The 144,179-nt window shown below is 43.3% G+C and overlaps 1 protein-coding gene across 1 annotated transcript; it reads right to left on the bottom strand.

The window, feature by feature from the left end:
• Positions 1-11,651: 11,651 nt before the first annotated feature.
• On the bottom strand, positions 11,652-117,033 carry LOC126108345 (serine/threonine-protein phosphatase 6 regulatory ankyrin repeat subunit A-like). Its single transcript, XM_049913560.1, has 7 exons — positions 116,988-117,033; positions 92,443-93,019; positions 83,761-83,865; positions 72,484-72,852; positions 70,426-70,889; positions 68,879-69,128; positions 11,652-11,670 (listed from the first exon to the last, which is right to left on the bottom strand). The coding sequence occupies exons 2-7, from the start codon at positions 93,006-93,008 to the stop codon at positions 11,652-11,654; spliced, it is 1,773 nt and encodes a 590-aa protein (XP_049769517.1). The 5' UTR covers positions 93,009-93,019; positions 116,988-117,033.
• Between the last annotated feature and the right edge of the window lie 27,146 nt (positions 117,034-144,179).

The raw sequence follows: 144,179 nt of genomic DNA on the forward strand, positions 1-144,179 counted from the left end.
AATTAAGTGATTTCAGTGTATGCCCTCAATAGCAATGCATAATTTTGCTGAAGTAGTCAAACACTTTAAAAGAAAATGCAAGTTTTCTTGCAGTTTAAGAGTTAAATGTTCTGTTAATTTGCTTTGAATAGTTAAAAAATAATTAATTAAAGAGTATAGCATAGGGAGAACAATTTTATACTATGTGTTGAGATGGTTATGTATATTAGTAGTCTTAGGCAAAACTATGTTTTGTAGGTAAAAACCACTGTACAATAAGGACTGGCCTGAGAGTGGACCAATGTGCAATGTTATGGACGCCAACCAACCAAGGTGTTGTGACATGCTAAGAGAAAAATTGTGAGGCAGAGGACACTTATGCAGTGCAAAGTGTAAGGTAGAAGTGATTTCAAAATTACACCAGGACACAAATCAAAGTGCGGGTGGAGATTCAATGATATATTGAGTTCATATAAATAAGAGGTGGTAAATGGCGAAAAATGTAATTGTAATGGACAAGAACTATTTTATATAAAGTCACAATTTGTGGAAAGTTTGGTTTTGAAGGAAAAAATTAATTAGTTCAGTTGTAAAGTTTTGTAAAAAATTCAAATCAAAAAGTTTTGTAAAATATTAGACTTAGTTAGGCTAGTATGCCAAGTCCGAAGAAAGAATTCTGTAACTTAGATTAGTAATTTTCAAATTTCACATTTGCTTTGAGAGTAAGGAGACAGTAGTGATGTAGTAAACTTATAAAAAGTTGTTTTCAACAATTTTAATAATTACAGGGCTTGTGACGCATAGCACCTTCACATCGCTCATGTCACTTGTTAGGACAATATCGTCATAGGCATGAGTCATCAACAGATGTCACCAGCTGACATGGACCTGAGTTACAGAGCTGCACGTAGTTGTACTAGTAGGTGGCATAGGTCAGCAGTTGATGGACAGTGCTAGCTGTCATAGTCAAAACAATGTTGTAAAGTTATGTTTCATTAATATTTAATGTATTTGCATAATTATAATTGTTTTATATGTATAGTAATTAGCAGTGTGAGTGTTGTATGAGTGAAGAAGAACAGAAGTAAATGAAAATTGTTTAATTGTTTTGTTTATTCATGAAGTAACAGTTAAACTATACAGGGGATTTACTATAATTAAATGTGCAGTCAGTTTATGGTACTAATAAATCATCTGTAGAACACAAATTAATTAGTAATTTCAGAAGGAGTAATTTTATATTTGATACTTTTCTAAAATTATTTATTTAGCAATTGCCATAGAAAGAAATGTTTTACTATGATTGGACATTGAAGTAAAGTGCGGATTAGTGCGGGGTAATACTGCAACCTGATTTGCTGTTTGTGATATCAGCCAATCAGAAAAATGCAGGCTCGTGCCAATCTATGCTGGGGACGAAGCCTTTGGTGTGACCCAGGGTGGTCGGGGCTGAGGGTTCAAACTAGTAACAACTCATTGAAGGCAGCTCTGATAGAAGTACTGTAAAATCCTGGAAAAATGCTAATTACGAGTTCGCGAAGTAATACAAAGTGTAATTAAGTGAACAATATAGTGAAAGTGGTGTGAAATTTTGGACGGAATATCAAAATTATTGTTTTTGACTGTTAGTTAAAACCACGTGGCGTGTTGTGCGATCTAAGACTGGAACAGGTATTATGTGTAGAGCAGAGTGCACAACATTTGAGTGAGCGTTTTCATAACTAAATGATCGAGTGAACTCTATTAACTTTGGTAACGGGTGTAAATATCATAAGCTGGCTACGGGTGTGATTGTGGTGTGCGTGTGAACTTTACGTTGTGTTTCCACTTAGTACGGACTTGGCAGTATTAACTGTGGTCTTTATCGTAAAAACACACCTGAAAATTTACATTGCCAAGTTAAAACTTTTATTTCAGTAGCTAGCCACATCCCGTTTACCGGACAATTCTATGTATGTTGCGACCTGCAATAGACAGTAGTGGTCTAGTATTTTCTGCTACAGCTTTTAGCTAGACAAATGAAAATTGCTGGACACTGGCAGGGCAGTAAAAAGGTAACGTGTAGCACTGCACTATCACTAATGTTTCTTAATGTAACTGATTGGTGTGTTCAGATGGTGCAGTTGGTTGTAAAAATGTAGAGCTGATGGTTCTTATAGGGCTCTCATATATTGTGGTCATATTCTGTGTACATATCCCCAAAAAATATCATAGCCAATTATACACATGAACAAATGTGACACTGAAATGGGTATTTGATTAGGTGATGCTTTGCTGGTATAAAGAGAGAAAAATTTTCCCATACAGGACTACGAAATGTGTGACAACTGTTATGCGAGCGACTGTACATTCCCAGTGTGGAAGAAAATTTCTGTTAAGGAATAAGTTAGTTACAAATGCTGAGTTCTTTCACATCTCTGTAGTTTCCATCATGATAGAAAGCATGAAGAAGTACTGTTTTAGGTTTGGACTATGAGAACTGCATACTGCTGGATTTAAAGAAAACAATTTTTCTTTACAGGTAATTCTGGAAACAGCTGTGAAGCACCCATTCTCGATCACAGTCTTAAAGAAGACCCCAAACTGATGGGACTGGGAACACTGGCCAGATTTCCTCGTGTCACAAGTTTGTGGGAAAGAACTACAGAGTCCTCATGCGGTCACTCGGTCACATTTATGTAATAAAGGTCTACCACACTGCCCTCCAACCCTCAGTAAGTCTCTGTTAGTGCTGAAATCTTTCTTCTCACTTTTCTTATTTTGGTGATGAGTATAGAATTCATTAATCAGTCTGTAGAATGTGTGGTTAAATTCTTCAAAGTATTTGAAATATATTTGTTGATCACAGTATTTTTTGTGCTGAAAGAGCCCCACTAATCAGTACCCTTTTAACTGTGGATTAGCTCTTCTTGGTGGACTTCTCCTTTTGTGTCAAAAGCTGCTGAAAGAGATTTGTAATCCACTGGAATAACAGTTTGAACTCAGTGTATTGCCTATCTTATAAAATTCTAGCTGACAGATAACATTTGCATGTATTCCAGTAAGGCAAGAGTGTGTCTTTCAGGTTCTTACAGACAACAATTTTCACAAATATAACACAGTTTGTTCCCTGGTGAGCATTTTTTGACAGTGTGACCACCACTCTCCCTGCCCTTCAACCACAGCACCAAAGAGCAGAATGCTCCACCTAGCAGGTAGAAGTGCCTGTTTATGGCTTGCCTCCCTTGTAGAACAGGACTGTTGAAACTCTGATCTACACAGACCATAAAACACCTCTTGAAACTGGTCTACTTTCTACTACCTACCTTAACATGCAAACGTATTTAGTCAGCCAGTGGAAAGCTGGGAAGTGAGTCATCTGATCCCAGAATGTCACATTTAAAGGCAGAAGCCTAAAGCTCTGAGGTAGACTGTAATTGACTTTAAACCTGTTGCACCTTTACAATCTATATCTTGGTTCCAACTATAATAGTTCTGCATTACACAAGGTAACTGATATTTCACCAAAACAGATATTTTCAAATTTACTAACAAACGCAGATTGTTAGGTTCTGGATTAACATTACCTGGTATTGGACACTTTATATATTGGTGGATTAAGGGCCCCCTAGAGTTCTCTCCACACAGTTGTGAAAGACATGCATGAGAAACATAAATGCTTGTGATCTACCTGTATACAATCAGACAATCTTTCGCAACACCCCAGACCAAGTCAGGCATATAACTTTGCTTTCGCTGTGACTCTCTTGGCCAAACTTTTTCGCTGAATTCAAAATTATCTTCCTCTTAAATCTCTTTCCTGATCAATTTCTTCTGCTAGTAATTACCAACATTCATTCTCTCTCTGTCTCTCTCCCCCCCTTTACACACACACAAACGCGCACACACACACACACACACACACACAAACACACACACACACACACACACACACACAGTTTTCTAAAGGTCACAAGATATGTGTCACAATTTTTTCCTCACTACAAAATCCAGTGATAAGTTTCTTGTCCCAAGACAATTGCCTTGATCTTTCTGCTGAAATTAAATGGCTTTCTCTGGATAGCAACAATGTGCATCCCAATTTCATTGACTGTTGCTTGGTTTGAGTCACCTCATGTAATGAGGTCCAAAAATTCATCTTGTTCCTGATTTGGTGCAAAACTAAAAGCTATGAAGTACAGTCCAGTCTGTTTGTTCCCTGATCACAGCTCTTGAAACCCCCCAAGAACAAAGTTTTCTGTAATTCAGTTCCTCTGAAATGTTGTATGAACTGTGGAAATTCTTTTGACAACTTTGACACTGAACTGTTGAACCTGTTAGTTTTTTTCACATCAAAAATCAAATCTTGTGAAATTGGGGTGATTAGCCAGGGAAAATTTCCACAGCTGCCAAGCACTCCATTATATCACAGATGGTATTACAAAATTAAAGAGTGACTCAGTTTTTTTAGATGTTATAATCTTATAAAAACTTGAAACACAGATGAAACAACTCCAAATGATGTCTAAATGTGTTCAAAGCATGCTAGGAGTATATATATGTATTCACACTACAGTGATAGTGTGAACTTTATTGAAAAAGATAGCCCCATAAAAATAAAAATGAATATATAGTGACTTTAACCCAAAAGGTGGAATGCATCTGCAAATTAAAAATAAAGACATATTGCCTCATATCCTTTCTATAAATTTAACTTCCTGCTGCAAGGGATCGTCTCCTCCTTTGACAAGCATATTTAGCATGCTTCTCATTGTGTGAACAACATTCTGAGACCTTTAACTTACTGGAAACATTGCTTAATTACTTTAGGTGAATACCGAAATTTAGCAAATGTAATCTAATCAGAGGACAGACCAAATGTTTCGTGAAGTATGAACTGCATTAATTTTCAAACCAGTTACAGTACGAAAGGTGGGAGGAAGTGTGTTTGGATACAAATGTGAACAAAATGTTTAATAGTTTCATGTCCATTTTTAAACTAAAATTTGAGGAAGCATTCCCCAAGACTTTGCATACCATTACAACTTTAGAAAAAATATATGAATAACCAGAGGTATCAAAAAATCCCGTTGAGCTTCAATCAAAAATAGACAGACTGATCCAGCCTTTTTGCAATTTTATAAAAACTACAACAGAATATACAGAAAGGTACTATTAGCTGCTAAAAAACTCAGAAACCATACAATGTTATTGCAGGCAGAAAACAAAAGCAAAGCAACCTGGAATATTATCAAGTGGGAAACAGCAAACACAGAGCAAAAACATTTGAATTCACAAATTAAGAACAAAAGTAGACAGATGAACCCCCTAGAAGCAATAGCTATCTTTGTAAATGTGTACTTCAACAACATTGCTAAGAAATTACAACAGACCTTTCCAGACATATGTCTTACGCATCCAGAACCATCCACCAAACTCAGTGGCACTCTATCCGGCAACCAAGAAAGAGGTCACACAAGTTATACATTAATTAAAAAATAAAAACTCCACTGCTCTATCTGAAATCCCAGCTTGTGTCCTTAAAGGACATGCAAATTCCATAAAAGCTCCATTAACAAAAATAATCAATGAAACATTCAAATCTGGATTTTTTTCCCTGAGAAGTTGGAGTAAGTGAAAATAGTAATGTGGAAAATGTAGAAAACTACAGACCAATCTCTCTACTGTCCATCACTTCCAAAAACACTGAAAAAGTAATTTAAAAAACAGGTTAATGCAATATCTACATAAGTTTAATCTTCTTTGCAAAGATCACGGTTTCTGGCCCTATGGAGGTACAGAATGGGCTACTGCACAGCTTACAAAGGTCATTCTTGAGGCAATGGATGAAGATGACCATGTGAATGCAATTTTCTTGGACTTATCAAAGGCATTTGGTACAGTGGACAACATAATTTTATTATGTAAGCTAGAGTTATTAGGAATATGAGGTGTGTTTAAGAAGTGGTTTAAGTCCTATCCACAAAGCCAGATGCAGCGTGTTGAGATTTCATGTAGTTAAGGATTTCTATTAAAACACTTACCAGATCCAGAAATAGTAATATAGGCATCCTGCAAGGTAGAATATGAGGTCCAACCCCATTTCTTATTTACATTAATGATTTTCTGCCAAGTATCAAATGTGGGGAAAAAATACTATTTGCTGATGACAGTAACATAGTGATCACAGACAAAACTCCAACACAGTGACAGAAAAGGCAGATGCAACTCTCATAGACGTTCACAAGTGCTCACTGAGAAATAAAGTAACTTTAAATGTAAAGAAAACTAATTGTGTGTACATCTGGCTGAATAAAAGACACAATGATGGTAAATTAACAAGTAATGATAAGATAATGGAATGTGTAATGGATACCAAATTTTTGGGGTTAGAGGTAGATTGTCAGTTGAAATAGACAGAACATGTAAAAGCTTCAACAAAGAGACTATCCACAGTGTGTTATGCTCTACGAATACATGCACCAGTGGAAATATTTGAGCCTAAAAATGACATATTTTGGATACATACACTCAATTCTACATTATGGAATCATATTTTGTGGAACAAGTGATGGGAATATTCAGTCTGTCTTCAAGGTACAGAAAAGATCTGTATGGATAAAAATAAATAGCAGCAATAGGGCCCATTGTACTAATTTATCCAAAAAACTAGAAATTTTAGCTGTCCCATGCGAATACATTTTCCAGACTGTAATGTATGTAAGGAAAAATACTCATCAGTATGCTACAAACAGCTCAATACTTGACCTTGAAACGAGATCCAGCCTCTACTTACACCTAAACAGGAAAAACAAGTCCAAAACACAGAACAGTATGCTATATAATGGCCTAAAACTGTACAACAGACTGCCACAGGAAATGAAAAGTGTAAACATACTTCATATCTTTAGCCAAAAGCTAAAATTGTTTTAAGTAAAAGATGCTACAAAGTAAATGAGTATTTAGAATAATTTTAGATAGCTATTTAGTATATACAAATGCCATATAGGCCTACATAAAGTGACAGCATATAATGTAAATATTGTACGAATTGACCTGTAAAAATTGTAAGAATTGAATTGTACACATTGTAAGAACGCATGTATATTTTAGTTCATAGAACACAGTTGATGACATCCATACAATTTGTATTGTTATACAGATGAATAAACATATCAATCAATCAATCAATCAGTCTGTTATGGGAACTTAATTGTTTCCTGATGGAGACTCTCTGTAAAAATGCTGGCTGCAATGATATTTGTATGCTGGCCCGTAAGAACTCATACACATGTGCTTGACATGTGGACAAGGAATCTGGTTTCAATCAGCATTCATGCAGAGGTGAGACATAAAAAAACTTAAAAGGCTACTCTTATTGTAGTTACATCTGTAATTTTAAATTGCAGTGATACCACTAACAGCTGAAGACAAACGTTTGTGTTAATCATGCATTTTAGATCCTTGGTGAGATATTTTCATAGAAATTTCAGTACACAACACGGATATCTTTATAGCGGAGAAGTGAAATAACATAAAGTGGTGATGGCAATGGCTGGAACCACACAATCCAGGTGGATCACCGGCTGCTGCGCCAGCAGACCCAGTCTGTCGTGCTGGCCAGGAGTGTCTGCTGTGTTGACCTAGTCATCTGCAGCTCTGTGGGCAGCAAGTAGTCTCTTGTAATGGTGGGCCTGGCTGGTGTTGCCACACGTTTGTTGGCACTTGATGCCGCTCCGCTCTCCACATGAGTCTGCTCTAAAAGACTTCAGCTGTGCAGGGCTGCTACAGCCTGTCTTCCTGCAACCGGTTTATTGCAGCTGTGATTTTGATTCAGTGCATCTCGATCTTCTTATCTAATCTTACAAGGGAGCTTCATGGACTCCCTTCTTATATTCCCTCCATACTTCAGGGTGTTAAAAGATAATGTGTGGATATCAATATCCTAAAGCAGAATGATGGACTTAAATACTTGAGAAACTTAACTAAAATGAAATTTTTTATACTTAACAGAACTCAGAAGACTTAAACTAGATGTTTACTGTATTTGAGTGGTGTCACACTGGGTTAGGAAACTGGTCTCAACACACTGGATGTCAAATCCTGTAGGCATGAATACGAAGACAAGTCTGTGAAATCTCCTGTTTGCAAGGGCAGACCATGACACTGAGAGAGTATTTTCTTAAGGTTTTATACGCTTTTATTAGTCAGTTAGGGTAACATAACATGGAAATAGAAAAGCATGCTATGTAGGCAATTGTAAGAAAATCGGAAGGGAAATTCTAAGTGTCTGTGATGTATCAGTGTGTGGCAACCATGAACGTGAGCTGGTGGTGGTTGTGTGGTTAGTATTATAGCTCTGTAATCAGTTAATTGTTGGATCAAGTCCCACTCACAATTTTTATTTTTTCAACTTTAGTTGTATTATTTCATACATAAGACTTTTGGAAGACAGTATGATGACACTTGTATTTGCATGAACATACTACTGAATTTTTCTATGTTATTTAATCATTTGTTAATTTTTATCACAGCAAATATTAACTATCAACAAGTAAACAACCAAACCTGTAGTGTTTGTGATAATGCATGTCTGTTGTGATTTCTGAAATCTTAGACCTAAAATCAGGGCAAGGTACTAAGAACTGCTTTGCACCTGAACACAATATGCATACACAGGTTTCAAGGATGGGCCAGCTTGGAAAACCAATCAAACATCAATAAATAAAGGTATAAATAATTCCACTCAATAATACCATCTTACAATATCCCAGAATATGAAAGTAATGAAAGATTAATCATCAGATGGGTCCTTAACATCATTTTCATACAGACATGAACAACGTAACACCAGCTATTACTTTGAATGAATGTAATTGTCGTTCATGTACAGGGAATAATTGAAGATTTTAAGAAAAAAAAGAGCTTGTTAAAATTTAGAAAAATTTCTCTTCCAGCAAATGATAAAAACCCACACATATTGCAATGTTTTTGTAAATCAGAGCCAAAAATTAGTGATGCATGACTGAATATATTTTAGTAGCATTTTCATGAAAAGCAATTTCTCATTTGCCAATCAAATAGAAAAAGTATGATTTCTTGACTTGTCTGTAGAAATGTCATATACAGTTTATTCTAATAATAAAAATTAGTAATCAACTTAATAAAACTGAAAATTGAGTAAAATTTCATGTCTTTGGCATATTACTTTTTGAACATAATATGTTGAAAATGACTAGTGCTGAAAAAACATAAATAAAAAGAATGCATGGGAGTTGTCCAATCATTTACTACTTAAACATCATCCTAGTAAATGTGTCTAGTATGAAATAAATCTGTGATACCTTGGACTCCCCTTTTAGACCTTCTACAGCACCACATTTCAAAAGCTCCCATTCTCCTCTTGCAGTTTTCTGGTTATGTACTATAGAAGGCTACACTGCAAATACTTTCAGACAAGATTTCATAACACTTAAATTTGTATGGATTACCATTTCTGAAGTTGACATCTAATTACCGCTAGCCTACATTAAATATTACAGCCAGTCATTTTGCTTCCCAAATAGAAAAAAAATTGTTACATTCCATCCCAGATTTTCCACTGTTTGCTCTTAATTGAAGTAATTTAGTGTGTAGTAGCACTGTGTTCCAGTTTACTGACTTGAATGAATGTTGGATGATCTAGTGCCAAGGATAGAGATTCTAAATTTATAGACTACAACTTTTGTTGAGGCCAGGTACATACACTTTTATGGCCCATATGAGATCTTGATACTGAAATCCCAGATGAACACAAATTTTCATTCAAATTGCTCCACCTTGTTGGAGATGCTGCTTCATAGGGGGACTTAAAGAATAAATCACATACTTTAAATCAGAAGTGGCCAATATAGGATATGTCCATGAAACATATTAACATCCACTTATGGACATCCTTATGGACAGTTGCAGCATGCTGGTGATGTTGACTTCAGTCACTGTAGAAGCCAAAACACAAAGCTCACCTTGTTTAACACAGACAAGATGGCATTCTTTAAGTCCTTGAACTATTTAAAAATTGTTGCTCAAAGTAGTGCATCTTCACTGTAAGCTTACTGCAGCTTTGCATATGTGTTGGTGGCTGTACAGTTTTAAAAAACACAGAATTTTATTTCCCCATATTGCTCCTCTTTCATTACCTCCACCGTTTGATGTGTGAAATGCATAGTGCCCACAAAATAGAGCATTACTACCAACTTACTGTTGAGTGTGTGCTGCCACCTATACATAAAAATCTGCTCTTTCCAATTCATGATACAGACAGCAAAGTGCCACAGAAGCAACAGGAAAGAAGGTCTCTGTTGAACAGACCTTGTAGAAAAGTCATAACTGTTCTATGCCAAGTAGAACAACTGATGTAGTGCTCTGCAATGAAGTAAAATATGAAGTGCTGGAAGTGCGTAAGGGTGTAGCATAAGGAATTATCTTTGCACTTTGATTGGGTTAGGCAGTAAATGTTGCAAGAAACTACCTATTTTGTGAACATGGGGTTGCAGAAGTGTTCTTGTGTAGATTGAACATGATACTAAACTTCACCTCTAACCCATTACCTGTTTTGGGTTATGTGGTTTCATCTACACAACAAGAAATTCGACAGATTCCTGATGATAATTTGCCTCCTGTATTTTGTGGAATGGAGGTGGTGGCGACAAATCTGTGGCATGTGCCAAGGTCTCCTTCATATTAATAGGAGACAAATTGGTTAGAACTTTGTGAAGCAAACTGTTAGGTCATGAGCTTAATTAAATTCTTGTAGTGCCTATTTTGTGCATATCAGAATTTCATGAGAAGTTAATGTCCATCATTTTGCAGTGGATCAAAGAGGACACAGTATTGGTTGGTTCAGTGTTTCCTTTCCCAGAGTTTTTGTTTGCACTAACATAGCACAATCCAAAAAGATGTAAGCCACATTATTACTCAGTGCTTGTTATTGTATTGTCTTGTTATTCAGCTGTCTGTTTTTGTGTATTTTGAAATATTGTAGAAGCCAAATGATTTGGCAGGCAATGATTGAAAAAGTGGAAGCAGACAGTCTTAAATGATTTGTAGGTTTTAATGTGCTGTAAAGCTCACTAGCTTTAGTGAAAATGCTGTATTCACTATAAAATAAGAAATTGACTCTAATAACATAGACTGTCTGGAGTTCTGCTTCAGGTACATGTTTGTGGTATTTGGTTCATCTTCACGTGTGGACAGGGTCAAGATCCTGGTGGACAGTTCTGGACAGCAGGTCCACGTGCTGAAGGAAGTGTCGGGGCCCTATGTGTCTCTGTGGTAAGACAGCAGCCTGGACCGAGTGTTCGTGGCAGATATGAGTACAAACACCATAGGAAGTCTGGCCTCTCATGGTAATAATAGCTAAACTGTTATTTTAGCTGCATATATTACTGACAAAATTATTCTGCAGGTGCAAAAGGTTTTCCACTTTCTATGGCATTCAAATACAGCAACCAGGTCTAGAATGAGAAGAGTCTTGGTTGCAATGTTGAAATTACTGGTTATTTATTCATCAGTGATGTGTGTTTTCACTAATTCAAAGAATCTTCAGATTTTCTGATACATGTTAAGTTATGGATATCAATGAATCATCCCCAGGAAGGAAATTTATTGTTGTTGATTTTGTATCACAGATATCTTCAACTTGCTTATCAACATCAGCCAATCTGGAAATGCCTGGAATTATACAAGTCATGAGTCACTGATGAATAAAGAAACAGTAATTTCAGCATCACAGCCAAGACTGTTATCTCCCCTTGTTCTACTGTGTGAAACTGAGCATATCTTCACTGTAATTTTGTGCAGTGAGGCTACATGGTTTTAATAATTTTTAGGTGTTTTTGTGACTGAACTTCAGTCACATTTATGTCCATGGCCTGAAAACCACTGCTAATAAATGCAGGGTAGCAAGTATGCGCCACTGTATAACTTTGACTACTTCCTGTAGTATTTTGATGCAGTGTTTGGATGGATGATTATGTAAGCACCTCTGCAAATATTGTAATAAATAATCCAGTTCTTGTGGCCATCATTGGAGAAATACATAGAGGACTGTGATGCATTCTTCAATTTGTCAGCACTCATTCTTGAAATTTCTTAAGCAGGGTTTGTGGGATAGCTGGTTTCTCAAGGTTCTGCCAGTTTTTCAGCATCTTTGAGATTCTCTTGGGTGATAAAAATAAACCTGTAACTGTTCCTGCTGCCCTTCTTTGTGTTATGTTAATATCCTGCTAGTAGTCTTTAGTATGGACTCCACACATTTGAGCAATATCGTACAATGTTTATCAAGTATTCATAAGCAGTCATTTAAGGGACAGGGACAGTTGCAAGATACAGGGAAAGCAGTGTGTGTTAATACTATTCCATGTCCAAAAAAAAAAGTATGCTGTATATTGCAATGGTTGGATAAAAATGCTGTATATCCAGTGCTGTATATCCAGTGCTTTAGATACCTGTGTCTCTCATTGTTATGCTTGACAAGGTTGGAGAAAATCTGTTACTCTGAATGTCGTACACTTTGATGCGATTCTTAGTCTTGCCTTAATGTTGCACTGAGTAGAACTTAACTGTTCCTCATAATGAAATGTTTGATATGGAAATGTCTGGGCATATGATGTTCATTTTAATGCAGCTGGAGAGACAATCCATTGGCCTTAAAATTGTTGCATGCAGAAACTCTTGTACCTGAATAGTGAAGTCTGCTGCTGTAATGGTGACCCATGGCTCCCTTGTCTTTGACCTGAGGTGTCAACAATGTTTCCACCATATCCGAAAAAATGTTTTCTTAATGTAGACTTAAAAAGTCAAAGTATAGTGACATCCTGGTCCATATAATATGAAATGAGTTCCTTTCTGACCCTTGCACATAATGAAGATTGTTCTTGGGTATGGAAACGTCATTCCTTCTGTATGAACTGCAACAGGTCACACACTTGTCAGAAAATAACACTATGGAGCAATGCACAGATTTACTACATTATGCCAGCAAAGCACTGCAGGCTGCAACTTGCTGCTCTCAGGTAAATAAAACACATTTCAGTTTCGTTAAACTTTCAAATATTTAATGTCAGTTGCATTGTTAATCTCAGTACTGTTTTAGCTGACATATTACAAATACATTTCATTGACAACTGCTATCACTGCTCAAGCAACTGAGCAGTTGTTTGCTCTCCCATGTCTGCCACGTGAGTTGTTTGACACCGCCTGAAACAAAAGCAGGTTTATCCAAATGGAGTAGGGGTTTATTCATGAGGTCCTGCTAAAGGAGTATCTAAAAGCATCTCTCAGTTGCCCTTTCTGTAAGAACTCAAGCACTCACACTCATGGAATTCCTAAAGAATGTTACTGTATCTGCTCAGTGTAAATGTGTTGGGTTCATAACTGAAACAGTGAAATAACCCACATTGCAATAAAGTCAAAAATGCTTCTCTTAGACTTCAGTGTGGGATACATGTGAAAGAACCATTTACTTGCACATTTGTAAAATGTCAGTAGTGGACAGGGACTTAAGATATGCTTAAATTGATGTCATGTAAGTCATACGTGTTGCAGTGGCTGGGAAGGTTTGAGTGCACTTTCCATGTGACAACAGGTGGACGGCTGCAGTAAAGAACCAGTAGTATCAGACTCTGGGAATGTGGTTCATCTGTCTAAAGACTTCTCAAGGGCCTATATGCAGTGAGCACAAGCTTTCTGATACCAGGGAACTTGGACCCTTCATACAAAGAAAGCTGTGCTCAGACCTGCACCATTTACTAATGTTAACTTAGTGCTGTGTTCCTAACAAAAATAGGACATGCCTAAAGATCCTGTTACTTGAAGTATCACTCACTGCTGCACATGTGGATTAGCCTTTTAGTATTGCCTATTCTTGGCATGCCTGTTTTCATCCTTACTTTGATGTAATTTTGGTAATTCCATATATGTAGCAGAGGTCCCACAACTGAAATAAACATCAGAGTAGATCGCAAAAAAGTTAATTAAGCAGTGCTGTCAAAACAGTATGGAAGGCTCTTTCTCTGATGTCCTACAGGGAGTATATCACCTCGATGTTGGTTACATTTGAAAGTTCTCAAAATTTCCTGTTGTTCTTGCCCTTCTAGCAGTGGCCTTACAATGTCACAGGGCCATTTCTTAATGTACAAAATATTCATATATTTCATGTAGGATTTGAATTTTTTCATTTGAAATTAGCCTTTGCTTCATTGTCTCTAATGCTCTGACAAAACTGTTTCCTGTTAATTTAGGAAGTCATTTTTCTTGATAATCTTCTAGAAACCAACGAAATGGTTTTGAAATGCTCTTCTGAAATAACTTTCTCTGCTTCCTTCATTTGAGCACTTGGCATTTCCTTACATTGTTCAATGGCTTCTATTGACCTCATAATTGGCCTATATTATGGAATACAGCAATGTCCTTTCAGAGGTACTGAGAAAATACTAATCTACAAAAAACACCAGAAAGAAGTGCATTGTTGCACAGAAACTTGGGGTTTTATAGTGTTTTCTGCAAGCTGTTGAACTCGTCCCCCATACTTCATTTTTACTCACCTCACTTGAACATCTGTTCAAATTTATTCACAGTGACATTTTCAAACTACTGATAATGCTACATTTGAATTTAAATTATTTTTGATATACTGTGAAAAATTTTCCACGTTGCTAGATTTCTTGTTTTTAGATTCTTGTAGTGCATTGAGAAGCAATAATTTTCCTATGTTCAATAATTGCTTTTCCCAAAAACTATATAGTCATAATTTTTATCTACAGTGTTCAAATACTAAAATGCAGTTATTTCCACAATCCATTAAAACAGTTTTGGAGGCTTTGTTTTTATGTTTATTAAATGCATACTTCTATTTAACTAACCAAGTTTAAAGCATACTTTCTCTAAACTTTCTGGGTGATTTTCAGAATTGTGCACACTGTTCTCCCATAAAACAGTACCTACAATTTTGCCATTTCTTAGTTGTACAGTTCGGAGTTAAACTTCTTTACCTACAGTATTTTGGACCCTCTAAGTCTGTTATCTTCTATTTAATAGCTAAAATGTAGTAGATGAGTATTTTGCATATTTATGATTTTTGTAATTCTTGCACCTGTAAATAAGGATCATGCAGAAAGCATAAGTCACCACACAGTTGTCAATATACAAATCTATCAGAGTTGGGACCTAACAATGAACTTACATACAATCTGTTTCTTCCTGTAATTTGTCAGTGCCCTAGAATGAAATAGTAAACATTTAGTGTTCAGAGAGTTTTAAGCTGGTATTCACTATGCAATCTATCTAAGCCTTGTAATGCCTGTGTTAACACTTTAAAAACCATGTTAAGCATCTCAGATCATGTGAAGTGCTGACCTTTGGTATTTTAACTGGAAAGTACTCTACACAATCCAGTCTTAGGATTAAAGCTCTTAGGATTAAAGCACTGATGAATGAAAGTGGACTTGTGATAAGCCACTGGATGGTCAACAAACCTCTCAAGTAACTAAAAACGTTTCAGGATTAACAACAAGAACTACAAAATGTGAAAAGTTAGCGATATTACAATATGAAGCAGAAACATTCTGCAGTATCCATGAATTTTAAGAAACTATATTACTTGGATCTTTTTGTATAATTTTCCAGAACACTGAAACTTATGCATGTAAATTCCTCTTACCTGTAATATTCAACACAGAGTAGTTTCCACTTTTCCAGTATGTAGACAGATGATAGTGTCCTGTGTAGTGTCATAAATGCATTCAAACATTTGCTAAAAGTCTCAGCCAAGTTGTTATATCAAAGTCCACTGTTAATTTTTAAAGTTATCCTTAGAATCATCACTTTGTGTTTAGTATACTTAAAAAAACTGCCTGGGCTCATGGCTTTGGCCTGTTAGTGGCTACTACACTTTGCACACTTGCTGAATGCTGCAACTTCTCCTGGAAATCCCCATAAAAATGAAGCAAAACATATACCACATGTGTAAATTTCCAGTATAAAGAAAGCACAAAACTGTATTTCTGTGATGAAAACCATAGCTGAAAACACAAGTAACTATAAAACCTGCAACTCAATGATATTTGTGTTAAAAATGTAAACAAAATGTATTTTATTATCAAATTTCATTAAAATTAGAAAAGGAATTGGTTCAAAGACTATCTACTACTTTTGGACCTTCTGTTTAAGAATTAAGTTATTTAGCTGTTGTGACATGCTTTGTATTTGACATACGTATTTGCTTTTGTAATATATGGTCAGAAGTGAATTTCTTCTGTTCCTATTCAAAACCTCTCCCTCTCTGTGGAAATATTTAAGTGAAAAGTAATTTAAAGTGAAGTCTGTAGAAGATCGCCCATCTGGCTTTCTTTTGTTGTAATGGTGCACAAGCAGCCATTGCAAAATATTTAATTGGGTATTAAATATTGGATTCACCCTAAAATTAACATTATAAATACTTTAAATATTGATAATTTTCAAGCATAAATGTAAACCATATTTGTGAGCATGCAGAATGTATGTGATGACAACATTGTAATAAATATCCTTTACATTTTTCCCCAACAATCCTGACCACATTTTACATTAAAACCAAAACGTCTTAATATGAAAGAGTTGGAAAATATAAGCCTCTGTTTTATGATGGGATTTATGGAACAGTGTTCAAGCAAATGAATGGAACAAATACTGCACAAGCTCCAGTAAGTAATATGATCAATGAAAATTCATGACAACTCACTTCTTAGTTCTTCCTGACACTGATGTTGCATTCTCTAATACTGTAATCTAACTTCACTCTTACCTGATATTTAAGCTATAAGAAGACATCAGTAAAATAAAAACATTTCCTGCTTCTGTACGCTTATATTACATCCTTAACTACGGAACATTAAATTTCAGGTGTTAGTCATCTACAATGATATTTTGCAGTAAGTAGTTGAGATATTTATTTTTAGTCATTGTGTCTTCCATTTGCCGTATTTACAGTCTGATTAACAGCTTTAATCATTATTCATGGCATGGAAGGATGGGATGAGTATTGTTTCAATTTTCTTGTCAGTAAAGAGGTAGTTACTGAAGCAAACAGATCCGTTTACTTCTGTGATTCTGTGTGTAACTTCCCTGTTTTCAGTCCTGATGTATTACTTTTTAAGTGATAAGTGTATAAAACGTCCTCATGATTGAAAGGTGTCATTTTTCAGTATGAAACAGTATAGCATATGATTTCAGTGAGTTAGTCTCAGCTGCAGAAAACTGATGGCACAGTTCAAAGAATGTGAAACTGGTAACAGTACACTTGCACCATATACAAACTGTACCACCCAAACAGGTGGTGTTGAAGATACAAGCTAATCATATTAAATAATTCCTTGATATTTAGAGTCTCAAAATATCTGCATATTCCATTTGTTTGAACAACAGTACACACATAATTTCTGACAAATTGTGAGTGGGTGTGCAAAGACGACAAGCTGGAGTGTTCAGTGTGGAAAGACATGCAGAATGTAAGAATGAGTAAATCTTAGGAAGTGTCCATCTCTAAAGAGTAGTGTATTTTGGTTGGTCCAATCTGTGGAAGTAAACAAGCTCAGTTGACACCACTGATTAAATTCATAAACATAGGAATTCCAAAGTCCATTTAACTGCATGAAGACAAAGAAAAAAGAATTTTGTAAAGGACCTTGTACCTGAACAGCAGAAAGAAATTTTTTAAGAGTACAAGAAATGTTTCACACAGCATATTTTGTAGCTAAAGTTTTAACCATGTTTGGTCTTCCAAAACCTTGTAGATTTGCAAACTGAAAATAGTCTCCAAGTGGGAAAAGCACTGTTGGCTCCACAGTTTACTATGCAGAGACTGCATTGCAGAAACTGAGGAAAAAGTTCTGTTCTCAACATCAAAGAATTACAATATGTGACAATGTACATAATTCCCTGAACTTCAGAAAAGATAGGCAGAAAGAATAGACCCTGAACTTCTAAAATTTCTCTCTAAGTATGGTTTCTCTTTCAGGTATTTGAATGACAACTGGAGCATGTAGTGATGGTTTTAGCGTAATGCTAGACAAAAATTTTAGTGTTTCATAATTATTTAAGCACAAGTACAACAAGCTATTCAAATGGCATTGTGCCAGTCCATTGAATTGATTAAAACAAGAAATTTCCTGTAAATAATGTGTATGTGTTATTGACAAAATCAGAAAAGGAAAAATTAAATTGTTGTCAAAAGTGCCATAAAAAACAGTAAGATGGTCCCACCTTGCTCTTATAGTTTCTGTTAGCAGCATGTGACATCTGCACGAGTATAAAAACTTACATTATGAAACCCAAATAGGAATGCATAATTGACATGGAAATTACACAGACTTAGCAGCATTCTGGTTGTGAACTGCATGATTCATCCTTCATTTGCCATTGCTGTTAAGCACAAACATTAAAAAACAAATGTGTGGATTTACACAAAAAATAAATCTAATAATTTTTAGTTTCCTGGAGATTCTCTGAAAGATGTTATCAACTATGCATAGTTTTGTACAGTAAATCCTTCTGATCTTAGTTGAATTGTCTCAGAGGATGATGCTGTAAGGCAGCATAGAGTGAAAGTTTGCTAGCAGTCAGATTTCTGGCCCAAGGAATATTTAGTGGGGAAGGGCACAAGTTCCACATGTAGAAACACATTATAGTGGAGTGTGAACATCTGCAGGTATTGACCAACACGTCTTCAAGAAGCTCTCAAGGTCAATGACATCAGTAACTGTTCTGGGGCAGGATCTGTTGTGGGCTATCCATGGCCAGTGCAGCTTGTATAGGGACAACAAATTCGATGGTGCTTCCAAAGTGGAGAGGATTGACCTTAGTAAGTGTGCCATGTAGTGGATGCCGGTGTAACATTATATCTTGCCATGGCTGTAACAAGTTTCATTGACACAGACATAGCAGTTCCAGAGAAAATTGTATTTAAAGCTAAAAGGGTCATACTTTTGGGGAAAATGGGTTTAAAATTTCTGATAAAATACGTTCAGCCTATATTCAAAGTTGAAACTTGCCAGGTCAATAGCTGTCATTGTTGTGGATTTCTGTATCACCAGCTGCTGTGGTTGAGCAGTTCTAGGCACTTCAGTCCGGAACCGCTCTGCTCCTACAGTCACAGATTCGAATTCTGCCTCGGGCACGGATGTGTGTGATATCCTTTAACCCCAGATGTTAATTCCCGTAGTGCTTAAAGCCATTTCAACCATTTCTGTATCCTCCAGCTTAAATTTGGAGATATTCTTCAAAATTCTGGTTTTAGCATTTTGAGGGCACTTTCCTCAGCTTCCTGCACCTTCAGTTGATCAAATGACATATGCATTTGTGATGTTCACCCCAGGTTCTATGCCCATACTTGCGAAACTTTTCAGGTTGCTGTCTAACCCCATTGTTGAAACACATCACTGCAGCCATGATACCAGATTTTTTGGGTCTGAGGCCCACAAACACTGTTACAGGCAAGCATTCCCAGCACAGTTATTGAAACTTTCATTGGTAATGAGTTTTCCCACACTTACTATTATCAAGCAAGTTTTTGTTAGCCACGTATCTATAGATAGGTTTTGTAACATTTCCTAAAGACACTGGTAAGTGGGTGGTTCTGTCCGTATTCACTGGCAGTTATGCTAGTTCTCTGATACGTGGCAACTAGGGGCCTCTGGACAGAGAGAATGACAGAGGTCCTCTGTTAACAGCAGCAGGAACTGCTGTAAACTTCAGTTAGCATGAAATATGGGCCCCTCACCAGACTTCATGCATGTGTATGATTTACAAAAACACTACATTCTTGGTACAATTTATTGTAATAATAATTATAATAACTAAACATCATATGACTTATTGATGGCTAAGCATGGAATATACTTCTATTAAAACTTGCAGTACCCTGTTTCAGGATAACAGTGCACTGAAAAATTCAGACATGTCATGATTATTGCTAAATGTCATTAATAATATATCAATTTAAGCATTAAAAAGGTGCTACGATAACACAGGAAACTAATATCACATGATGAGGTGCTAACATAATGCATAATGTTGTAGTTCATGAAGTTGATGTAGGTTCTTTTCCCGTTACATGAAAATATTTTATTCTTCGTGTTAAAATGTTCTGGGAGTTTATTAGGAATGTACTAAAGTATGTTCTGCAATATTAAATGTTATTTGTCTTTCCATCTGATTTGAGAAAAGGTGATGAAATAAATATTTGGCAATTTCAGAGTGTGGGGTTAGGTAGGAACCTCAGGACAAAAATGGCTCTGAGCACTACGGGACTTAATATCTGAGGTCATCAGTCCCCTAGACTTAGAACTACCTAAACCTACTAATCTAAGGACATCACACATATCCATGCCCGATTCAGGATTCAAACCTGCGATGGTAGCAGCAGCGCGGTTCTGGACTGAAGTGCCTAGAGGTGCTCGGCCACAATGGCCTGCACCTGAGGACAGTTTAAATTGGTGCGAGTGAAGAAGAATACAAGTTTTATTGCTTTTTCTTAGTTAATACGAAGTAGACCAGAGCTCCTGCAGTTGTCAGTATTGAATGTGATGTCATATTTGCAGAAAGTCTTTTAAAATGAGTGCTACCGCATTTCGAATCCTAAGAGTAAAACAAAGTCAATGCTGTAATGATTCTCAGCTGTTTTCTACACTCACTTAGGACCAGGGTGACCAACTTGCAAAGCAGGGCTCAAGGAACAGACATTCACATATTCTGGTTCAGGAATGAATGATGAATAAATTTATTGTTTCAGTTTTCTATTTGATGGATCCCTTAATTGTTGTTATTATCACAAGTGTGATGGATGCTACTCTTGAAACTGTCCTCTTGTTACCACAACTCATTTATCTGGCATATTCAAAGATTAAATCCCATATAAACAATTTTACTGTATCCTCACCGCCTGTAAGTATTTATGAAAAACTGTAGAACTATTGATTTGTATTGTTTCTAACTGCATAGAAACTGTAATCTTGTTTCCTCAGTGGTGTTAATAGTGTACAACCTATTTTTTGGCAGAGTTGTTGCTTCCATTTTTGGGCACAACACTTTGATGGTTTCTGGGAGATTGGTTGTTTTGTGTACTTGCCACCTGGACTCCAACTAGACTGAACTATTGAACAGACGATACAGTCAAAAGCAAGAATATCTGAGAAAGAAGAGACAGAGACTGTGAAGTTCAAGTGCCCTAGTTAAATTTCCCAGAAACTTTGCTTGGTATAAGAAGAGCAGAATAAACAAACACATGCTGGCTCATCTGTAGATACCTGAAAATATCTGAGAAAATGACAGTTGTAGACGTAATTTAGATGTCATTAAGCACACTTGTCTGAGCCAAAATAGTGACACAGTAGCGAGTACTGCAGCCTGTTTTGCACCCTGTGATCAAAACCAGATTTTTTTTCTTTACTTCTTCATTTCTCCCCATGTCCATGAGGTATTACCAAATGTGATAACCATTTGCACAGTAAAAGAGTTACATTAATTGTAAAATTACAACTGGATTTGTGTCACGAATTTATTATACAGGGTGTTCATTATAAGTGATGACATTGAAATATCTCAAACTACACATTGGATCAGGGAACGTCCAACAATACCACACTCGATCTGCCACCATTTTGTGTGTGGGTGGGAGAGACCAACTTTGCGAAGAACAGAGGTTCCTACTGAATATTTTAGATTAAGATTCTAGAGCAAAATCTACATACATTTTGTGTCAAGCAATTCGTTCATGTTGCCACTGATGGTGATATATTTGAAGGGATAAAAATGTGTACAGTCACAATTTATATCATGCTACTCAGTGGCCCTTGGATTTTCGATGGCTCATAGGGCCCCACCTCGATGCTGTAGGGTTATGAGAGGCCAATATTAACTCCGAATTGGTAAACCCATTTGCAGCATTGTATTCCTCAAACATAATGAACAAGGGTCTACCTGACATGCTACCATGGCCGTGTAGAGAACTAAGATCTATCATAACAGGCAGCAACAACCAGTTAAATGTTTGTACGGCATTTGAAAGTGTTACAATTCTTTTAGTCTCACAATATAAGAATGAAATGAGAATGAGATGTTTCATACTTGTGTCTGGTCTTCAGCAAGACTTGGAGCGCTCCCTTGAATGATGCTGATCACAGAAAAATTTGAAACATATTTTGAACACAATGAGCATTGCAAGAATGCAGGTTTGCCAGTGACAATTCTCCGTACAAATTTCACTTGGGAAACATCATTAAGATTGAAGATTTCACACATTGACAATAAACTGACAGTAAACTATGTGTCCCCGTGGTCTAGGGATAGCATCCTTGATTCATAATCAAAAACGTCTTTGGTCCTGGGTTCGATCCCCGCCACTGCCTAAATTTTGATAAATAATCAGCATTGGCGGCCGAAGACTTCCGGCATAAGAAGTCAGCCTCATTCTGCCAACGGCCTTGTCAAAGAGGGCGGAGGAGCGGATAGAGGTTCAGGGCACTCTCTTGTCCTAGGGGTGGGAAATTGCCCCTAAAGGCGGAAGAATCAGCAATGATCAACGACATGAGGATGCAGAAGGCAATGGAAACCACTGCATTAAAGACACGTAACGTGTATCCACAGGACATGTGGCCTGTATTTGAAGAAAGTGTCATGATGATCTTTCCATTGGCAAAAGATTCCGGAATAGTTCCCCAATCAGATCTCCGGGAGGGGACTGCCAAGGGGGAGGTTACCATGAGAAAAAGATTGAATAATCAATGAAAGGATAACGTTCTACGAGTCGGGGCGTGGAATGTCAGAATCTTGAACGTGGTAGGGAAACTAGAAAATCTCAAAAGGGAAATGCAAAGGCTCAATCTAGATATAGTAGGGGTCAGTGAAGTGAAGTGGAAGGAAGACAAGGATTTCTGGTCAGATGAGTATCGGGTAATATCAACAGCAGCAGAAAATGGTATAACAGGTGTAGGATTCGTTATGAATAGGAAGGTAGGGCAGAGGGTGTGTTACTGTGAACAGTTCAGTGACCGGGTTGTTCTAATCAGAATTGACAGCAGACCAACACCGACAACGATAGTTCAGGTATACATGCCGACGTCGCAAGCTGAAGATGAACAGATAGAGAAAGTGTATGAGGATATTGAAAGGGTAATGCAGTATGTAAAGGGGGACGAAAATCTAATAGTCATGGGCAACTGGAATGCAGTTGTAGGGGAAGGAGTAGAAGAAAAGGTTACAGGAGAATATGGGCTTGGGACAAGGAATGAAAGAGGAGAAAGACTAATTGAGTTCTGTAACAAGTTTCAGCTAGTAATAGCGAATACCCTGTTCAAGAATCACAAGAGGAGGAGGTATACTTGGAAAAGGCCAGGAGATACGGGAAGATTTCAATTAGATTACATCATGGTCAGACAGAGATTCCGAAATCAGATACTGGATTGTAAGGCATACCCAGGAGCAGATATAGACTCAGATCATAATATAGTAGTGATGAAGAGTAGGCTGAAGTTCAAGACATTAGTCAGGAAGAATCAATACGCAAAGAAATGGGATACGGAAGTACTAAGGAATGACGAGATACGTTTGAAGTTCTCTAACGCTATAGATACAGCAATAAGGAATAGTGCAGTAGGCAGTACAGTTGAAGAGGAATGGACATCTCTAAAAAGGGCCATCACAGAAGTTGGGAAGGAAAACATAGGTACAAAGAAGGTAGCTGCGAAGAAACCATGGGTAACAGAAGAAATACTTCAGTTGATGGATGAAAGGAGGAAGTACAAACATGTTCCGGGAAAATCAGGAATACAGAAATACAAGTCGCTGAGGAATGAAATAAATAGGAAGTGCAGGAAAGCTAAGACGAAATGGCTGCAGGAAAAATGTGAAGACATCGAAAAGGATATGATTGTCGGAAGGACAGACTCAGCATACAGGAAAGTCAAAACAACCTTTGGTGACATTAAAAGCAACGATGGTAACATTAAGAGTGCAACGGGAATTCCACTGTTAAATGCAGAGGAGAGAGCAGATAGGTGGAAACAATACATTGAAAGCCTCTATGAGGGTGAAGATTTGTCTGATGTGATAGAAGAAGAAACAGGAGTCGATTTAGAAGAGATAGGGGATCCAGTATTAGAATCGGAATTTAAAAGAGCTTTGGAGGACTTACGGTCAAATAAGGCAGAAGGGATAGATAACATTCCATCAGAATTTCTAAAATCATTGGGGAAGTGGCAACAAAACGACTATTCACGTTGGTGTGTAGAATATATGAGTCTGGCGATATACCATCTGACTTTCGGAAAAGCATCATCCACACAATTCCGAAGACGGAAAGAGCTGACAAGTGCGAGAATTATCACACAATCACCTTAACAGCTCATGCATCGAAGCTGCTTACAAGAATAATATACAGAAGAATGGAAAAGAAAATTGAGAATGCGCTAGGTGACTATCAGTTTGGCTTTAGGAAAAGTAAAGGGACGAGAGAGGCAATTCTGACGTTACGGCTAATAATGGAAGCAAGGCTAAAGAAAAATCAAGACACTTTCATAGGATTTGTCGACCTGGAAAAAGCGTTCGACAATATAAAATGGTGCAAGCTGTTCGAGATTCTGAAAAAAGTAGGGGTAAGCAATAGGGAGAGACGGGTCATATACAATATGTACAACAACCAAGAGGGAATAATAAGAGTGGACAATCAAGAACGAAGTGCTCGTATTAAGAAGAGTGTAAGACAAGGCTGTAGCCTTTCGCCCCTACTCTTCAATCTGTACATCGAGGAAGCAATGATGGAAATAAAAGAAAGGTTCAGGAGTGGAATTAAAATACAAGGTGAAAGGATATCAATGATATGATTCGCTGATGACATTGCTATCCTGAGTGAAAGTGAAGAAGAATTAAATGATCTACTGAACGGAATGAACAGTCTAATAAGTACGCAGTATGGTTTGAGAGTAAATCGGAGAAAGACGAAGGTAATGAGAAGTAGTAGAAATGAGAACAGCGAGAAACTTAACATCAGGATTGATGGTCATGAAGTCAACGAAGTTAAGGAATTCTGCTACCTAGGCAGTAAAATAACCAATGACGGACGGAGCAAGGAGGACATCAAAAGCAGACTCGCTATGGCAAAAATGGCATTTGTGGCCAAGAGAAGTCTACTAATATCAAATATCGGCCTTAATTTGAGGAAGAAATTTCTGAGGATGTACGTCAGGAGTACAGCATTGTATGGTAGTGAAACATGGACTGTGGGAAAACCGGAACAGAAGAGAATCGAAGCATTTGAGATGTGGTGCTATAGACGTATGTTGAAAATTAGGTGGACTGATAAGGTAAGGAATGAGGAGGTTCTACGCAGAATCGGAGAGGAAAGGAATATGTGGAGAACACTGATAAGGAGAAGGGACAGGATGATAGGACATCTGCTAAGACATGAGGGAATGACTTCCATGGTACTAGAGGGAGTTGTAGAGGGCAAAAACTGTAGAGGAAGACAGAGATTGGAATACGTCAAGCAAATAATTGAGGACGTAGGTTGCAAGTGCTACTCTGAGATGAAGAGGTTAGCACAGGAAAGGAATTCGTGGCGGGCCACATCAAACCAGTCAGTAGACTGATGACCAAAAAAAAAACTATGTGTAATGGATCATCACTTTTCTAGAAACTTCCACTTGTTAATCATTTTTGGTAGAGATACACAACAGGATTTTCACTGAGAAGTTTCAAACAATTTTCTTCTTCCTCAAATTCATTTACCAGACAAACATGGCCAATGCTGTTTCAGTATGCACTAGAACATATTTGAGTAGCAAAATTATGTGGGTGAGAATAGATAAATAAAAAAACAAAAATACCAGTAGGTGGGGGTTTCAAACACAGGACACAAAGTGTGAAGCCATGATGCTAGCCACTGTGCCACCGCTTCAGTTGTATTACTTATGCACTAAAAGGTACATAAAGTTCCTGAAACTTTGACTGCGGTTTACTCAAAACAGTAGAGTGTCTACAGGTAAGTAAATTGTTCGCTTATTTTGACCCCTCTTCAACTGAATGAAGTTTCTGGGAAATCTGGGCGTGGCACTTGCTATGTTCTCCTCATAAGGTAGAATCTATCCTTTGTAATATTGCTGACCTAGGTCTTCAAAATCTGGATGCATATTACATTCCATGTGAATGTTGCATCTGTTAGCTGTGACGGACTGTCTGAACAGGTAAGGAGAGGCGCGAGGAACACCAGTGATATATCTGACTAAAACAGAGCAAAGCAGCTGTCACCAAGCACTGCCTTGAATATAATTGTGAAATGAAATATGAAACTAGTATGGTGGTGGGAACAGTCACCAGAACAGCATAGTTTATATACTGAAATAAAGACATCAGGAAACCTATTACACTAGACAGGGGGATCTACATCAATAATGCTTGGTATATGGCAATCAGTGCCCATAACATTCTTCAGAGCTAGAAAATTCTGAATTTTCAGTTGACAGGATCAGTGCTAGCTCTTAATAGAACATATCTATCAAATGGTATAGTATGGTTCAGGAATGTAACTCGGCTACAAGTAAGTGAGAGACTAAACAATACTTCAGTCTGGTTCAAGCAGTGAGCACACAACAGCAAAACTCTGAGCACCTGAATGACAGCTGGGTCTATCAATGAAATACCGTGCACAAAATGGAAGCACAATTAATCATAAAAAATTGGTACGTAAAAACAATATTTGCTCAATTTCTACATCTACATCTACATCCATACTCAGCAAGCCACCTGACGGTGTGTGGCGGAGGGTACCCTGAGTACCTCTGTCGGTTCTCCCTTCTATTCCAGTCTCGTATTGTTCGTGGAAAGAAGGATTGTCGGTATGCTTCTGTGTGGGCCCTAATCTCTCTGATTTTATCCTCATGGTCTCTTCGCGAGATATATGTAGGAGGGAGCAATATACTGCTCGACTCCTCGGTGAAGGTATGTTCTCGAAACTTTAACAAAAGCCCGTACCGAGCTACTGAGCGTCTCTCCTGCAGAGTCTTCCACTGGAGTTTATCTATCATCTCCGTAACGCTTTCGCGATTACTGAATGATCCTGTAACGAAGCGCGCTGCTCTCCGTTGGATCTTCTCTATCTCTTCTATCAACCCTATCTGGTACAGATCGCACACCGCTGAGCAGTATTCGAGCAGTGGGCGAACAAGCGTAATGTAACCTATTTCCTTTGTTTTCGGATTGCATTTCCTTAGGATTCTTCCAATGAATCTCAGTCTGGCATCTGCTTTACCGACGATCAACTTTATATGATCATTCCATTTTAAATCACTCCTAATGCGTACTCCCAGATAATTTATGGTATTAACTGCTTCCAGTTGCTGATCTGCTATTTTGTAGCTAAATGATAAAGGATCTATCTTTCTGTGTATTCGCAGCACATTACACTTGTCTACATTGAGATTCAATTGCCATTCCCTGCATCATGCGTCAATTCGCTGCAGCTCCTCCTGCATTTCAGTACAATTTTCCATTGTTACAACCTCTCGATACACCACAGCATCATCTGCAAAAAGCCTCAGTGAACTTCCGATGTCATCCACCAGGTCATTTATGTATATTGTGAACAGCAACGGTCCCATGACACTCCCCTGTGGCACACCTGAAATCACTCTTACTTCGGAAGACTTCTCTCCACTGAGAATGACATGCTGCGTTCTGCTATCTAGGAACTCCTCAATCCAATCACACAATTGGTCTGATAGTCCATATGCTGTTACTTTGTTCATTAAACGACTGTAGGGAACTGTATCGAACACCTTGCGGAAGTCAAGAAACACGGCATCTACCTGTGAACCCGTGTCTATGGCCCTCTGAGTCTCGTGAACGAATAGCACGAGCTGGGTTTCATACGATCGTCTTTTTCGAAACCCATGCTGATTCCTACAGAGTAGATTTCTAGTCTCCAGGAAAGTCATCATACTCGAAACAATTTTGTTTTCTTTACTTTCTTTTATTCACATTTTGTCAGTTGTGGCTTCCTCTTACCAACAAATTTAATCAAATTGTCATCACAGATGCTCACTGAGCAAGTTTTGGCATTGCTCGCTGTGCTTTTACTGTGTCAAATGGAATGTGGCTGTCTGTAAGTGTTCCAGTTCCAGCTATGCCCAGGTCCATGGTTTGCTTTGTTGAGTAATGCATTAGAGCCAATTATACTTAATTTATGTGCTGTGCTGTCCGAATGATACTCAGAAATTATTTTCATGTCTCCCCTTTTTGTTTGGAAGTGCACTTGGCTGTGATAATAAAACTTCTGGCTTTCTTGATTAACACATGTTATACTGATATCATAAGGTTAAAAACTCTTTCAGGGTTGATACACTTCCACCAACAAAAATAATGTTCAATTCTGAAAGTTGGTGAGGTGGAACTAAAGTCCTACAAACTTAACCAGCCCTGTGTTCTTGTTTGAATCTAGGGTTTCCAAAGTAAAATGTTGGTTTGAAAGTCTTATCAGGAAGACAAATGCAGAACTCCAATTATAGTACAAACAGATAGATAAAAAATTGACTCACCAAGCAGTGGCAGGGGAACACACACACAAAGGATTTACTTTTACAAGCTTTTGGAGCCTGTGACTCCTTCTTCAGGCAGAAGGGTTGAAGGGGAAGGAAGAAGGGTGAAGGAAAAGTATTGGACAGGTTTATAGAAGGGGTATAGTTCAGAGAAGTCACCCAATACCCGAGGTGAGGGGAGATACATTGGACAGAATGAAAAGGAAATACTTATTGTTGGGGACTGCAACGGACAAGATTCGAAAACCTGAGGGCTTAAAGATGGAAGACAGGGTAATATTCAGACAGATTACTGCTTAATCATCATCCATGAGTTAATAAGACTAAAAAGCCAAGTGCATTGTACATAACGGAGGTGGAGACGGCAGTGAAAAATTGACAGGTCAGACAACGAAAGATGTAGAAAACTAAAATGGAGTGAAGCAAAGAGTAGTTACAGTGAACAAATGCTGAGACAGAAGAAATTAACATAAATTAAGGCCAGGCAGGTGATGAGAACCAAGGACATCTGCGGAGCTCTGAGAAACTGGTGTCTGGAGGAAGAATTCAGATGGTGCGTGTGGTGAAGCAGGTCCCCAGATCACGAATGTCATGTTGTAGAGCACGCTCTGCAACAGTATATTGTGAGTTGCCAGTATGCACCTATGCCCATTCATCGTAATTGATATTTTGGTGGCAGTCTTGCTGATGTAGAAGACATTGTTTACTTAACAGCTGGTATATGACATGTGTCGTTTCGCAGGTGGCTCTCCCTTTGTTAGTGTATGCTTTGCCTTGCCTTGTCTTGAGAAGATAAGGCTTTCTGATTATGAAATGTACTGATGTATACTTGGCTAAACCACTGTAACGATTTCTATAGGGGTGCGCTTAATAACAGGTGGGCCACTCAGGCTCATGCACTCTCACTGCTCAGTGACACGTGTGATCCAGTAGCCAGTACTGAGAGAGAATCGCAGACGGTAAAACAATTTCTCACATCTCTCCTTTCATTCAATTTTGAGTATGTTATTTGCAGGGAACAAGATGTTTTGCAAGAAGTAGTAACTGAAATATTCGAAAGGAAAACATGAATCACTAATATCACTGACAGCAACATTTTTAATACACAAACATAACTACTGTTTGTAACTCATAGTTATTGCTTAAGCATGTGGCCACAGTGAATATTTTGCACACTACTCTAGGTCAGACGTATTGAGATAATATAGTGAGGCCAGTGATGAAAGTTAACTTATGATGCTGATACAGGAAACTTAACTCAAAGTTGCTATATGGGGGTCACTCCAAAAGAAATGCACACCATTTTTTTAATATCCATCTTTTATTCTACATGTTTGAAAGTTTTACAGTGTGTAGATACATCCCTTAGGAACAATATTTTCTTTTCTCCACATAATTTCCATCCCTCTCAACTGCCTTGCACCATCTTGGAACCAGCGCCTGTATACCCGCACAATTAAATTCTGGACCAACCTGTTGGAGCCACTGTTTGGCAGTGTGCACAAGGGAGTCATCATCTTCAAACCTTGTTCCACGAAGAGAGTCTTTCAGTTTCCCAAAGAGATGATAGTCATGTGGAGTCAGGTCAGCACTGTAAGGCGGGTGTTTCAGTCTTGTTCCTCCCAGTTTTCCACGGTCTTTTGACTGACGTGGCTGTGCATTGTCGTGCAACAGCAAAACATGCTGCTTTTGCCGATGTGGTCAAACATGACTCAGTCGAGCTTGAAGTTTCTTTAGTGTCATCACATATGCATCAAAATTTATGGTGGTTGCACTTGGCATGATGTCCACAAGCAAGAGTCCTTTGGAATCGAAAAACACCATAGACATAAATTTTCCACCAGAAGGTGTGGTTTTTAATTTTTTTTCTTGGTTGAATTTGCATGATACCACTCCATTGATTGCCTCTTCATCTCTGATGAAAAATGATGGAGCCATGTTTCATCACCTGTCACAATTCTTCCAAGAGATTCATCTCCACCATTCTCGTACTGTTCCAAAAGTTCGCTGTATACCATTTTTCTTGTTTCTTTGTGAGCCACTGTCAACGTCCTGGGAACCCACCTGGCACAAACCTTTTTTAACACCAACACTTTCAGTATTCTGCAAACCCTTCCTTCCCCTATCCCAACATAGCATGACAATTCGTTCACTGTGATGCGTCTGTCAGCAGTCGCCAATTCGTTAACTCTCTGCACACTGTCTGGAGTGTGTGCAGTACGAGGCCTGCCGCTGCGAGGACAATCCTCAATATTGCCGTGCCCGCTTTCATCACGTAACCTGCTTGCCCACCCACTAACTGTACTGTGATCGACAGCAGCATCTCCGTACACCTTTTTCAACCACTTGTGGATGTTTCCCACTGTCTCGTTTTCACAGCACAGGAATTCTATGACAGCACGTTTCTTCTGACATACGTCAAATGTAGCAGCCATCTTGAAGACATTCTGTCGTGGTGCCACTCACAGGAACAGGTTGAACTAAGTTTGAAAACAAGCAGGAAGGATGTATCTACACACTGTAAAACTTTCACACATGCAGAATGAAAACTGTATTTTTACAAAAATAGTGTGCATTTCTTTTGGAGTGACCCTCGTAGCTGGCACAGTGGTCCAGAGATTTCTTTTATCTAAGCACACTTCATAATAATGTATTCGGCTAATTTATCCAAAAATCTAATGTAGTTGAATGTTTTCATTCTGACATGCATATAAATTATTTTCTTTTTGATTTTCCAAAATCTTTGTTGTATGTAAGCTGCTAAGGTTGTTATCATGCATTCACAATGTGAAGTATTTTCTGCACAAAAAGAAGCAAAAATAATTTATAACTCTGAGACTATAGCAAATCCCTCTGGTGACAAAAGTAAGTCCGTTTGTCAGTAGTACACTGATCGAGTCCTGTTTTGCTGCTAATTTTGCATCACTGTGACACATCCCTGTTGTAATTCCTAATGCACTTTCAATGTTTTAGCAGTTGAGTGTGCTGCATCATTGTAGGTGTTTTTCGGCATTATGAGTAACATCTTGGACAAACCTTGCTTCAGGAATGCGATCTTATTGATTCAGCAAGTATTCTTCATCTCAACTATAATCACCAAATCATTTCCTTTTCCAAAATTCACTTGAAATAAAATTCTCAAGTTCTCCCACAGCTTTTTATGCAATGGAAGCACCAAGGGTCAGGAGTATATTTTTCACATTGCCAGTCAGCAGACATGGATAAAGCTGCACACATTGCAAGACAGTTTTACAGGTCAATTAAGTTCTTCAGAAAACTGTTGTTGTTGTTGTGGTCTTCAGTCCAGAGACTGGTTTGATGCAGCTCTCCATGCTGCTCTATCCTGTGCAAGCTTCTTCATCTTTGAGTAACTACTGCAACCTACATCCTTCTGAGTCTGCTTAGCCTATTCATCCTTTGGTCCCTCTCTATGATTTTCACCCTTGATGCTCAGATTGTGTCCTATCAATAGATTCCCTCTCCTAGTCAAGTTGTGCCACAAATTCCTCTTCTCCCCAAGTCCGTTCAGTCCCTCCCTGTTAGTTACATGATCTACCCATCCGATCTTCAGCATTCTTCCGTAGCACCACATTTCGAAAGCTCTTCTTGTCCACACTATTTATCATCCATCTTTAATTTCACACATGGCTACACTCCATACAAATACTTTCAGAAATGACTTCCTGACATTTAAATTTATACTCGATGTTAACAAATTTCTCTACTTCAGAAACACTTTCCTTGACATCGCGGGTTTAGATTTTATACCCCCTCTACTTTGACTATCGTCAGTTATTTTGCTCCCCAAATAGCAGAACTTCCCTACTACTTTAAGTTTCTCATTGCCTACTATAATTCCCTCAGCATCACCTCATTTAATTCAGCTACATTCCATTATCCTCGTTTTACTCTTGTTGGTGTTCACCTTATATCCTCCTGTCAAGCCACTGTCCATTCCATTCAACTGCTCTTCCAAGTGCTTTGCCATCCCTGACAGAATTACAGTGTCATCAGCAAACCTCAGTTTTTATTTCTTCTCCATAGATTTTAATTCCTGCTCCAAATTTTTCTTTTGCTTCCTTTAGTACTTGCTCAATATACAGACTAAATAACATCAGGTATAGGCTACAACCCTGTCTCACTCAATTTGCAACCACTGCTTCCCTTTCATGTTCCTTGACTTATAAATGCCATTTGGTTCCTGTGCAAATTGTAAATAGCCTTTTGCTCCCCTACCACCTCCAGAATTTGAAAGAGAGTACTCCAGTCAACATTGTCAAAAGCTATCTCTAAGTCTACAAATGACAGAATCATAGGTAGGGTCAGTATTGCCTCACATGATCCACCACTTGTACCAAATCCAAACCGATCTTCCCCAAGGTCAGCTTCTACGAGTTTTTCCATTCGTCAGTATTTTGCAGTTGTGACCTATTAAACTGATAGTTCAGTAATTTTCACACCTGTCAACACCTACTCTTATTGGGATTGGAGTTATTATATTCTTCTTAAAATCTGTGGGATTTCACCTGTATCATACATCTTGCTCACCAGATGGTAGAGTTTTGTCAGGGCTGGCTCTCCCAAGGCTATCAGTAGTTCTAACAGACAGCTGTCTATTCCTAGGGTCTTATTTTAAGTTAGGTCTTTCAGTGCTCTGACAAATTCTTCATGCAGTGTCATATGCCCCACTTCATCTTCACCTACGTCCTCTTCAATTTCCATAATATAGTCCTCAAGTACATCACCCTTTTATAGACCTTCTATATACTCTTTCCACCTTTCAGCTTTCCATTCTTTGCTTAAGACTGGTTTTCCATCTGAGCTCTTGATATTCATACAGGTAGTTCTCTTTCCTCCGAAAGTCCCTTTATTTTTTCTGTAGGCAGTATCTATCTCAGCCCCTAGTGATATATATTTCTACATCCTTGCATTTGTCCTTTAGCCATCCCTGCTTAGCCATTTGGCACTTTATCTTATTTTTGATATGTTTGTATTCCTTTTTACCTGCTTCATTTACTGCATTTTTATATTTTCTTCTTTAATCAATTAACTTCAATATCTCTTTTGTTACCCAAGGATTTCTACTAGCCCTCACATTTTTACCTACTTGATCCTCTGCAGCCTTCACTATTTCTTCTCTCAAAGCTACCCATTCTTCTTCTACTGTAGTTCTTTGCCCTGTTCTTGTCAATTGTTCCAATGCTTTCCCTGAAACTCTCTCCAACCTCTCGTTCTTTCAGCTTACCGGGGTCCCATCTCCTTCAATCCTTATCTTTTTGCAGTTTCTTCAGTTTTAATCTACAGTTCATAACCAATAAATTGTGGTCAGTCCACATCTGCCCCTGGAAATGTCTTACAGTTTAAAACATGGTTCCTAAATCTCTGTCTTGTCATTATATAATCTATCTGAAAGCTTCCAGTGTCTCCAGGCCTCTTCCATGTATACAACATTCTTTCAAGATACTTAAACCAAGTGTTAGCTATTATTAAGTTATGCTCTGTGCAAAATTCTGCCAGGCAGCTTCCTCTTTCATTCTCTTACTTCGCCCCCCGCCCCACCACCTCCTCACCAAGTCTATATTCACCTACTACTTTCCCTTCTCTTACTTTTCCTTCTATTGAATGCCACACCCCCATGACTATTAAATGTTTGACTCCTCTCACTATGTGAATAATCTCTTTTATCTCATCATACATTTCTTCAATCTCTTTGTCATCAACAGAGCTAGTTGGCATATAAACTTGTACTACTGTGGTAGGCGTGGGCTTCATACCTATCTTGGCTTCAATAATGCATTCACTATGCTGTTTGTAGTAGCTTGTGCATGCTCCTATTTTTTTCATCAATTTTTAATTCTACTCCTGCATTACCTCTATTTGATTTTGTATTTATAACCCTGTATTTACCTGACCAAAAGTCTTGTGCCTCCTGTCACCTAACTTCACTAATTCCCGCTATACATCACTGTAACCTATCCATTTCCACTTTTAAATATTCTAATCTACTTGCCCTATTAAGGAATCTGACATTCCACGCTCTGATCTGTAGAACACGAGTTTTCTTTCTCCTGATGACATCCTCCTGAGTAGTCCCCACCCAGAGATCCATATGGGGGACTATTTTACCTCCGGATTATTTTACCCAATAGGACACCATCATACAGTAAAGCTGCATGCCCTTGGGAATAATTATGGCTGTAGTGTCCCCTTGCTTTCAGCCGTTCACAGTACCAGCACAGCGGGGCTGTTTTGGTTGATGTTACAAGGCCATATCAGTCAATCATCAGACTGTTTCCCCTGCAACTACTGAAAAAACTGCTGCCCATCTTCAGGAAACACACGTTTGTCTAAGCTCTCAACAGATACCCCTACATGGTGGATGCACCTACGGTATGGTTATCGCTGAGGCACACAAGCCTCCCCACCAATGGTCAGGTCCATGGTTCATGGGGGTCAGGAACAGATATATACCATGAATGTGTGGCATTAAAGATAAAAATAGTAATACAGTTTTTCCAAGTACAGCTGATGTGGAACTTTGGAAAAAGTAGGCCTACTTTGAGCACATTTTAAATGTTGAAGCTGGAAGTACAGTAATGGATCGACAACATAAATTACAAAATGTAGATTTCTTAGATTCACAACTACAATGAAGGAGACATCAGATGCAATGAAAATATTAGAAACAACCAAGCTCCAGAAGGGAGGAAATTCATTTGTGAAGCAAATACACAAACTTGTGACCAACATTTGAAATGAAGAAACAATGCCAGCTCAGTTAAAAGAAGGGATCATAGTACCTCTCCATAAAAAGGGCAATAAACAAAAATGAACACATCTTATTAATTAGCACGGCTTAAAAAGTGTTCTTCAAGATTCTTCAGAAATGATTGCAACCATATTTAAAAGAGGTAACAGATGACAAACAAGTGGGACATAGAGAGGATCGATCCACCACTGATTGGATATTTATTGCAAAAGAATCCATATGAAAATATTACAAACACAATAAACAATGGTAATATTGTTTGCTGATTTTAAGAAAGAAAGCCTATGATAGCAATAACAGAGAAAATATGTGGTAACAAACGCTGAAATTTTAAATATCAAAGAAGAATACAAGTCTTGTAGAAGTTACACTGGAAGGCTAAAAAGGAACAATGAAAATGGAAAAACATTTTAGATTTCAGGGCTTTCAACATGAAAAACCAGAGTCAGGCAGGGAGTTGGAATATTACCACTCTTTTTCAACATAACAATACAGGAATCACTGGATGCAGCAATCAAAACATATGAGAAATGGGCAAAGGAATGAAAATGTATCTACTGGCCTTTGCAATTGATGTAGCCTTATTGCTGAAAACCTATATAATCTGAAAACACGGACAACAAGTCTATGTAAAAAGTCAGGGGATGTTGGATGAGATGTAAATGACAAGTAACCCAAATTCTTCGGGGTGTAAAGAAATTACAAGACAAAAAAATCAAATGCTCCAGATTGATGACCACATGTCTGAAGAAGTATAAAACTGTAAAGATTGGGATGGGGGGGGGGGGGGAGGGGATAGTAAACAACACAATTGACGATAAATAAGAAATAGAAGTGAGAATCAAATCAGCACCCAGAGATCATTACTGCCATTCCATTTTTTCCCCCTAAAAGAAATAAAAAAATAAGAATTTATAAAAATGTAGCCAGACAAGCATTGCTGTGTGGGGCAGAAACATGGAGAATGGAAAAGTACACTGCAAGAAAGGTATAGGTTTTTGAAATTACAGTCTTGCAGAACATGTTGTTATTGTTGTGGTCTACAGTCCTGAGACTGGTTTGATGCAGCTATCCATGCTACTCTATCCTGTGCAAGCCTCTTCATCTCCCTGTACTTACTGCAGCCTACATCCTTCTGAATCTGCTGAGTGTATTCATCTCTTGGTCTCCCTCTACGATTTTTACCCTCCACGCTGCCCTCCAATGCTAAATTTGTGATCCCTTGATACCTCAGAACATGTTCTACCAACCGATCCCTTCTTCTAGTCAAGTTGTGCCACAAATTCCTCTTCTCCCCAATTCTATTCAATACCTCCTCATTAGTTATGTGATCTACCCATCTAATCTTCAGCATTCTTCTGTAGCACCACATTCTGAAAGCTTCTATTCTCTTTTTGTCTAAATTATTTATCGTCCATGTTTCACTTCCATACATGGCTACACTTCACACAAATACTTTCAGAAACGACTTCCTGACACTTAATGTTTCTTTCATTTCCTTTACTGCTTGCTCAATATAGAGATTGAATAGCATCGGGGAGTGGCTACAACCCTGTCTCACTCCCTTCCCAACCACTGCTTCCCTTTCATGTCCCTCGACATTGCAGAACATATATGGACCAATTTCAGGAGGAGGAGAAAAGCAAAGGAAAAAGATCAGGGAGAAATATAATGAACCAGATACTGTTGCAGAAGCTTCGACAAGAAGAGAAGGGGATTAAAAGAGGGAGAAGCATCAGAGAAGAAACCCAGAGGACATCGACCTTTAGGCAGACCAAAAATTAGATGGAGAGCCCAGGTGGACAATGGTCCTCAGATATAACACTGCTGGTTACTACCACACCAGTAAATCCCCGTTAATGTTACTCCCTCGAAAAGAATTAAGAATTTGACTGTGGCATGTACTAATGGGAAGGAATTGGATTATGTTTCGTTACCTGAAAGATTAAGTTTTGACAGGGAGCAGGATTTAAGTCAAGGGTGGTTAAACCAATGTTATTCAAGCTGTAAAATGAAACTGTAGTTGTGTCAATCAAAATAGTTCCCAATCAAATTAGGCAAATTATTCCAGGTAAATATACAGTTAATCAAGAAAATTGTCATGAATGACTTTAAATTGGAAACTGTTTTGTAAACTGGATAAAAGTCAATAGCACTATCTAACAAGTAAGTCATTATTCATGAGCAACATAAAAAAATTAAACTAAAATGTCTTGGCAACAAACTCTCTCTCATTGGAGCACACTGTCTGTTCTAAAGCAAGAAAGATAATGTTCAACAATATAAGGAAAAGAAATAGATTCCCACTCACCAAAACGTAAACACAATGAGTTGCAGAGAGGCACAACAGAAAGACAAAAAAAAAATCTCTGGCAGCTTGGGCCAGAATACATTCCAGTGTGAGCTGCTGGAGACGGCAGTCATGAGTGTGTGAGAAGGAAGGTGTGCTTGCTTGTTTCAATGAATTTGTGTGTTTTGTTTTCTTTTCTGAAGAAGGCTTTGGCTGAAAGCTAAATCATAACAGTGTTTTTGTTGTGCCACCTGCAACTCATCATGTCATCTTCACAATGATTAGCAACCAATCCTTTTCTTTATATTGTTGATATTCCAACCTGAAGTTTCCATTGTTTGTATGATAATTTTCATTAGATGATTCTACTTACTAAGGGAAAAGCACAGTTAAATTGGACATGAGGTGGCCCTAACACTTCACAATTGCAAGAAGGTAAGACAGAAAAGGTCATCAAACTGTTATGCTAACCAGTATGATTACTAAATGTTTTCAGGTGAAAGGTATAAGTATTTGCTAAGTTGTAGCCAGTTACATTTACAAAAACACAAGTATCTTTAGAATAACCACTACACCTCATAAATACTTTCACTGTACAAATTGCCAATCTACTGGCTCAACATTAAGTGGGTTCCAGAGACAGTACTGTCTGTTAACTGAATTTAGTACAAATCATAGTAAAGATGCATGCACAAATAATGGTTCACATGGCTCTAAGCACTATGAGAGTTAAGATCTGAGGTCATCAGCCCCTAGACGGACATCACACACATCTGTGCCCGAGGCAGGATTCGAACCTGCAACCGTAGCAGTAGCGTGGCTCCAGGTTGAAGCGACTAGAACTGCTCGGCCACAGCAGCCAGCAGGCAATATTACAAACCTGGAAAGTACAGAGTAGTTGTGGTTGCCTGTAGACTGTATACTGATGTACAGCCGGGAGAGCAGTGTGCTGACCACATGCTCCCCCATACCCTCATCCAGTGACGCCTGTGGGTTGACAACGACACGATGTCCGGTTGGTATCATTGGGCCTTCGTGGCCTGTTCAGGCATAGTTTAATTTAGATCTATAAATATTTCTAATCACCGCCATCCCAGTCAATTACTTGATTAGAATAAAAACTGATTAATGTATTTAGGCCTTTTTCTTGCAATTATTCTTTCACAATACTTTTCTGAACATGTGTAGCACTTTGTACAAAGATTATCTGTACACATGTGAAAATTGTAACTCCATGAAAACAGATAACACTTTTGCAACAGTATTGATTCCGTAGCTCATTATAAATCAATATCTCGTTTTTTTTTTTTTTTTTTTTTTAGCACCAGGAATAGGAAGGAACCTGACCAGCTTAGGAATAGATTGGTGTTTTAACAAAAATCTGAAATTGAGTTAATTATTATTTGTACTTTAAGTGACTTACCAGCCCATGCAAATAAATACAATACTAAACTTTATTTGTAGTGAAGATGGGGGCTGTGGCGATGTTTTGTGCCAATAGTATGAAGTTGTCATATACACTCAGGGACACTGAAAATTGTGCACCAAAAGGGGAACATCACATTGAAATGAAATAATGGTACACATGAGAGATCCACTTCACCCCAAAATCCACTGCTGTGTGCAGTCTGTGGCTGGTTTGAATTGTTGTTTGCTATTGTAGTGTTGGGCAGTTGGCTGTTAACAGCACGTATCGTTGCGCAGTTGGAGGTGAGCCGCCAGCAGTGGTGGATGTGGGGAGAGAGATGGCGGAGTTTTGAGAGCGGACGATCTGGACGTGTGTCTGTCAGAAAAAGGAAATGTGTAAGGCTGGATGTCATGAACTGATATATATATTATGACTTTTGAACACTATTAAGGTAAATACATTGTTTGTTCTCCATCAAACTCTTTCATTTGCTAACTATGCCTATCAGTAGTTAGTGCCTTCAGTAGTTTGAATCTTTTATTTAGCTGGTAGTAGTGGCGCTCGCTGTATTGCAGTAGTTTGAGTAACGAAAATGTTTGTGAGGTAAGTGATTTGTGAAAGGTATAGGTTAATGTTAGTCAGGGCCATTCTCTTGTAAGGATTATTGAAAGTCAGATTGCGTTGCGCTAAAAATATTGTGTGTCAGTTTAGAGTTGATCAGGGTAAGTAAAGAGCGAAATGTCTGAGTACGTTCAGTTCTGCTCAGCTGTTTGAAGATCAAATAATGTAAGACATTCATCAGCACAGTAATTCAAAAATTTTTCTAAGGGGACGTTTCACCGTGATGGTGTGCGTGAAGGAAGTGTGTGAACATAATCTGTCCAACACTTAGGTCATACGACTTTGTAATGACCAGAACATAAAGTAACTTCATTAGGTACCAATTCTGCGTAATCTTAAAACCGCTAAATAATGTCTCCAGAGCTGTACGTGTATAAGCTAGAAAACTTTAATCGCCGCTGGAAGTATGGATTTTCATACCGAAGCACCTGTCTGGACGAAACAAAAGAGTATTCATCATTCATAGATATGGTCGGAGTACCAGAAACGATTTCTTATAAAAGTTTAGTGTGCTAACGGGAGAGTACACAGTAATTCTGCCGTGCCACATGTGTACGCCGGGATTTGTACATACAGTTCGCGCCAGTCTGGAGGCTGTCCCAAAAGGTGTGGCACAACGTCAAAGTGACATAACTCGACCTGTGATTAACGTAGAGAAAAAACCTGAAGCTTGTCTGATGCAATCCTACGTGAGGTAATGAACAAATGTTTTGCCTTTCCCGGTGACAAAAAAAATTTCTCTCTTGGTGCAGCGTGGTTCGAATCACATAATGGTGGTTTATTAAAACACAGACACCCGACATGAGACATACTTCGGAACGCGGTATGGAAAACGCCCATCCTCCTCGGTTATCCATAAGGAAATGCCCGGCAGCTTGATGCAAACAGGCAGTGTCCATCTGAAGCACCATACAGGCAGCTCAAAGAGGAGTGACGAAAATACGGACACACAATTCGGCAACTTTTTCCATCATTCCCAACATAAGACTCTTGTTAAGGCATGGAAAGAAGCGCGAATTGCTCGTGCGACACTGCATCGATATTCCGAAAGCGTGTTTGTCAGAAGTAGAGCGCAGGTGGGACTTGATTGAAGAATTAGAATGAACTTTTTGAGTTTCTGCCTCACGCAGACTCTACTTTTTCCCTATAAGGTAATTTCATGTCGAGTTATACGACAGTGAACTTGTAGCGCTGCTTCTGAGACAGGCTGTGTTTAAACCTGTGGGAGAGTGGACGCCGCATTAGGTAGGAGCGGACTCTGATGGCGATCCCCTCCTGTGTCGCCTCTGAGGCTTCTACGGTTCTGCAGAGTGCGCAAGATGTCGCAGCGCTACTTTGCGGAGGAAGAAGCAACTACAGCGTAAACATTTAGACAGCAGACGTTTCACAGTTCGATTGTAGAGGCAGAAAACAAGCGATGGAAATTTCTACGTTTGACGCTTGTGAGCAGCCGTGTTTCAAACGATGCCTTAGATGTACGTCATTTACATATTTTAAGAGCGTATTAGAAAACTCGGCTACCGGTCGTAATAGCATTTCCCGTCCAGTTTTGGACCCCCTTTATGGATTGCTCTTTGTCATGTAGAGCACCAACAGCTGACAGTGAAGCTAATGTGAGCCCGTGGGTGGAAACTGAGCCACTCAGCTGGTGGGACGGGCGGATTTCATTCTGGAGGGAAGCGGCTTTCCAGCAGGCGAGTCGCGTGCGGCTCCAGCTCCCGTGCTGTTTCCAGAGCTGAGGTGTGTCACTTCTTCTGCCTTTAATGTTTGTCCCTTAAACACTCGTCGTTGCCAGAGATATGTAGGTGAGCAAAGTGTAGAAGTTTTCTGGCTTAAATGTGCGACAGCGTCCACAGGAACTGTAGCCAGAGGCTGGCATGGGAGGTGAATTTAGGTGGGAGTCTCGTAACGTACCGTCAGATTGTAAAACGGTAGAGGTACCGTATGAGGTAACTGAGGTAAAGTTCAAATTTTGTTTGTTTACGGAAATGAAATTACTGCCATCTTTGAATGATTTTGAGGAAACCAATTACTGTATTCGAACAGAACCCTATAGAGATACCGTATAGCATAGTTGACGGACAGATGTTGCTCACACTTTTCTGCAAGATCTGGCGTAAAGAGAGGCAGCTCCCCCAAGCGTTGCACAGACTGACAATAGCGCGACGTTACGTTTAACTCCTCCTCAAGTTTGTTGTTAACAATGAACAACAGTTTGAAAACAAGATAAACACCATGACCGGCGACCTAGTATAGGAAGAATGCCAACAGCTGAGACGCCGCCATTTCCCACAACAGTCACTAAAGAAAACAGCACAACGCACTCGGTTTCAAATAAAACTGTCTCACTTTCACGTCATTTCAGTTCGGTTCGTAAAACAAAACGGCGAACTGCTGATAAGAAGGGAAGAGAGACAACTCACAGTTTAAAGAAAATTACGACTCCTGCTGCTCTGCGTCTCCATCTCTGCTCCGTAAGCCACGTAACGGTGTGTGGCGGAGGGTAGTTTTGTGAACCGGTGTCGCTCCCTCCCTCTCCCTGTTCCAGTCGCGAATGGTTCGCGGGGAGAGCGATTGCTGGGAAGCCTCTCTGAGTTTCACCTTCGCGGACTTTTCACGATACGCACGCAGGGGGCAGAGACGCACTGGCCGACTGCTGTAGCGGTGTTCGCTCTCGGAACTTCGGCAGTGGGCCACGGCGTGACGCGGAACGCCTCTCTTGCAGCGCCTGCCGCAGCAGACGGCTGAGGAGGTGCGAGACGCTTTGGCGCTCGCTAAACGAACCTGTGACGAAACGCGCTGCTCTCCTCTGGACCTCCTCTGTTTGCCGTATCAGCCCTGTCTGGTACGGATCCCATACTGGCGAGCAGTACTCAAGTACTGGTCGAACGAGTGTTTTGTAACCCACTGTCTCTGTTGGTGGACTACACTTCCCGAAGATTCTCAGAATGGACCTATCTGGCATCTGCCTCGTCCCCTCCCTAGCAGTTCATGGCAAGGGAGGGTACCTAGCGACCGGGGAAAAGCGAGGGTCGTTTCCGTCTTCGAGAAAGACCGCAGGATAGAGGCACATAGTTATGCGCCTATATCGTTGACGTCGGTCTCTTGTACAGTTATGGGACACGTTTTGTGGTTGCGTATTACGAGGTGCTTGCAGAACGAAGCTTTGCTCTACAAAAATGAACACGGACCCCAGCTCGGCCTGTTCCTCCGCGAGACATCGGCGGCGAGGTGCGCCGCAGGCAGCAGACTTGCTGACAGCCAGAACTCGACACGCCGCTCTTAACGCAACAAGACCGACATATGCGGACGGTAACTTCCGCAGTACTCCAAGGAACTGTCATAAGCTGTTGGTGTTTACAAAGTGTGGAAATGACGCAGTAGAAAGCTTCGTGTGGCGTTTACGTCACATCCCCGCCCACGCTTACGCATTGCCTTTTGCTGCTACGCTTGAGTGTGCGGTGTGGGAAGATTTTGCTGCGGCAGGCTGACGAGCGGGTAGGGTGACAGGGCGGACTCCAGGTGGCAGACGGCCGCCTCACTGGGGACTCACAGGGCGCGCCTCTCCTCTTTTGTATTCACCGTTGAAATACTAACATACAGCTCGGGGCGTGCTCAAAACGTTACTTGCAGTGATAACTTGTCAGTAATAATTTCAATGTCACTCTGTGCAGCAGGAAATGCTACATAGAAGTTCCAGTTACCTTCAGTGCTTGTCGATGGAAATCATGGACCAAGGGGTAGGCGCGGAAGTCAGACTGTTAAGATAGCTCACGACTAGTCTACCATAGGTTTCCAAAGGGCCAACACGCGAGCTGGTGTGTGAAGTGCAACTCTGCATAAAGACAGAGTTAATTGTTACAGCTGTCTCGCTAAACGTGTTTGTGCGGTATCAAGTTGATTCCAAGACCGTGTGAAGCATTTTTGAGACATTAGGAGGGCTCGGGAACCACTGGATAGTGACTGGGAATCTTGTCATGAATATCAACGACAGACTGGCTGTAGAAATCATCTTACTGATTTTGCCATTGGTGAAATAAAACAAAAATGGTTGGCATCCTACCATCTTATGTTTATTGTTATGTTGAACATTAAAACGTACGTAGTCATCACATTATTAAGCAGTGTTTACGGTACAAGCGTTACAGCTCGTGAATGACAAAGAAGAAACTTATTGGGAAAACGGCTGTGAGACGTGAGATAATCAAAAAGCACTAAAAATAAGTTACGAGAATTGCGCGGTGGACGCAATGGACTTGCATATCTAAATCACTCGTAGTATCTCTGTGCATTCCCATGTACGTATTCTGGCAGACGACATTTCGAACATCGATTCCCCTGTCTGCTGTCATAGAGTTAGACTTGGCATCCCTGTCTGTGTATCTGTGACTAAAGTGGCAGACTACATTCTGAACAAGTGATTCTGTAGCCCCTGCTGTGACAGTGTTACAGTTGGAAGGTCTCTGACACTGTTGGTGGATGACGCGGTCGTCTGTAAGGAAGCAGCGACGCCAGAAGGCAGTGCAGATTTGCTGAATCACCTGCAGAGGATTAATGAACATTGGAGGCTCTGGCAGTTGACGCTGAACGTAAATAAATGTAACATATTGTAAACATAGGAAAGGAAATCCACTGCTCTAAAACTGCATACCTGATGACAAATTTCTGGAAGTAGGAAGTGGAGTCACCATCGAAACCAATTACTAGCAAAAGGGGATGCCACAAACATTCGTAGGGAGAATCTTAAGGAAACGCAAACCATGCACGAGACATGTGGCTCACAAGGCGCTTGTGCGACCGATTCTAGAGTGCTGTTCGTCAGTCTGGGACGCTCCCCAGGTAGGACTGGAGGAAGAGACAGGGGAGATCCAAAGAAGAGCGGCGCGTTTCGTCACGGGACCTTTTGGTCGGCGAGAGAGCGTGACAGAGACGGCCAACAAAATCGAGCGGCAGACGCTGCAAGAAAGGCGTTGTGCATCAGGGAGAGGTCTGCTGCTGACATTGCGAGAGAGCATTTTCCGCTAAGAGTCGCACTACACACTACCTCTCCCCCCTCACACGTCTCGCGAAATGGCCACAGCGAGAAAATTCGAGAAGTTAAGAGCTGATACTTGCTGCAACCATTTGTCCAGTGGTTGTTCTGTAATTTTGTAATCTTACAGTGACTGGTCTCCCTGTGTAGGTACTCGCACTACGTTACGCCTGTTCGTGTTGAGGGTCCGCTGCGACTCCCTGCACCAAAGCCTGCACCCCGTGCAGTTTTCCATCGCCGCGACTCCCCTGTGTACAGCAGCGAAAGCATGAAGTAACTCCTGACATCATCTACAACGTCATATATATAGTGAAAAGTAACTGTCCTGTAATAATCCCGTGGGGAACACCCTAAAAGCCAATACTACACTTATCCCCCCTAAGCCGTAGACCTATGCACCAGCGACCCAAGCGTGCATATCTGTAACTACAGGCTGGTTCACGTAGATCTGTTACGCCATCCAAGCGGGACATACCTGGCGCGCATGCGCAGTAGACAGTGGTAACGCGCTAGACGCAAACAGAACTGTCTGATCTATCGTGGAGTCGTTCGTTCTTCCGCGTGAAACACGAGGGGGACTGTGTGACGTATTGGAACGTCATCTGTTCGAATTATTCATCTCACTCAAGGTTCCTCTTTCATAAGAAACTGTGTATCATTATTTATTAAATAGTTGTTAATTTCTTATGTAGGTTACTAATGTTCTGAATTACAGACTCAACACTTAGTTTTACATTACGACACTGGCTTACACAGCTATATGTGTTCATACAGCATTTTCCACATGCAGGACTGACTTGTTTTTGCAGCTGTTGCCCTGGCAGTGACAGTAAATCTTCGGACCAGGGCAGAACGGCGACGGAAACAGAGAGCCAAATGTTGTTGCTGAGTTCGATCCTGGTTGAAAGAAGCGACAAAAGCATGGGATTAAATTCACTGCTTACGAAAGAACCGAGGCTCGAAGTATACGCATGAATTACGGACCTTCGTGAGGATGGACATGGCCTATTTCGAGAAGCTGCTGTCTGTGATAGAAGATGGAATTAACAAGTGTGACACAATCATAAGGGAGGCTATCTCACATTCTTGAAACTAAGAATAAAATGATATGTTTATACATTTGGTGATCATACCAGCCTACATCACCAATAAAATACCGGTAAATGCACTGTTACGATGCAGACTGGATGTAACACTACGTTTCCTGCTGACTGGGGAATCTTTCAAGAATCTGGCTATCAGCCACATAATATCACAGCCCACCATTTCAAAACTTGTTGTGGATGTATGCTCTGCAATTTGCAGCACAACTTAAAGTTGTACTTGTGTTAATTTCCCAAGTTTGGAATATATGTATACACAGAGGGATCCAAAAATGTATCCACTGTTTAAAAGTCCATAATCGGCAAACTAATTGACAGAGTTGTCTCATCTTTGGTAGTGTAATAGTTTGTAGTTCCGGCAATCGCCACAGAAGCGTTGTATTGCGTCGTTTTGTTTTGTCAGATGACAGTCGACAGATAGGCAGTGTTTTGTTCTTAGCTGCTCCTAGTTACCCGAGTAAACGTGGCTGGCGCAAGGCTTACATTCGATGAAAGGAAGTCAGTTTTGAAGAGGTATTTCAAGTAAGAAAACATTAATGATGTCCAACGGCAATGGCGAAATGAGTATCAAACAGAACCACGGACACGTTTAACGATTCGACGCATTCGAGACAAATGTGAAGCCGAAGGCTGCGTTACAGATGTACACAAACAGCGATCTGGATGACCCGTAACAGTAACAAGTCCGGCTAACTCCCGTCGTGTGTTACAACAATTCACTCGCTCACCACAGAAGTCTGTGAGACAGCGTGCCCGTGAAACTGGAGTGAGTCGCTCGAGTGTTTGGCGAATTTTGAAGACAGCAGAGTGGAATTGCAACATCCCACGATTGCTACACGCAATGAACGAGGACGACCCAGACCGTAGAATGGACTACTGCGAGTGGTTTACTAACATGCTGCGCAACGATGAAGAGTTTGCAGAGATGATTGTGTGGTCTGATGAGGCACAGTTCAAACTCAATGGTACAGTAAATCGCCACAATTGCATCTACTGGGCCGCCGAAAATATGAGACGTCACTGTAGACAAAGCCGTGAATTTGCCAGGAGTAAATGTGTGGTGTGGGTTGTCTCACCAGGGCTCGATTGGGCCATTCTTCTTTGACGGCGAGGTGTACCTTCAGAAGCTTCAGACATCCATTTTACCTGCCATCCGAGACTTGTATGGAGACAGAAGACTTTGCTTTCAACAAGATGGTGCCCCAGCCCATTACCAAAATCGTGTTAGGGCGTATCTCGTCGAAAATCTACCAGGAAGATGGATAGGCCATAGAGGTGCTGTGGAGTACCCACCACATTCCCCAGACCTAACTCCTCTGGACTTTTATCTGTGGGGAACACTAAAGGGCGTCGTTTATCGACAAAAGCCACGCACATTGGATGAACTTTGAGGATCCATCGTACACTCATGTGCAAATATCCAACTGAACACGTTGCAGTCAGTAGTACGTGCTGCAGTTCGGCGGCATCGTTTGTGTGTGGATTTTAATGGTGACCATTTCGAACACCTACAGTGATATCTTTAAGATGGACTTTACGCTACACTTTCACCAAAAATGACAAAACTCCGTCAATTAGTTTGCAAGTTATGGACTTTTAAACAGTGGATACTTTTTCTGGTCCCCTCTATATATATGGTCTACTCAGAGTTTTGCAGTACTCGTCTGCCGCACTGTGCCGAAATGCAACGACTTTCTCCCTTTCACTGCCAGTTCCTCTTTTCTCGCATGCTGAAATAGAGCAAGAGACGCTATCAAATCAAACCGGAACTTTCGTAAACTAGGAAATTACGATACAAATCGTAAATCGCCGTATAACGTTATATGCATATTAATCGGAAAGAAACGACTTACGATGTAGCTTAATATGATAGAGTGGGTCATAAATCGCCTTCCTCGCTGTATACCTGATTTAAGACGCTTAACGCCTCTTTGCTGCATTTCATTTCTAGAATACGAAGCTATCAGTAGAAAAATCCTTTCTCAAACGGCTAGTATGAAAGAGTCTACTGCATTTATGAAACCTGCTTACTGAAAAATAAAATGTGTAAGATCCCCAACGCGAAAAATCCCCAACACGAAAATCTGAAATTAGCCGCTAGACACCTAGCAGCAACCAAACAACAAGCAGTAAGCACTGTGGGTAATGTGTCCGCTAAATTTCGTAGTTTCACCCGTTCTACCGCTAGATGGCTGTCGCGCATGATCAGTGCTATTCGCGGCGAATCCTCGTGTAATGGCTGCTTAAGTTACTCGTACGTCCGAAGACTTCTCTCCGTTCAGGATGATACATACGCTGTGTTCCGTTTGCTGGGAGCTATTCTGTCCAGTCACACAGCTGGTCTCGTATGCCGTACGCTCGTTATTTTGTTGATCAGGCGGCCGTGCGAAACTGTATGGAATGCCTTTCGTACAGTGTGTGATTTGTGCTTTTACCAGTGGGGGGGATGTCTTAGGGGGTTAGTATAATTATACATGTTACTAGCTTGGACCGTGGCGTTACCCATGCTTAAACAGTTATTTATAAATAGATGTTAATGCCGAAACTCACCATTCATGCGTATGCACTGTCAGAAACGCCATCCCTTGTGATGTCTTTAAAAGTACATTATAGGTAAAGCTTATTTACAAAATCATCTACATACAGGTATACGAGGTGAATTCAAAAAGTAAAGGCACATTTGTGAAAAGCTGTACTTATTCTGATGATAGAAAACTCAAACATGCGTTATTTTTCTACGTAACCTCCCTGGACTTCCATGCAGTTTTCCCGATGTGTTACGAATATTTTTATTTCATCAGAAAATACGTTTATCAGTTGCATCTGTAACGAATTTTGTACCGCAGCAATAACGTCTTCATCACTTTCAAATCTCCTTCCTTGTAGTGCTTCCGTTAAGGGTCCAAACATGTGAAAATCGCTTGGAGCCAGGTCTGGACTGTATGGTGGATGTTCCAGCACCTCGAATCTCAACTCCTTTACTGCGTCGGCTGTCCGTTTGGCAGAATGTGGGCGAGTGTTATCTTGCTGCAGGATGACACCTCTTCACAGTTTTCCACGACGTTTGGGTCTGATCGCAGGTTTTAGTTTCGTACACAACACATCACATCCATCATACAATACAGACCTTGCTCTAAAGCCTCGTTTACCCTGGGGCGACGTCTTGCAAACATTGTGGCATGCTACGGAAATGTGGCGTGCGTCGTCTTGTCACTTAGTTCTAAATGTTTTGAAATGCTTAACTACTACATAACACTTTTTCAAAATTAATAAGCAAACATATTAATAGTATTAATAATAAGACTGTATTAAAAACTTTCACTGTTCGCCTCCACAAATTAAAATTATATGTAATGTTTTCTCCAGTTGGGATGCATAAACTAAAACCAGAGGAGAGGATGGTCAGATGCAGAGGGGGGAAATCCCCCTCATCCCCTCCTGCAAATCGCACACTGCTTTCGTAAGACAACGAAAAATTTTGGGTGAAAAGTAGATGCTTTTGTCCCACAGTGGGCAATGATTTTGGAAGAAGGCATAGAGATGCGAATCGCGCCGATTTGTTATGATGTCCACTAGTTAAATGAGGCGGATGGCTCAGTTTATAAGAGGAGATAAGGATTACAATTTTTTATTCGTTTCACATAGTGATCAAGAAAACTAACAAGGGAATGTTCCAATAAGACAAGTCAAAACCTAGCCCTCAAATTTTTTACAGAGGAAGAAGGCAACGAAAGAAATGCACTGTCAAAATATTAGCTGCTAAGAGGCACTGCAAATATTTAAAAAAATAGTTGAACAATTGCCAAATGCGTTGCGCGCCAAGCGGCGGTAGAAATGTACACCCCTACTGGTGCTGCAGCAGCTGCGCATGCGCAACACAGCCGACATCGGCGGTGCATTTATACACAGGAAACACGACACGACCCGACTGTAAATTGTAAAGGACGTCTCAGGTTACCGTTCCCTGATGGTTTCTCGGACACTATAGTACACTGTTACTATTGCTTCGAATTAGGCAGTCAACAAACATCTATGACAAATTATCAGTTGTATTTTGCAGTAATGGGAGCTACTGACAATACAGATAAAGTTGAATTGATATTTAGTGCGATTTCGTAAGAGATGCCTGCTAAGAAAACTTTTTTTCCTCCTCCAGTTTGAGAGTGATGTAGAATCCAGTTAACGTTCTCAATTTAGCAATGATGAAATATGAACAACATGGCTTCCAGCCGAAATCACCTATTTCTCCTGAGGATGTGCATATTTGTCATTTGTTAGTTGATTTCCTTGACATTCATTCGAATGATGTCGACATTTCGTTTGAAACTGTGAATACGTCAGAATAGAATACGAAGTAACGGTGAGGATTCCGTGAACTGTAGTTGGGACGACGTCTTAAGTGCCAGTAACAGTTGTGAAGGAGAATACCTCCCAAGTCTGAAAACAACACACGTACTGCAACAGCTTTCAGCGACAAAGAGAAGGCAGCGAAGTATCGGTCAGACGAAGGACGTAAGAACGCTCGAAGTTACGCAGTGTGCGAAGGCGTTTCCGTTTCGTACAATCGGAGCGTGAACTGTAGAAGCGGAAGAAGGAATTACAGGAAGTAAGGAATACGCGCCAAACGGAGGCCCGAAACCAGCTGAGTGGAAAAACTGTCGGGGGAAGATGGAGGACTGGCCGTGGGAGGCTGTGCGCCGTCAGCGACGGAGGTGTGCGGGGCTGCAGCCGGCTCTGGGCCTCTGTCCGGCCGGCTACGCAGTTTCCAGAAGTCGCACAGAGCAGGAGGCCGCAGAGCCGCCGAGTTTACGTCACGTGACCGTGTGGAGCAGCTGCCAGTGGCGGGCAGTGCTGCACGGGAATTCGCGGCTGACTTGGAGGCGAAACCTGCCGCCATCGCCGCAACTGGTGTTTACAGCGCTGATCAGTCGGGTTTGGTGAGAGAACTGAGTGCGCCCCGCTCTCTATCGTGTTGGGGTGGAAAAGAGACGGAGTCGGCTGCCCACCCAGTGAATGCAATGACACATTCTTGTGCGATAATGCCGGTAGCAAGTGCGGGCGGTTTACTGTTTCCGCAGCTGTACATCTGTCTCCGATAACCGCAACAGAAAGCAGGGACCAAAAATAGAGAATGGACTGTCTAAATGCAAAGATCTTGTGATCAATATATCAAAAATCTCTAAAAATTAGAAAGAATAATGTCCAACATTTCGTACGAGAAGTATTCCTACCAGCTCAGAACTCAATTCATTGCTTTTGCTGGATTCATCGTCTGGACATAACGACGCCTCTGTTTTTCTGGAGGGCGACGAAAAATCTGTGGATGTGATGTGGATTCCGCCTGGAAGTAGTAGTGCGATTGAAGCTCTCGATAAAGGATGTTTTCGACAGTGGAAAGCATTTTTTCAGGCAATTACCAGACAACATCATTTCCGATACCTCTCTCTCGTTTCAGGTTTATCAGCGGAAGAGTATTCTTAAGCTACCGCCATTTGTCCATCGCCAGTTGTCTTGGCCACACTTCACGAATTAGATCAGTCACGCCTGGAATCAAGCGCAATATGCAGAACAATGCCTGGGATCACTTCTCACTGCATCCCAGCTCTGTCTAAATAATACTAGTGGTTGCTGCATCAATGTTTCGTTTGTCCAGTTTGTTTTTGACATTCAAGTGACACTTTGCATTTTGTGACGACTACAGAGAATTAACAAACAACTGTTTCACTGATAGTCTAACGTACAACATTCGATCATCATTGCAAGGAATGGCCTACAGGAAATGTTATAAAATGTGGTACTGGAAGACACATTTCAGTTCAACAAGTCCTCATTGATGCAAGTCGTCTGCCACATCAGACACTGGCATGATTTTATTGTCTCTGCTAGCCACCTATTAGATTAGATTAGATTAGATTTACTTTCATTCCAATTGATCCGTAGTGAGGAGGTCCTCCAGGATGTGGAACATGTCAGAAAAACAACAATACACGACAAATATTTACAACTAAAACAAGTTAGCTAATGTACCATTCCACAGGTCCCAAGTCGAATGATCGTCATTTTTTAATGAACACTAAGAGTCATTTTACAAATATTAATGCACTGAATTTAAAATAAAAAGATGTTTTATTTATTTATAAGGTAATAAACATGTAATACAACTACTGTAATACTTATTTACAATGAACACATTGCTGCACTGAAATGGTGCAGAAGTTAGATTATACTTACACACACACACACACACACACACACACATTTTCAATGAACAAATTTCTGCACTGAAATTGTGCAGAAGTTATGTTGTACTTACATACAAATCAGTTGGTTTTACTAAGAAATTCATCAATGGAGTAGAAGGAGTTGGCCACCAATAAATCCTTTAGGCTTCTCTTAAACTGAATTTCATTGGTTGTTAAGCTTTTTATGGCTGCTGGCAAGTTATTGAAAATGTGTGTTCCCGAATAATGCACACCTTTTTGTACAAGACTAAGTGACTTTAAATCCTTGTGAAGATTATTCTTATTTCTAGTATTGATTCCATGAATTGAGCTGTTGGTTTGAAAAAGTGATATATTTTTAATGACAAATTTCATTAAGGAGTAAATATATTGGGAAGCAGTAGTTAGTATCCCTAGTTCCCTAAACAGGCTTCTGCAGGATGTTCTTGAGTTCACACCACATATAACTCTTACTGCACGTTTTTGTGCCTGGAAAACTTTAGCTTGGCTTGATGAATTACCCCAAAAAAAAAAAAATCCCATATGACATTATGGAATGAAAGTAAGCATAGTATGCCAGCTTTTTCATTTTTATATCCCCTATGCCTGATAAAATTCGCATTGCAAACAGAGATTTGTTAAGACACTTCAGCAGTTCTGTGGTGTGCTCCTCCCAGTTGAATTTATTATCAAGCTGTAATCCCAAGAATTTAACACTGTCCACTTCTTCTATCTTCTTGTCATCATGTTAGACATATACTCTTGGGACACCCCTTACAAGTTCTGAACTGCATGTAGTGTGTTTTTTCAAAGTTTGGTGACAAAGAATTGCTAAGGAACCAGTGATTATTGTCCACAAATATTTTATTGGCTGATCTTTCTAAGACTACACTTGATTTGCTATTTATTGCAATGTTTGTATCATCGGCAAACAAAACAAACTTGGCATCTGGTAATGTTACTGATGAAAGGTCATTGATATACACAAGAAAAAGTAAGGGCCCCAAAATGGAACCTTGTGGGACTCCACATGTAATTAGTTCCCAGTTGGATGATGCCTGATAGCTTGATACATGTCTCTTTCCTAATAACACCCTTTGTTTCCTGCCAGAGATATAAGATTTGAACCATTTTGCAGCATTTCCCGTTACACTATAATATTCTAGTTTACTTAAAAGGATATTGTGATTTACACAGTCAAATACCTTTGACAGATCACAAAATATACCAGTTGCCTGCAATTTTTTGTGTAATGAATTAAGCACATTTTCACTGTAAGTGTAGATAGCCTTCTCAATATCAGAACCTTTTAGAAATCCAAACTGGGACTTTGACAGTATGTTATTTGAGATAAGATGGTTATAAAGACGACTGTACATTACTTTTTCGAAAATTTTTGAGAATGCTGGCAACAGTGAAATTGGACGGAAATCTGATGCTATTTCTTTATCTCCCTTCTTAAACAGTGGCTTAACTTCAGCATATTTCAGCCACTCAGGAAATATTCCACTGATAAACTACTGGTTACACAAATAGCTTAATATGTTACTTTGCTCAGAATCACATTCTTTAATTAACCTATACACGTCCAGAAATGCAACAGTCGACATGAAGTTATTCAGACAGTTGTCTGCGCAGTTCAAGGCAGGTTTCCACAGCGGCAGACGGGCTGACGAGCACGAGCGGGAGAGAACCCGCCTGGCAGGCCTCTTGCAGGTCTCTCTGGTGGCCGCACTGCAGCTGCTGGCGCTTCCCTGGCCCTCCCCTGTCACCTGATCGCAAAGTGGACACCTGCAGTTCGACGTGGAGTCCCAACCACGTGTCTTTCGTGGCCACTCCAAGTTGTGCTCTGAACGGGATTTGATCCCGCTCTCTCTGGATCACGAAGCGGGCGCTTTGCCACTGCAGAATTTATGTTTTAGAGAAAAAAAAGGAAACAAAAATGAATATGACCATTAGACGTCACAAACCTAGTGGAAACGCCAGCTGTGTCACCTGCTCTTCAGATGATGCCCGATGTCGGTAATTGGCGTTCTGTTTATAAATTTTCCCTCAGTGGTAGTGAGAAGCCAGGGAAAGACGGCAGCCGACATACGAGGAACATTTTGGACCAGTGCTAACGAGAGATGGAGATGCAATTCCGTTGCAAAGTGCACGATCTCCGCACATGTCACGCTTCCGTACAAATTGAGACACTTAAGTTCCTGCTTCCCTGCGCCATTTTGGACACTGCGTCAAGAACAGTGCACTTGACACGCAAAATAATCCTGAATAGCAAAGTTTCGTGTCGTGGCTGTAGCAGGACGGAGCTGTATCGTGTGTGCCGAGTATTAGCTCCAGAGAGTAGAAACTAGTAAAACACCGTTCACAGGCAGTTCTCCTCCGTACAGACGGTTCCAGCCGTACACGAGAGAACGGCCTCCCTCCAGGACGACAACGCGCCACCAGTGGCCCCCGCGTGGAGGCGGCGTCGGCGCCGCCCCAGACTGGAGGCGGACCGCAGCTACGGCGGCAGCTGCCCCGGCGTAGCACAGACTTACAGACTTGTTTGTCTCTTATCAAGGAGACTGATATCCCTCAATGCCGCACGTTTCCTGCGACACATACCAACGTTGAGTAATTGTGATTGTGTTTTGCAATGAAACTCACTCATACGTGTTGCTTGACTGTTTGTCTAGCGAACCGAGTATGTAGGATTCCTAGACACAACGTAAGCCAGGCTTCAGGTGCTTGAAAATGGTGTCTGTTAACTCTGGATAATTCCGCTGCGTGGCGCTGCGTGTCTGATTCTGCGAGTTGCGCGCTAGGAGGGCAGGGCTGTACAAACCGCTGTCGTAAGCTGCTCTCGGCGTGGCAAAAATGTGTGTACCATAACTTCAACATTTTTTACAAATTACTTGCAGTACTTCTTAGCAGCTAAAATTTTGGCAATCCATTTCTTTCGTTGTCTTCCTGTGTAAAAAAACTTTCACAGTAGATTTCGACATGACTTACTGGACTGTTCCGTTGTATGTGACAGTTTTAATATACACCCTGAATACGGAGCAGACTGCAGCAGAATTTCGAGACGGAAGACGTTACAGCAGTGGTGACGTGCAGCCAGCACAGGTCACGTGACCGGCTAGTCGAGGCAGGAATAGAGCGGGAAAAAAAGTACACGTTTGGCGCTTCTAACCCGGAGCGTAAGAAATGGTCTGGCAGATGTCCGTCAATTGTGTGTCTTCAACTATATTACAGCAAAAGGGAGACACAATAGAATCAAAAAGTCTTGCTTTCGTCATAAAAGGGTGAATCTTTCAGGGTACTAAATGTATTATATGGGAGAGAAGAACAGGAGGACAAGCTCACTAGGGTATACGTCACGCTGCGGAATCAGTCGAGATAAATGCTTCGCGGCTGTCCGTGTTGTGACGTCACCAAAGTCTGTCGTGGAGAGAGCACTTCCGCTATCCGTACTTACTGGTACAATGTCGCAAAAAACCTGCAGAAATACTCAGTAAGGCTAAGAAAAGAGTTTTCTCTACGTGATGCACGGCAGCAACATTTTCGTATTGCGATCAGAAAGATGGTGACTGAAATTTCGGATAACATCTCGTCGCACGGAAAATCGCCACTATTTTAATCTCTGCCACCCCCATCTCCGATATCGTATCCGTGACACTCCAAAATGGTTCAAATGGCTCTGAGCACTATGGGACTCAACATCTTAGGTCCCCTAGAACTTAGTTAAACCTAACTAACCTAAGGACATCACACACACCCATGCCCGAGGCAGGATTCGAACCTGCGACCGTAGCAGTCCCGCGTATTCGGACTGCAGCGCCAGAACCGCTAGACAACCGCGGCCGGCCCGTGACACTCCCCCCACTAATTTCGCGATAGTGGAGAAGAACTCTGAAAATGACCAACTGTTGCTCGATACATTCTGGAGTTGGTTATTACGCCGTTTACAATCTCCCTGCTGCACGGTTACACAAGAATATGTCAGTAGGATCGCAAAAGATGGGAGGTAAACTACACAGTGGTCTGAAACAGCGTGTCCAGATTCCAGAAGCACTACGGCTGGTCCCGTGTAGCGAAATGACGACGAGAAGAACGCATCAGAACCGCACAACGCAGAAGGCGGGGTCCTCAAACAACACTTATTTTCTGATCTGAGGGGAAAATGAAAAATTTCCGCAACAGGTATTGCGAGACACGTTAAGTGAACAAGTAGTTCGGAATGCACACTAGCACACAACCAAACCGACAGCGGAAACTGGTGTAATGAAACGAAGCGTTAAAAGTTCACCGCCTCACACCTAGCTGTCTTGTGCACAAAAAGCCACACTGATGCGGTATTTGACTGAGAAGTAGCAAATTTAAGGCATTTAGAGAAGATGGTAGGAAGGCGAATGAGGTGTGAAAAAGTTGCATTGGTGAGGCATTTGATTCTTTAAAACGGGTTCCTTCAAACCACGCACTCAGTATAGGACATTTCGTGAATAGAAAGTAGTAGGAAGACAAGGGACGCGTGAAACAGTCGCAGAGCCTAAGCTGTTTTGCGCATAAAAGGATGCGTCGGTGTGATATTTAGCCGGCCGTTGTGGCCGAGCGGTTCTAGGCGCTCCAGTCCGGAACCGCGCGACTGCTACGGTTGCAGGTTCAAATCCTGCCTCGGCCATGGATGTGTGTGATGTCCTTAGGTTAGTTAGGTTTGAGTAGTTCTAAGTTCTACGGGACTGATGACCTCAGAAGTTGAATCCCATAGTGCTCAGAGCCATTTTTTTAAACTTAATGCAAACAGGTGTGACGTCACACTCGTCGGCAGTAGTTTATTGTTATGAGGTACTCCACAGTCTTCGTCCTAAAGCCTTTGACACATTTTGCCGTTTATCACTTCTTACCAGTCAAAATTACGAAAGTTTGACTGCAGACTAAAACAATGAAGAATTCGCGGCATTTCAAATATTCCAGGTTTTTCCTAGTTTTCTACCGGATGAAAAAATTCCCGGGTTTCTCCCGGATTTCTCGGTTGTCCCGGATCGCATACACCGTGAAGACGCAATCGATACCTTCACTGCGCGGTAACAATGGTGATCTTTTCGATGACAGCGCCACGAAGGCAGAGTTACCAAACCATTTTCCTAATTTCTTTCACGGGACAGGGCGAAGTAAACATTCCAGAACTCGAATCGAGGACAACTGCCAATATGAGTAATTCAGAAGCAGAAATTCTTGGTGCAGCAAAACAGCTTAAACCACAAGGAAGGCAAAGCCTGCGGTCCAGATTGTATACCAGTCTGTTACTCCCACAGTATGCTGATACAACAGCTCCACACTTAGCAGCCACATACAACCGCTCGCTGGTAGAAAGCTCTCCGTAGCCAGCAGAATGTAAAGTTGCGCAAGTCACACCAATAGCCAAGGAGCGGGATGAGAGTAATCCGCTGAATAACAGACCCACACCGCTAACCTCGGTTTGCAGTAGTGTTTTGGAACATATACTGCGCTCGAACAGAATGAACCACCTCGAAGAACAAGATTTACTGAGAAACAGCCAGCACGGAATCAGAAAACAACGCTCTTGTGAAACAAAACTAGCTCTTTATTCCCACGAACTAATGTGTGGTGTTGACAAGGGACGTCAATTTGATTACGTAGTTTTTAGGTTTCCATATCGCTTCTAACACCGTCCCTTCTAGTTAAATTGCGCACCTGTGGAGTTGTGTGACTGGATTCGTGATTTCTCGTTAGAAAAGTCACAGTTGGTAGTAACCGACGGAAGGTCATCGAGTAAAACAGAAGTAACGCCTGGTGTTGCCCAAAGTAAGTGTTAAGAGGCCCTCTGCTGTTGCTGGTCTCCGTACACCACTTACGGGACAATCTGAGCACTGCTCTTAGACAGTGTCTAGCTGGTGCAGCCACTTACCGTCATGTAATGTCATCAGATGACCAAATCGAATTGCAAAATGATTTACACAAGATATCAGAATAGTGCAACAAGTGGCAATCGACTATAAATCATGGAAAGTGTGAAGTCGTCCACATGAGCACGACAAAGAAATCACTAAGACGATAAATAAAAAAATCTGAGGTATATAAATTCAGCTAAATACTTAAGAGTTTAAGTTGTTTATACCTTAAACTGCAACGATGACATGGATAATGTAGCGCAGAAAGCAATCGATTTACTGACAGAAGAAATAGAGGACCTGACAGGTATACTAAAGAGACCGCCTACACTACACTTGTACGTCCCCTTCTCGAGTACTGCTGCGCAGTGTGGGACCCGCCTCAGACAGGATTCACGGAAGCGATGGAAAGAGTTCAAAGAAGGGCACGTCGTCTTGTATTACCGCGAAATGGGTGAGACAGCGCTACGGATATGATACAGGAATTAACGTGACAGTCGTCAAAGCGAAGCCGTTTCTTGCTACGGCAGGACCTTCCCAGGCAATTTCAATCGCCAAGTTTCTCCTCAGAGTACGATAATATTTTTTTGGCGCCCACCTACACAGGTAGAAATGATCTTCATAGTGAAATAAGACAAGTCAGAGCTCGCACAGGGAGATGTAAGTGTTTGTTTCTCCTCCAACTGTTCGAGAGTGGAACGGTAGGGGAGTAGCTTAAAGGTGGTTCGATCAACCCTCCGCCGGGCACCTAAGTGTGAATTGCGGAGTAAGAATGTTACCACGCGCTTGTCGCTACTTCCGAGGCATCGTGCAACACGCACTTCAGCTGCCATCTTTCTGTTTAGCAGCGCGCAGTCTGTTTTCCGACTAATCGTCCAGTCACCTACGTTTATTGTTTACGTTATTCGCAGTCTGCTCCGAAGTATTTAATGGGTTCGTCTGCCGTCATCTGAGCACAGTTATCGAAATGAAAGATATCGCATCCTGCAGCCACGCCACAGCACCCTCTAGTGTAACAAATACGAGTCGCAGACCGGGGACATCGAGTACATCAACTACCACGTTACGTGTTTTACGGCGAAGCCTTCCAAACTTTGCAGTCTACTGCAAGTAGCGGAAGCCGGTAAATACACCTAATGGGCATGAATAATAGTGGTAAATGAAATGAATGGTACTTATTCTCGGTAATTCCTGTCGTTCCCATCTCTAGTGCAACCAACACGACAATATCAGTCAGCTTTTAGAGTAATTTACCCGAGATTTTAGGGGCAGAGCGTGCCCAAGTCAGGTTCCTGATACAGAGAATAATTTTTACCCGATGTCTTACTTACGTTGTGGGAAAGTGTATTTGCTGCTTCTTAAAGGTCACACATTTTCTTTGGCCTCCAGGATTCTCACCTGTTTTTTGGTTGATTCTTTTACTGGTAATTCAGGGTGTAAAAATATGCTTTTCCCCGGGTGAAAATACACTTTTTCCGTGCTAAGTGACGGTAGGTTTCCCGTAGATTTTCCCTCGGAACTGTAAAACTTATCAATCCTTTGAATGGTTTACGGTTTATACACTGGCGTGGAACTTCCTGGAAAAAATGGAACGGGGAGAGAAGTTTTGGAACGGCCTTTGATTTGCAGCAACATATACGGTGCATATTTTCGTATTACGAAACTATAAATTCGAATTGCACCAAACACGGCACCCTAGTTTCCGGAGCTTTGAAATCGAGATGGCGATGTCATGGCATGTGACTTGGCGAACCGATGACAGCAGACATTCAGAGCATAGGACACGTTATGTGGTAAGCCAATAGCAATCACCTACGTAGCGCGAACACACAAATAGGAAAAGTTAGGGGTTTACATTAAAGTATGTAGTGTAGCACCAAGAAAAGCCAAGCTTTCACATACAATATCGACGTTTATTGCGTGTGTTATACTTTAAGGTACGTCGCACAAATTTGCCAGTAAATTTAAAATACTGACGCAAATGTCTGGTCTTCAGGGCTCGAAATTCTTCTACGAGGTTGGTCCTGAAAGTGTTCAGTTTTAAACGAGAGTCAAACGCTGTGTGATTTAAGGAATTCAGCCCACTTTGCCACACGTACCATAATTCATCCTGCGTAGAAGCATATTTACTTTAAAAGTAACACTTTTCAAACCACCATTGGCAAAACCATCCCCAGACTGTCACAAACATCTTCGGCTCAGCAGTTGCCAGAGAGCGCCAGAAAACAGGCATTACTGCGCGTGCGCAGCTGCAGTGACGTAGGAAGTCCGCATGTTTGTGTGTATAAAGCACAAAGAGGTGTTACATTACGCCATAAAAGAAACAGGACGTTAGAGGATGCTCCGAGTGCATCGGAATTTCGTAAACTTTACTAACGTGAATACTTCGGTCTGAAGTGCACATTGTCCAGATTCGCAATTAAGTAGGTCCCACCTGACATTAAGCTTTTCGGTGTGGTTTTTGCGACGAAGTTTTCTTTGAGTAGCAGTACTGTAGCATCTCATCTTTTTTCTTCTTTATGACATCATGCCATACATGGCAGAACATGAAAACGTGCACTTTACATTCAACGAATAGCTGTGGAATGAAACACTTCGTTTCAAATAAATTGACTGCCTCAGCGAGAATAGTAACGCCAAATTTCTCTAGCAAACTGACAACAATAACTTCATCGTTCTGCAAAGGGATTAATGCTTGACTGCCAAAAACTTTGAAATAAAATCCAGAAAACTGATACTAATAATATATTTTTGCCTTCACTAAATATGTGAATGTATTTTTAATACGCTTGATAGCTCCTGGCCACAGAAATACGTTTTGTGTTCATTAGACGTGGGAGCTGGATATGAAGAGGAAGCAGCCAAATCACTGAACGCAAACACGGGTCACGTGGACAGAATTCCCCCCATTCTCTACAACTCGGATAGCTCTGCGCATGCGCGAATGCGGCAGCCAAGGCACGCGATACAGCTAACGGCCGGAGCAGTCCGAGCAGCGGGGGGGGCGGGGGAAGGTACTGCTCGCAGGCGAGTCAACTGCGCATGCGCATCAGCCCGCTGGCGACTGCCCAGATGAACCTGACGTGACGTCACGCTCACAGAAAGGAGTGTATTCTTACCAAGTATCACATCGTCTTCGCCCTAAGGCCTTTGACATATTTTTAGCTGTATTTTCTTGTTGTAAATGGCGCATGTCCTTTGCAACTAAAGATTTATTTTTTCCTCCCGTTTTTGTTTCATTGCTGCAGTAATATTCTCCAGTAGCGGGATACAGTAGCATGCTTTGCCAGAGAATCAGTTCCTACCAGCCACAATTACAAAAATGTATCTGAAAACTAAAACGATGAAACAATTCCCGGGTTCTTCCCAGATTTCCGGTTGTCCTGGGTCGTATACAGCCTGTAATTTTTCAACACCCGATCTTTGTACAAATATTTACTCCTTACTTATCTTCCGAACGCTTTTTTACGCGCAAGACCCCCATTTTGTTCCAAATCTCCGTACATGTTTCTGAATATAGTCACGACTCCGAAGAAAGCAATAAACACACCGTAACTTCCCACCCGAGACTGCTACACTTAACTATTTCCTGTACGATGTTAGTGAGCCGACGCACCCCAATCCCTCCTGATTGTTCTTCGTACGTCTCTCGCTGATATGGCCACTTGGGCAGTTCTTGCAGCAGAACGGACAGCTGTTTAGATGCAGGCAGGCGATCTGCGTGTCTAATTTGGTGGTGAGAGTAGCTAACCCATTTGAAATAAATTCCAAGACGCCATCAGAGTACATTTATTAAAGAGTGCAGTAAAACAGTTAGCATTTACATAGGTGAAACGGTTCACCACACGAAGTTACAAAAATCGGGACGTGTTTGTGTGTCGGAGGAGTTTAAAGCCTGACATGTGCCGAGATGAAATCTTGTTCAGAGCCCAAAGGCGACACTGCAGTTGTGAAAATAACTCTTAAAGTAAATTTTTTTTTTTGTGGTTTTAGGGCGCACAACTTCAATGGTCATTAGCGCCCTGACTACTCTAAGAATGCACCGCGAGGCACAAGTTGACAACAACAACTAAAAGGGAAAACACGATAAAAGAGACTGACAGGCATAGGATTAAAAAACAACATCATCAAATGTCCTTAGCGAGGTTTGTCAAATTGATAAAACAAAGAACACGAGCAGCTGCTCGTGGGTCATCCGCTAAAATGGCATCGAAAGTATTAGGCAGGTTAAGATCGAGGCGCAGTGTGTTAAGATCTGGACAGGACATTAAAATGTGTCTAACCGTCAGCAAGTGCCCACATGGGAAGAACGGCGCCGGCGCAGCCGTCAGCAGATGGCGATGGCTGAACCGGCAGTGTCCAATTCTTAAGCTTGCTAAAACGACCTCCTCCCGCCGAGAAGGGCGTGAGGAGGACGTCCAAGCCACGGGAAGAGGTTTTAAGGCCCGAAGCTTGTTGTCGGTAAGTGCAGCCCAATCGGCATGCCACAGCGACACAACGCGCCGACAAATGACCCTGCTAAAATCGGATGAAGGGACACAACAAGAAGCTGTCCGAGGCTAGAGGACCGCAGCCTTGGCCGCGGCATCTGCAGCTTCGTTCCCAGGGATACCGACATGGCCAGGAACCCACATAAAGCTAACCGACGTCCACCAGCCGCTGAAGAGAGCGGTGGATCCGGTGTACTAAAGGGTGAACCGGGTACGGATCACTGAGGCTCTGGATGGCGCTCAGGGAATCTGAGCAGATGACATAAGCAGAATGTCGGTGGCGGCAGATGTAAAGAACAGCCTGGTAGAGGGCAAAGAGCTCAGCTGTGAAGACCGAACAATGGCCATGGAGCCGGTATTTGAAACTTTGTGCCCCGACAATAAAGGAACACCCGACCCCGTCATTGGTCTTAGAGCCATCTGTATAAATGAAAGTCATGTTGAGGAACTTCGAACGAAGTTCCAAAAAACGGGAGTGGTAGACCGAACCGGGGGTGACCTCTTTTGGGAGCGAGCTGAGGTTAAGGTGAACGCGGACCTGAGCCTGGAGCCAAGGTGGCGTGCGGCTCTCGCCCACTCGAAAGGTTGCAGGGAGTGAAAAATTAAGGTGTTGAAGGAGGCGACGAAAGCGAACTCCAGGGGGTAGCAGGGCAGAGACATACAACCCGTATTGAAGGTCAAGAGAGTCGTCAAAAAAGGAACGATAAGACGGATGGTCGGGCATTGACAGTAGCCGACAGGCATACCGACAAAGCAGTATATCGCGCCGGTAAGTGAGTGGCAATTCGCCAGCGTCAGCATGAAGACTCTCTACGGGACTGGTATAATATGCTCCGATCGCAAGTCGTAAACCCCGATGTATGGAGTTGAGGCGGCGTAAGATGGATGGCCGTGCAGAGGAGTATACGAAGCTCCCATAATCCAGCTTGGAGCGGACGATCGACCGATATAGACGAAGTAGGACGGTTCGATCCGCTCCCCACGACATACCACTGAGAACACGGAGGACATTTAAAGAACGGGTACAACGGGCGGCCAAATATGACACATGCGGAGACCAGCTAAGTTTCCTGTCAAAGGTAAGGCCTAAAAATTTGGTTGTCTCCACGATTGGGAGAGCAATGGGACCGAGTCGTAAGGACGGTGGGAGAAACTCTTTGTAGCGCCAGAAGTTAATACAGACCGTCTTCTCGGCAGAAAAACGGAAGCCATTGGCGACACTCCAGGAGTAAAAACGGTCAAGAGAACGCTGAAGACAGCGCTCCAGGACACGTGTACACTGCGCACTGCAATAGATGGTAAAATCGTCCACAAAAAGGGAGCCTGATACATCAGCTGGGAGGCAATCCATTATTGGATTGATCGAGATGGCGAAGAGAGCGACGCTCAAAACTGAGCCCTGTGGCACCCCATTCTCCTGGCGAAAGGTGTCGGACAGGACAGAACCCACACGGACCCTGAACTGTCGATCCATTAAAAAGGAACGAATAAAAAGAGGGAGGCGACCGCGAAGGCCCCATGTATGCATGGTGCGGAGAATGCCCGCCCTCCAACAGGTGTCGTAAGCCTTCTCCAAATCAAAGAACACAGCCGCGGTCGGGCGCTTCCGCAAGAAGTTATTCATAATGAAGGTCGACAAGGTAACCAGATGGTCAACAGCAGAGCGGCGCCTACGAAATCCACATTGTACATTGGTAAGTAGGCGTCGAGACTCAAGCAGCCAAACCAATCGAGAGTTAACCATTCGCTCCATCACTTTACAGACACAGCTGGTAAGTGAGATAGGTCGATAACTGGAAGGCAAGCGCTTGTCCTTCCCCGGCTTAGGAATCGGGACAACAATAGACTCGCGCCAGCATGCGGGAACATGTCCCTCAATCCAGATGCGATTGTATGTACGAAGAAGAAAACCTTTACCCGCAGGAGAAAGGTTCTTCAGCATCTGAATATGAATAGAATCAGGCCCTGGAGCGGAGGACCGTGATCGGCCAAGTGCGGTTTCGAGTTCCCGCATGGTGAATGGGGCATTATAACTTTCACGAGTCGAGGAGCAAAAGTCAAGTGGCCGAGCCTCCTCTGCCTGTTTGCGGGGGAGGAAGGCAGGGTGGTAATGAGCGGAGCTCGAAACCTCGGCGAAAAAGCGGCCGAAGGCATTGGAGACAGCCTCAGGGGCCACAAGGACTTCATTCGCGACCTTCAAGCCAGAAACTGGGGAGTGGACCTTAGTGCCAGATAGCCGGCGCAGGCTACCCCAGACAACAGAAGGAGTAAAACTGTTGAAGGTGCTTGTGAAAGCAGCCCAGCTGGCTTTCTTGCTTTCTTTAATAATATGACGACACTGAGCACGTAATCGTTGATAATTAATACAATTCGCCACTGTAGGGTGGCGTTTAAAGGTGCGTAAAGCACGTCGACGAGCACGTAAAGCGTCTCTACATGCTGCGGTCCACCAGGGGACCGGTACGCGACGTGGAGAAGAAGTAGGGTGAGGGATGGAATATTCAGCAGCAGTGAGAATGACTTCCGTGAGGTGTGCGACCTGACGATCGCAGCTTGTGAAGGTTTGATCCTGAAAGGTCGCCCTGGAAGAGAAGAGCCCCCAGTCTGCCTTGGAGATGGTCCAACTAGAGGAGCACGGAGAGGGAGTATGCTGCAGGAGATGGATAACACACGGGAAGTGGTCGCTCGAATATGTATCAGCAAGTGCATACCACTCAAACCGGTGTGCAAGTTGGGGAGTACATATGGAGAGGTCTAAATGGGAATAGGTATGAGATGTGTCCGAAAGAAAAGTAGGAGCGCCAGTATTGAGGCAGACAAGATTGAGCTGGTTGAAAAGGTCTGCTAACAAGGAGCCCCTCGGGCAGGAGGCTGGAGAGCCCCAAAGGGGATGGTGGGCATTGAAGTCTCCAGTTAACAAAAATGGTGCAGGTAGCTGAGCAGTAAGTTGCATCATGTCTGCCCTGGTAACGGCAGATGACGATGGAGTGTAAACGGTACAAAAGGAAAACGTAAAAGTGGGGAGAGTAATGCGGATGGCAACTGCCTGCAGGCCGGTGTGCAACGTGATGGGATCGTAGTAAATATCATCCCGGACCAGCAACGTAACCCCTCCATGAGCTGGGATACCTACCACAGGGGGTAGGTCAAAACGCACAGAGGTGTAGTGTGCCAAGGCAATGTGATCGCATGGGCATAGCTTCGTTTCCTGGAGGGCTACGACGAGCGGACGATGCAAGCGGAGCAGCAACTTCAAGTCCTCTCGGTTGGAGCGAATGCTGCGAATATTCCAGTGAATAAGTGCCATCGTAAGAAAAGGAAGATGAGAGAAGGGGTCACCTCGAAGGCCGCTTAGGGCCTGGCTTCGAGCGAGCACTGCCGCCGCTATCAGTAAGCGGACAGTCATCGTCCATGAGGTCTATAGGATCATCGGCCATCTCGGGAGGATGGCCGGGAGGGGGAGCTTCCTCCGCCGGTGAACGGCCAGATGTACGGTTACCGGCGGTGCGGCCAGTCGAAACGGATGACGGCCTGGGGCGGCAACCGCTGGGTGGCGCAGGAGAAGAAATGCGCTGTGGCGGAGAAGGAGAACTGTGCTTCCTATGCGCCTTTTTGGAAGGACGTTTGGTGGAAGTACCGGTCGAAGGCTGGGAGGTCGAGGGACGGAGGAAGTCTGCACGGGATGGTTCCTTCTTGAAGGACCGTGCATCTGACTTCGGGGTCTTCGACTTAGCAGAAGCTGAGGAAGTGGCTGGTGTCTGTGGGGTGATGGGAGGAAGAGGAGACGTCGACCGTGCGATCTTAGCACTGGCCGAACGGACGACCGTGGTGCTGAAGGTCAGATCGCATGTCTGGGTTGCTACCTCCCGGGTAGTCCGAGGAGAGGCGAGGACAGTACTATATTTCCCCGCTGGGAGCAGCGTGGGCTTCCTACTAGCCAATAGCTTGCGAGCAGCCGAGGTGGACACTTTCTCTTTGACCCGAATTTCTTGGATGCAACGTTTGTCCTTATAGACAGGACAGTCGCGGGAGGATGCGGCATGGTCACCCTGACAGTTCACACAATGAGGAGACGGAGGTGGACAGTCACCCTCATGGGCATCCCTGCCACAAGTGACACATTTAGCCGCATTGGAACAAGACTGGTGAGTGTGATTGAAACGCTGACACTGGTAGCAGCGCGTAGGTGTCGGGACATAGGGGCGAACAGAAATAACCTCGTAGCCCACCTTGATGCGCGATGGCAGCTTAACACTATCAAAGGTCAAGAAAAGTGTCCGGGTCGGTACAAGGTCGTTGTTGACCTTTTTCATGACCCGATGGACAGCTGTCACGCCCTGCTCAGCGAGGAAAGATTGAAGCTCCTCGTCAGTCAATCCGTCGAGGGAGCTAGTATAGACTACACCACGAGACGAATTCAAAGTTCGGTGGGCCTCCACCCGGACAGGGAACGTGTACAGGAGGGTGGCCCGAAGCAGTTTTTGTGCCTGAAAGGCACTCTCAGTTTCTAGTAATAAGGTGCCGTTACGCAACCTGGTACAAGATTTGACAGATCCGGCTATGGCATCTACGCCCTTCTGAATAACAAAAGGGTTGACAGAGGAAAAATCCTTTCCGTCCTCAGTTCGAGAAACTACGAGGAACTGTGGGGCAGGCGGTAGTACTTTTGTCACTGTTGGCTGGTCACGTTTCCGTTTTTGGGTCGAAGTCGAGTGAGATGGAGTAGAATCCATTGCGGAGGAATCCCCCATGATTGCCAGCGTCTCCGATGGCGCGCTCCTTCCTTGTGGGGACCCTCTCAGAGGGCACTCCCGCCTTAGGTGAATGTTTACACCTCAGGTCACACCTCCCGAGAAACAGACGGAGGGACCAATCGGCATGGTCAGAAGGTATCAGCTCAGGCAATCACCCCTCCCCGGGCCTGGCCTTTACCAGGGGGTACGCGCGTGCCTTACATGTCTACCCAGGGCGGGGACTTACGCGTTACCCCGTCACCAGCTATGCGTGCGAACGCGTGGGTCGGCCTTCAGGCACGCACAGGGAGGAAGGAAGAAGAGGAAAAAGAAGGGAGAGAGGGAGAAAGAGGACAGACTGTCTCAAACGCCAAGGCGGAGACCAGAGAAGGCAAGGAGAAGAAGGCAATGAGAAGGCAAGGAGAAGAAGGCAATGAGAAGGCAAGGAGAAAAAGGCAATGAGAAGGCAAGGAGAAAAAGGCAATGAGAAGGCAAGGAGAAAAAGGCAATGAGAAGGCAAGGAGAAAAAGGCAATGAGAAGGCAAGGAGAAGTCAAGGGAAAGAGTAAGGAAGACAGCGAGGTGGAGAAGAGCAAAGAAAGGAACCAACAAAAGGAAGGAAGAAACGAGAAGTGAAAAAACCAAAAAGACCACGATTATAGGTCGTGGAACCGTCCGTCTCCGGACGCAGGCGCTAACTACCCCCGTGAGGGGGATGGACTCCTTTTAGTCGCCTCTTACGACAGGCAGGAATACCTCGGGCCTATTCTTACCCCGGACCCGCAGGGGGTTCTTACAGTAAATGGCGAATATATACATATATTATTGAAAACAGGTTGCCCTTTTATGCAGAAGAGTAATTTCTCTTGTTACCTAACCATATTTTTTGGGCACCTCTGTGCCATCCCCAGTGGACATCTGATTATTGTAAGCTGAAGAACGTGAACATATTTTGTTTTAATTGATCTGACAAAGACAGGCCTAAGTTTTTTTTTTCTTACCGTGATTTTTACATTACACAGTTTTGCAGGACTATCTGTATGCTGTCCTGCACTGCACACCTCTTGATTATTCAGCGACATAATTTTGGCGTCAAAATATTTAGCGTATACATATTATTGCTGAAGTTTCTTGCGACATCATTCTTTTGCGTTCTGAGGGCACTGCACACACACACACACACACACACACACACACACACACACACACACACACATACACACATTGTTGTGTTTGCTAACGCCGTTAGCGTTCAATTCTTCTCGAGAGTATTTGGCGACGAATTTGAATTTTGTTTACACTATCAGTCTCTCTCTCTCTCTCTCTCTCTCTCTCTCTCTCTGTCTGTCTGTCTGTCTGTCTGTGTGTGTGTGTGTGTGTGTGTGTGTGTGTTTGTGTGTTTCTTTTCTCTCTACTAATTTGTTGGTTTAATTTCTCGATCATATGGAACTTGCCAGTATTTTCCTCTGGTGTATGTTTTATTGTGTGTAGCTGCTTTGTGTGATGGTGTTTGCTTACGGATGTTCCGTTCAATCCGTGGAGTCCAAATCTGAAGCCCGTGCGCCACCGGGTGATTCGGCAGTTTGTGAACGGCGATGCTTCGTGGCTGTCGGTTTCCCGAATATTGTGAAGCCATGGGTGTTGTTCCTTTTTTCTACTGCGCGATTAAGAAAATTTAGTGTGTTTTCTGTTTCCGATCATAGCCTGGTGTGAATGTGTGGGTGTAAGTAGTTTGTTTCGCCGTGTAGCGGTTACGCACGTGGCCGCCTGCTGCGCCACAGGTGGGCCCTGGCGGCCGATGCTGGCTGAGGGGAAGTTGCAGGTCCGCCTCACAGCCGAGTGCTGGAGGCTGGCGGGCGCGAGTCTCTCTGGTGGCCCCACGGCTGGCTCGCGAGCCTCACCCCAGCCACTCACCGTCACGCCGCGCGGCGAATCCGCTGCCGGCGCATGCCTGGGGAACGCCTTCTCGCTCGCCGCCACCGCTGCTGTATTCTGCACTGTTCCCTTAGCTGCAGCGTCACATTGAAACCTAAAATCTGGAAAAATAAGTTGTTGCTGTCGACAGGGAAAGGAACCTCATGCGCTCAATCCGGCCAGTTCACTTTGGACGTCAACATTTTATGAGTCTTTCACATCGGTTGACACTTTATAAGAACCTCTTCTGTGCACACTGGACATGTATCTCTTCCCTCTGTGTAACCACCAAGTATTCGCTTCAGTCTAGCACTGTTGTCAGGGGAACCGTCTTTTAAAAGTTAGTTGTAGTGCGTTTCGTTTTCGACATCCCCGCTGCTCGTTCCGTCATTTTTATCAAACGTCGTAGACTCAGGTGACGAAAGTTACGAAATAACGACACGTTCATATACAGATGGTGACAGTATGGAAAACTGTGTTGTTTACATCGGCAGTCACATCTATATTTGAATTAACTTAACAGCAAGTCACTCATTAGAATCTCACCAACAGTTGGAAGCACTTGCTCGACTCGTGGGCCAAAGTAGAGAATTTTATTTATTTTAGTTTTCGTGATAGCGTGACCTCTACGAATCTGCCTGATGTGTGACTCGTTCCGTGTGCAGTGTTGTCCAGTATGTGGTGTAACTCTTGCTACCAATGTGAGGCTGCAATTAAAGGCGGCAAGTATTTGCGTACTGGAGATACATAAGAATACTGGGCGTGAGAAAGCAACTGAAGACACATTCTGACTGAACGACTTGTGTGCCATTAATGTGAGTATGGTGGAGTATATGCTGGTGTAACATAGCACCACACATGCTAGCAGCATATAGTTTCCAGTAATGTAGTGGACTGGTTCGAACAAGGAACATTAATGCAGCTGCGTGATGTGGTAGACAACCAACAATATTGCGCCATTCGTGTCTTTAAAAGAGTTTGATTGGTGACGTTTTGAAATGCAGGCGGTCGTGATAGGTGTCGGCTGTGTTCTTGTGTTTCTTGCATATGTTGCAGCCTGTGAGGAAGAGAATTTTGAGAGAGACAAGTTGTGCTTAGTAATAGTGGAGTGTTTTTCAGTTGTTACTCAGCTTTTGCAAAAACTGATCGTGAAGTATTTTACAGACTGAAGGGTTCCTCACACTACTTTACAGGTATCTCTCGCCGTTGCAGTTGTCACGGTGTTACCGGAGTTGTCATACACAGCACAAAATGGTATGTACAAATAAAGGAACAAAGGATTGATTTTTTGTATTCTTTATTTGAAATACCAACAGATATGATGTAACTGATTGTGCTTCCTGAGTGCCGTATGTCAGCGTTGTGTCAGCATATCCACCAGCTTCCGCTTACCTCTCTTCCTGACGAGGTCCAGGGGGGTCCTGCCTTTGTCATCCCGGGCCCCCCTGTCCGCCCCCGCCAGGAGGAGCTCAGCCGCCGCCCCTGCCTGGCCCCCCTCTGCCGCCCAGTGCAGCGGCGTCCGCCCCCACAGATCCCTGGCGTTGGGGTCAGCAGAGGCGCCGAGCAGCAGCCGCACCACACCAGCGTGGCCATAGTATGCAGCCCAGTGCAGGGGCGTGTACTGCTCCAGGCTGTCCCTGGCGTCGACCTCCGCGCCGGCGCCGACGAGGCAGCTGGCCGCCGCCACGTGACCCCTCTCTGCTGCCCAGTGCAGGGCGGTCCAGCTGCCCCCCCACCAACCCTCCTCCCTCGCCCCCACGTCCGCCCCCGCCGCCAGCAACTCGCGCAGCTGTTCCACCGCACCCTGCTTGGCCGCCTCTATCAGCCTCCTCCCTCTCTCCTGTTGAGAGAGGCTCCTGCACAAAACATCGACACTCTCTCACTCTATTACACAGACAGACACACACACACACACACACACACACACACACACACACACACACACACAGAATGAAAGAAACCGTCACAGACGCAAAACTGCGAGCAGCCCTCAATACACTTCTGCCCAGCCACGAGTTACAAATCTAGAAATCTTCCCTCTGTGATACAGATCAACCAGCGTATCACAGACACATACCAGTATCCCACTATCGAAATCTGCAGCCGCTTCCCGTTAAAAATTGGTGCACTGCATCTCATTACCAGCTGTTTCAACTTTTTCTCCTAATTCACTCCGAGGAGACACCTCCTGTGACCTCAGCATCCTGTTGGTAGCCGATCTTTGAGCTTCAGAGAAACACACCTCTAACGGTTACTTGTGTGTGGAGCAATCCCTTCCGACACTCGGGAAGAAAACATAGGTAACTAATGGCATCTCTAAGTACAGAAATACAACTTCCTCGTCTGTTAACAAAACGTAGGTCGCAACACGGACAATATTAGTGAAAGCGAGGTGAATATTGGATCCATTGCTGGGTTTATGTATTACTCTATATCAATGTTGTCTTCATCCAAACATTCTTTATTACATGTGAATAGAATTCTTCCAGTGTTTGTTCCGCTGTTTCAAACAGTTCTGCAAGTTTCGTTGTGATACCCTGTAGTTCTCTCAGCGGTGCATTTCAAATCTCATCTGTGTATGAAAAAGACAGCCCTTTACGGTTCGTCGTAATTTTTAGGAACAAAATTTCACATCGGGTGATCGTGCAGCCAAGGGCGTCACCACAGTATGGTTTGTAGCCAACAGTCACGAGCACGCAACGAATTCTAAGCAGATGCGTTATCGCAGTGCAGAAATCATCAACTGTTCCGCCACAAATCTGGAGTTTTTTTTCCGGATTGCGTCATGCCGCTGGCGTTGAGTTTGTAGCTTTTACTGCTTGCTGACCGTTTCACCTTGTGACAGGAATTCGTGGTGCACCAAACTGTTGAAATCGAAGAAATATTTACGTCAGTCGTAAACACTTCCCGTACTGATAGTAGATTCGACAAAAGCAAAATCTAATGTCTCTAAAATCTTGATGACTTTCACTCCGTTCTCATAGCCAAATTTAATTCAAATGCGATAGTCCGCTTTTACATGAAAGAAATAATCGCCACTTCTACTAACACACCAATAACCTTTGCAAGACGTGACATCAGACAAAATATCCCATTTACCTGGTGGAGACATACTTTTCAGACATTTTTACCTACACAACGACAAAAAAGTCTTCCGAATCTGTTATAAAAAACGCAAAATGGCGAATTCCCCGTTACTTTTGAGCACTACTCGTGTCGCAAGAGTTATCGCGTTTCAGAGCACCCCATCGAAGGAAAGGCTTAAATTCTCCAGTACAGCTGCACTGTGTTTTGTTTAAAAACCGCGTTGGACGGAATGTATGCGCCAATTGTGGACGAAGTTGTACACGAACACGCATTCACACGAACAGGCATCCATCCGCTTTTATACTTCTAAGAGATACGGGAACGCTGACATTAGATTCCTGTTCCCGTGTTGGTGCAATTTACTCCGCAATGCCGTGTTTTTCTGGACGGGGCAGTCGCTGAGCTGGGAGTGAGCGCCGCCAGGCTGTGTGGCCAGACTGGGTCGCCGGGACAGCACTGTGGAGCGGAGAGGGCGCACGACTTGACGGACACACTGTACCGCGTCCAGGGCAGAGGGCGTCGACCTCCGCGCCGGCGCCAACGAGGCAGCTGGCCGCCGCCACGTGACCCCTCTCTGCTGCCCAGTGCAGGGCGGTCCAGCTGCCCCCCCACCAACCCTCCTCCCTCGCCCCCACGTCCGCCCCCGCCGCCAGCAACTCGCGCAGCTGTTCCACCGCACCCTGCTTGGCCGCCTCTATCAGCCTCCTCCCTCTCTCCTGTTGAGAGAGGCTCCTGCACAAAACATCGACACTCTCTCACTCTATTACACAGACAGACACACACACACACACACACACACACACACACACACACACACACACACAGAATGAAAGAAACCGTCACAGACGCAAAACTGCGAGCAGCCCTCAATACACTTCTGCCCAGCCACGAGTTACAAATCTAGAAATCTTCCCTCTGTGATACAGATCAACCAGCGTATCACAGACACATACCAGTATCCCACTATCGAAATCTGCAGCCGCTTCCCGTTAAAAATTGGTGCACTGCATCTCATTACCAGCTGTTTCAACTTTTTCTCCTAATTCACTCCGAGGAGACACCTCCTGTGACCTCAGCATCCTGTTGGTAGCCGATCTTTGAGCTTCAGAGAAACACACCTCTAACGGTTACTTGTGTGTGGAGCAATCCCTTCCGACACTCGGGAAGAAAACATAGGTAACTAATGGCATCTCTAAGTACAGAAATACAACTTCCTCGTCTGTTAACAAAACGTAGGTCGCAACACGGACAATATTAGTGAAAGCGAGGTGAATATTGGATCCATTGCTGGGTTTATGTATTACTCTATATCAATGTTGTCTTCATCCAAACATTCTTTATTACATGTGAATAGAATCCTTCCAGTGTTTGTTCCGCTGTTTCAAACAGTTCTGCAAGTTTCGTTGTGATACCCTGTAGTTCTCTCAGCGGTGCATTTCAAATCTCATCTGTGTATGAAAAAGACAGCCCTTTACGGTTCGTCGTAATTTTTAGGAACAAAATTTCACATCGGGTGATCGTGCAGCCAAGGGCGTCACCACAGTATGGTTTGTAGCCAACAGTCACGAGCACGCAACGAATTCTAAGCAGATGCGTTATCGCAGTGCAGAAATCATCAACTGTTCCGCCACAAATCTGGAGTTTTTTTTCCGGATTGCGTCATGCCGCTGGCGTTGAGTTTGTAGCTTTTACTGCTTGCTGACCGTTTCACCTTGTGACAGGAATTCGTGGTGCACCAAACTGTTGAAATCGAAGAAATATTTACGTCAGTCGTAAACACTTCCCGTACTGATAGTAGATTCGACAAAAGCAAAATCTAATGTCTCTAAAATCTTGATGACTTTCACTCCGTTCTCATAGCCAAATTTAATTCAAATGCGATAGTCCGCTTTTACATGAAAGAAATAATCGCCACTTCTACTAACACACCAATAACCTTTGCAAGACGTGACATCAGACAAAATATCCCATTTACCTGGTGGAGACATACTTTTCAGACATGTTTACCTACACAACGACAAAAAAGTCTTCCGAATCTGTTATAAAAAACGCAAAATGGCGAATTCCCCGTTACTTTTGAGCACTACTCGTGTCGCAAGAGTTATCGCGTTTCAGAGCACCCCATCGAAGGAAAGGCTTAAATTCTCCAGTACAGCTGCACTGTGTTTTGTTTAAAAACCGCGTTGGACGGAATGTATGCGCCAATTGTGGACGAAGTTGTACACGAACACGCATTCACACGAACAGGCATCCATCCGCTTTTATACTTCTAAGAGATACGGGAACGCTGACATTAGATTCCTGTTCCCGTGTTGGTGCAATTTACTCCGCAATGCCGTGTTTTTCTGGACGGGGCAGTCGCTGAGCTGGGAGTGAGCGCCGCCAGGCTGTGTGGCCAGACTGGGTCGCCGGGACAGCACTGTGGAGCGGAGAGGGCGCACGACTTGACGGACACACTGTACCGCGTCCAGGGCAGAGGGCGGCCAGGGCAGGCTGCGCCGTCTGCAGGCGGCCCCCGCAAGCGACGCCCCCTACCGCCTGCCAGCGACTGTCCAACACATTTCAGTATGTGCTCAAAGTATTTGAATAAAGTGTATTCCGTCTACGTACAATTGCAAGTAGTTTCTAATTTCGACCTGAGACCAGGTGTTTCTCCGTCAGGAAGCAACCGCGTGCCTTCAGGCAGAGACCAGGTCGAATGTTAGACGTGCGACAGCCGTGTCTGCACACGCAGGCGGCTGCGGCGTGGCGCACGCGAGCTGCAGGGAGGGCCGAGCGTCGGCCGGGCTGCCCCCTGTACTCGTTTGACTCGCCTGCAAGGGCTGCCGCCGCCTTCTCCGATGGCCGCACGGCCGCAGTTGACACACTTCGGCTGCGGAACGGCAGTCGGCGCTAGACCAGGGTATTTTTAATAACGTGGAGCATCCAATACATCGATATCTACTAAAATGTCGATACCGACTCTCGACATCTTGAAAAAACTCTGCATCGGCGGACAAAATATCGGGACACTCCTGCCTATAAAAATATCGGCTGCGCATTGTAAATATACTGCTGCTTTTGGAGCTGTAAAAGTATCGATTTATTATTACATGTTCTGTACATCAACAAGCTATACAGCGTGTATACGTGCACAACGAAAAAAACTTCCCGCATTTTCCCCGGATTCCCCACTTAAAAATACACTTTCTTCCGGATCAAAATACACTTTTTTCGTGTTAAGCGACACTATACTCTTCCTCGCCACTGTAAAACTCATCAATTCTCTGATTGTTATACTGATGTAGAATTTCCCGGCCGTTTAGAAAACGAAACTCAGCGGGGAAAAAAACGTGTTGCAAGACTTTTGATGTCGTCCATATGTTCCTATTATGAAGGTATAAATTCGGATTCCACCAAACACCGCACGTCACTTTCCGATGCATTGAAATCAAGGTTGCGAAGAGCTCTTGTAAGCCAGTTATAGCTCATGTCACGTGATGTAGTCAGCCAATTGCAACATCACTCGTAAGTAGCGCCAAGACACAAATAAGAAAAGCTGATGGTTTAAATTAATATACACATTGTTCGCATATTACATTGGTCTCAAACATTAATAAGCTGCAAGAGAAGCTGAGACTGCACATATAATGTTGATGATCTGTGCCCTTGTTCCACTTTCAGACACATCACACTAAAGTGATAATAAAACTTTTAATAACGACCTAAATGTCTCATCTTCTGGGCTCTAAATTCTTCCAAACGTTCCTCCATCAAAGTGTTGACTTTTAAATGAGAGTCAAACGCTTTGTGATTTAATAAATCCATCGTACATTGTAGCACACAGTTCATCTTGCGTAAAAGGTAATTTGGTTGAATGTAACGCTTTTCAACCCACCTTTCGCAGTATTTTCCTGCGACCTGTTAGAAATATGAGGTTCGCTTCAGCAGTTGACAGAGAGCGCCAGATGGAAGGAGTCACCGCGCTTGCGCAGCTACGATGACGCAGGAAGAAACAAGACATCAGAGGATTACTTCAAGAGCATCCGGATTTCGTGCACCACACTAAAATGCACAATTCGGCTTAAAGTGCACTCTCCTAAGTCAAGATTCTGATGCAAATTTTCTTGCAGCACCGGTACTGCATTACATCATGTTTGGTTCTTTATCATGGTATAATACCATAAGTGCACTCGATGCGCTGCGAACAGTTGAAACTAGGCAATAGTGTGAAATTAAACACTTTGTTTCAAATAAACTGACTGCCTCAGCGGGAAAGATTAATAAAAGCCACTTCTCTTTAGCGAAAAATAGCTTCATTGTTCTGCAAGGCGATTAATGGTTGACTGTCAAAGGTGGAAATAAAATCTGAAACTGACAACATATTTTAGCCCTCCGTAATTATGCGAACGTATTTTAATTCATTTGACAGCTCCCAGTCACAAAAATCCGTTTTGTTTTAATTTAACGTGAGAGCAATAAACGAGGAGGAAACAGTAAAACCGCTGGACGTATACACAGGCCACGTGGAGGCGACCCACCCGCCCACCACAGCTCGGGCTGCCCTGTGCACCAGCCCCGGATCCACCGCATTTCCCAAGGGCGGCGACGTCAGATGGCGGCTCCCAGCCACACTTCTGTAACCACAACAGGGAGCAGGGACTGCTCACACGCCACGCCACTCAACTGCGCATGCGCGAGAGGCAGCCCGCAACTGTTCAGACGAATCCAATTCAAACAGTCGGCACGTCACGCTCATCGGAGGCAATTTGTTGTTATCGATCACTGCATAGTCTTCCTAAAGCCTTTGACATACTTTGCTGTTGGCAGACGCTTGTATGAGGCACTGTGTTTTGTTGTTGTATGTGGCGCATTTCCTTCGCAACCAAAGTTTTATTTTCGTTTCTTTTCTGTCGCTCATGTTTTGTTGCTGCAGTATTATTCTGCAGTGGCAGGGTACAGTATTATTCTTTGTTAGAATATTGGTTATCACCAATCAAAGTCACAAAAATTTACCTCAAAACTAAAACGGTGAAAAGTTGCCGCAATTCTAAATAATTCCCGGGTTTTTCCCGGATCTCCCGGTTGTCCCAGGTCGTATACACCCTGAGCTAGCAGCCTGCCTATCCCCTTTACAGCGAGAGTTTAAAGTAAAACGTTGGACGTTCAGGCATACCGATAAACACTTTGCTGCACGCAGGTGGCACAATGAAAGGCGCCTGATGGGTCCACCGTGGTGTTTCGTCACACAGCGGGTTTGTCCGAAACACTTCATGCCCGCTTCCCTGCTTTTCCATTTCTGCAATGGACAGGCACCTACCAGCTGCAGCGTCGAAATTCTGCGGCCAAGTTAAAGCCTGCAGTTTCCGCTGGCAGCGCTGCCCGCCGATCACGTCAGCATCTCCCCTCAGACGTCTGCGCCCACGGCTTGTCATTTAGATTTTTGTTCTTCATTTTCAGCAACTGTTTTTCAAGAATTTCGCTGTGCAAAAATAGCACACTAGTTGCGTTGAAAATTATTTTATAAGGGAATTGGTGTTTTGTTTGTTCACATCGTAAATCTTGTCATTCCATTCAACCCCCCCCCCCCGTTCCCTCCCACGCCACGGTCCAATCGGTATTTTTGTTCTCTTCCACAAATACTTGATTCACACACTCAAAGGGCAAGATTGGACGTGATGAAAGCTCAGAAAGTAGTAAGATTATTACACACTTGATGGTAAGAATCATGTCCCACTACAATTTGAAAAAAAAGACAGCTTCAAATATTTATCGAAAATTGTGAAGAAATGTAATATATATAAATAATATAAAATAAAAGTATCACAGTCGATATTGCCGTTTTGATATCGACGTATCGATATACCGACAGAAAATGATGGCCGATATACATCAATATTTTTTGGAGAAGATATTGATGTATCTACACTTCATCACCATCCTTAAGTTGGAGGCATGGGACATTCCATTCTGGAAATTGTTACGGATTCCAATATTATGACATCCACAGTGATGTGAGTACGACAAAAATACCAAATTTCAGGTATTGTCTGTCAGCACAGAGAACGCAGTGGCCGACTGCCTTCACTTTATGACCGCGTGCAGCGGCGTTTGCAAAGAGTCGTCAGTGCTGACAAACAAGCAACACTGCGTGAAATAACAGCAGAAATCTACGTGGGACATTACGGCAAACGTATGTGTTGGGGCTGTGCTGCGAAATTTGGCGCTAATGCGTTACGGCAGCAGATATCTGACGCGAGTGCCTTTGCGAACAGTGGGGCATCGCCTGCATCGCCTCACTGGGGTCCGTGGCTGGAGACTAGGCGCCTGGAGAACTGTGGAGTTCAGGTGGTGAGGGCTGGCAGTGGGGTTCGGCTGCGAGGCGGACCCCGCGAAGCCCCGGAGGCGAGATGTCGACGAGGCACTGTGCAGGCCGGTGGTGGCCCGGCAGTGGCGAGGGCTGCGTCTGTACGGAATGGACTGGGCCCTGTGGTCGAGCTGAACCCAACACTGACTGGGAATGAGTTGAGGTCGGCCACTCTGGGGGCACCTGGAGCGACCCGAGGACCTCGAGTTCCCGAACGACGACGGAATGTTTGTGGATGGCAGTGCGCCCTGTCACCGGGCGACAAGTATTTGCGACTGGTTTGAAGAACAATCTGGACAACTCGAGCGAATGATTTAGCCGCCCAACTCGCCCGATATGAACCTCATCGACTATTTATGGACATAACTGAGAGATCTGTTAGTGCACAAAATCCTGCACCGGCTACACTTTCGCAGTTATGGAGCGCTGTAGGGGCAGCACGGGTCAGTATCTGTGCAGGCGACCTCTGACGACTTGCTGGGCCCACGCCACGTCCAGCTGCTACGCTATGTCGAGCAAAGGGATGCCCGCCACGTTACCAGGAGGTATCCCACGACGTTTGTCACTCCAGTGTGTTGTCACTGACGATATTGCCGCGCCTGTGCTTTTAAGAATAGCGACGCAACATTCCTTCTGACACGCGTGCACGTCCGAGGAAGAAGGCACTGCAGTGGCCGCAGCCGTCGTGAAGAGCTTGAAATGTACTCACAGACGCGAATGCGGACAGCCGTCAGCTGTGTGAGGGACGGAAGGCAATGAAGATTTGTGCCGGACAAGGACTCGGCCCCGGATTCCTCTCTTTGCGCGAGCGCTCGCCTTAACCACTTCGGCTATCCGTGCACGACTCACGGCCAGGCCCGAACTCCCAAATGTCGTTGTTACTCCATCACAGTCTGTACTCTTGTACACACATGTGGTGTGCGTACTGTAAGACCTTTGGTACACACACCGTCAGATTATTTGACTTGTCGCTCTAACGAAGTAGCAGAGTGTCAGCAATAAGTCTCGTGCACTTATCGTGGCGCGTTTATCTTCTGCCGTTAGGTCGGACGATAGAAATGCCAGTTGCACGCTTAGAGTAGGAGATTGATGGTGACCAACTTTAAACAGAACTTGATTAATTTTCACACACATTTATTAAAATAATAAAATTCATAGGCAGTACGTAACTTGATTCTGGATGCTGTTTACAACTGACAATCTTAAGTTCCTTTGGTCTTGGTACGTTAATCTTATTCTCACATATCTCTGATACCTGACAAAGTCCTCTTTTCATTTATCTTCGTGGCTATGTACAGGAATATGATAAATCTTATTAGGCACAGACTGAAACTTGACTACAGACTGATGCAGACTGACTAATCGGAGGTCTGTACACTCGTTACAATACCTTGCGCGTTCAGGTATTGCTGCGCGAGTGTGATCCACAAGGAGAAAAGGTTCTGTGTTAGCAGCAATCTCATTGGCTCCGTTACACATTAATACCCGGATCGGCGGAAGCAGAATTTAGTCCGTCTCTAAGACAGCGCCATCTCGTAGTGCGGAGACGGACTGCGCTGTTGTGCTTAGCGGGGCGCGCTCTAGTGGTAAAGTTGTGTACGCGCTGACTACGTGGAACAATGAACACAACAACACATCAATCACCATGCAGGGGAGGATACTCTGACTGCCAGATGCTGGAGGATGAAGACTATAATTCCTTGCCTGTGTTGTTGATTGTATCTTCTTAACAGCTGTTGTTGTCACTGTGCCTCTTCCTTCGGACATGTGTTTGTGTGCAAAGGACCTCTACATCATTTTTCTTGAGATGTAGGGATACTGTAGCCACAATAACGACAGAAATCGGCTCTCGGCATATATGCTGTCCAGGGAGCAGTCCGATCCGTGAAGGTGTCGGCGTCGGTTGCACCATCACTTTCTCTCACTGGGGCAGGGAGCTAACTCCAGAGACTTACTGGAACGTCAAACAATAGCGGCCAGCAGCAGTGTACCACATTGCTTCAGAACTGTGGTGTCAGTTAATGGGGAATACAGTGTTTGAAGTTGCTCACTGGATTTGCTGCCTTATTTCACTGATGCACCAAATATTCCTGACTCCAAACCTGAACGCTTTGTCACTGAAACTTGCCTGCAGCATCAGTGAGGGGCAGGCAGGACACGGCCTGACGTCGCCGCACTGACAGCTGCACCCACCAGCCTACAAAATGCAAGTGGCCGCTCACGCCGCGTTAAACCCTGACCACGTCCTGCCACTGGGATGACACAGTTTCCGATGGAGCCCCCAATTACTCTCATAATTTTAGCCTCACCGTTCACGCGCCAACGTACGAAAGTGAACAGACGTTTCAATACACTGAACTACGAAAAGACCCAAATCAATAAGTGAGTCTGATAGGGTTCTGGGCGGTGGAACACAGAGACTAGCACAGTCAGTTTCAGGGGACAGAATAACGAAACTGGATTGTAACAATAGGAAGCCCTGCGATCCATCACAGATAGATCCACACATCCCACAAGTGTGCGGCTGGCCACCACGGTAATTGAGCAATGAAGCCCTTGAATCTCTGTATAGGGAGGAGTAATGTGTTTTCTAAAATCAGTTCATACATATCCTGTCCCGTGTAAGGTACAACGTATGTGTCCCACTCACTTTCCCACTTGAAACTTAGGACACACCTCTCTGTGTAGCATCTTGCTGCATTCTGCTCCGATCAGTTTCATGCTGAATAGTCGCACTGTTGCTAGTCTGAGGCCTGAGCAAGTACTATTCTAGGACATTAAGCAAAGTCAAGGCAGTCTCAATGAAGCCATCTCGTAAACCTTTCAATTCAGTGTCAGATATAAATTTTTGTTTTCATAAAGCAAACTGTCCATGTTGGCTACCATCGGTCGCTGATATGCAATAAGCAAACTGAGTATTATAAAGGTATTGAGGAGAAACTGCTCCACGGTGAAAGAAAAACCAGCACTGAAGAGACGTGCCGAATCCCACCAGCTGCAGGGCGTGGTTTAACACGCCTCCAGCCTGCCACACCCGCAACAGAACTGACCTCATTTCCCGCTTATTGTGAACGAGAACCACAGCTGAGCGTCCCTTCACACCTGAATTCAACTTTCATTATGGCTGTTGTTTTCACTCTGACCTTTATACACCATTTCCAGAGCTTCTCATATACACCTTTGTATTAAAGTTTTCAATGGTTGCTACAAACGAAAGTGTTAATAAATGCCAATTAAAGGAAATTCAAAGAACACTCAGACAGACTAAACAAGCCGTATTCACATTCCTGCAGTTAGTTGGCAGTCGTACTTCTAACTCTACTTTCTCTTCAACCCCCCCCCCTCCCCCCTACGGACAAGGAACCACTTGCGTGCAAGGTCACAAAAGGCCAATGACGTTTACGACATTTGGTTCCCCACAATACGGCCTGTTAATGGCAACAGTGGTCGACACTGGAAGTAACCAATGGTGAGCACAGCATTTGGCTGTGGACCATAGTTTAACTGATCAGTTGACAAGCAATTCACAACAGTGCTACACTGATAGTGCTGTTGATACATGGCAGAGTAATGACAATGATAAACAAAGCGGATATTGCATTATCTCTACAACAGTTATCGAAGTTGACATTTCATCAGAAAGTAAACCGAGGAATTCTGTGGAGTGAGAAAGGAATGGCAGATGAAATATTGGTGTTTCTAGAGGGTGAGTCAGCAGAATGTACAGTCTCATGTGTTTGACAGTGCAGACAATGTACATGAGGAACGCAATGATGGCGATACGTGCTTAACGAGTGGAAGTAATACTGAAACAGTTGTCGAGCCACGTAATTCATCGTTCTTGTCAGACAGGGATCCACAAATCCCGCCTCCACTGAAATGAAGTGGAGGACTCTCTGTGGCCAAGAAGCACAGCAATATGACCGTGTCTTCCGTCCTCGAGGGAGGACGAGACACACTCGTTACAAAAAGTGGTGTTTGTGCATTTCGAGGATGCCCGACACAGTTTACAGGGTTGCACGATAGTGACCTACTACGTTATGCACACCAAACTGCGAGTGACATAGGTTACAGTCATTTGTGGGGAAGCAGTGGATGGGCATAGCTCCGCAAAGTGCTACAGAAATGACAAAAAACAGGTAACGAAATTTCAAATAAGGCGTGAAGTCGATAATGCACAGCAAACTGCAGGAGCCACTTGAACATTTGTAGATGAGATAAACTTGTCGCATCATTCAGTACGGAACTTTTTTTTAACTTTGGCCATTCGGGACCTCAAGAGAAAATGCACGTAACAGGGGCTAGAGGTACCGCGAAAGTTCTGTCAAGATGAACTAATATCAATGCCTTAATGCAGCCATATACAACTGTGCCGACTGTTAATCTGGATGGTAGAGTGGCTGCAAAGTTAGTTATTGTGCTGGCACAAGTTGGGGGTGCTGCTTCCCCTACGATTCTTTGTCGTGTGCGTGATCTTGCAAGGGCAGTAGGGAGTAGTTACGCCAAACCGAGCAAGAACAGGGAAAGGGGCGTAAGAGGACGTACGGTACGAGCACCACTTTTGATCGATAGCTGGTTAAAATAACTTTATTCCACTACATTCCTGGTCTGCGTATAAACACCATACTGTCTCAGAGCGAACTGTACCTCCTGATAGGTGTCTGATGTTGTGATTTTTATCACTGGAAAATATTTGTTTCTTCCGTGCCTATAAAACGTACTATCGCACAAACTGCACGTACATGATCTGTCCTGAACATTTCTGAAATGTGAACGACGTCTATTTTGTTAAGTGTGTTACATGTGTCCCAAAGGAGGTGGGGTCTCGATACCTTGCAGGCACTCATTTTCTGTCGCCCTCCTCATCGAGATGGTAAGTCATTAGCAGCTGATATTTTCCCTGTTAGAAACGTTAACACTTTCAAATGAACAAAAGACTGAATTTGTTATCTTCCACTCAAAGAGGTTCCTCGTGAGTACTTCCGAACAGTTCTACATTCATTGCCGTGACACGCAGGTTTCGTCGAATGACAGTGCACCGGCAGGCTGGCTTTATACCCACTTCCTTCAGAACTAATTTCTAATATTCGCAAGGAACATCTAGAGCAGCAGTTACATTGAACACACCAATTAAATGTAGAAATAATTTTTCCTGATAGCTGTAAGCCCAGCTTTATCGAAAATTTCAGAAAAATTCAAATTAGATCTTTTTAGTGTGACACTCGGTTGATGTGGCAAGGCGCTGAGCATTACTGTGGGTGAGCAAGTCGCGCGTGTGCAGCGGCAGCACTCACCGCAGGCGAGAGACGGCCGCGTCGTCAGGAGGCGGCGGAGTGTGGCGGGCAGCCGCGCCTCTGGGAGGCTGAGTGGCGGCGCTGGGGCCGGGGCTGGCGGGCGAGCTGAAAACAAGAGGCGCTGCAAACAAGAGGCGCTGTGTGGGCGGGCGTGTGCACAGTGCTGGGGGTGGGGGGCCGCTTACGCGACACACACTGCCTGTCACGCTGGTGGGTCTCCCGAGTTCGACGACTCATCGTTCCATCAGTTTACAGGTCGGTTCTACCAAGTTCCTCCGTAACAGCAGCTGAGTGTACCAAACTGAAGATGAATGTAAGGGCTCAGCACAGCTGGATGGATAGGAGGGTTGTTGAACAGGACATTGCAAATAAACCACTAGCTCATTTATCAGGGACTTGACTAACAGGCACAGGAAATAAACATTAAGAAACCAGATTAATAACTTTGCAGGGAAGGTACCTCAGAGAAGGCAGCAGTGCAGAAAGACTGCAAGACATGACACAATGGAGCTAGGCCAGTGGAAACTTTTACAGTCATTGAAAATATTGTAACATCGAAATGTTGTCCACTAAATAGGGTCGACACACACGAGTTAACGACACACTCGACTCAGGTAGGCCCATGCTAAACACGATCCAACTACAAAGCCGAATTGATGTACATAATGACAACGTAGATATGTTACTGCCTGTCATATGGTAAGAGGCTGCGACTGTATCAGAATTAATAGTTCGAATTTATGATTGTATTCACTTTAAATAGAATCTAAGGAAATGGATTTCTGTGACGGCTCGAGCAATAACGATTGCACGGTGTAAGTAAAATTAGTAAACAACGGCCTCAAGTGCACGTTTATTTATTGAAGATACGAATGGTTTCTGCCTGTGGTGTTTGATAATTTTCACATAACGCTGTGTAGAGGTAAACACTAAAAATTCTCATTTGCACAGGGAAGTCAGCTAACATTAAGTAGAGTGTGCATTGAAACCATGTATCGTTAACCACGGGGCTGGCAGGGAGGACGCTCGCGTCAGACACGGTGAAACAGGGCGCGTCACACCAGTGCCAGCCACCCGGAGGCGCTTTACGTGTCGTATATCAAAATCTGAATGTCCATTTTTACAAATGCACAAAAATTACACCGTAAACACAAAAAACAGGTATTTCTATACCCTACGGATATCGTGTATGTTAAAAAGTTTATAAAACAATAACAAGCCAACGTGATGGTTTAAACAGTAATTTTTGTGCATTCAGTGTGAGCACCATGTGTTACACGAAAAGTGCCAAACCACTGGCTCATTTCCTGCCACACACAAAGCAGCTGGTGTCTCGTTGCAGAATTCGCAGCTTCAACAGCGCGGTGTCGCAGACTTTGAAGAGTGTCAGGCACAGGAGGGGTACGAGCGCCACGTTTCACGTAACCGCACAGACACGATGGGTCAAAGTTTGAGGCCTGAGGTGCTGGGTTGGGAGGGGGCATGAACTTCATCGCCGGTGGCCCCCTGAGTCTCCAGGCCGCTGGGCTATTACGAATATGAGAGATAAGTTAGTTGCTACGGGAAAGGCGTCTTCGCATTCCTAACGATAGCCTAAAAATGGAGTCTGGGTTACAGTTCCACCTATCACGTTTGCTTACTATTTGTTTTACAAAACTGTTTTTCAGATACACGATATGCGTAGGGTGTAGAAAGCCCTGTTTTGGGTTAAACTTTTGTTCATTTTTAAAAACAGAGTTTCAGGTCTGTAAACGTGAATCGCTTGCCACTGACTTAACACTGGCGTGACGCGCCCTCTTGCACGCTGCCTGACGCGCGGCTGTAGTTCCTCAGCTGAGGCGAGCACAGCTGTTGCCAGCGACCTCCCTGCCAGCCCCGTGGTTAACTACACGTGGTTTGAACGCACACTCTGCTCCATGTTCGCCGACTTCCCTGTGCAAATGAGAATTTTTAGTACATACCTCTACACAGCATTATGTGGAAATGGTCTACTTCTAGAGTTGGAAAATGGTCATACCTTTAATATACGAGTGAGTGATCGACACTGTTTTTTACAAATTTTCTTAATTGAAATATCGCTGATTTCCAAAAATGTTACCTAAAATAATCAAGGAACTAGTTGTAACATCAGCTGGCTGTGACTTTTGGCTGTGAGGAGTTTAGGAAGCTAATTGCTGAACGGCAATCAGAACTATATTTACATGTACTGAATATCAGAGTAACAAGATTTGTTGCTGCTTGGGGGTAATAAAATACGTTGGCTACAGAAACTGCTGGCATAATTGATACAAGTGCCAAGGAAATTAAAGCAAATTACGAGGGCAGTTCAATAAGTAATGCAACACATTTTTTTCTGAAACAGGGGTTGTTTTATTCAGCATTGAAAAACACCAGGTTATTCCCCAATCTTTTAGCTACACAACACTATTTTTCAACGTAATCTCCATTCAATGCTACGGCCTTACGCCACCTTGAAATGAGGGCCTGTATGCCTGCACGGTACCATTCCACTGGTCGATGTCGGAGCCAACGTCGTACTGCATCAATAACTTCTTCATCATCCGCGTAGTGCCTCCCACGGATTGCGTCCTTCATTGGGTCAAACATATGGAAATCCGACGGTGCGAGATCGGGGCTGTAGGGTGCATGAGGAAGAACAATCCACTGAAGTTTTGTGAGCTCCTCTCGGGTGCGAAGACTTGTGTGAGGTCTTGCGTTGTCATGAAGAAGGAGAAGTTCGTTCAGATTTTTGTGCCTACGAACACGCTGAAGTCGTTTCTTCAATTTCTGAAGAGTAGCACAATACACTTCAGAGTTGATTGTTTCACCGTGGGGAAGGACATCGAACAGAACAACCCCTTCAGCGTCCCAGAAGACTGTAACCGTGACTTTACCGGCTGAGGGAATAGCTTTAAACTTTTTCTTGGTAGGGGAGTGGGTGTAGCGCCACTCCATTGATTGCCGTTTTGTTTCAGGTTCGAAGTGATGAACCCATGTTTCATCGCCTGTAACAATCTTTGACAAGAAATTGTCACCCTCAGCCACATGACGAGCAAGCAATTCCGCACAGATGGTTCTCCTTTGCTCTTTATGGTGTTCGGTTAGACAACGAGGGACCCAGCGGGAACAAACCTTTGAATATCCCAACCGGTGAACAATTGTGACAGCACTACCAACAGAGATGTCAAGTTGAGCACTGAGTTGTTTGATGATGATCCGTCGATCATCTCGAACGAGTGTGTTCGCACGCTCCGCCATTGCAGGAGTCACAGCTGTGCACGGCCGGCCCGCACGCGGGAGATCAGACAGTCTTGCTTGACCTTGCGGCGATGCTGACACACGCTTTGCCCAACGACTCACCGTGCTTTTGTCCACTGCCAGATCACCGTAGACATTCTGCAAGCGTCTATGAATATATGAGATGCCCTGGTTTTCCGCCAAAAGAAACTCGATCACTGCCCGTTGTTTGCAAAGCACATCCGTTACAGACGCCATTTTAACAGCTCTGTACAGCGCTGCCACCTGTCGGAAGTCAATGAAACTATACGAGACGAAGCGGGAATGTTTGAAAGTATTCCACAAGAAATTTCCGGTTTTTTCAACCAAAATTGGCCGAGAAAAAAATGTGTTGCATTACTTATTGAACTGCCCTCGTACACAAAGTACCGGGTGATCAAAATGCCAGTATAAATTTGAGAACTGAATAAATCACGGAATAATGTAGACAGAGAGGTACAAATTGACACACATGCTTGGAATGACATGGGGTTTTATCAGAACCAAAAAAATACAAACGTTCAAAAAATGTCCGACAGATGGCGTTTCATCTGATCAGAATAGCAATAATTAGCATAACAAAGTAAGACAAAGCAAACATGATGTTCTATAAAGGAAATGCTCAATATGTCCACCATAATTCCTCAACAATAGCTGTAGTCGAGGAATAATGTTGTGAACAGCACTGTAAAGCATGTCCGGAGTTAGGGTGAGGCATTGGCGTTGGATGTCGTCTTTCAGCATCCCTAGAGATGTCGGTCGATCACGATACACTTGCGACTTCAGGTAACCCCAAAGCCAATAATCGCACGGACTGAGGTCTGGGGACCTGGCAGGCCAAGCACGACGAAAGTGGCGGCTGAGCACACGATCATCACCAAACGACGCGCACAAGAGATCTTTCACGCCTCTAGGAATATGGGGTGTGTGTTTTTTTTCTCTTTCTTTTGGTTCTAATAAAATCCCGTGTCATTCCAAGCACGTGTGTCAATTTTTACATCTCTATCTACATTATTCCGTTGTTTATTAAGTTTTCAAATGTATACTGACTTTTTGATCACCCGGTACTGTCTGCACTGCGGCAGAAGCATTCAGCGGCAAGAGCGTACGGAACGCCAGCTGGTCTTTACACTCACTGACGTATCACACTTCTGAGCGAGTAGGACACTGTGTTTCAGTTGGCCCGTTGACCACACTGCAAGGTACCGTTACGCTGCGCCCACAAATGCAGTTTTTCATGGGGGGGTCACAAACTGCGTTCTGCTGGTGGCAGAAACAAGGCGTCTAGTGTTTCGGATTGCCCTTAGCCTGAAGACCATCTGTACACCTGTCGCGAGAGATGCCATACTGTAGCTATCCTTCAGTACACGGTCAAAGCTTGAACACCTCACACTTCCTACAGCCCAGGTAAACTGTTCAAATCAGCTGGTTCTTTCACGTAAGGTGTGGCCAACGCAGCACCTTAGACGGCTTATAAAAGCACTAATTGTTCATGGGCGGTTCCTGTGAAAGCCAAGGACAAAGACGATTTTTAGGTAGGCCAAGTGCGGACGGTCATTTTTAGTCATGAAATCGTCTTTGCCATGTCTTCTTAAGACTACATTCTTGCATAAATCTGATTTTTTTTTCGATATCATGTTCATGTTTGGCATATACAGGGTGTAACTTTTTAGCTGGCAAACCAGAATAACTCTAAAAATAAGCTTCAGATTCTACATAATAACTATGTACATTTTTCTTGAACATTTGTTTTGATTCTTATTAGTTGTTGCAGTAAATCAAGAAATCCCATATTCTCATTTTTGCGTGGAAAATGGTTACGGATAAATAAAAAACACTTATTTACTTCATAAATTTTTATTCACTGAAACTAAAACTCTCCCTCTCTCCCCATAGGGTGGGGTTTGAGAGAGGAAATGTTGACCTAAATACTGTATTAATTTTTTCTGCAGATTCTGGTAAGTTTTGTTTGCTTCGTGGTCATGAGGCCACACAACTTTTAATTATCAAACAAATCATCTGACTATCTAACTAACTAACTAACCAAACATCCTACTTTTTATTTATCCGTAACCATTTTCCATGCAAACATGAGAACATGGATTTTCTTGAATAACAGTGCCAACTACCAAGAATCAAAACACATGTTTAAGAGAAAATGTACGTAGTTTTTTATGTAGAATCTGGTTCTGCAGTAAAAAATGGTGGTTACCATTTGAAATTTTAAAGTTGGCTTAAGCCCCACCCACAGGGGGCTGGGGTGGCGGGCTAATTTTAGCACCAGCAGATATCCCCCTCAAAAATAATCAACTTTGCATTTTACACATTATTTCATGTGAAGCTTATGTTTCGAGTTATGCTGCTTTGTCAACTTAAAATTTACACCCTGTATATGCAGGCAAAGTATTAATATAGTTTTAACTCATGTAATGAAAACATGCCAAGGGTTTTAGGGCCATTGCATAGGTTCTGAAATCACCAAACATCACTTTTAGCCAGCATTTTTCCATGAATAAAACCCTATGAGGCGCTACCTTTGTATAACAGGCACTTCACGTACATACAAATACAAGCGAAGTGGTACTACAGAGGCAAAAATGGCCTCGGGAGGGTTTTCACGTGTTGAAAAGAACGTAAAATGACTTAAAAACTTTTACCTGGAAAACTGCAGATTCTGTAAATTATTTCTAACAACATTTTTGTGTGTCGAAGTATACAAGTGAACTGTCAAAATGTTGATGACTTGCAGAATTCTACTGATAACGGGTGTCCCACCTACAACTTTTCACCGTCAAAATCTCTGGAACCACCAACAGGTACCGACTCACAGCTTTCACGGGTACGAATGTACGGCAGGGGCTCACGGAAGCCAGAACTGCGAGACATTCTGAACCGTGTGCAAATACTGGTTTCAGCACGATCTTAAGTTTTTTCAAAATGGACACACCATATTATTACATACACAGTAACATGAGAAATCATAATACTCGTAGTAATGGGACTGACTGCATCACAATATGTCAGTTACATCCCGAGAAATTCGTACACGAATTTGGCACGTGAAATGGGTGGAACACGACATTATTGTACTTTTTGCAATACAAGATTGACCTGCACGCTGCTCGAAATTGCAATGTGATTGACGTACTACAATACAACCAACGCTGTATTTACGTACTGCTGTGTACACTGTTTGTACGCGGCCTGGGAAACATCCAGGTGTCCAGTCACCCGTAATATAAACAGAGACACGGTTTATTCATATGTGCTTCATTGAGCTTTTGACAGTACTACAGTGCACATAACGGCGACAAAATGCCGATGACCATTGGCTAGAGTAAACAAAATTAATGGCTGTCAAAGGGCCGCACAGAGAGATACATGCTGTTTGTACGTAGTTGTACATCAATCACACAACAGTACATGCCACGTGCAGGATGTGTCACTGAACATCTTTAATGACTGCAACCCAAGTGAACCATTGCAGATGGCACAACCCTTACATAAATGTAAAGTAGTACCAATAAAACAAACTTTTGGCTTTTTAGTAATACCATAAATGTACGACAAGTGTGGAGTCAGTCACATGTCTCACAGCAACACAGCTAATACATAAATTACTTTCAGAGTCCCAAAATGTACTAGAATAAATAAAATGTCTGCAAAACGCCACATTGTAGAATGTACTTGCAGTGAGGCAGTCGCAATTCCTGAAATCAGGGTGTATAAACAGACAAGGAAAAAATTCCCAGATTTTCCCAGATACCCCGCTTAAAAAATGCACTCTTACCCGGGCGAAAATACACTTTTTCCGTGCTAAGTGACAGTTATCCATAGATTTTCCCTCCCAAGTGTAAAACTTATCAATGCTTTGAACGGTTAACATTTTGTACACTGGCGCAGAAGTTCGCGGAAAAAAAGGGAACAAGGGAGAGAAGTTTTGGAAAGACCTTTGATGTCAGCAATATGTACGCTGCATATTTTCGTATTACGAAAGTGTAAATTCAAATTGCACCAAATACACACAGCACCTCAGTTTCCGGAGCTTCGAAATCGAGATTGCGATTCCCTTTTGTCAGCCAATCTTATCTCATGTCACGTCATCTCACCAGCAGATGGCAGCAGATATTCAGAGCATAGGACATGTGATGTGGTAAGCCAATAGCAACATTACTTACATAGCACACGGACACAAAGAGGAAAAGTTAATGGTTTACATTAATATGCATAGCGTCGCAACAAAAAAAAAAAAGCTAACCTTTCACATATAATATTGGTCCCTGAGATTAATAACGTACAAGGGAAGCTAAGCTTTCACATCTAATATTGATCTTTTTTGCGTGTGTTACACTTAAGGTACTTCATACAAATGTGCCAGTAAATTTAAAACATTGACGAGAATGTCTCGTTTTCTGGGCTAGAAATTATTCTATGTGGCTGGTCCTGAAAGTGTTCACTTTTAAATGAGAGTCAAACACTCTGTTATTTAAGAAATTCAACCCACTTTCTCACACGTAACAATTCATCTTGCGTAGAAGCAAATTTACTTTGAAAGTAACACTTTTCAAACCACCATTCGCAGTAGTACCCCGAGACTGTCAGAAATATCTTCGGCTTAGCAGTAGCCAGAGCGCCACAAAACAGGCATTACTGTGCGTGCACAGCTGCAGTGATGTAGGAAGGCCGCATGTTTGTGTGTATAAAGCATAAAGAGAGCTTAGATTACGGCATAAAAGAAACAGGGCACGAGAGGATACTCCGTGAGCATAGGAATTTCGTAAACCATACAAAAATGCATAATTCGGCCTAAAGTGCACATTGGTTTGTGCAGATTTACAATGAAGTATGTCCCACCTGACATTAAGATTTTCAGTACGGTTTTTGGGGCGTAAATTTTCCTGGAGTATCAGTACTGTACTGTACTATCTCATGTCTGGTTCTTCATTATCACATAATCTCACACATGGCATAAGATGGAAACATGCATTTTACATTCAACTAACAACTGTGGAATGAAACACTGTTTCAAATAAATTGACTGCCTCAGTGGGAAAGATTAATGAAGCCAAATATCTTTAGCAACCTGACAACAATAAATTCACTGTTCTGCAAAGTAAACTATTTCATATTCTTCAAATTATAATAAAGTAATACCTGTACACACACACACACACACACACACACACACACACACACACACACACAAGAGTTGAACGAGACTTTCACTCTACAGCAGAGTGTGCGCTGATACGAAACTTCCTGGCAGATTAAAACTGCGTGCCAGACCGACACTCAAACTCGGGAAATCTGCAAAGGTCCCGATTTCGAGTCTCAGTCCGGCACACAGTTTTAATCTGCCAGGAAGTTTCACACACAGTTGATCAACAGTGATCACCTCGTGCTCACCTGGATTCCGGTGGCGTCTCCGCCAGCATCTTGCCGAGTTCGACGACGTCTTCTGGCTGGGTGCGCACTGCGTCAGCCCAGCCCTGCGTCGCCATCACTCGGTGTGTGTGGCCCTTTATGTAGGAGACGGCCGTCTGCCGGAGGCCGGGGCAGCAGTGTCGCACCGCGAGAACAGCTGTGGCCGCCGCGTTGTCCACCGTCAGCCCAGCGGCCAGCTGCTGCTCACACTGCGCCTTCAGGCTCGCCACGCCGTACTTGTCGGCGGCGGCGAGCAGACGCGGGGCCAGGCTCGCCAGCTGCGGGGCACGGAGGGTGTACAGGTACGTCAGCAGCTCCCTCAGCACCGGCCCCTCCACGTCTGCGACGTCGACAAGGCCGCCGCGCGACTCCGCCGTGTCGTGGCGGAACATTGCCGCGAACACGGGGCTCCCGGCCACGAGGACCGCCCTGTGCACCACCAGCCGCGTCTGCCCCGCCACCAGAGTCACGGTGGCGCCCTCCCCGTCATCCAGCAGGGCGCCCAGGTACACCGGTGTGCTTTGCTGAGCTTCGTTGCCGGCCGCCATCGTAGTCGATTCTGAAACACGGCGTTACGGGGCAGCTCTTTATCGTTACGCAGCACCGTCGACGAGTGTACCTGCGTCGGTCGACAGTTCACGAAACCTGTCCGTGCGTGTCAATTACGACACCGAGATACCTGCCACTGGTGAACAGCTCATTTTTACGGATGAATCCAGGTTCTGTTTACAGCATCGTGATGGTCGCATCAGTGTTTGGCGACATCGCGGTGAACGGACATTGAAAACGTGTATTCGTCATCGCCATACTGGCGTATCACCCGGCGTGACGGTTTGGGGTGCCATTGGTTACACGTCTCTGCCACCTCTTGTTCGCTTTGACGGCACTTTGGACAGTGGACGTTGCATTTCAGATGTGTTACGACCCGTGGCCCTACCCTTCATTTGATCCCTGGGAAATCCCACATTTCAGCAGGATAATGCACGACCGCATGTTGCAGGTCCTGTACGGGCCTTTCTGGATACAGAAAATGTTCGACTGCTGCCCTGGCCAGCACATTCTCCAGATCTCTCACCAACTGAAAACGTCTGGTCGATGGTGGCCGACCAACTGGCTCGTCACAATACGCCGGTCACTACTCTTGATGAACTGTGGTATCGTATTGAAGCTGCATGGGCAGCTGTACCTGTACACGCCATCCAAGCTCTGTTTGACTCAATGTCCAGGCGTATTGAGGCCGCTACTACGGCCAGAGGTGGTTGTTCTGGGTACCGATCTCTCAGGATCTATGCACCCAAACTGCGTGAAAATATACTCACATGTCAGTTCTAGCATAATACGAGGGCCTTCCAGAAAGTAACCTCCGGTTGATTTAAAAAAATACACCAAGTTAAATAAAAATATTTTAATATATACGTCTTACAACTACATCTTTGCACTATTTTTCTACATAGTCTCCATAGCGATTGAGGCACTTATCGTATCTCTTCACAAGCTTTGAAATTCCTTCTGCATAAAAATCACCCGCTTGTGCCTGGAGCCAGCCTGTGACCGCATCTTTGAGCTCTTCGTCGTCATCAAACCGCTGTGACCCGAGCCATTTCTTCAAATGCATGAACAGGTGATAATCACTTGGCGCCAGGTCTGGGCTGTAAGGTGGATGGTTGATAACGTCCCACTTGAAGGACTCAAGAAGGGCCGTTGTTCTGCGAGCAGAGTGAGGACGGGCGTTATCGTGCAAAAAAACGATACCGGAAGTCAGCATACCACGGCGTTTGTTCTGTATAGCCCGTCGTAACTTATTATTGTTTCACAGTACACGTCTCGATTAATGGTCGTACCACGTTCCATGAATTCAACCAACAACACCCCCTTTGGCATCCCAAAACACCGTTGCCATCAATTTTCTGGCAGAAAAATCTTGTGAGGCTTTTCTCGGTTTGGTAGGCGAATTTGAATGTGCCCACATCTTTGATTGTTCTTTTGTCTCAGGGTTCACGTACTTAATCCAGGTTTCGTCACCGGTCACGATTCTGTTTAACAATGGTTCTCCTTCGTCCTCATAACGTGACAGAAAGTCTAATGCAGAGGCCATTCTTTGAGTTTTGTGGTGGTCGGTAAGAATTTTGCGCACCCATCGTGCACAGAACTTACGGTAACCCAATCTTGCTGTCACTATCTCGTACAAGAGAGTCTTAGAAATCTGTGGAAAACCAGTAGACAACTCCGACATTGAGAAACGTCGATTTTCACGAACTTTTGCATCAACTGTCTGAACGAGTTCGTCAGTCACCAATGATGGTCTACCACTCCTCTCTTATCATGAACGTTTTCTCGTCCACTTTTAAATAAACGTACCCATTCACGGACAACTCCTTCACTCATAACTCTTGGTCCGTACACGGCACAAAGCTCACGATGAATAGCTACTGCAGAATATCCTTTGGCTGTAAAAAACCTTATGACAGCACGCACTTCACATTTGGCGGGGTTTTCTATTGCAGCACACATTTCAAACTGCCACAAAAACTAAACTAGCGCAGGTACGACGTTCACTCGACCACGGCTTGATGCCGACTGACCTGTTGAGTGCGTGAACGCACAGATGGCGTCGCTACTCCCCCCACAACCCGCACTGTGACCGATCGAAGGTTACTTTCTGAACCGCCCTCGTATATTTGTCCAATGAATATCCATTTATCATCTGCATTTCTTCTTGGCCTAGCACTTTTAATAACCAGTAGTGTATTTGGTACTTTGTCCCAAGGTGTTTGACACAAAGATTCGATCAGGGATGTAAAATCTTTCGGTAAAAGAAATCGACTTATTACAGCGTATACAGCCTGCCTGTGAAGACAATTTTAGCGATGCTGGAAAGAGTAATTGGCAATCTGGTGATATTATAGGTAATTATAAATACTAAACGTTGCAAATAAAATGTTTTAAGGCAAAACGAAATTATTAACAAGTAGTTTGTTAACGTGGCCATCACCTGCAGCAAGCACAGAAATATTCGTTTTGTAAATAACAAACGCCATTTTCTTTGTGTGGTTTATTTTATTTGTCGCTTTTCGCCTTTTACTTTAAGGCACTCCCAGTGGACTCTCAATTGTAAGTTATGAAACACATCATCATCTTTTTTGCCTGAACAAGTGGCCACTTAATTATTCGAATGTTTGCGTTTCCTCTCACTTGGTCGCGGGCTGCAGATCGCACTATAAAATCGCAAGACATAAGCACATTTTCACGTTAGAAACTTTTTACTTCACAATTTTAATGTTCCTTGCGCTAATTGGTGTACAGCACAATTATTCTTGTGTCAACAGCTACGCATATTTTGGTAAAAAGTGATCTAGAGTCGTAACCGTTGTGTGTTGAATTTGTCTCTTCTAATTTGGTTTGTATATCTACACGTTGCCAAAGAAACGAAGTCTAGCGGCGGCATTCAATTCATAAAACAGCGGCGCGGCGAATGTTGTCGCAGCCAACTGGCGCGCAGCGGCGCACGCCGCCGAGCCGTTTCTCGTGAGCTTCTCGAGAACTGCTCGAGAACTAGAGGCTCGAGATATTCTCGGTGCGCTCGAGTCGCCGCACCTCGCCATCCCATCACTGGCTGGCAGGGGGCGACGTGTGTCGGGCTTCGTGACGTCAGCCGCATACAAAGCACACGGCTGCTGCACCTCAGCTCACAACACCACCCAACTCGAGCTGTTCGTTTGTGTGTGGACCACTGAAACTCGACATGTAAGTACTGTGGACTCAACACCTGGACCTTGAGACTCATTTGGGTTATACACACGCGTTCGTCCTCTGTATGACCAACAGAAAATGCTTAAAGTTTATCAGTTGACTAGAGTTTTGACACGCAATGTATGTCTCGGTTTTGGTGTATAATTTATAGCAAATACCTAGGTGTGATGTAGTATGATTACATTCATGAAGTGGTAACCGTCATAAATGCATCGTATAATGTCTCAATTTTAGCCATGAGGCTTTATCCATCTGTTTACTCGCTTCTGATTGAAGCCATTTACAACTCAGATTGTAACTGGCATCTGAACTTCAGGTTACGTTAATACTTGCTTTAATACTCAATGTTGTGGATTAAAATTTTTTATCAGTAGTATTGCATATACGAGGGCTATCCACAAAGTACATTACGTTTTGGAATTAAAAATAAATAAAGTATTGGAAATTTTTTTATTATATACAGATGAAAGCCACACTGAAATACTACTTTTCTACATAGTTGCTATTTAAATTAAGGCACTTATCGTAGCGATGGACGAGCTCGGAAATTCCTTCGTCGTAAAATTCGGCCGCCTGCGCCTTCAACCACGTGGTTACCTGTTCTTTTAGGACAGAAGAAGGTGTGATTTTTGTGGATTTCCTGGAAAGAGGCACTACAATAAACTATCAAAGGTATTGCCAAACTCTCCACAACCTGAGAAGAGCGATACAAAACAAGCGCAGGGGAAAGTTGGGCTCAAAGATCTTGCCGATTCACGACAACGCCTGGGCCCACACGGCGAATGCCACTCGTGAAGTTCTCGAATCTATTAAGTGGGAGTTGTTTCCTCATCCGCCGTACAGTCCCAACCTGGCACCGAGCGACTTCCACTTATTCCCAGTAATGAAGAAGTGGTTGGCTACGCAGCGTTTTGATGACGACGCACAGCTTCGAGAAGAGGTGACCACGTGGTTGAAGGCGCAGGCGGCCGAATTTTACGACGAAGGAAATTCCGAGCTCGTCCATCGCTACGATAAGTGCCTTAATTTAAATGGCAACTATGTAGAAAAGTAGTATTTCAGTGTGGCTTTCGTATGTATATAATAAAAAAAATTTCCAATACATTATTTATTTTTTATTCCAAAACGTAATGTACTTTGTCGATAGCACTCGTACTTTTCCTGTATCTTAAAATATTGCACTGCTTTCCACTGTGACCGTATTGATTTCCTTTTTTATAGCGTCCTTGTTTTGTACAAATTTACAAACAGCTTCGGTGAATTGGTTACTACAGATTGTGGAAACCGGCCAGTTTCTCGCACTCCTTGTAAGGCAGACCTGGTAGGGAGTTGGTTACGTTGCAGTCCTTTGTGTTCCTACAGAGCCACGGCTCGGTTGCCTTTCACTGCATAGAGGTGGCAGAAAATAACGTAACTGATACAAGTAACGGTTACTGCGATAACCGTTCCTCTGATTCTGGCAGTTATTTCAATAACTGTCTAGTGTCAACAGTGCATCGCGCCATCTGTTGACCGAAGATCGTACTGCGCTTTCCCATCAACTCATCGGAGATCTGGCTAGGAACTAAGGAGAGGGTAGACCATTTGGAAGGCATTCTATAGGCCACGGGAATAACTGTGAGACTGCGCGCCATCTATTGATAAGAACTGTGTACTATTTCGTGGGCCTTCGTTACTTTTAGCACAAACAAATAACGTTAATGTCAGAGAGGCGGCTGATAGGAGCTGCAGTACAGGCATCAACAAGCACAGTCGATCCCTTGAGCCACCGCCTTAGGTGTTAATTTAGTTTGCACCGGTAGTACACGGAGAGTTACCATAAGGAATTCGATCGACTATGGAAATAACTGTCAGAGATCGGTATTTTCCTCTGGTAGTTGTCGTTATTGGCTCACAGTTCTCGCTCTCTGGCAGTTATCGGGCTACCACTACAGGTAACCTGGAAGTTGGTAATGGGAAATAACTGTGTGCCTGTATTCCTGGCACAGTGACTCCAGTCTTAGACCCCGGTGACATTTCAGAGACGATAGTTACTGGAGCTAACAAGTATTTACGTTACGTACTTCTTCGGAAATAGCCGCTGGCCATCGCGAATGACAAATAACATGTCAGAAAGTATAACATAATACAGTTGAATATAATCATTATTATCCTCATCATTTGTCAGGAGATTGCCAAAATATGTGAATATATTACAGTAACTACTAATATTTACAGAATTGATACACTGTCAGAATAAATTTATCATACACAGAATACCCTATCTTGAACTGTTGCAACCAAGTGCTGTCAAAACTGAAATATAGCAGAATTTTTACCTAAGCTGGTCTATCAGTCTCTGTTACGATATTCATCTACAGAGTAGAAGGAGGGGGTCAATGGAAGCGTCCGATTCACCCGTCTGCTTCGACGTAAGGGTGTTGTGTGTGAATGTCATTACGGCACGGTGTTTATGACTTGGTTTTTGTGTGTGTGGGCGGGGGGGGGGGGGGGGCGGTGCCAGAATTTGCTGGTGGTAATTAATTTCTTTTTTTTTTTTAGTTGTCATGTTTTGTGTATTTATGGAGTACTGAATGTGATTTAATTTATGTAGGGATGTTTGATTTGTGGATTTTTGGGATTGTGGTTTTATTTTTCGCAGTTGTAGGTGTTGGCTTTTTGGCATCAGTAGTTGTGGTGGACCTATATAAGTCACCAGAAATGACTGATTCCCATTTTCATAGTTGTAGGTGTTGATGTTTTGGTATCGTCATCTGAGGTTGACCAATGTAGGTCAAGGGAAATGTCCGATTCCAATTTTCGTACTTTTAGTTGTGGGTATTGGTGTTTTGGTATTGTCACCTACGGTTCACCTATATTGTTCAAGGGAAGTGTCAGATTCCTGCTGATATTTGTTGGTGTAGCGGAATGCTGTATTTTTTTTATTTGTGTTCATGATTTTGTGTTTTGGGATCATGGTGTGTTTTTTTTACTAGCTTGTCCTCACCCTAAAACCCCCAACTTCCCGCAGTTGTCCCGTTGGTTTGATTGTATTTTTGGTGGGAGATATTATTGTATTATTTATATGTATCTTCGTGTTTGTTGCCATGTGTATGTAGTGACGTCATAGACACACTTAAAATAGCCTTTCCGGCATATTGACGACGTCCTGGGCCAAAGCAGACGGGTGGAATCAGACACTTCCGTATCGAAAAGTCTTTCAAACACACTGTAAACCGTGCTTTATCTGAAACCGAGTTTTTAATGGTTGCTGGCTTGCTGGCAGTTTATTGGAAATGCATGTTCCTGAATATTGTACCATTTTTGGACCGAGGTAAGTGATTTTAGGTCTTTATGTAGATTACTGTTCCTATTTATAGTACTGATATTAAGTATTGAGCTATTGGTTGGAAATACTTATAACACATTTCATTAAGGAATAATTATACTAGGAACCAGTGGTTAGAATACAAAGTGCCTTGAACAGGTTCCTACATGATGTTCTGGAATTTATACCACAAACGATTTTTATTACACGCTTTTACATGCTAAAACCTTTTGCTACTTTTGATGAGTTACCGCAGAATATGCTCCCTTATGAAATAATAGAGTGAAAAAATGTGGTATGCCCTTCCAAACTGAATTTATTATCGAGTTGTAGTGCAAGAAATGTAACACTGTCAACGCTTTCGATCTGCGTGTCTTCATATGTTATAAAGATGTTGTAGCTGGAGAAATCGAGCAGTTTCGAAATCTCACATAAAACTTGGATTAGCGCACTCACACTTTCCCCAATAGGACTATCTTTTACATGACAGGAGTAAACGAATCTGTCACATTGCGTATATTTTTTGTTGTATTACAAGGCTGTACACTTATTCTATTAAGTGAGCAGCACAGGAAATTAAGCTTCGAATTTAACCTACAGTACTCAGTTTACATATTACTTCATACTTAAAAACGCGCGTTGTTAACATTTTACTTGAACAGTGCTGTGGCGAAGTTACACGTACTTTCTGTTGCAGCTGCGAAGATAATATTTCTAATAGCGACCGATAACCTACAAACATATAATATGAAACACTAATAATCGTTCTAACATCGACTAAAATGTACCCGGAGTTAATAAGCTAAGGTTATGACACGATTCACACGACATTCCTGCCATTTCACGCTACTAGCAGTTATACTGATAACTAAACTGAAGGATTCCCACTATGTCATTATTTAACTGTAGCCCCTCTGAGTATTCGGTATTCGCTAGCGAAAAATAACTTGGCAGTTATTAATAACCGTTAAACATAACGGTTATCAAAGAGTAACTGGAACTGTGGTAACGGTTGCTCCAGAGTAACCGTCTGGCCCACCTCTACTACGCTGCACCCGAGGCGAGGCGTGTGCGGCGTTGCCAGCGATGCGCCGCCAGACAGAACGCGGCCTGCGGCCTCGAGCCGCACTGTCGTATGGCGGCGGTCCCTCAGAGCGCGGCTCGGGTCGCCACAGGTCACAGACTCGCCGCAAGCCGGAGCGGCTGCCTGCGCCCTCAGCTGCTCTGCGGTCACACTGGAAGCAGCGGCGTGAGGCGGGTTTTGTCTCGCAGCTCATGCTGCACGCATCGTGGACACGGAAAGAATTATAGAGGAGGTGAGACAAAACAACTTTTTGTACGATACACGCGATCCTGATTTGGTGGTAGAATACTTTTGCCCTCGATATACTCTTGACAGAAAGCTGAATTCTCTGAAATAGTGTTGTTACTGTGACGTCCATAATTTCCAATATCAACTACTGTAAACCCGTAGTATGGATCAACGATCGCCAGGAGAACCAGCGAAAAAGAATTGTTTGTAACAGAAGAACTGGGATCCACTATCCTTCGGGCATTTTAACCTGATACGCTGTCCGCCTATGCTTCCGAGGCAGTTCGGAAACCCCCAAAGTTCTAGAAATCCTTCTTCAGATTTCTTCCACATCTCTGTTGTAGGAGTCGGTAAATACTTGGGTTGTAGAACAGTCCATATTGCCGGGCTCACTTGTTTCACAATTTCTGAGACTGTCGAACGTCCTAACCGAGAAGAAAAAGCTACAGTCTGGTGACTGTCGCCTGTAGTCGAGTATATTGAAAAGATTAAAATAAATTATGCCGATACAACGAATAGATAAGTTAACGACCAAAGATATGTTTGTTTAAATTCAATGACAATGTTTCGAATACAATGAAACAAAGCAATTTGTTAAGTAGAAAGTTCTCTCTAGCGGAACATACGGAACCAGACGTTACTATCGTTTACTGTATTCGTAAACACTGCAGATAAATTAATCACTCCACTCGTAACTACGTAGTGGGACAGCACTTTCTTCCGCCGAACATTTCATATCATACAGCAAAACTGAAATGGAATAAATTATATGACTTTTGTTTCAAGCACAAAGAGGTCACAAATGGTAAAACTTACCTCAAACAAATGGCTAGTCTGTGCCTTGTATCAATTGGCTTTCTTCAGTTCACTGTGCACTTCTCGGTGCTACCTTTTTATCAGGCGATGCATTTCCTCGAAACATCCTCGCGACGTGCAAAAATATTTGAAGAACCTATCTTCGTCAAGACTCTAGATCAATACACAGACGATGCTCTTCTTCTAAGCTTTCTCTCTCGCTATTAATGTCGTACACTCAACGTCTCGTCTTCTTGGTGCCATTTCGTATCGCTAGTGCGAGCTACTCATTTCCTCGCACAGAGATAACGTGTCCCGCGTGAAGATTCCAAACCGTCTTAACGCCAAGACAATCGCGCTACGCACGCAAGCTTAATAATGCGGTTCGGCCCCTTCCACCCTGTAACAGCTGACTAACCTCCCTGGCCGCTGACGGATTCTGTGTGGCCAGGCCTTTAGGTCCACACACGCACTGCGTTGTGGTCACCACTGACGTCACACTGCGCTCAGACACTGTGACTACGGGAGACCTGCGTGGCTGACGTCGTACATTGTGTAACCGACGCGACCGACTTTTGGCTACGTCAGTACTCGACTTGTGACGGTACGCATACGCACTCGCTACCGCTACGTCTGACGAAGAATGAGCAGAACGGCGTTAAAATAACGTTTTAACAAGTCAGCGATTCAGCACAACCAATCCTGACGATGTCTAATGCCTCATGCCTGACATAATTAAGCAGCTTTTTTTTTTTTTGTACGTATGAAACAATGGAAGTTTAAACATAAAATGTGTATGTTATTCCTCACCTCTTATGCTATTTTCTGCATTTTAGATCTGACGATGGTTGGTCAATGTTCTGAAATTATCAGTTAATGAAGGAGTTTTAACGACCTTGAACTACGGTTCTTAAAGACACATTTTAACGTAACATATTACCCTGCCTTCCGATTGGACAATGTTCGAATAAGAACGACAAAAACGTAACTTGTGCTCAAGGACGTATTTTGCACAGTCTTGGCATCACATGTGACAACTCCAATTAGTTCTTAATTTCATTCGGCAACCTAAAATCTAAGTTTTGCAATGCCTTTTTGAACATGTAATTGTTTACTTTCATTTTCGTAGCTGATTTATAACTGACCATTAATAGCAGCAGTTTGTCACAATAAACCAAACGTGTTTCTTCTAAGATAGATTTGCCTCGGCGAGGCAGAAATTCACGCTTAACTTTTCAGCAGTCGAAAAATTATGAGCGTTACGAGATTACGAGTCGGATTAAATACAAGTTGGAGAGAATGCAAATGAAAAAGAAATGGAGGACAACGAAGAAACAATCCACACAGGTAACACTCCAAATACGCTACAAGCTCTGGTAGAGCGCATCCCGAAGAAGCATCCCGGAGTTTGTGAAAAGTGAGTTTGCCAACTTGGTCCACGAACCTCAGCGAGTAACTACAGCTGTGAGAGGAATGTGTGTGTGAACCATTCAGAAAAATTTCACTCTCGAAATTGTTAGGAAAATTGCGGTCCTACAACAGAAGAAGTGAATGAGAAAATGAATCTCCCGTTACCGATTCTGAAATAGACGTTTTGTTCTGAATTTTAATTAAAATGAGAGCTTACCTGGATATTTGCCACAGTCGTCGAAGAAGTGAACGGTATATTCGCAAGGTGGGCGTCACAATACAATTGACGGGATGTTGTGTCTTGCCATTTAACGCTTTCCCCAAAGGCAAACCTGGCGCACACGTTAGCACGTTCGGTGGTGCAGCTGAGTGATACACAACAGAAACGAAGGGAGAGCAGGCGCGCCTGCGGACGCCGTGCTGAGAGAGAGTTTGGAGGCACCGGTGGAGCCGGTAAGGAAAGGAATACAGGCTGCGACACCACAGCCCACCGTCTCTGTCACACGACTACAGGCTTCTCTCAGCTGGGACTTCCTAATGCAACACGAAACGAACACCGAAAGAGCTTAGACGGCAGCACGCAAAGAGGTGTATTCCTCCAGGTTTGCATTCGCAGATTTACCGACCAGTAAGCCTCAAGTAAGAGTTATACTTGAATCACAAAGGAGAAAGTGAAGAAAAATTTGCTGCCAGGAATGACAACTTGACACACGGAAGAAGAAAACCCGGAAAAAGGAGTGGGTGCTGCAGACCAAACGCCAGGGACGGGAGGCGTGTGTTGTGCAGTCTGCTTGCCGTGGCTGCGGTCAGCTCTTACACAACGTCCAGCGTGGGTGTGCCTCGGCGCAACGAACGGCAGACAACTGCAGACGCGCGAATTAGGATTGTAACTTTTGAAGTACGATTCGCGGACTTGAAAGGACTGCATTTGCCCATCATTTACGCTGTAAGAGGCACACCCGGAAAGAAGCTAGAGGTTATTTAAGTTACTCCTGTTCCAAATGAAGAACCAACTAGGAGAAAGCCAGATGCTACACACGCTTCAAGAACGCAATTAAGCAGAGAGCCAGAGATAAAGACCACAGAAAGCGACTTAACGTGTGGAAGCTACGGTTACCATCTGTGCAAGAGAAATTCTGAGTAAGTGCTTCTGTGTGCAAGGGAAAAGTGTCATCTGAAAACGACAGTATTCTCTACGATTGAAGACTGTTATAAATATACCGTAACCTACATTTGTGCTATGTTTTCATCACTGTTTGTGAAACTTTTCGTCGCTGGCAAAAATGTTTTACTCAGTTATTAAATCGAAGGGTAAATAGAGAATTTGGACGCCAGTTTCTTCAAGCATTGAGTTTACGTTTCTTTCATTGTCCACGTTTCAACGACTGTTTGTTATGCTTCAGAAGAGAGAAATAGTGTATTAAGCTGCGCACTTCCGGACGCCCTGTATGTTCTCGTATTCGGAAGGACTACGGTTCAAACCCGCGCACGGCCATCCTGATTGAGGTTTTCCGCCATTCCCCTAAATCGCTTCAGGCAAATGTCGGGACGGTTCCTTTGAAAGGGCGCGGCCGACTTCGTTCCCCTTCCTCCGCAAATCCGATGGGAGCGATGACCTCGTCTGGTCCCTCCCGCAAACCAACCAGCCAACCTGTATCTTCCAAACATTACAGTTTCAAACTGATCTCAGGCTGGAAACCATCATCTGAAATAGATACGCATTAAAACATTTTAAAACCTATTGTGGCAGGTTAATAATTTCGCGTCTTACAAAAATCTGTGTCCACAACAGAGGTACGTTCCTTGCTGCTGCGCGCGCTCACACACGCACACACACACACATACACACACCACACACACACAAAACGTGCTCTGCTGTGGAGAGGTAAAAATAAGAGGAAAAATGCCGGCTTGCATCGTTCTGATTGTAGTCTAAAGTCTAAACAAATCACATTTCATTCGTAAGTGGACTTATTTAAGTGCTATTTCCTTATACATACCTGAAATTCTGATGAACTGTAAAGTTTTACAGTATGGTTTTATTTCCGTGATTTGACTTTAGACTTCCTGTCAATCCAACGCGAACAGCTCTGTGGAAGTGAGCAATGCACTTGGTCTTCAGTGTTTGCTTATTCCCAAGTAACTGGAAAGTCCTGGCAGGAAATATCCTGGAAATGGAGACCAATGTTTTAAATGCGATAGTTTAATACTAAAGTAATGTAACTACAAGTAGTTAATTGAATATTCAGTGAAATGTGTGGAACACCTGTTACAGTGGTTGAATTGTAAGTATTTAAAGGGTTGGATATTTGTTACAGCAAAGTTCCCTAACTAAGTCCAGGCTACTTAGGTCATTACATTAAGCACTGTGCTGTCGTGTTACCCTGTAAATTGCTGTTATTCGCCACACTGAATGTCACTTACTACGTACAATTTAAGAACAAAGCAGATGTGTAAATTACAATGGGCCTGACAATCTTGAATTCCGTTCACTGCCTTCGCAATTTAACGAATCTTTCACTCTGTTGACAAGACAGCTGGCTTGTTTAAATCGTCCTTGCATACATCTATGGGACACCAAAGGAAATAAGGTAAGTTTCTTCCAAACGCGAACATTTAAAATTTGCATTTGACTTGAAAATGCAACGAATACAAATCGGTGAGTCTAAACTATCAATCATTGCTTTTGGAGTTGTGGTTTTATCAATTATCGACACAAACACAATGAAAGTGAATAGAAATGGATTACAAAAGCACGCTTTTCAGAGCACATACTTGTCTTCTCGGTTATTCGAAGTGTATAAACAAAAAGGAATTACAGTACTGCGGCCAGAAGCGTAATATTTTCGTGTCGTATTACTGTATCGAATACGCATTTAAGACCAAAAAACGTTTGAAGTTGCGTTTCTTATGATGTGTCGTTCACTAAAACAGTGTAACATTTACTGCACAAAATAAATATCGCGTGTACAAGACAGAAATGACGAACAAGAAGCAATTGTGAACGTCTGCTAACGTTTTGTGGGATCCAAGATGGCGGCAGCCCCGCCCACTGACTTCGAACAACTTACAGCGTCAGTCTCCAGCGCCGTCCGTCTCCACTCATTCCGCCCCCATGATCCAGCCGCTGTTCCAGAACCGGACGCGGCTCTGGCGTCACGCCCCCCCCCCTCCTCCCAGCACTTTCAATCCCCCCCCCCCTCGCCCGGGCAAGAAAGCTTACCGCAATTCTCGACAGCCGCATTGCACTTCGAGGGGAAGGATGTAATATTTACCTCTCCCTTTTCTTCCATATAAAAATTTCTGTGTAACATCACACACGAAGACGGAATAGGGCTGCCGTGTTCGATAATATCTTCGTGTTAGAAGGTATAGTTAAAGGATTTGGATTTCCTTCCACAAGTACTTTTAACTCGAATTAAAACCTTGCAAACAACTATGCAGCTGAGTACTGTAACGGATCCCTATGTAGCGGTGGCTCGGAGCGCCTGCTGCCCGCTGCTGACAGCGCTCTGAATTCTGGGTCGGTTCCCTCGTGGCGCGGCCAGCGCTGCGGGTTTCCAGCCGTGCCGAGGGGGTCGAAACGGCTGCTCTGTGGCGGCTTTACGACAGGTCTCGTTCCTCAATGGCACGAACCTGTAATCGTCTCTGCCAAGTGGCAGTCAGCTCGGCTGGCTTAACAGAGAGGAAACACAGGAGTGGACGGCGTTTACTCTCACCTTCCTGAACAAGCTGTGTCGGATGTGGCGGGTTTGCGTTTGAAATTACGTGCGAACAAAAAACATTCGTGAAAAAGTCGCACTTGTCTGTTCGACTTGCTGTAATGTAATGGCGCAAAATGTCATGGCGGCATACGAGAGCGTTACCTCTGCAAGTATCAGTTAGTGCTGGCAAACCTCCGAGCTTAGCTTTTGCAGCTGCCACCAACCACACGGTGTTCGAGACTGCGGATTGCCGCACAAAACGATCAACTGGGAGGACATGAGGGGAGGTTCTTTTACGCCTGGACCAGAGATCTCGCCAGAGAAAAGCTGTACTTGGCACTGTAATGAAGTGTTTCAGCAAGTTATAAAAAACTGCGCGATTTCATCACGTAAAGGCTGTGTATTACATGTTCTCCTGTTAGAGTATACTGATGTACACGTGTCGAGGTGTTACCGGACAGAAATGCCAGTTACCAAATCGCCATTCGAGACCGCTGAGCGGACATGTCGTCCGTTCTTGGCAGCGGCTACGTCAGGGAAGTTTCCCAGGAGTCCGCCGCGCGCCACGCAGTGTAACGCTGAGCTGGCGACGGGCGGCGAGACGTGACTGCGGCGTGTACAGGGCGCGCAGCCGCGGGGTCCCAACTGCTGCCCGACAGCGGCGCATTCGTTTCACATCCTTCTCAAGTTCCTGGCCCAAAATTGCGTTGAGGAGATAGATAGGCAGCTGAACTGCGGGAAGTTTGTTACAGCTTTAGTTACTACGTGTGTAGTAGTATTTCCGTAGAAATATTGGAACACGTGAGGCAATACTGACCTTACATTACGTCGTTCCTTTCTTGTTGCTCCCATGGCGACGCACTGTTTCTATAGCAATCAGCAAGCGTGAAAGGAAGCTACCGTACAGACAGAGGAATCTGTATTTATACTTGGCAGAACCAATTGCATACTACCATAAGCGTCGGTATTGCTTTCGTTTCCCAAAAGTTATAAATATTTCGATTTCGGAAAAGAAGCTCTGTATTTGGCCAAGATGTCGAAGAAGAAGGTCCCTTACGTACTGGTTGAATCGAGTAAGATGTGGAGACGGCGGTTTGAAAGCGGACAGAAGTACGAGGAAAGGCGTCCCTTACCTGAGGGGTCGCTACCTGGCGAAGGGGCAGGCGTGGCAAATGTCCGGCGTTCGTCCAGACATCGCTACACGAGTAACGAACTGAAGGATCCCGGGAGGGTGAGTACGTGCAGCAGGGGGGGGGGGGGGGGGGGGGCGCAGCGCAGGGACCAGCAGCGAGCAGCGCGCACCAGCCCGTGCTCTCGCGGTCGGCGTAGCCGCGTTCGATTCCCGGCCGAGTCTCTCGGCTGGCGCCCGTCACCTCAGCCCATCTCTACCGGGGAGCCCCGTGTACGACCGCACACTGCTGTCTCTGCCCGACTGCTGAGACGGCAGCTCCTCCTGGTGACTGGGGGACTTCACTGGGAGCGTCGTGAACTCAGTGGCGAGGGAGCAGCACTAATGAAGCGCAGGACGGGAAAGGAGAGGAGAGGACAGACTGACTGACAGTCGACGAACCACTTTTATAACCGGAACGAAAAACGATACAATTTGTGTTGTCAAACTATGCCAACATACGAACAATCACATCTTTCAAGCTGAAGGAAACATTCTTCCACCTGAAAACTTCATGTGGCGTACACATTTTTTTATGGCCCGGTGTTTTCCGCACCAGTGAGAAACATCGCTCTCGAAGATATGAAGCGTACGGAATCTACCATTGTGAATCCAACAGTATACTCTCATCCGCGCAATCGTAATTCGTTAATTGCTCTATTGCAACACATGTCTCGTGCAACAACCAAATCTAAACGGGAAGTGGTACCGAATTAATACTGTGATGGGGAGTGCTGCCGACACGCAGTTACCTGACCCGCGGTGCGCGGACACGGACGCCCGCTTCCTGCGGCCAGACTGCTGCTTCGCGGCGCCAGCGCGCCTCCTCCAGACTTGCGGGCTTGCAGCGAAATGAGCGCGAGCACGAAATCCGGAAACTGCAGCCAATACAGACGCTTACAGACCACCACCTTACCCACTCGCCATTCGCGAGCGGAACAGGCATAAACGGGTAGTATTATGAAGAAAAATCGGCACTTCTGCAGTTTAGGGGGTACATGCGCTGATCACGAGCAAAGTACCTATTTTTCGAGGAAACGCGTATCTGCACATATATGCACGGAATACCAAAACATTTTTTATTTAAAAAATTGTGTGTTACAATCATATATCAATTAACTGTCTCAAAAAATTTTTTTTTATCAGAAATGATGTATTGCACATGTATGCACGGAATTTCAAAACCATTTTTTTTTGCAAAAAAGATGTAATTAATAACAAAATTCTCAAAAAATTGTATTTGTTTATTTTGCACAGGTATACATTAAAGCTCGAATCACAGATTAGATAAAAACAGCTACCTCAAGTTAATTTGCGGCATTGCGATAGATTTTTCGAACACGCTCAATGAGACTGTGGAATGGATTTTCCCCAAAACGTTGACGCCAGAGAAATTCCGCCAGGTACTTACTCAGCAGAGCACGGTGAGTTCCGAAACGCCTTTTATTTTTTTCTTCTTTAGCTTTTTGCCACACTGACTCCACGTGATTTGTGGTATCGTTTGTTAAGGGATCGACAAAATAAAGCGAAAGATTGACAGATGATTCTAAGCCCATGTTACCTATGGTGGTGTAAGCTTGCCACAAATCGGAAACTACTGTGGTTCCGGGCAAAACATACTGTTGCAGCAAACGGGTTGCATCACGACGTGGCACACCAACCATAAAGCTTTGCTTTGCCTCAACGTTGACCCATTGCTGCCGCACACTATGACCTTTACTTTCTCCTGAAGAAGCAGCTCTCGTCTGTTTCAACAGTATGGCCAGGGCCGCCCAAAACTATTGGCTCAATTACGAAATATTCATGGCAGATATCGCTACAAAATTGGCACCAATCGACCACAGTCTGATCACTGCCAATTTTGAGCTCCCTCATTAAAAACTTTTGCTTATTGAGTTCGAAAGCCCACATCTAAGACAGTCGCAAAATTTTACAAATGTCCGAATGACTGCCAGCAAAAAATGACATTTTCCTGACTGAACATTTCATTCTGCAGGCCCTGCCAACGGAGCAGCGCCAAATTTCGCCATTTGTCCCTGTAGTTTTCTCCTGTGCATCCAACACAAATCCAATTTTCACACACCACATCGTTCTTCAAAAGACCTTGTTGCCTACCCCATTGTATAGACTTTGGGTGTTCTCCGTAACATGGTATAAATCTTCCATTACAAAGTCACATCTCGAAAATTTCTCGCCATTTTGGCACACACAGTGATATATGACACTTCAAAACAGACAGCCAAAACAGAAAAATATAGGTTGTTGGGCGCACTGATCAAGATATATAACTGTGAGCAACAGGGACATATACCATATGCAACAATATGCAAAGCCAAGTATAGCTATCATGGTTAGGATGTATGAAACTGTAAGCTTTACCTGTGGGTAAAGACTGTGAAGAAATATGCTGCAGCATATTGGCAAGTTGGTCAAATCAGACAGTTAATTATCTTTTTTTTGCATCCATATGAAAATAAGTACTTTTTTGGTATTCCGTGCATATATATGCTTATATCTTCAGAAATACGCGTTCCCTTCAAAAATAGGCACTTTTCTCGTGATCAGCGCATGGACACTATAAACTGCATAAGAGCCGAAACATCGTGTTGAGCATGGTATTGTAGTTGATACTAATGTCCTCCGTGGTACCATCCGTCGGCAATTACGACAGTATCACATCGGCAGCATTCCAGGGCTCCGTACATTAAACACGAGGCCATTTTATTGAGAAGAAGACCAAGTCCGAAGTATGCCACCTATTTCTTCGGCTGTACTTTCTTTCACGGTTTCAGTTCTAAACAGGAGTAACATTTGTTTCGTAACTGAGCATTTCTGAGCGAACTCTTAATTTTCTTTCATTTCTATTCGGCCATTTAGTAGCAAGCTGGATCTATTCTGCCTGCATAGCCCGAGTAACGGTGTGAGATACACGTTGCCGCCTTTTCGGGTCACTAGAGCAACTTGTTTTCAGAGTAAACTGAGCACATATTGGTAATTAAAATAGAATGCACTTCGCCGCTCTTTAAACTGAATTTGAGGTATTGCTACCGGCAAAAGTTGCAACATCTTTTTGTAAACAAAGGTACCACAGTTCGGAGAACAGGCCGTCGTTCGTGGAACGTGTTGCGACCACAAGTACAGTCACTCCACAAACTATTCGACCGACCGTGGCGCATAGACTATAACACAGCCATACAAATATTGCTGCGAAACGAATAGTAACTATTTCCTTACATCGGTTGATTTCTACACTTGGCAATAAACCGGTCTTCACCTCCATTTGCGACCAAACGCACGCTACGTAAGACCGCCAAACGAGTCCCCCCCCCCCCCACTGGGCCGACACACGGCCTCCCGCGCTCGTCCGTGTTCCCTGCAGCCCAGCGAACAGCCGCCCCTCCGGTCTGGGAGCCGTTCAGCCATACTCACGCCATACAGGTCGAGAGCGCTGCGAAACTATAAACGAAGACATACGTGCCTCAGGTTGTTTCGACGAGGAAAATGTTTTGGAGAAACCGCCGGTACACACAGCAGTACAGTTACGAGTATTATACACAGGTTCAATCGGAGCAGAAAGTACGAAAACAAATCGCGAAGCGGTCGTGCTGCAGTTCTGTCAGAGATGGAGAAACGACAGCTACTTCGAGAAGTCATCAAAAATTCGAAACTGAGCGCCGCACACCTCGCTACTGGTTTTCGTGTGCGTACAGGAAGGCCTGTTTCTGCACGAACAGCCCGCAGAAAACCGTACGTCAGTAAAGTGAATAGAAGAAAGCGAGTTGCACTTCAAAGGGAACGTAAATCGGGTGCGTTTGATTTCTGCAGGAAGGTTGTATTTACTGACGAGAATGGATGTGAGCTGTTTACGTGTAAAGGGCGCGTAACAGCGTGGAGAAAAAAGAATTCTGAATTTGAACAGAGAAATGTAACGGCCCCAGTTACACATGGTTTCAGTACATGTATGAAGGTGCTCATTGATGGCATTATGGACCACAAGATGTACCATAAATACCCTAAAAACAGTACTGTGAATCATATGGGTATTATATTTTCACACAAGACATTAATTCAAAACGTACTGCTCTACCTGTGGCTGTTGTATAACAGGCCCCACTGGATGCAGACACCCCAGACACTAATCCTATCGACAATTTGTGGCGTTTGCTCGACAAAAACATCACGTCAGACATCCAATAGAAACGGTCGACAGACCGCTCTCAAGGAGGAATGCCGTAAAATTACAGTGCAAGCAACAGAATCTCTGGTGAAATCCACTCCAAGCAATAATGCCAGCGATTATAGGAGGAAAGGAGGCCCTACTAACAACATTCTATGTTCAAAGTGTGATCTACAGTACTGCAGACGAATACTGATTTTGCGTCTTACATTGCCTATCTGTACTTCTGAATACTCAAACGTGTTTATTCGCATAGCAACCTGTGTTTCTTTATAGCATACTCATTTTCACTGATCAATAAGGACGTGCTTGTACCTGCTTCGTTTCAATCCGCCAGTTTTCGGCCCTCTATACACCCTTAAACATACGATCACGTATTAGACGAACACTTTGCGGAGTCACTGTGTCACCGGATAGCCGACATTCCGTGTCTGCAGCTCCGAGCACGTTTAGACTAGACTGTAAATACAACACGACGGTATCTTCAGCTTTAAGAAAGATTTCGACACCTCAGCGGCACATTACGCACCATTTTACGGCCTAAGGTGTGCATGACGTAGGTCAGACGGCGCCTACATTCTTAGACCCAAATTCCACGAATTACGTTGCATGTATTACGAAAATGCGAAGCATAACTAAGGAAAATAATTAAAAGGTAACTGTGTTTGCGACACACACACACACACACACACACACACACAGACAGACAGACAGACAGACAGACAGACATTGATCGAGACCGGGCCAAATATCTCACGAAATAAGTGACAAAGGAAAAAACCACAAAAAAAAACGAAACTCGTCTAGCCTAGCCATAGGTCAAACGGATATCTACTGCCTTTTTTTTTTTTAAATAGGAACCCCCATTCTTATTACATATTCGTGTAGTACGTAAAGAGATATGAATGTTTCAGTTGTACCACTTTTCTCGCTCTGTGATAGATGGCGCTGTAATAGCCACAAATTAAAATACAGAACGTATGTACGTTTGAACATTTTATTTCGGTTGTTCTAATGTGATACATCTACCTTTGTGAACTTATTTCTGAGAATGCATGCTGGTACAGTGTGATTACCTGTAAATACTACATGAATGCAATTAATGCTCAAAATCATGTCCGTCAACCTCAATGCATTTGGCAATACGTGTAACGACATTCCTCTCAACAGTGAGTATTTCGCCTTCCGTAATGTTCGCACATGTATTGACCGCACGCTGACGCATGTTGTCAGGCGTTGTCGGTGGATCACGATAGGAAATATCCTTCAACTTTCCCAACAGAAATAAATCCGGGGACGTCAGATCCGGTGAACGTGCGGGCCACGGTATGGTGCTTCGACGACCAATCCAAGTGTCATGAAATATGCTATTCAATACCGCTTCAACCGCACGCCGAGCTATGTGCCGGACATCCATCGTGTTGGAAGTACATCGCCATTCTGTCATGCAGTGAAACATAGTAACATCGGTAGAATATCACGTAGGAAATCAGCATACATTGCACCATTTAGATTAACATCGATAAAATGGGGGCCAATTATCCTTCCTCCCATAATGCCGCACCGTACATTAACCCGCCAAGGTAGCTCATGTTCCACTTGTAGCAGCCATCGTGGATTTTCCGTTGCCCAGTAGTGCATACTATGCCGGTTTACGTTACCGCTGTCGGTGAATGACGCTAAGTAGAACGCGTGCCAAAAATCTGTCAACGTCCCGTAATTTCTCTTGTGCCCAGTGGCAGAACTGTACATGACGTTCAAAGTCGTCGCCATGCAATTCCCGGTGCGCAGAAATATGGTACGGGTGCAATCAATGTTGATGTAACATTCTCAACACCGACGTTTTTGAGATTGCCGATTCCCGATTCCCGCGCAATTTGCTAGTGACGTGCGGATTTGCCGCGACAGCAGCTAAAACACCAACTCGGGCATCATCATTTGTTGCTGGTTGTGGTTGACGTTTCACATGTGGCTCAAAACTTCCTGTTTCCTTAAATAACGTAATTATCCGGCGAACGGTCGGGACACTTGGATGATGTCGTCCAGGATACCGTGCAGCATACTTAAGACACGCCCGTTGGGCATTTTGATCACAATAGCCATACATCAACACGATATCGACCTTTTCCGCAATTGGTAAACGGTCCTTTTTAACACGGGTAATGTATCACGAAGCAAATACCGTCCGCACTGGCGGAATGTTACGTGATACCACTTATACGTTTGTGACCATTATAGCGCCATGAATCAGAAAGCGGAAAAAGTGGTCCAACTAAAACATTCAAATTTCTCTACGTACTACACGAATATGTAATAAAAAATGAGTGTTCCTATTTAAAAAAACGCAATTGATATCCGTTTGACCAATGGCAGCGCCATCTAGCGGGCCGGAAAGGTACTTCACACGTTGGCTGAATAACACTGGGCGACAGAAAGTAAGGAACAGACTCTCACGGCTTCTCGACGTGGAAGTCCCAGAGTAATGCGTTCGCCTCGGAGCGATGTTCCGGCAACACTTGTACGCCGTCTTCTGGCGACGTGACACACATTACTCGGCAGACTTTTTCGGAAGAATTCGTCAGAGCAATTCGCCGAGAAGTGTACTTCCGCACTGCTGAACTGGCAGGTCTCCAGTAGCGGAAAAGTTGTGCTCGCCTCTGTGGCGGCACAGAATGGCCATCTCACGTGAGTCGCGACCGGGTGACGTAATCCACGCACGCGGTCACGTCTGCAGTGGTTCACACTAGGGCAGAAGGCCAGCGTGGGAGGCGCGCCGCCCTGCAGCTGTGTGGGCGGCGGGGGCGGAAGTGGGGGAGGCGGGCCGGCCACAGCCGCTGCCCCCGCGTGCCGCCCCACGGCCTCACGCCCCCGCAACAGAGGAAGGCCACTACTTAGTGTTACTTAAGCATCGATAGCCGACACACTATTGACGGTGTTCTTCAAAACTATTGATACGCGCCAAAGAAACTGGTATAGGTATACGTATTCAGACACAGATATAAACATGCAGAATATGGCGCTGCGGTCGGCAACGCCTATATAACACAAGTGTGGCGCAGTTGTTAAGCTGGACGCAAATTAAGACGCGTATAGCGCGACCCAGTGCAGCGCGCGTTTTCGTAACTCCACAGGTTCAAATGGGACCGCTCAAACTGCGACGCGACGCGACTGGGACGCGACGCGCGTCTGCGCCAGGTCGCGCGGCGCTCTGGTTGCGGCACAGTTTCTCGCGCCGCGCGAGCACTGAGGCAGGGATGGGGCGGGGAGGCAGTCCTGCCGTATGTTCACTTGGCATGGCGCATATGGCCAGTGAAAGTACTGCCCATCCGAAAAATACGGCCTTGCTGTATACTGTCTTTTACTGCCACTGAGTTATGTTTCGTTTTTCGCCGTTTAAGCGCTCCATCTATTTTCGTTAGTACATAATAGTTTTCAGTTACATATATCTGTACAGTTCTTTCGTTTTGTTTATTCTTTCGTCAAGAACAATGCACAGTTCAATAGTGGTGGGCCATTAGCAATTCTGATTATATTTTCTGCCTCCACAATGTTTTCAGATCGGAAGAACGGACAGACGATGATTCATCGTGAAGGTGGTGATTAAGAAAGTAAGGAATATTATAAAATCACGTGATTTAGAGGCAAGGCAGGAAAGTAAAAGACGGTTATCTACTTGTTGCCTCTTATGCTGACGTATCTCTACGATCTGTTGCAAAAAGCCGAAAACGTGGAATTTCCACAGATATGACCCCTTTGTGCATCTGGAAAAAATCGTCCAAAGGAATGTAGTACGCAAGATCCAGTATCGTTATTCGGATATTGATGTAATACGAGACATTACACTATGTACAGGTGGACACCACATTTCCATTGTAAGCTAGAAACAGTCGAAAAACAGTCACAAATAATCATGTTTTAATTGGCTCGCCATGTTGAGAGAAACGATTTCAATTGTTGTACACTTAGTATCAGCATTAATAAACTAATTATGCAACAGGCTACACAAATTTTAAAAAAATGTCGGTGTTATTACGAAAGTAGGAGTTTCCTGAAAGAGTGTGGTAATTAAATATATTTAATTTGTTGAAATGTATTGCTGACAAAGGCAGTTCTACTTTCATGACAATGTTTTTCGAACTATCGCTCACAAGGCACAAATGGCTACCTCCCGCATTACTTTCGTGCGCATTTTGCTCAACTGCTGACAATGCACTGACCATTGTGTTGTGCGACAGATCAATTTTTTTTTACTTTTCTCAGTAAGAACTATTTTATTCGCAAACTGCACATTGTGAGTTTAGCAAGCCGTATGTGAGTAAGCAGCATCTGGCATGTTCCTATCATTCCACCTGAAAGAACGCTCGTCATTAATTTAAATCATGCTCAGATCAAGAGAAGGAATAAAATGCTTTGGCAAGTTTCCATTCCAGACGCTCAGTGTCAAAAATACCGATGCGTTATGGGGATTCAACCAAAATTCCAACAGAATTGGCAGTCTTTGTGAGAGTTGATAAAGTTTTCTGACGCGCAATATGGCTGTCGATAACTCTTAAAAAATTAGTGACTGTAGTGAAAAAAAAAGGAAGTCAATTTGCGCTTAGCCTCACATCGGTTACTGCTGCTACAACGGCAGGTTAACAACAGTCAAGTAAGTTGGAACGTGGTGTGACAGTCGGCGGACTAGCCACGGGACAAAGCATCTCCGAGGTAGCGATCAAGTGGGGTTCTTCCCGAACGACAATTTCAGGAGTGTACCGTGAATATTAGGAATCCAGTAAAACAACATCCGAAAACATTCGCGCGTCTATAGAAGAAGATTTCATTATAAACGACCCGATAATGACGATAGTGCAGACGCTAATAATTGACCGTTAGTTTACCGATGTTTACGTAACTAGTCCTACCTGTTGCGTCCACGAACACGCCTGCCCTGCTGTAGGAAAGCGACTGAGCGCCGCCTCGCAACAGACTGTTCTAGAAGAGGAGGGGCGGCGGCTGCGACGTCACGTGACCCCCCCCCCCACCTCAACACCAGCAGCTGACGCAGCGAGCCGTCACGTCCGCGCCTCGTGCACTATTCTCTCTCTCTCTCTCTCTCTCTCTCTCTCTCTCTCTCTCTCTCTCCAAGAACGGAGCAGCCTCCACGCTTCCCGCGACAGAACACTGCATTCCGAATAAACCAACTCCCTGTACGTCCGCTCAGCCCCTCTCAGCGCCATTTTGACAGCTACGCCGTAACGTCCCAGCGTTTGCTGCCACTCTGCTGCTGATGCCTACGGGTGGGGCTGTTCTCTGCAGTCTGACCTGAAGCTACACCACCGCTGCTGCTTTCGTGCCAGCGCTCTCCGAGGCCACCCCTGTGGACTCTGCGCTACGGATTCAGTGGCCGAGTCTCCCTCTGCTGTCCGTGTTACGCTCCTTCACTTTGAGAATACTGTTTTATCGTGTTTGATTAAATAGTCACAACGAAATTGAAAGGGAAGATATATTTCGCTAGAGGAACAGCGCAGACGAATTTGTTTCGCCACCTGGGACATCCTTAAATGATGACAGTTATCGAAGTGGTAAACACAATTGTAGAGACCCATCTTTAGCTAAAGGTCCTGCATTGAAACAAATGTCGGAGGTGACCGAAGCATCTTCCAGCGATGGCAGACGATAATACTTTTCCGCGTGTTGGGCGTAAGTGGTGTGAACGCGTTTGTCCTTCACAATTCCTACAGAAACTATACTCAGATGAGCCGCTTTGATTTTTTGATGAATCCTGCAAACTCGTTGCTCACGGCACAATAAAGAGCGAGTCAACCATTACCGCATAGCCCGCGAACTTTGTGGGTCGATTCGTTTTGCGCCTACCAGAACCGGAGGTAGCAGTAGTGGTACAACGGTTGGAGAAACGCAAAACACGCTCCATCTGCCACCCAAAAAAGAAGAGAAAGACTTCTTCTGTTTGCCATTGCTGCAAGAAGCCATTCTAGCTAGATTTCTCCGAAAAAATTCCAGCTAGTCCACAGGAAACCTCTGAGAAGAAAATTAAAACCTGAAAATTAGTAGTGTAGTTTTTTAATGTTAATAAGGTTTTTAATGTCTTGTTACATGATGATAAAAAACGGTACTGGCCATTAAAATTGCTACTCCAAGAAGAAATGCAGATGATAAACGGGTACTCATTGGACAAATATATTATACTAGAACTGACATGTGATTACGCTCTCACGCAATTTGGGTGCATAGATCCTGAGAAGTCAGTACCCACAGCAACCACCTATGGCCGTAATAACGGCCTTGATACGCCTAGGCATTGACTCAAACAGAGCTTGGATGGCGTGTACAGGTACAGCTGCCCATGCAGCTTCAACACGATACCACAGTTAATCAAGAATAGTGAGTCACGTATTGTGACGAGCCAGTTGCTCGGCCACCAGACGTTTTCAATTGGTGAGAGATCTGAAGAATGTGCTGGCCAGGACTTTCCTTATCCAGAAAGGCCCGTACAGGACCTGCAACATGCGGTCGTGCATTAACCTGCTGAAATGTAGGGTTTCGCGGGAATCGAATGAAGGGTAGAGCCACGGGTCGTAACACATCTGAAATGTAACGTCCACTGCGAGCACGAGGTGACCGAGACGTGTGACCAGTGGAACCCCATACCATCACGCCAGGTGATACGCCAATATGGCGATGACGAATACACGCTTCCAGTGTGCGTTCACCGCGATGTCGCAAAACACGGATGCGACCATAATGATGCTGTAAACAGAACCAGGATTCATCCGAAAGAAAAATGACTTTTTGGCATTCGTGCACCCAGGTTCGTCGTTGAGTACATCACCGCAGGCGCTCCTGTATTTGATGCAGCGACAAGGGTTACCGCAGCCACGGTCTCCGAGCTGATAGTCTGTGCTGCTGCAAACGTCGTCGAACTGTTCTTGCAGACGGTTGTCGTCTTGCAAACGTCCCCATCTGTTGACTCAGGGATCGAGACGTGGCTGCACGATCCGTTACAGCCACGCGGATAAGATGCCTGTCATCTCGACTGCTAGTGATACGAGGCCGTCGGGATCCAGCACGGCGTTCCGTATTACCCTCCTGAACCCACCGATTTAATATTCTGCTAACAGTCATTGGATGACGACCAACGCGAGCAGCCATGTCGCGATACGATAAACCGCAATCGCGATAGGCTACAATCCGCCCTTTATCAAAGTCGGAAGCGCGAGGATACGCATTTCTCCTCCTTACACGAGGCATCACAACAACGTTTCACCAGGTAACGCCGGTCAACTGCTGTTTGTGTATGAGAAATCGGTTGGGACCTTTCCTTGGGTCAGCACGTTGTAGGTGTCGCCACCGGCGCCAACCTTGTGTGAATGCTCTGAAAAGCTATCATTTGCATATCACAGCATCTTCCTGTCGGTTAAATTTCGCGTCTGTAGCATGTCATCTTCGTGGTGTAGCAATTTTAATGGCCAGTAGTATATAGCCAACAGAAAAAATTAGACTGCAGGGTATTTGAGTTTTCAGAGCATTAAAATTATTATGAAATCTGCTGAGAAATCCTTGGGTAACAGAACAGATATTGAATTTAATTGATGAGAGAAAATATAAAAATGCAATAAATGAAACAGACAAAAAGGAATACCAACGTCTCAAAAATGAGATCGACGGGAAGTGCAAAATGGCTAACCAGGGACGGCTAGAGGAGAAAGAAGTAACTATGTAGAGGCATATTTCACTAAGGGGTAAGATACTGCCTACAGGAAAATTAAAGAGATCTTTGGAGGAAAGAGAACCACTTGTAGGAATATCAAGAGCTCAGATCGAAAACCAGTTCTAAACAAAGAAGGGAAAGCAGAAAGGTGGCAGGAGTATGTAGAGGGTCTATACAAGGACGACGTAGTCGAGAGCAATATTACAGTAATGGAAGAGGACGCAGGTGAAGATGAAATGGGAGATGCGATACTGCATGAAGAGTTTGACAGAGCACTGAAACAGCTACGTCGAAACAAGGCCGGGGTAGCAGACAACATTCCATTAGAACTACTGATAACCTTGGAAGAGCCATCCCTGAGAAAACTATCTAGTGAGCAAGATTTAAGAGACGGGCTAAATACCCCCAAGACTTCAAGAAGAATATAATAATTCCAATCCCAAAGAAAGCAGATGTTTACAGGTGTGAAAATTACGGAATTATTAGCTGAAGTCACGGCTGCAATATCCTGACACGAATTCTTTACAGACGAAAGGAAAAACTGGCAGAAGCTGGCCTCGGGGAAGACCAGTTTAGTTTCCGTAGAAATGGTGGAACACGTGAGGCAATACTGACCCTACGAATTATCTTAGAAGATAGATTAAGGAAAGGCTAACCTATGTTTCTAGCATTTGCAGACTTAGAGAAAGCTTTTGACAATGCTGACTGGCATACTCTCTCACAAATTCTCAATGGGGTGGGAGTCAAATTCAGGGAGCGAAAGGCAATTTACAATTTGTACAGAAACCAGATGGCAGTTGTAAGAGTTGAGCATCATTAAAGGGAAGCAGTGGTTGGGAAAGGAGTGAGACAGGGTAATGTTAATCTGTATACTAAGTTTGCAGAAAAGGAAACAAAAGAAAAAGTTGGCGTAGGGATTAAAATCCATGGAGCAAAAATGAAAACTTTGAGGTTTGCTGATGACATTGTAATTCTGTCAGAGACAGCAAAGGACCTGGAAGAGCAGTTGAATGGCATGGACAGTGTCTTAAAAGGAGAATATAAGATGAACATCAACAAAAGCAAAAAGAAGATAATGGAATGTAGATGAATTAAATCAGGTGATGCTGAGGGAATTACAGATTAGGAAATGAGACAAAGTATTAAAGTTTTGCTATTTGGGGAGCAAAATAACTGATGGTAGAAGTAGAGAGGATATAAAATGTAGACTGGCAATGGCAAGGAAAGCGTTTCTGAAGAAGAGAAATTTGTTAACATCGAGAATATATTGGTCAGGAAGTCTGTTCTGGAAGTATTTGTACGGAGTTTAGCCATGTATGGAAGTGAAACTGGCGATAAATAGATTAGACAAGAATAGAACAAAAGCTTTCGATATGTAGTGCTACAGAAGAATGTTTAAAAACAGATGGGTAGATCACATAACTAATGAGGAGGTATTGAACAGAATTGGGAAGATGAGGAATTTGTGGCACAACGTGACTAGAAGAAGGGATCGGTTGGTGGGATACGTTCAGAGACATCAATGTATCAGTAATTTAGTATTGGAGGGCGGCGTGGAGGATAAAAATCGTCGAGGGAGACCAAGAGATGAATACATTAAGCAGATTCAGAAGGATGTAGGTTGCAGTAGGCACTGCAGATGAAGCTTGCACAGGATAGAGTAGCATGGAGAGCTGCATAAAACAAGTGTCTGGACTGAAGACAACAATAACAACGACGACGATACTGGACAATAACATCGATCAATTTTTCATTATTATTTTGCAGGAAGAATAAAGTCATTAGTGTATTGGCTTTTAGTAGTACTGGAGTCTCCACAGAATGAAATTCTAGATTTAGCCTAATTTCACAATTCAAACACTTACCTGCAACCTATTAAGGGCGCGTGTCTCTTTGTCTATGTATACGACAATCAGATGCGAAATTGCGTTCGGTTACATGTACGTACACAGTCTTGGACATAAAAACTAAGACGAAGTCAGTCTCTCTCACTTAAGGTGACCAATAAAACCGACCGTCCCTAAGAACGCGAAGTTCAGCGATCTGCACAATCTGTTAACACTGTAAGATGCCGAAGTCTCAGGAGGAAGTTTTGTCTGCTTCCGTGATGTGTTGTGCGAGACCGTGGGCTAGGTGTAATCGTCGTGCATTCTGGACTTGTAGGCCCGTGTTCGCGTCCATTGTACAATTGGGTCGGAAGTGGAAAAAGATGTAACATCTGCAACAATATTTACTTTTGGTATAATAGACGGGTGAATGCAGAGGAGGCAACTCGAAAGATTTGAACTGTATGTGGAGAGAGTGTTTTAGGGGGAAAATACGCCAGAAAAAAATGGTTCAAATGGCCCTGATGACAATGGGACTTAACTTCTGAGGTCATCAGTCCCCTAGAACTTAGAACTACTTAAACCTAACAAACCTAAGGACATCACACACATCCATGCCCGAGGCAGGATTCGAACCTTCGACCGTAGCGTTCGCTCGGCTCCAGACTGTAGCGCCTAGAACCGCACGGTCACCCCGGCCGGCCAAATACGGCAGAATAATATTTTCTTGTTACAACAAAGATCGTTCTGACATGAATGATTTTCCACATCAAGCAAGTCTCTAATACTGATGTGACGGATTACTATTTAACCGTCATTCGACGTTTCCATTCAACAGGCAGAGTTCAGCACTCTCGTGTAGGGGTGCTGCATGCTCTAATTCGAAAAACAACAAAAATCAACACAGTGACAATTATTGCAGTTTTGCTTCAACATCATCAGGTCGTTCAATGAGCATTCCTAAGCAATACTCCTGGTAACGTTAACTTGCTATGAAGGAATGAAGGGCTGAGCCCTACCAAACGGCGTAAACTCGAGCAAAGAGTAGTGTGAACATAATATTTTCCATCTGATAGCTCCAACTGTGTGTTTTGCACTACGAATTCTTCCCCCAAGGGTGTGTCCATCACAGCTGGAATTTGTTGCCAAGAATTGAGACACCTTTCGGTCGCCGTGTAAGAAAGTCGACCGACAAAACTACATCACACGTGCTGCTACATGATAACGCATTCTGTTGATCTGAGGAACAAAACTATCCAGGAGATTGATAGGGAAGTCATCTCTCAGGCGCCTGTCCCTCATAGTATACACGTAAACTTTAACCGTTCCCGCTCTTGATCGATCAACCGTCAAGGTAATTCATTTCTGGACGAAAATGCTCTTTAAAATACACTGGTTTAATGACATCGTTAGGACCAGTAGATTTCTGCAGGCGTACAATTTGTAAACTACTTTAGCATCGTCAGATTGTTTTAGATATTGTGAAAGAACATACTGTTGCTGATTAATTTCTCTTACCGATTAGTCTTGTGTTCAGTAAACGAATGGAAAACACAATTAAAATACTGACTGTACTAATACAAATTAAGTTGAACTTGCTACCAAAAACATCACGACTGCAGTCTATCTTAATGAAGCATCAAGTGTCTGTAAGACCATTATGCCTATTTTAACGCGAATTAGTCTGTATTTACTTCATGTCCTGTATCATACTCAAGTATTATGAGAATGTGGCAGTTCATAGACGAAATTATGTATGCAGAACAAAAAATACGTCGGCAGAAAAGAAAAGTGGCGTTATGAATTTCTCAACACCGTTAAGGTTTTCGCTCTGACACTAAGGGGTACGGAAAGTAGCAAGACGAATTTTGGTCGAGCGTTGTCTTACGATTGCCTTATTTAGTTTCCGTCTGCCTGCTTGCAGCTCCACCACAAAAGAATTAAAAATGTGGCTTTCAGCGATTCTCGAACGGCTAACGAATGCAGCTTTGCACCTGGCAGGCGCGCACGCTACCTCAGAGGTGCAGCGTGTGTGCCTTACTTACTGGCCCAGTGGCCGCTGTGACAGGAAATCGCTACGTTAAGAGGCGTGGGTGGGCGTATTTCCCGTGTGGAAAGCATTAACTGATATCCTTATATCACACCTCAACAGAAAATCACTCGCATTATTCAACTGAAACACGACACGAAAACATCGAGTGAATGTAGCAGCATAGTTCTGTGCCGTCAAGGAAGTAACTCGTCGGTCGCAGAGTTGCCAACCATTCTGCGTTGTTGCCAAGTTCCAGGAAGGATACCAGCTGACGTGTTCTGGCAGTGAAGTGACTACAGCTTCGAACCGAAGTTGTGGGTGGCAAGGGCCGGAATATCCTCATTAGATGTCTTAATCGCATTTCTGAAGCTAGCTTTAGGATCTGGAGTGTAATTACTTGCAATACATCGATGCACCGAGTGCGAAGGAAACGTCGCAGATTAATAACTGCGACAATTATTTGTGTTTTACTGCCTTAATCGGACCGAAACCTTGAACCCGTGTTCAGCACACGCTATTCACAACTTTGGAGCTTGTCCAGCGGTTCGGTTGGCAACGTATCTTCGCCGTACAACACTGTTACCGAGGTGACTGTCTGGCGAAGCCGCCGTAAGACAGGCGCGACGTGGCTTCTGTGTCGCCAGCTCTCCTTACACGGATATTCTGCCGTTGCTCGAAACGTGAAGACTCGAGGTGAATTCGAATATTCCGAGCGGCGAAAATCTGACTTTTCTATTCTTCCAGCGCTTACATTCAAAAAATAGTTACAATAAGCAGCAGAAAAGTGCCTGTGAACCAGTCATAATTAGTGCAATCTGACAAACTCCATCTGGCATCTGATAATTGTGGAAAACTAATTTTTTCATTTGCGCAGCACCGCAGCATGAACTCGAGGGTTCCGTTGGATTCCTATACTTAATTTCGTTGTCATCGTTTTCAATGACAGTAGAGGAGGACCAAAAACATCTGAGTTTACTTTTCCAGCGGGATTTGAATCTTTGGCTAAAGTTGGAATAGCACATTCAGTGGGTTATCAAGATTGTGAGCATTCACACATTGCTGCAGTATAGTTCATTACCTCAATTTTTACCACAGTTTAATAGATCTGGAAAATTCTAGAGTTTCATACACCATTGAGTATGGTTTGTATGCTGTGCAAAATTAATCAAAGAGTGTGTCTTATGAAGCAGAGTGTACCTATAGCAACAAACGCAACCAACAGTAAGTGAAAAAACGATAAAATTTCACATATAAAAAATTATTTTGTTATGTTTTTGAACTTCCACTGCTACAAGTGTGAATCCTGAATCCTTCCTGGCGATGCTGAGAAAGTTTGATAAATTTGTAAAAGTAAAGGCAGTGGAAATTAAAATGTCCTGCGGTGCCTCTCGTACTCCAAATCGGCCCGTTTGACGTCCTGCCCCCCCCCCCCCCTTAAACAGTCACAGTTTTATTCAATCAAACAATGGAAAATGCAGGATGGAATGTAACAATATTAAGAGAGGCAAAGTAGCTACTCAGCATATAGCTGAGACGCAGACAGGCACAACAAAAAGATTTCCACACTTAAAGCTTTCGGTGAATTGCAGTGTGGTTTCAGTTGCCTGAGACTGCAGTCTTGTGTGTGTGTGTGTGTGTGTGTGTGTGTGTGTGTGTGTGCGTTTTGAGAAAGGCCATTGGCCGAAAGCTTTAACTGTGAAAATAATCTTTTTATTGCTCCTATCTGTGACTCAGCATCTCCACTGTATGGTGAGTAGTTACTTTCCTCCTCGTAATATTGTTATTGTTTCACTATCACTGAGGAGGAACACGATTTAACGATTAACTCTGATTCCGATAAGGTGTCCTAAACCTAGTGGCACACAATTAGTACTGAGCCAGACTGCGCTCTACAAATAAAAGCGGCTGCTCCCGGCCACTTGGCGGTGTGTGGTGGAGGGTACTCGGGCCAGCGAGGCCCCCCTCCACCAGTCCAGCTGCATTGCGTCAGATGCAGTTTTCTTTTCTTTTCCATCCTCAGTGCTAATGGCGGCGCTCGGGCGCACTGACAGCTTAATGCTCTCTTTACACCTTACACTTTCCTATGTAATTCAGTTTTGACTATTTATGACACATTGGGCATTCTTATAATTATTTTCTAATTACTATTGTGCACTTATTAATTTCAGAAATGGGAATCTGGGTGTATTCTGCATTCTGTACAGCAGTTCCCTCCGCTTTCGCGTAGTTTCTCATTACATGTACCATTTGTTGCACTTCTGTTTGTGATTGCCGTTCGTACTCGCTAATATACTCATCACTAATTCTATAGTTTCGGTTCTCACACTTGCCAGTTATGACGACGTGCAGTTTAACTGATCACGACACTTCTGACCTCTTCAAAACGTGGCCATTTTCAGTAATTTTTGTCTCGCGTAAGTGTCGGTAAATGTGATGTCAGAGACTGCCCATGTTTGCAAAGCGGTGGCTTACCGTCAACAACGGGTAAGTGTTCTGTAGCAGTATGTGGCCAAACGAAATAAAATGTGCCACACCTGTCTGTCAAACATAATTAGTATGTCTCCACAAATGTTATCATTCTGACGTGATTCAGTCCTCTGACGGAAACTAGTGACAAATCACCTCGAGTTTCGCATTTATTGCAGTGGAAATGACAGAATTTAAATCTAGTGTCTACCGTCGTTATAGGCTGCACATAAAAATTTACGCCGCGCTTTAACCGTGTCGATTTACCATTAGGCAAACAAGTTGGCCAGTGGTTGCGTCAGAACCGGTAAGATTCACTCTTTCTTGAGACACGACTGCAACAACTTTTCTACACAGCAAGCCGCACACAACTCGACGCGTCTGCAAGAGATCTCTGATGCTTTGCTCTCTCAGCACGCAAATTTTTAAAACGAGAACAGCCAAACGAAGCGCTGCAGCGTGGAACAGAACAAGAAAAGTGTGGCGTGTGGCTGCTTCCGTTTCATCAGCAAATCTCAAAAGAGGAGACGTGACGTCACACAACGATACTAAAGAATGCGAAAGGTTTTATTTTACGAGGCACGGACGTTCGCCAACTACTAACCAAATCTTCGCCTCAGTGTAACCAAGATATTGGGGAACGCAACAGATTTCTCGTCCACCACAGCCCCGATTCCAGGAAATTGTAAAAATACTGAAACACACGCAAGCACGTCGGCATGGCGCCACGAGTCGGTCACAGGAACAACTTTCGACGTCTCATTACTTTACAAGTGAGCTGACGTGTGTAATATCCGACGTCAAACGCGCAAGCGAGAGAAAGATTCAGAACGGTTTGGAATTATTCCTGACGTGCCTTCGAAGCCTCCAAGTGCTCTGGCCATGAAACGCTGTGTGAGTACGGTCTGGTTAATTTGCGCTCCGTTTTAAGCAAAACCAGGTTCTCCGCGCGTGTAAATGTTTATGACGTCATATCTCCCGACGCGTTTGGCGTACAATGATATAATTTGGCCGATACTTTCAATGGTGTCTGTAGGTACTAACTGCAAACTATGTTGCCAATAGCGTCGATACTAATGAAACAAACGCCATGACTGATGCCAAGGTTGAAGGCATGAGCAGTGAAAGTGTGGTAAAACTTTTTGGCTGTGAGGTCCGCCAGTTAAGCAAAACACTGTTTTTCTCAGTACCCAAACATGTTTCGGCACCACTGGGCCACCATCACTGGGTTTTCGTTTTTATTTATTATGCAATGTGAAGATTTTTGTTAGATGATTATAAAATTATGTGCATTTTTAGTCCAAACAACAGATCATTTCTTTTTGTAGATACCTTTACATTTGGTGTACACGAATTGTGCGGGTCACATTTGTGTTAATTACTACAGGTAGCTTGTCATCTGCAACCAAACGATGTTGATGAGAAAGTCTTTTGCTGCGAGTTAACCTTTCTCGTCAACATCGTTTGGTTGCAGATGACAAGCTACCTGTAGTAATTAACACAAATGTGACCCGCACAATTCGTGCACACCAAACGTAAAGGTATCTACAAAAAGAAATGATCTGTTGTTTGGACTAAAAATGCACATAATTTTATGATCATTAAACAAAAATGTTCACGTAGCAGAATAAATAAAAACGAAAACACGCTGATGATGGCACAGTGGTGCCGAAACATGTTTGGGTACTGAGAAAAACGGTGTTTTGCTTAACTGGCGGACCTCACATCCAAAAAGTTTCAACTGCAAACACGGCCAATACAAGGAGATGCAGATGAAAATGATGGAAAGTGTGGAAGTTCACGTCGGGTGTTGTTTGTAGGGCCGGGGGAAAGGGTTAGCGAGATTACTGCGTGAGAACCGTAACACACGCTTATGCTTCTAAATGAGCAGATTACGACAGCATTTTACATGTTTAAATTCGGTCAGTTTACACGAAATATTGAAAATGAAATTCCTGCTGGAGCTTCCATAACAGGGAGGACTACGGCTGGAGGAATCTGACGCAGAAGACGCCGTGCCGGACTAACTCTTAGTCCTAAGTGCTGCATTTGACAGTTTTCGCAACCTTCTGTCCTACTATCATGTCTTATTTCGATGCACTGTGACGTAATAATGCGTCGTTTTCACTTTAAATGTGTGTGGTACGAGAATTCTGAGGGAATCTAGCCTGACAGCGATTAAATGACTAGAAAGAGAGGAAGTGACGAGCAAAAAATTATTAAACACTCGGGACGGTAATTAAACAGACTATTCGCCATTCGTAGCGACGCTATTTTCTGTTTTCAAAGTAAGACACTGTATTAGAGAGAAGTTTTCTGACGTTGCTCTCTCGTGACTTAACGCGACGTACGACACAAATCGTGCAGAACGGCGTAACAGCCGCGGCTTCCGGAAACTGCAGTCGGGGCCAGCTGCCCGCCTTCCCCTGTACTCCCGCGCAGACACTGGCCTCCACGACTGACCCGCGCAAACCGCGCGGCTGACGTCACGACTGCGGCGTTGCCAGGTCGGCCCCCGGCAGGCGAGGGAGCGGCTGCGGCAGAGCCGGCGAGGCGTCTACGTCGGTGTCCGCACTGCCGGACCGGACCGGACTGCCTGCCTCCACCCACACCGGATTGTCTCGTACTGCCGTATACAGCTGGCAACACAAACCCCGTCCCCGTTTACATGGGACTCCAAACACCAGATATCGTAATCACATTTCCGTATACCGCTTCTGGGTAGTCATGTACACCTATTCTGGAAATCCGCCTCCAGTTGCCAATTATCCAACTACGCAATCAATTCTCACTCCCACGTAAACGCAATCTGTTTTAAAAATGCCAGGTTTGATCTCGTTTTTAAAAGTTTTAGCCTAATGTGGACGGAGTGGCATTCTGTACAGTGAAGGACAAGCAGAAATATTAGACAAAAGCAGTTTACTCTTCCTCTTAACTGCAGAGAAATAGCGACTGTGCTGAGTAAATCGGAAACTACCGGCCGTTTTCCTATCATCGTATCTGGCTATCTCGGATGGCAAATCCGCTTCAGACCTTAAAATGTAAACACGACGGCGAAAAACTGATTCCGAAATTCGCTTTGCGCCTTTCGGAAGATGTGTCGCATGTAAACTTAGCGACAGTCAGCCGTGGTAAAATTTGCTGTTTCGAAGAGCGCGCCGCAGCGCGTAGTGTAAAGCAGTCGCCCTCCGTTTGTGGCAACCGCAGCTTTGGTGTCTCCCTCTCTTGGCAAAGTGGAAAGGTAGGCTGTTCACATGCATGTAAGGGGCGCTGTGAGCTCGCCAGTCGGTCAGTTGGCCTGCCGGGTCAGCCAGTTGTCTGTCTGTCGTCCGGAGTGCCAGTGTGTGTTAGGCCGCCAGTCTGCTCGAGTTTGCTCAGGCAATGGTCGTTGGCGGTCGGATCGATAGATCGGTTGGTGGGTCGCGCATTGAGACACGAGATGACTTGTCCGTCTTGAGCGTCGGCGCATGTGAGGTCGCCACGTGAGTCCAGTGGGCCGCGGCGTGTAGCGAGGGGTAGAGGCTTCGCGGCAGACACGAGAGCAACAGGAGTCAAACCACGACATCGGCCTGGCCGGTGCGAGCTGCGACGCCGTGAGACGGGAGATCGGCGCGCCTTCCTGCGTCCGTTGGAGCGGCTGGCAGCGGACGGTTTGGGAGAGCGATTTGGGGCTGCTGCGCCAGGTCTTCGCCAGAAATCGCAGTTTATTACAAGTTAACTGATTCGTCATATGTCGTTTCATTTACTTGTTAAATTCCACTTGTTTTCTTGGTCAGTCTCTCGTCCCCAGCTTGTCTCCCGTCCGCATTTGTTAGGCAGTTAGTGTCTGTCTGTCTGTCTGCTGTACGTCAATTTAAAAAAGATCCGATGAACAGATTACCGATTTTATGAATCTCATTAACGTCGTTGTCACGTACAACTACTCTGAATTCAACGGACAACTGTACCAGCAGTCTGATGGGCTCGCTATGGGCAACCCTTTAGCCGGCATCCTTGCCCACATCTTTATCAATTCCTTGGAAAAAAAGCTGTTTAACCGTTTCTCAGCCGCTTCCCTAGGTATCCTTTCTTACACAACATACGTTGATGATATTCTAGTCATCTATAACCGACCCGCCGATAGCACTGATCATATATTTAAACTTTTTAACGACCTCCATTAAAAAATTTATTTCACTATTGAACTCGAAAACGAAAACCGAGATTTACATTATTTAGACTTGACGGTTACAATAGAAGACAATAACATCACTTACAATATTTTTCGAAAAGAAACGTATCCTGACCAAATCGTGTCTGCTTCCTCTTTTCACTCCACCGAGCCAGCTCTATGCCACTTTCAACAGAAAAGTTTAATAATGAGGAGATTAATTTAGTTAAAACCATAGCAGTCAATAATGAGTATACGCCTAACATAGTGGACGATATCCTCAAAAAGAAAACTGCAAGAACTACTACGCACACCTTACCCGCTGAAGTTAACCCAACGATTTTCTATTCCTTTCGTAGGACCCATTTCCTATCAGATTCAGCGTATGCTTCGCACCAAATACAACTGCAATGTTGCCTTCTCTACTAATTACAATCTGACGAGAAAATTCATTCATAATTTGAAATCCATTCGCTCCCCAACAGAAAGTTCTGGCGTTTATAAGATCATCTGTCATACCTGCTCCTCCTATTACATAGGGCAAACTGGACGTGCTTTCACCGTCAGATATAAAGAACATCGTTCGAGAAAAAACGGCACCAGTCCCCTAAATTCTTCCTTTGCCGATCATCTCCTAATTACTGGACACGTGCCTAAAGCCATTGGCGATAACAATATTCTGCATACCGAAAAGAAGGGGCGTAGGTTAGATTAGAGGAATTGGAGATTTTCAAACATCTATCTCGTCATGATGGCCTCATTCTCAGCGAACAGCTGCAGCTGCGAAATAAAAACTTTTTCCTCTTATAAAGCCGTTGCTTGATCTTTGATTCAATTTCCTCATGCAGTTTGCCGAAATGTTATTTTCCTGTTACGTCTTTGCTGTTTTCTTGTATGTCAACTGAAGTTTTTTTTTTACGTTACAAAATGTATCTGTTAAAAGCAGATAAATATATTCAAATGACTCTGAGCACTATGGGACTCAACATCTTAGGTCATAAGTCCCCTAGAACTTAGAACTACTTAAACCTAACTAACCTAAGGACATCACACACACCCATGCCCGAGGCAGGATTCGAACCTGCGACCGTAGCAATCCCGCGGTTCCGGACTGCAGCGCCAGAACCGCTAGACCACCGCGGCCGGCAGATAAATATGTAACTTCATCTTATTATTATTAGTGCTTACATCATGCCTGAATCAGCTTCATTACAATTTCATGTGTGTAATTTTGAATGCACAGTAGCGTAGTTGTTTCTGCGGCTACTAGGTGGCGCTCGTAGCAACACCGTGTTTACTTGCCCACACTTTCTAACGTGGGCACCTCAGTTTGGTTGCAACCCGCGTTCACTCAGGTACGAGCAGCCCTTAGCGGCTCGCCATCTTATCGTATTTACAACTTTTCATGACGTCGCCTTTCCGGCTTAGATTATTTTAGAATGTGATTTGTAAGTACTGCATCTCTTTCCAGTCAGTGCACACTTTAGTTTATTAATGTCTTACCTACCTGTTATGTTTTAGAACAGTTAGTTTAATTCTGAAGACGACGCTCATAGTAGCGTCGAAACCTGGTCAATTTTGACTTAATATTTGTGACCGAGGGCTTATTTGTTCTTCATGTTCCGCAAGGCGAATAATGCTTGACTGTCAGAAAGATGGAAATAAAATAAAATCTCAAACTGATGACATATTTTTGCCTTCCGTAATTATGTGAATGTATTTCAATTCACTTGAGAGCTCCCGGCCATAGACATCCGTTTTGTTTTCATTTTCCGTGAGGGTAAACACAGGGGAAACAGCAAAATCAGTAAATGTAAACACGGGTCACGTGGAGACTGCCCACCTTGAGACTGCTCTGCGCATCACCACCGGATCTACGATAATACTAAAAAAAAAAAAATCGAATTTTCCAAAAATATGCCCATCTTGTAGCGCACGTCTTTCTGAAAAGTCTGAAACATACAACATACGTGTTCGAGGAAATGTAAGACATATTATTTGGTCTGAAGTGTGCCGAAGTGCAGTGCCACGCGTCTTCATAAAGCATTCTTCTACCGCACGTCACTGTATCTCGCTCTGTGGAATTGAAACGTGTACATTTTACAATGGATGCCACCAAACTGTATTCAGGACAGTGGAAACTGAAATGTCCTCTGGTGCCTCTTCTGCTCCCAGTTTGACAGCCTGACCCTATTTAAAAAAATCTTGCAATTAATAGAGGATGGGATTATCTGTAATACGGAGAAGAAGAACTCTCCAGAAAATTTGCACTATTTATTGGCTATTAGCTAATAACTTGCTGTTTTGTGTGACATAAAATTAAATATAGGATACATAAAACGAATAAACAAGAGATAGCAAGAAATTACACATCTCTTCAATCCTTAGCTCGTAGCATTTTTTCTCTCTAATCTTGCATCTTGCTACAGCTTTACATGGCGTGCTTTCCTTTCTGCGAAAGAATCTCTTACCTCAAAGTTCGTCAAACGTTATGCTACATGAAAAATCGAAATGTCCTTAGCAAATACTGAAATAGCTTCTAACACAAATAATACCCAAGACTGGTGTGGCTTTACGATCTGATTACGTCTATTTTGTCATTGTCTGCTGGATAACACAAAATAGGCCTTTCTAATATTGCAGCAATTTTGTAACACACCTCAAATAAGCGTGACTTGTTTGGCACAGATGGCCATTTTTATAACACGATAGAATTCACAAAGTACCAATATAACATGGCTATTAGGCCTACTACAAGCAAAAAGCTTCATGTTAGGAAATAGTTTCACACTTTATTTATACGCACCAGGTTCTCAAGCACGAGATCGAAAAGTAGTATTACGAACTTTTTATATAAATCTGGATTCGTCTTATTCTTCTAAAGTTGTGTGATGTCCCCGTTTCTTCTCCTTCCACGTTCTAACAAACAATCCTATCATAACGAATTCTGTAGCTATTCCTGCCATTGTCAAAATTTGTTCGCCGATTAACTTCACTAACCCTGCCAGAATCACAGGTTTATTTATCCAGCGATTATTTTCCGGTTAGACATTATTACGTTTCGAACAACACGTTTTCCGCGTTACTTCGAGAATAGAACTCAGGCGGCTGCTAGCCGGGGACTGTACTACTGGTCCTTACTAGTGTAGCGATCTGGTCAAAATTTTCTGTCCAAATTTCATTTTCTTGGATACACCGAGAAGATAATACGTAATATTTCTCATCGGTTATTCCTGTCAGTCCAAATTTCATTTTCTTGGATACACCGAGAAGATAATACGTAATATTTCTCATCGGTTATTCCTGTCAGTCGTTTATTTCCATTCTGGTACTCTGAATCTATGGATTTCGCAAGTAATTGTAACAACGCTGATCTTTCGCACACCCAATCAACCACATAATCAGACAGCGATTGGCATCCATCCCTTGGGCTTTACTCCGTTCAGCTCGTATAGCCCCATCCCCTTTTGTCTGCGGAAAGTTTATTTATAGATGCGACGAGGATTCTCCTGAGAGAGACATCACATACACTATGCACACACTCAAAAATCAACTTATGACTCATTTATAAATCAATTTAAAATGTGTTCAAAAATGTTCAAAGACCAACAGGGACGCGTTTCAAAATCATATGAATAATCTAGAAACCAACGAGAGCTGGATGCTAGGCGTTTTGTGAAAAGTTTTTCTTGCTCAAGAGTATGAATTTGGCTCCCCCTTTTCCCGGTAGCATCTAGCTGCTTGCTGCGACTGCCTGCACAGCCAACAGCCACATTCCTGTAGCCAGAAGCGGGAGAATCTCTACTCAAACCCGACTGAACTGCGCATGCGCATGAGCCCGCTCTTAATTGCTGCAACTAATGTAATGTAAATAGTTGAGACTTCACGCTCATCGGAGGCAATTTGTTGTTCTGAAGCATTGCATAGTCTTCCTGAAGCCTTAGACACGTTTTGCTGTCGACAGACGCTTGTATGAGCACTGGTTTGTCCTTTGCAACTTAAGCTGCATTTTCGTCTTCCTTCTCTCGTTTATCTTTTATTGTTGTATTATTCTGCAGTAGCGGATACAGTAGTATCCTTCGTCAGAGTATCGGTTCTTACCAGTCAAAATTACAAAAATTTAACTGAAAACTGGAACAATGAAAAATTCCCGGAATTCTAAAAAAATTCCCGGATTTTTCCCGAATCTCCCGGTTGTTCCGGGTAGTACACCCCCTGAAAGAGCATTTTCCTACCACGTGTGTTTATGTGCCACGCCCACTTTTGTCACCCCCTGTCAACTAAGCCATTTGGAGATGCCATTATTAGCAAAATGTGTAGGCCATGTTCAAAAACGTTTGGGAACAAGGTTGAGAAAACTGTTGATACGAGTGGAAAAAATTAGAAGATGGAAAATTGTTGACCGGACAGGGTTGATTAAATAAAACTGAAATAGAAAACTTGCAGGTATATACTGTGGGCAGGCAATTTGGACAAATAAAGAAAATCTGGAGGCAATGAAGAGAGATGTCCTCTCCTGACAATAAGCCATGTCATGGATTGTGTCCATCAGGAGAAACTTCGTGGTGCAAATACAATAGGGTTTAGGCAACTGGAGAATCTTATTCTCACCAGCATTCTCTTCCTGCTGCTCTTACTACAGCAATTAAACCAATTTTCAGAGAACTGGCTCATCCTGAACTTCTAAGGAAATGTCTGCGTGGGCAGACACAGAACCCAAATGATGTTTCAACAGCATAATTTGGAACCGCCTTCCTAAAGCTGTATTTGTAGGCACGCATACAATGAAACTAGGAGTCCAGGGTGCTGTTATTACTCTCAATTGTGGTAATATTGGAAAGTGTTGGGTACTGAAAAAGCTGGGATTTGAACCTGGTGAAAGTATGATCACTGAGCTGCAACATTGCAACAAAGCGAGGATAGCCGATACAGACAGGTCTGCATCTAAAATGGCCAAGAAAGCAAGACAAACATCCAGGAAGGTGAAAAATAAAATCAGGAAGACCTGCTAGAGGCCAAAGAAGGGCCATCATATGCAGCAGCACTTCAGTTTTAATTAACTGTAAGTAACAAATTTCAAAAGGTTTTTCTTTAAACTCAATTTCCCCCAAACTAAAATTTTCAGTACATTTTCCCCATTATGTCAGAAACTATCATAGATAAGTGAATGACATTTCCAGAGAACATAAAGGCCACCTCTGGTACTACATTCATTAATACTCCATTAGGAAGTTCACAAAAATATTTTCTGTAGAAAAAGTTAATATTTTTTGTTAATAAATTTAAAAAAGTATTTCTTAAAAACTATAAAATGAATCAAGTACATTTTAGTACTATTAGCATCACGTAACATACAGTAAAAATATTACGGTCCTGCATCAAATAATTTTTTTTTCCAGAAATGAGTCAAATACTTGCCTAAGTTAGCATGGGTTGGATAGGCAGGGTGTGGTCCCCTTTAGGTATTATAGGTAACAGAGTTCAGCGTGACAAATTACTACCCTAACACTTCAGCAAATTGCACGCAGAGAAATGAGTCGTTCTCTGTACAAAAAATACTGAGATGTTTTTATCTACCATAATGTGGAAGTACACAGGCTCGAAGTTTACAGGGTGTACCGAAAAGAATCATCCTATTTGCCATGTGTATATTTCTGAAACTGTTGCATACATGCAATGAATTTAGTTTCTTGGTGAACGGGAAACTCTATAAAAGTTTTTTCATACCTTTCCATAGGTGTTCAATATCCCTTCTTGAGATGCACGTCATACATCAATGCGCTATTCAAATTGTACCCACACTGCAGCGACAATATCTCGAGTTGCCGATTCCACAGCTGCTGTTATGCAATGTCTCACTTCTTTCATTGTTATTGGTAACGGAGGCACATAAAGAAGTCTCTTGTAAGCTCCCCCCCCCCCCCCCCCCCCAAAAAAAATTATCACATGAGGTCAGGTCCGGTGACGTTGGAGGCCAGTAAAGCAAGGCTGAATCATGTGGTCCAGTGGGAGGGAATCCCTCGGTCAGTGAACCTCAGATTTAGAAATCACCTCCACGAAGAGCTTGCAGCAGCTGGCTTTTGTGTGGTTTCATGCGTAGACGTCGGCGCAACAAACGCCAGATGGTCATCGGGGCCACGTATAGTTGTCGAGCTGCACGGCGAATGGATTTCTGCGGACTCCTTGTGAAGCTATGGCGGATGCGTTAGACGTCCTTGTCAAAAACATTCGGGGACGATCCGGCGATTTGCTGCGACACAAACAACCTGTTCCTCGGAATTGTTAACGGCATCGTCTAACGCTCTGTGCTGTAGGAGGATCCACAACATTGCCAGTACGGAAGACACGCTGAACCGGTATTACTGACCCGCACTGTGCAAAACGCAGAACACGAAACGCTTTCTGTTATCCGGACACCATTTTTATTTGAACTGAAGTCGGCGCACACTGCTACCACCTGGCGGGAACCATGTAAAACTACGAGTTTGCTCTTTGCAACAGTACGTTGTTCACACACACATCTCAAATAACATAATAGTTACGATTTTTTAAACCGGACGATACTTTTTGATAGGCGCCGTATATTAATGCCAATCGTTAGCTTATGAAAGGAAAGTACAGTGCTCTAATGCAAGTCAATGTTTAGAATAAAACTTGCCGCAAAAACAGAAGCAATTAATATACAGTCGCTTCCGGCAAGAAGTCCTAACATACTGCGAGGCGGCTTCATTCTTGCACGTTAAACAGTCATTGAGAAGCATTCGTACATATTAGACGAGATTTGAGTTCTCTGTAATTTCATACCCGTTTCATGACAAATGTTACATTTAACGGTACGAACACTGTTAAGTTTATCTTAAATTGATTTAACAACTGAAAGCTGAATGTCAAACACACAAATACAGTGCTTTACTCGGCAGTTCCTCATTGAAGACACAGAAAACATTTTATTTACCACGTGAGTTTCCTTCTGCGTGTCTTCACAGAAGGGAACGTCTAGAGTGGAGCTGTCAACACGCCACCTAGACGTAGAACAGTGGGCCAATGTTCTTTCCACACGCGAGTCCCGATTTGGTGGAGAGAGATTCTCGGCGGATTCGCATGTGGAGGGCACGTGGGACACGGTGCTGGGACCCAAGCGTTGCGGAAAGAGATCCCTGGTGGTGTGGGCAGGGACTGTGTCGACCATTCCAGCACCTCTTCAGGAACTCGTACGCGTGAACCAGCGCGGCTTAACTGCTGTGAGGAGAGCTCGGAATCTCAGGCGCGGCTGCTGCGAGCTGCGGTGTGCCCAGACTGTCTCGATGAGCGGTGATGGCCGACCTCTCTGAGCACACGCGGTTGGTGTTCCTCACGGAAACTGAAGATGCTGCACGCGTGCCGCGGCCAGTTCGCTCTCCCGACTCGAGTCTGGGACGCAGTAAGGAGACAGGCTGCGTCCACTGGCCGCTCTGGGAGACTCGGGAGCAGCTCTGCGGGCAGAAAGGGCGTTGTCGCCCCGACACGAGATTGGTGACGTCATTCACAGCGGTCCGTCGTTGTGAGGCCCGTATTTGCGCCACAGGAGGTCACACGCCCTGCCGAGCACGCTAACCAGTTGTCGGAATCTGAGCAAATACGTCAAGTTGGGCAAAACGAAAATCATTTCTGTCTACTATGCGTGTTGCAGTTGATTACGTCCTGCGTTCTTTGCACTATTTCCATTTTACTGTCTTTTTTCACAGCTTTGTGGCAAAATAAAGGCAACCTTGAAAAATTTCCGTTCCTTGCTTTGATTTTGGACACCAGTGAAGATGTTGAATAACGTTTACAATGATCCCTCTTACTTGCGACACATACAATGAGGTAGAGGCGATGGACATCACAGTTGTGGCGCAGGACTACCAAACATGCACTCTCACATGGAAACAATGGGTTCTACTTCAAGTATACCTGTTCTTGAAACAAAATTTCACCCAGCAAACAAGCGTAAGTTTGCACGAAGCAATAAAAGATATTGTAAATCGGAATGGTCTGTGGCTTATCCGTGGCTACATTACAAAGAAAATAGTGGCAGTGGTATCTGCCATGACTGCATTCGGTCCATCCACTTTGTGAACAATAGAAGACCAAAAGAGTCAGCTTTTCTTAAAGAACTTTTCTGTAACTGGAAAAATCCGCAGAAAAATTCAAGATACGAGGAGAGTCCTTTCCACCGAGGGTCTCGAGCAATTACTCGGCAACATGAAAACAGGACACCTGTTACTGGTCGTGTCAGATGTCTGCTGACCGATCAGGGTGAAGCTAGAACCGCTCTGCTAGTAATTATCAGTTCACTCAGGTTCCTGGGTCGAATGCGAAACACACAGAGGTCTTGAAACAGTCTCTGGGAAACTTCATGGCACTTCTAGATGATAGGAAGCAAGATGGGCCAGAACTAAAGATATGGCTGAAAACGCCATAACCCTTGGTTGCCGCCAGCGATACAAAACGAAGTACTGGAAATTATGGCTCACGCGATCCAGAAAGGAAATATGCAGCAAATAAAAAATTCGCCTTTTTGCAGAATTAGAACAGATTCAACGACGAACGTGGCTGGCACTCTTCGTGTACATAGTGTTGACCCTGAGACGCTTGAAATAAAAACTCTTTCTGGGGTTATGCAGTTCGTCGGACTCCAAGGCTGGTAACTACGATGATTAAAGACATCCTTCTTGGGCTGTCACTAAAATTGAGTTTTTGCGCGCCCACTGCTACGATTGTGCAGCTAATATGTCTCGGCGGAACAAGGGGTGAAGAAAACCCTTCAAGACCGGCCAAAGCGTTGTTACATCCACTGCAGCATTCATTGTTTCACAAAGTTGTGATCCATTGTGCGATGTACTGGTAACTGTGAAAGACGCTTCACATATAATTCTACAATCAGCAAAACCGAAAGACGTGTATGCAGATGTTGTGAACGTCTGATTGCGTTGTGTCCCACCCGATGGGCTGTAAGAGTGAAATTATTGACATATTTGAGGTAAAACTATGACCGAAACACTGAACGTACCGAGCTCACTTCAGAGACAAAAGATCAGTCCTGCGGGGCTATGTGAAGCGGCCCGAAGAGTTTAAAACTATTTTTATATACACAATGATCAAAAGTACCCGGACACCTTCTTGCTTCCCACTACTGAGGGGCAATTCGGGGATGGCGACTGCATCTTTCAACAGGATCGAACACGGCTGGTGGCGGAGTGGTTACACGACAATAACATCCCTGTTATGGACTGGCCTGCACAGAGTCCTGACCTGAATCCTACAGCACACCTCTGGGACGTTTTGGAACGCCGACTTCGTGCCAGGCCTCACCGACCCACATCGATACACCTCTTCAGTGCAGCACTCCGTGAAGAATGGGCAACCATTCCCCAAAAAACCTTCTAGCACCTGACTGAACTTATGGCTACGGGAGTGGAAGCTGTCATCAAGGCTAAGGGTGAGCCAACACTACACTGAATTCCAGCATTACCGATGGAGGACCCCACGAACTTTAAAGTCCTTTTCAGGCAGGTGTCAAGGTATTTTTAATCACGCCGTGTAACAGTAGCAACTGAAGCGTCTGGATTGTGTGAGAACTGGTCAGATCCCCACGGAATACAAATTTTAATGCAGCCAGAGTGAAACATTTTGTCGAGGTTCTGAAACTGGCTCCTGCAAGTTCAACTACAGAACCATATGACGTGCCGTTAGAGAAATCCAAAAATTATTCTAAAGACCAAAATATGAAACACACAAATATCTCGAAGCCAAGAAAAATTCCGGCGAAATTGCAACACACAGAAACACCATCTGTTCCCAAAAAATTGTCTTCAGAACGAAATTTTTGAAAGGATTCGTTCGAAATTCTTGATCTCATTCTGAAAAAATTATCGAGGGGCAACCAAGAGAGTTTAGAGAGACTATCCCATCTTGAAGCGATGGTTATTAAGTTCTCCCAAAGATGTCCAGTCCACTATATACACGACGTTTGGGAATATTGCTTTGAGTAAATACAACAGACTTCAAACTGGACAGGCTTTCTGCACAGCTCGAAATGTGGCGAACCATTGCGACTGGTATACAACCATGTAACGTACCCTCTATTGGAAGAAAACTTATCGCTGAACCTGTTAGGGTTAAACAACTCCTCCAGGAAGTTATTTGCATCATTCTGGTTCTGACAGTTCCAGTACCGTCACCATCATCAGAGGTCATACAGCGCTTTGATATAATTTAAAACTTGCTTCAGATCAGCGATGACTCACCCCTTTACTCGTCTTCCATATTCATCAAGACACGACTGGAAAAATTAATCTTGTCTACGTCATGAAAAAATTTGTTTCCAGAACCGTAGAAAGGAAAGCTACATTTGGAAATTGTACCTAAATATTTGTAGTCTAAATAAAAACAAAACAAATGCCTCATTTCAAATTACGTTTTTCTTTTTCTATTATGATGTGATGCACAGTATCTCTAAAATAGTAACACTAATCAAAGATTTCTCTACACGATTGTTATCCACTTCTATAATATAATAAATAGGTATTCCTTTTCGTAAAAGGTCTTAAAACGAATTTGGACCAATGTCTTTCCAGATAAACGCCTTATAAAAATTAATGCAACGAGACAATTTTACAGATGACTAACCTTAAAATCTCGTCCATATTATTATTATTATTAACGAGTTGTTTCTGTAGACGAGCGCTGCGTAGCTAACACCTTCCCACACGGTCGGTATCTATGTATTCTTAACGGTTTGGCTGAAAGACGAAATCAGCAAATGGGGTTTGCTTGATCTCCCCCCCCCCCCCCCCTACCAAAGAATTTGTTGGTACGCCACTAAGTGAGTCGTTCTATTAAACAGCCTTGACGCCACATCAAGTCTTCTCTTCCGCGGTTTCCTTTATTTATTTATTTATTTTTGTCTTCACAATACAGCGGACCACGCGAGCAGAACCGTTGTTCCAGCTCCACGTACTGGAAACCCTGTCTTAGGCTCGTACCGCGTGCCTGGAGTGCATGGAAGCGAAGGTGGTTTTCGTTTTCCAGTATCTATGTCCATTAAAATGTACCACGAACTTAATTTCGTAGAGTACAATTCAATAAGCAATGACTCCGAAACAAGCTACCTAAACTTCGCGAAAATTGAATATAATCTGGCTTCTGTTCGGACTGCTGTTTTCGGCCAATCACAGCACAGGACGACTGTTGCCACTAGAAGAGGCACTGACTCACAATATTTGTTAATGACGAGAAAATTCTCCGTACAACTTCGTGTGCGTTATGTGGGTAAGAATTAAATTTCCATCCCGACGACAAATTTATTACCGTCTATTCATTTACATGCTGATCAGTGAACGTTCTCATCTAAATTCTGGCCTCCATATAACACTAAACATTTGCAGCCGAGGATCATACGGTCAGAAACATCTAAGGAACGAGTAGTAAAGATATTGTTCTCCGACTTAGACAGAAAACACATTAAACTGCACATTATTATCGATGCACGAATTTCGTGAAATATTCAAAAATATGGTACCTGTTAATACTACTAGCCATCTCGTTTGACTGATGACCAAAACGCCAGATAAACCACTCCTAAAATGCAGTATGCGTGAAATATCTGTAGCAACAAAAAGTAATTTATTCCCCCTAATAAGACATTCATATGCTTCGCCAAGTAAAACTCCCCTATCAGTCTAAGCTACAGAAACATATGAGCACAACGTGCCAAGCAACAGTCTAGGAGGAAAATAAATGTGTTCTGTCTGTGGAGGACGTCCCGTGAAATTACGACACAGGTCAAAGTAAATATCTGACATCGGCAGGGCACTCATGGGACAATTCCTTTATCGTTCTAACGTGTGCTGAAGTTACCTTGCATTTTAGGTATTAATTTGGAAGGTACGATACACAGGGTGAGTCAGGAGGAAAGGTACGTGTTTTGACGGGTGATGGCGTTAGTGATTCTGAACAAAAAACTTCATGTGGATATATGGCCTATTCCTAATGGTTTCCGAGATAGAACACTTTTAATGTACATTTCTATTTACGTTCTGTACTATCGTCTTTTTACAACGTACCACAGTAAGACACGTGAAGATGAGACGAACATTTTGGTACAGGACGCTTTCGGTCTATCAGGTAGGAAAACTGCCTCAAACTGGCGTACAAAAAGCTACAGCGCACGCGCGAGATTTTCAATATTCTCGCGATGACTCTGCGCACACTGTTACTGCTAGATAAAAAATAAATAGGGCCTTTTTTGTAGCAAATTTAATTTAGTTGAACTGTGTACTAAGACACGTTCTCCTTGGAATGTGCAGTTTTTGAGTTATTAAAGAAGAACGTACAGAAGTAATAAACATTCTATCTCGGAAACCATTCGCAATATGGCAAATGTCCACATGAAGTTGTTTGTTCAGTATCACTTATACTATCGCATCTGAAAGCATGTACCTTTCCTCCTGACTCTCCCTCCATATGGCAAAGTGCCTTAATTACTGTGCAAATGTGGACATCAGGCGCTGCTGCATAGCAATCCGTTGCCCATTCACATCCAATGGATTACCCGTCTCCAACAATACCGTCCTATTCCAACCTAACCTAGACCTACTCCTTATGCTACAGATCTGTGTATCAGCATAACTAGGGTTTCATGGACGTAGAGAGGAGGTTATATCAGTCCTTGTACCTGAACGTTTGTCTACTGTTCGCATTCCTATTTTTTCGTTTACTTCAACAAAAGACGTTGAAATTACTCTTTGCGTGTTAGTATCAAGAGATCCGCTTGCTGTGATAGAAACTGTATTGCTTGCTCTACGTAATAACAACACACTTTACATTGTAGGCAACTACAGCTATAAGAATGTATTCTCGTTAAAACCGCAGCAGCAGTTGATTAATCCTTTATTTAAGCTAACAAAGTGTTACTCAACAACTCCTGTGGCTTTGTTTAAAAAGAATATATATATGTGAATCCTCAGTTTCTATCGAGAGACAATTGTGTCTTAAAGACATTTAAAAAACTTTGAACGAGAAACGTATCTCGCGACGAAGTAAATGTACAGGAACCTCGTGTATCATCGAGCGCAAAGACGGCGTAAAATTTTATAGTAAATATTAAATTTAATCTTCGCATCAAGGAGTAAACTCCTTAAATGTAAACTTCTATGCAATTAATACGGGAAAATAACGATCCTTGATTATTGTTGAAATAGGTAGAAGACATACTGTACCACGTAAGTTAGATGTTGCTAATACTGTACGTTAAAGTTTAAATGTGCGTTATTTCGATGTAAAGTGAGCCCTCATGTTCCTTGCATCGAATTAATTTTTCTTAAGACGTTTACAGCTCCACAATTTTAGCGGCCTCTGCTTCAACAGACGCATTTCAGAAAATACATTGAGGGCGACCGGTTTTAGAAAAAAAGTTTTAATATTGGTGCTAAATGTGCGGTATTTTTTCCACTCATTCAAATACTTTGTTAGAAAAAGGAGTGCTGTTTGATAAGTATAAGCCACAGTCAGTCTGAAGATACACGATGCAGTACTAAACCCATAACGGCGAACATTTTGAGGTGAACGTAAGAATTCATTGATTTCTGCATGTACACAAATACGCTAAAGACGAAATGTAGCACAACCTTATCTGACTACCCAACATGCGGAACTGTCGCCGAAAACATTACTCCACAAAAGTAAAAATATCAACTTGCTGTTTGCTAATACAGGACAGGGAGAAACAAGCTATTAGAATCGTTGGACTACATAATTGTCAGGCTCAAGTGCTGTATTCGGCTGCTTTCGTAAAGCTGAGGGCTTCCGAAATATCCGATTCAGTGCCGCACGACGGCATTGTCAAAAGGCGTCTCACATGATTTGATGTTTCGCGACTAATATAGTATC

The sequence above is a fragment of the Schistocerca cancellata genome, chromosome 11, assembly GCF_023864275.1.
Source record: "Schistocerca cancellata isolate TAMUIC-IGC-003103 chromosome 11, iqSchCanc2.1, whole genome shotgun sequence".
In the NCBI taxonomy this organism is placed as follows: domain Eukaryota; kingdom Metazoa; phylum Arthropoda; class Insecta; order Orthoptera; family Acrididae; genus Schistocerca; species Schistocerca cancellata.

Bases quoted from the DNA above. Each gene is read 5' to 3' on its own strand.
- LOC126108345 (XM_049913560.1), bottom strand. From the start codon at position 93,008: ATGGCGGCCGGCAACGAAGCTCAGCAAAGCACACCGGTGTACCTGGGC. The intron at 83,866-92,442 runs GTGAGCACGAGG...TCTTGTTTTCAG, and splicing joins GAGACGCCACCGGAATCCAG to CTCGCCCGCCAGCCCCGGCC. The intron at 72,853-83,760 runs GTGAGTGCTGCC...TGTTTTGTGCAG, and splicing joins GCGGCCGTCTCTCGCCTGCG to GAGCCTCTCTCAACAGGAGA.